Raw genomic sequence first — 144,179 nt, forward strand, 5'->3', positions numbered from 1 at the left:
GTACTGGCCTAAATACTTTACATATGTTTTTGCATTTAAACTTCACGGCAACCTTTGAAATAAAGATGTCGATTCAATTTTACAGATGAGAAATGGAGGTTCAAGAATATTCTCTGGAATCACACAGCTAGTGAGAGTTGTGACTCAAGTGTTTATGTATTTTCTTCTAAACCCTAAGAGTAGGACTAGTATCACAGGGCTTCAAATGCCCAAAGTGGCCATTTTGTTTTATCTCCTAAGAAAAGGAATTACCAAAAAACCCCAATAACTTCCCTGTAGCAAAAATCAAATAGTAGTTCAAAGCCCAATGTAAAAAAAACCAAAGTCAGAAATAATATTTTCCCCTCTCACTTTGCTGCCCCCATCAGCAGCTTGAAAAGACCTTTCCCGTGGGTTTTCCTGGAAATATTTATACTCTCCAACTCTACTTAGAAGGGCTTTTATTCTACAATATTTGGGCAATATAACTATAAGGTAAAAGAGATGACAAAATGCAAGAGAACTGAATTTTATAAAAAGTCTCTTTCTGAATTGTTTTAAAATACAGACAATGGAGCAGCCAGGGTGGCTCAGCGGTTTAGCACCACCTGGAGGGGGTGTGATCCTGGAGATCCGGGATCGAGTCCCATATCGGGCTCCCTGCATGGGGTCTGCTTCTCCCTCTGCCTGTGTCTCTGCCTCTCTCTCTCTCTCTCTCTCTCTCTCTCTCTCTCTCATGAATAAATGAAATCTTGAAAAAAAATACAGAAAATGACTGAGTTTGCTTATGGGAGAACAAGATTTTTCTCATCTGGAGAAATCATTCTCACTCCTTTTCCTATAAAGGAAAGGGCAACAATTCAAATAATTCCTGAGGCTGAGTACAAAACCATAACCAGGAGAAATGCAGAGAGGCTTTTACAAACGTCTGAATTAAACCAATGATCACATTTATTGCACAGTGTTCTGCCTTCTTTTCAGTGACATGCCTGTCCCCTCAGCATATGGTATGGACCAGTCACCATATCCCTTGGAGCTCAGAGTCACTAAGAAAATGAACACTCAAAAAAAAAAAAAAAGAAAAAAAAAGAAAATGAACACTCCATCATGTCCATCAAAATCATAGAACACCAACACTAAAAGAGGCTACAGAGGTCTTGATTTCGGCTTTTTCAAATCTCCTTGCCCTGGCAACTCATCCCTCACCTTGTATTTTATAGATGAAGAAGGGTGATATGACTGTTGTCTTGCCAATAAATGGTAATATTAGGTTTCTGAATCCCCACTCCTTTGTTCATACCATGACATCAGAGGACTTCACTTTGCATCCTGGCTAACTTCTTAAAAGTGGGTGATCAAACTCTCTAGGCCTCATATTTCCCCATCTGCAAAATAGAAAGAATACTGGTACTTGCTTCATAGGTTTATTGTGAGGCTTATAGGAAAAGATGCCTGAGAAGGGCTTAACAGAATGCTTGATACGCGGTGTCAATTTAACATCAATTATTATTATCATTATTAATGCAATGCTTTATAAATCAAGGTCTTATTCTCCAAGATGTGATGTATATGGACTTTAAAAATTGCATTTACTCTTTATAAACGCTCAATTTTTATTGCAAGTGAATTAAGGTCAAGTGTAACATAATAGAAATCTATATATAATTATTCCTCTTCTTTACCCTTCTTATGAATTAATATGTTACATGATCAGAAGAAAGAGTTCCAGATAACCAGAGAAGTATTTGCAGTAGTTCACAACGGGAGTAGAAAATCTCTCTAGAAAATGGTCTAGCCCATCCCCCAATTTACCATCTGTTTCGATTGTGGACCTCATGTCAATCGTCAGCATCTCTATTTGCTCATTTATTTATTTACATCAGAAATATGGTGATCTTCTTTCACTCCTACTTTCTCTCTTTTTTCCCAACACCTCTGGCTAATCAGTGGCTTAGTCTGTAAGTTTTATCACTGTACTCTGCATCTAATCTATTTTTTATCTCCATCCCACCAGTGACATGTTAACAACCATCACCTGTCATTTTAATTATACAAGAATCTCCGTAGCTCTCCCTGCCCATTCCCTACCTCCCATTTTCCACACTACCACTGGAGGAATTTTTCTAAGACAAAAAATAAGATAGTGTTACTAGCTGTTAAGAATCACTCAGGGGCCCCAACTATCTGCAGAATAATGTCTAAACTGCTTGGCAAGATAGTCAAGAAAAAAGCCTTCAGCCTCAACTCCCACCAATCCCTACCCCCGGTTGTATGTCCTGGACATACTGAGATACTTGCAGTTTCCCAAACATGCCAAATGTCCAGCCTTTATTCTTTCTAAGTAAAGAGCTCTTCTCATGGTAATAATCTTAATGCTCGACTACTATTTGTCCTCACAATTCAGCTCAGGTTCTGTCTCTCTGAGGACAGCCTTCTCTAATAGGATCCTGTCCTCACTTGCCTTGTCTCCTAGTCTTGAATTATCACCTTTATTATCGTACTGTAAGGGAAATTTTTACTTGTCTCTTTCCTCCATTAATTGGAACTTTCTTGGCTAGAGGGTTGAAGTTTTCTCCTTATTGGAACCCTCATGTCTACCCAGATACAGGGCAAAGAGTAGGTACTTGGCAGATTTACTTTAATGGATAAGAACCTTCCTCACTTGTGACTGACAATCATTTGTTGCCACATGATACTTCATTTGGTCAACAATTTTCTGAGATGGAACTTTGAAGGAAGCTCATGTGTCCTCGGTTGTGGAGTGGGTTCTCACAACCGTAAAACAGGGTGTGCACAACCACAACTCTAGAGTCCTTTAATCTGGCCTGGCACCACCCTACATCTTTCTTTCCAAAGAATATGTTGGACCTTTAGATATGGTTTCTATGTAAGATGATTAGAGCCCAACATGATGTGACGCTCTCTCAACTTCCATTCCTCCATCCCAGAATCATCAGTGGAATTTTGAAATCTTCATGTAAAATATAGGATGAATAATTATAAATACTTTTCCACATAACAACTCAGAATTGTAGGTGAGGGGTAGGGTAGTAATTGTCTATATATGAAATATAGCTAGCTCCACAGGCAAGCATTCACATGTTCACAGCTTTTTAGAAATTTATTGGTGGATAGGACCACATTTTCTCAAAATCTTCAAAATAACAATATAATAATAAGTAATGTTTATGTGCCCAGCATTATTCTAAGTTCATTACATGTATTGAATCCTTTAATCCTCCTGATGACATCAGTGAAGTGACTATCCTTATTACCTCTATCTTAGTGATGGGAATTGAGGGACAAAGGTGATAAGTTATCTGTTTATGTTCATATGATTAGTCAGAGTAGAACCAAGATTCAAACTCCAGAGCAAACAGCTGCAAGGTCCTGACACACTTTTATATTTTGAACTGTATTTTCTTTTTTCGAAATATTTAAGTTGCCTATAAATATTAAATTTTTAGTGATACATTAAAAATTAGAAACTGCCTATGCTTTAAAAATGCATTTTATTGCAGTAAAAGCATTATGTCCAATAAATACATAGCTGATATTCTTAAAAGACTTGTTCTACAATTAAAATATTTCCATAGTATCCAACCATGTGTCTTCAAGCCCTTTTGCATGGTCATATTCAGTGTCTGCTCTGGGAACAAGGAGGTAGATATGTGGCTCCAAGCCACCAATCATCTGAGTGGGATTTGAGACCCACACAAGGAGAGACTAAAGAAGGATGAAAAAGGATATATTCCTACTCTATCCCTATTTCTGCAAACTACTCATATAGAGAAGAAGAAAATTTAAAATCCCTTCAGACAAAGTAATGGTAGGCTTCCTCTAGAAACTCTGTTGCTGGCTATGAATCTGTATAGGTTTGTATAGAGCTGAAGGGCTCATAAAGATTTTCCATTCATCATCAAAGATGTAGAAAATGCTTAACTAGAGGAATGGGAACAAAATTAGCCTCAAATTCACTCTTATCTTTGGCTTCAATTCACTTAAGTAGAACTATTTGTTTTCTTCAACCAGATTAAAAGTTCCTCGAATAAGGAAACTTTTCTTCTATTTATTTTCTCTTGCCTTCAGAACAAAAAAGCACATGGATTGTACTTAGTGAATGGGATTCAGGTGAGACAGACACCTCCTTTCGAGATCCAAAATTTCTCTGTCTGAAAGAGTTGTAGAGAAGATGGTTTCTAAATGCTCCTTTACAAGTTAAGTATTTTGTTTTTTTATGTTATCATAGAGTCATTATTGCCATTATATCTTTGGAACCTACTCTTTATTATCCTAATACCATAATACTCATTCCCTGGAAGACAAAGAAATAGTGAATGGTGATCAGACTCTGAGGCTAAAGACTCAATTATGCAGATTGCTGGTGGCCTCCCAGATGATCTTTCTGGCTTCAGTTTTGGCTTTAAATCCAATACCCATATGGAAGTCAGAGTGGTCTTCATAAAACAGAAATATGATTGTTTTAGTCTTGTGCTTAATCCCACAAAGTACCCTTGTATCAAGTCTAAAGACTTAATGAGGATTACAAAGGCCCTTAGGAGCTTTGTGCTCTGAGATGCTATATTGTAGTCCTGCCTCCCTTGACTACCTCCAGAGGAATTAGGCCGTCTGTTACATGGTACTGCAACATCCTGTACGTCAGTTGTGAGAGGTCTTACACATTGACTATTGCTTGCTGCTGTAACAGTCATCCCCCAAGTTAGACTACAGGCTTCATGAGGGCAGGAACTATATTTGCCTTTGCTTATCTTCTAATTATTTTCACCTTAGATGGTTCACATTTAGCAGATGCTCAAAAAATAATTGTTGAATGAATAAATGAATGAATGAATGAAAAAATACCATACTACAATTAACTAGCCAGTATGATTTTTATTCCTACCAGCAGGAGAAAATGTTTATCTACCTGGGATGACACAACCACCTATGAGTTAACTTTTAAAATAGCTTTTACTTTTTCAAAAGGGAGATTAGGAAGCATTCTTATTTTAAAATAGAGATAATAACTCCTTAAGTTTCTGTGTCATACACTTGACATTTTACTTTTTTCCTAAAGTCTGTCCTTTATACTACTGTGCAATTTCAATATGATATATGATAACATATTAAACCTTTCCTTAGCCAGGTATCCAGCAATTATTCATTTAATATGCCAGACATTCTCTTCGATGTCAAAGAAACCAAGATGTAGAAGATAAGACTTCTTTTTTCTAGGAATTTGTACTAAATAAAGGAGACAGGCAGATAAACACAATAATACTCACATCTACTAAATACTGACTACACACTTTGTGCGGTGGGTATATGCTTTTCTCACTTAACACTTACATGGACCTTCCAAGGTAAATTAAGAAAATCAAAGGGCAAGTGGTCAAAGGCCACTCCACTAAGAGCTGAGTTAGGATTTAAAACTAGGACTGTCCAATTTCAGAGCTCACCATATCACATTATGATACAAAATTTTAAGTACTCTAAATCCAGACCTAAACACAGGAGGAAAGATAGGAGATAGGAATTTTCCCACAGGCAGAGAAGGGAAGGTCTGTGTGCATTGTGCACTCATATATACAAATTGGGGCTTTAGAAGAAAAGATATTTCAGCTATGGAGAGAAGTTAAATTCACACACACACACACACAAATTGGTTAAGTTCCCAGAGGAATGCCAGAGCCTCATAAGGTAAGTTAAAAGTAATTACCTGTTACTGGTGAACTGGCTACATACAAGAGAGTGGCAAGAAATGGAATGATTGTCTCTCTGATAAAAAAAAAAAAAAAAAAAACAAAAAAAAACTTGTACTTTGCCTTACTGGCAATGGTATTTTAAGTAGGCAAATGATGGCTGGATTTGAATTTGTATAAAAGATCATTAGCTATTTACAAAGGATTATTTGGAAGACAGAAAGACTGGAAGCAGAGACTAGTCCAGACAACAGCAAATAAGGATTTGAACTAGGGAAGTATTGTTGGAGCTGGAGAAGAGGTCACTAATAAGAAGAATGTTTAAACGAAAGAATCAATATGGGTGTCTGGGTGGCTCAGTTGGTTAAGCATCTGCCTTTGTTCCAGGTCATGATCCCTGGATTCTTGGATGAAGCCCCCTTGGCTCCCTGCTCAGCAGGGAACCTGCTTCTCCCTCTCCCTCTGTTGTCCTCCCCTCATGCTTGCTCTCTTTTTCCCTCAAGTAAATAAATAAAATCTTTAAAAAAAAAAGAAAGAAATCAATAGAATTTATGAATTGAAATTGAACATGGGCATGAGTATTTGATCAGTCCAAAATTATAGTTTGGCAATCAGTTGAATTCGGCCCTCTAGCTAGCACATGCTGTCTTGAGTAGCTACTGAATAAAACAATAACTAATTTTCCTGGGCACTTAGTAAGTGCCAGATATAATTTTCAGCAATCACAATAAACTCACATGCTAGGTATTATCATTATTCCTATTCTGTAGCTGTGGAAGTGAGGCACAGAAAAGATGACTTCAGAAGGACATAGAACAATGGTAATGAAGACTGTGAGGCTCTGCCCAGGTTCCCTTTAGGACCAGGGCATATTCCCCTAATGGCAGGCAGTGCAGCTGCCTGAAAGCTCTCAGCTCTCAGCCCCTTTAGGAGAGCCACATTGCCCAAAGTCATAAAGCCCCTTCCAGGGGGGCAGCCTACAACCGATGATTGACAAATACAGGATTACAAAGGCAGACTCTCTTCTTCCCAGCTTCAGATAACTCTGAAAGCTTGTTCCAGCTTTAGATCCCCATGTGATTACCTCTGATAAGAGAATGCACACAGCTCGACTTCTCTTTTTGCCCAATCTCGCTTCCTGCCCACGGTGTTGGTCTCAAGAGCAATCCTTAATAAACACCCTACAAACTAATCATTTCAGAATCTGCTCTCTGAGGACTCCCTTCTGAACAGCCACCAAGTGGCAGAGCTAGCATTTGAACTCCGATAGACGGCTTATAATAGCCATGGTTTTAAACACTTTTCTATATAGCTTCGTGAAATCAGAGACCCTAGGGGCAATACTGAGTACTGCAAAAATTATTCATAAATGGGCACATTTGACATTTTTTGTATTATTTCATGTTACAGAACAGTCATTCAATAAAAATTTACTTGAAATGAAAAGAAGAGAATTGAGAAGAGGTTGAACCAGGCATTGTCAAATCAAATAAGGAGAACATCTAAAGAAGGAACTAGTCAAACGCATCAAATACTGAGGAAAGATTAAATGGGATAAAGGGTTAAAAACTGTCCATTGGCTTTGGCAATGGAAGTTTGAGCAACCTGACTTCTGTTGGTGTAATGCAGGTATCCGCACATTGCGGCACTGCAGAGAGAATGGAGAGGAAATGTAAAGATGATTGATTGTAAACAATTCTATCAAGGAGCACAGCTTTCAAGGGAGCCAGGGTAGAGTCTTGATGTTTTCTAACATTGCCCATCTGTCAAGGTTGAGTAGGGTCCACTTCTACTGCATACACACAGGAAATCCAGAGTAATAAGGTTTGCAATAAGTCTTGAGCAAACATCCAAGACTCTGGGAACACCCATTCACATCACATCTCCTTTCTCAAGAACTGGAGGTTCCCAAAAGTGAATTCTCAAATCCCACACTGTGATGTGGTCAAGCCGCGTGCTTAGTCACTTCATACCCGGTGTCCACACTGTCGATTTTTTGGAAGCCAGAGTTTTCCTTAACGTCTTGCCCTGCCATTACACAATGAAGAGCGCCAGGAGCTGTTTCAGGTAAGAAGTTCCTGACCTAAGGCCACAGGGGTGGGTGGCCCCGGGGGAATTAACCACAGAGAGTGTTTCCCACGAACCCACAGAGCACAGAATCCATGTTTGAAATGCCTGTGTTGCTCTGTGCTTGTTTCTTCTCAGCAGAGTGCAGTACCAAGCATTATGTAATAGAGGCAATAGCAGCTAAACTTTAAAAAATAATCTCTGTGGTAAATTTGAAAGTGAAATGTTGAAGACTGGAACATTTCAGATTTTCCACTCAGTGGATTGAATTGCCAGATACTTCAGTATCACTTTCTCTCCATTTAGCTTTGGAAAGCAGAGATCAAATGCATGACCTTGCAGTCAATTTTCACATTCTGGAAGGAATGAACTCCATGTAGGCTTGAGCTGGAGACCAAGCTGTGAAAAATAGCACTATACAGATGCAATAATGTGTTATTGGAATTGTATAAATATCTTCTAGAAAATGGGATCTTTTTGTTAGTTAGGATAATCCATGTAAATTCCCAATTCACTGTAACCAGGCTGAGAGATTACATGTCAGTGGTTAAAAAAAAGAGTAGTGTGATAACTGTTAATTCATAAATTATAAATCCTCCTTTGGATTCCCTTTTGAACTATTGAAGCAGGGAGGTTCATATTACTCTCTTTCAGGAAACTGGATGGTCTGTTCGAGCCTCTGTGTTTCTGGAAAAAGTGAACAAATGTAATCCAGGCTTTAATATGACACTTTCTCCTCAGTGTCATGCAAGAAGGGTTGAGGCCTCATGCTATCTAGAACATTCAGTGAAGGACCCTCTGTCCACTATTCCTAAGGCAGGTGGCCATACATCACCACAGACATGTGTGTGTGCACATGCATATATTTGTGCATCTGTACATATGTATGTACATGTGTGGGGGGTGTTCTACCCTGAGGACTGGGCCTTGATCCTCAGTGTCCAGCATCTCAAGATGCTCCATGCAGCCATTCCCATTTGAGGTCACACACATAATCTAGGCCCTACGAGGAGTCCCACTATAAGAAAACTAGTAAAATATAATCTGTCCCAATCTCTGGGGAAGCTCTAAAAATAATAAAAATATTTTTCTTAGTTCATTTTACTTTCAACTTTCCCAATCTTTGAAACTTTCCTTTATAAAGATCACACCGAACACTCCCAAAAAATACCCTAGGAATGGGTGAGAGATAACTTCTGGGTACCCATCAACTTTGTCTTTTGTCAATAGCTAATATGGCCAACCTTTCCCAAGCAGAGGCATGGAAACATGAAGTTTAAAACACTTTCTTGGAATGGAGTGCTGAAAAATGGTGAGTATGAAGCAAATTTGGTATCTGAGCTGTACTGTAGAGGCGCCTGGGTGCCTTAGTGGGTTAAGCATATGCCTTCAGCTCAGGTCATGATCCTGGGGAATTGAACCCCACATCTGGCTCCCTGCTCAGCAGGGAGTCTGCTTCTCCCTCTCTTCCCTGTTCATGCTCTCTGTTGCTATCTCTGTCTCTGTCAAATAAATAAATAAAATCTTTTAAAAAATAAAATAAACTGTACTGTATCCTCTCCACCCCCCAGCCCTTATCATATCGGTATGTGAACATGTTTCTGACAGATGAGGCGTCCAGCGGAAGAGGCATCCATGTGAGGTTTTGACCTGCTGTGCCTTGCTCTGGACAAAAGCAGCTGGCTGGAAGGCAGGACTGTCACGCAGTCTTCTGAAACAAAAGCAGCGACAAAATCCTGCTTCTGCCTATTCAAAAGCTATTCTTCTGATTTCAAATGATGGTACATAATTACACCTTTCCCCAAATGTATTGACATCAAATACGTTGACTGAAAGATAAATACGGAATGGAATGTGGCTTTTGCTGTAAGACATAGTAATTGAGGTATAAATTCTAACAGAAACATCATTGTTCTGTTTCACTAAATGTTATCCACTCTTTCAACATAACAAAAATTTAAAACCAGAATGTTTTCCAATTTTCATAGAAAGCACAAAGGGAGACCCAAGCTGAATAATTAATATGTTTAGAAACTGGAGGTTAATGGGGCATCTGGGTGGCTCAGTCGGTTAATCTTCTGACTCTTGACTTTAGCTCAGGTCATGATCTCAGGGTCATGAGATGGAGCCCCACGATGGGCTCAAGCTAAGCCAGCACCAGCATCGAGTCTTCTTGTCCCTCTCTCTCCCTCGACCCCTTCCCTCTTGCTCAGCATGCTCGTTCCTGCCCATGTGTGCTTTCTCTCTCTTTCTAAAATATATTTAAAAAGAAAATCTTTCTTAAAAAAGGAACCTGGAGGGACACCTGGGTGGCTCAGTGGTTGAGCATCTGTCTTCAGCTCAGGGTGTGGTCCCGGGTTCCTGGGATCAAGCCCCGCATCAGGCTTCCTGCAAGGAGCCTGCATCTCCCTCTGCCTGTGTCTCTGCCTCTCTCCGTGTGTCTCTCATGAATAAAGAAATAAAAATTTAAAAAAATTAAATTAAAAAAGGAAACTGGAAGTTTAAAATGAGTCTTTGGAACTTTTATAATCTCATTTTTAGTTCTGTTCATTAAATTCAATTGCATCATTTGTCTTTCTATAACTTGCCCTCTACTTTTGTTGGGTTTTCCCTCTACTGACAAAGTACTCTCCTTCAGGCTCTGAGCTTCTCTTTAAAGTTTCCCTTGAAAAATACCTTCTTCAAAATATATGGTCAGGAATATCATCCATATATTCATTCTGCAAATTGGATACATACATGAAACATGTAGACATATGTTATCCTAGCATTCTTAGAATTTATATTAGGGGGAGAATGGATGGAAGATAGGCGATCAATAATAAACATAATAAATACATAAATTATATGGTATATTACATGATGACAAGTGCCACAGAAAAAATACAGCAGGGTCAGCAATACTGGGAAACTGGGAGTGGGAGGGCAGATTGTAGTTCAGGGTAGGCTTTGAGATGGTGCTATTTAGGCAAAGAATTGAAGCAGGTGCAAGTACAACCAGTTGAGTGTTTGGAAAAGAGTTTGAATTACTGCAGCTGCCTCCTGCAGAGCAAGTGGCCAGTGCAAAGGTCCTCAGGCAGGAGATGCCTGTTGACAAGGAGGAAGATGTAGGCATTTAGAGTGAGTGAAGAAGACTAATAAGGGTTGGTGTCAGAGAGATAGAGTGGGGGTAAGGAAGGCCTTCTAGGCATTTTCAGGATTTTGGCATTCATTTGGAGTCAGTTGTAAGCCCCTGAAGGGTATCTAACAGAAGAATGTCATGACCTTTTTTCTCTCTTTCTTTCTTTCTTTCTTTCTTTCTTTCTTTCTTTCTTTCTTTCTTTCTTTCTTTCTTTCTTTCTTTCTTTCTTTCTTTCTTTCTTTCTTTCTTTCTTTCTTTCTTCTTTCTTTCTTTTTTCATTTTAAGAGGATTACTCTGATGCTGCATTGAGAGAAGTCTGGGGAAACAGATACAGTTGTGGGGGACTAGTCGGTTGGCTACTGCACCGATCCAGGCAAGGCACTTTCTAGATCTATTCTGAAGAAAGGGCCAACAGGATTTCCAGAGAGGTTGAATGTGGGTATGAAAAACTGGCTGGCTTTCCCCAGTGACTTCATGCTCCACGAATGATGAACACTTCCTTTATATCTTCCCCACTTTGAGCAGTTCCTTCTGCTTTAGTATTGCAATCATTTTTATGTAATGCTAACACTCCACCAATATTTTTGTATCTTTGCTGTTTCATCCATCACAGACTTAGCAGGGAAAAAAAAAAAAAGGTTTAAGGAACACAACTGTTTGAAAAAAAAAAAAAAGGTTTAAGGAACACAACTGTTTGACAATTCTAGCAGCAGGCCTCTCTAAGATGGGATGTCCATAGTCTGTTTCTCATTACTCTCCTTTAAAACAAAAACGGGCAGTGTTTAAACTGTCACAGAACAAATAAAACCCATACGTGTTTTACAATTTATGTAGTTGATTTAATTTGCTTCCAACAATTCCATCAGGGGGTGCCTGGTGGCTCAGGCAGTTAAACATCAGACTCTTCATTTCCGCTCATGTCATGAATTAAGTGTCCTGGGATAGAGTCCTGTGTTGTGCTCCCACTCCACAGGGAGTCTGCTTGTCACCCCCTTCCCTTACCCCTCCCCCTGCTCGCGCGCGCGCACACACACACACACACACACACACACACACACGCACTCTAAAATAAATAAATAAATCTTAAAAAATAAAATTCCAGGGACACCTGGGTGGCTCAGCGGTTTAGCATCTGCCTTTGGCTCAGGGTGTGATCCCGGGGTCCTGGGATTGAGTCCTGCATCAAGGCTTCCTGTGAGGAGTCTGCTTTTCCCTCCATCTATGTCTCTGCCTCTCTCTCTCTCTGTGTCTCTCATGAATAAATAAATAAAATTTTAAATAAAATAAAATAAAATTCCATCAGACTTCTGATAGTTACAGCTTTTATTTTTCCTCCAAAACATCAAGACCTTATATTTGGATGTTGCCAGGAGAGAGATCAGAAATCTTGGCATTTGAACAAGATGACTGCCAGGGGGAGGAACACCAACCATGAAATGGTCTTGCCAAGTTCTGTGCCAGAGCCAGCTTTATGGATAATGATGACATTACCTACCAAGTGTATAGTTTGCTTCTCAGTTGACTGAGCTGTTTTACACACATTAACCTATGTAATCCTCAAAACAAACCTGGGAGTTATGTGTTGTTGGCTGCATTATACAGAGGAGCATATTGTCTCAAGGAGGTGCATTGATTTCGCCAGGTCACATCACCAAGAAATGACTGAGCCAGGCTCAAAGCTGGGTTCAGAATTTAATTCTCATCATATTTCTACTATGGGGCCTCGGCCTGTTCCTCCTTGTTACACTTGCTGGCTCTTGTGAAGAGAAGGTGGATCATAAATGAACATTGTTCTGTTTCACAGTCTTGCTGAGGATTGGTCTTTCCAGGATCAAAAGGTGGTGGTGTTCAATAAGCTTCTAGGCTCCCTAAGGCCTTGACCTGAGCTGTGGACTCAGGATGAAACACTACTTATTCCATCCCCCTCCAGAGGAAAGCCTTCGGCCTCCACCAACTCCAGTGGGAATAATTCCTGCCAGCTCCTATGCTTCGATTGTAGAAGACATTCATTCCCTGCCCCTAAACTGTGTGAGAGAGTCCCTATCTTAGATATAATTGCTGCTGTAGTTCTTCCACAGGGAGTAAAGATCTATGATGAATGAGAGGACCTGTTTATGAAGTCTGCAGTACCACAAAGCCCTTTAAGAAATGTTAAATCCTGTTAGTATAAATCTAGAAATAATTTGATACATGTCTCCATTACAGGCTAGAAGAATAAAAAGTCACCATCTGCCTTTCCACAAAATAATATTAATGGGGCTAATACCACAGACTTAAATTGAGGCAGCTTCTAAAATTAGGGAAATAGAAGGCACAAAACTCACTCCATCAGAAGTTTATTGATTTTTCAATTAACATTGAAGCTTTGCTCCCAAAAATTTTGCTTACTGGCTCAGACATGAAGCGTGCGTGTGGATAATAATTGACATGAATTGCTCTATCCCATACATCATCCTCAATGTCAAAATGACTGATAATGAGCAAGTCCTAGTTGTTTAAACACTCTTCAACTAAAGTAGCATCATTAGAAAAGATAAAGATTGCACAGCATGAAATTCGTGTGCATTTTTAATGATTCTAGCTTAAAACAAGCTGTGAGAAATCTATTTCTAGGTGAATTTAATTTAAACATAATAAAGAGGATTATTTACTTAAGAAGAACTAAGCACTTTTTAAAAAATGAAATTTAATTGAGTGTGATTTTAGAAACTGGTTCAAGATTGCCAAGCTCTCAGCCCTCTGACATTTTAGGATGATTATAATGAAAAAGTGAAAAGAAAACTCACTGTTGTGCTGATATTGGTGCCCACTGGTAAGCATAGAAATTATTTGCTAACTTAACTCCTTTTTGTATTTCCATTACTAAATACACATCTTCAAGGTACTACGTTCATCCATTAAGAATACTATTAAGAAGAAATGCCATTGAGCTTGACTCAATCACCACCTCAGGATTCAACACCTAGTATTTTAGCAACTTTTACTACCTATCTCTGTGCATCTCTTAGGAAACAGAGTTACAGAACAAACCTGGAACCCCTCTCTCTAGTTTCTGGAAACGTTAAACACTTCCAAAATACTTATTTGGATAGTGAATATTTTATTGATTCATTCCAAGCACCTGAGACATTACCTGGTAAACAGTAGGACTCTCAATAAATATTTATTGAAGGTTGGTGAAATGAGCAGATGTTTTATTTTTCTCACCAACATTTCAACCATTTCACCTAATGTGAATGCTTAGCCAATGCTCTGCAATGAGCTTGGTTCCTAGGAAAAGTAGACTGAGGCAGAAGAACCAGAGACCCAGTTCACCACCTTAAATAGCTGGTGACCTGATAGGGTGGGATGAAAAGAGATGAAAAGAAACCCAGGCTATGAGTAAGCACTGTGTGGTCACAGAAGAGAAAGCTCCTGCCTTCCTGGGGAGCCCAGACAGGATCTCTGAGAGGACAGGATGCTTGATCTGGATCTCCTGAGGGATGTACTGATGAATGAAACCTCAAGAACCAATGATGAATCTGTTTACCTTTTTCTTCAAAAGTCAATCCTCATCATTCTCTAAGAGGCCAGATGCCCTCCTACTGAAATTTCAACAGGACTGTTTCACTTGATTCATTGTTTATTGGGATAGGCCTTCAAATAAGTGAGGCATATTAATTGCCCAGCACTGTCTGTGCTCCATGTTGGAGTCTGTCCATGTAGAAGATGGCACAACCCCTGCCCTAGAGGATTCCCACTCTGGTGTGTCATCAGAGCACTGAACGCAGGCCCCTTCACCTGGGCTGGGGGTTGGGAAGGCCTCCCCTCCCACAGGAAAGCTGTGGAAGCTGAGATCTGATAAGCAGAACTGAGACAAACAGGGAAAATGGGAGGGGTCCTAGGGAGGGAAGGAGATTCCAGGAAGAGGGAAGGGCATGCGTGAAACACCCACTCCCATAGGATCCAAAGACCAATTTCTTGGGAGCCTTTAAAATGAATGGCTTCAAGAACAAGTGGAAAACAGGTTTTCCTGTCACTCCTCCTCCACTCCACCTTCTCTCCAGCCCCTTCCACGGAGCCTGCACTGACAGGCAGCAGGGAACACGGGCTTTCAGTTTTCCCGTATTCTCCTCCCACTGACCCTGAAGCTGCAAGCCACAGGTTTCTTGGAACTGCAAATATTGTTTGAACTCCAGCTAAAACTGGAGATGTGTTTTGAGTCACATTATGCAAGCATATTTATACCATCTGTTTATGACACTTACAGGTGGACACTATGATTCATTACACATACAGCTCACTAAAGATAGAAGCTTGGAAAATCCTGGGCTCTGGCGAGTTGCTGGGTATGGGCCAGTGTGCAGAGGGAGAGAAGGTAGTAGGAATCTTTTCTTAGAGTTTTAGGGCTTTTCACATAAATTCCGTACCTTGGTGAAAATGGTTTGGAGAGCATTTCGTAAAATGAATGTGGTAAATAAAGGATGGAGAAAGAAAGTGACAAGATACATACTACCATGACCGATTATGGACGACTTCCCTTCACTGTGGGGTGTGTGCATGTGTGCACATGTGTTAAGGAATCAGGAAATATTTGCTAACTATGGAGTCAGAAAGAAGTCATCTCTGTGTCAGAATTTGAAGGATTCGGTTCCAAGACAAATCCTTCTTTCTCCTAAGTAATGCTCCTGTATGATTTGGACTTCACAGTTTGCATTCCTTATCTTCATATACAGATAATTCCTTAATTGTGTGTTTTGGTTATTTTTTTTTTTATCTTTTAGGACCCTTTGGTGACAATATACATGGACCTAACTTCAAGGAACAGGATTTACCCACCCCTTTGTTTTCAGAAACTATTCCCCTACCCATAACCTACAAATGTTGCCACCACAAGCTAAGGCTGATATCACTCCATTCTCTATGCTTTAGTCAAATGTGCAAACTTTTAACAGCACCGTAAATAACAATAGCTTTTAAAGTGACTCCGATAAGCAAGGATCTCAAAGTCAAGCTGTCTGATAGGGACCCTTCCCCCTGGGGTAGTAGAAATATCCAAAAGAGTCAAGGAAGAAAGAGCTCACCTCTGTATTCAATGGTTGAGAAACCATCAAAGTAAATAAGGCAATACCTTTAAGAACACACAAAAACAGAGGCAGTGAAGTAGAACAGATTAAAAGAAAAAGGAGAAGTCTGTTTTAGCTATCAAGTGACCCCACAGGTGAAGTATAATTTCTTCTTCAGGACAATTTTAGTAAAGGTCTCCTAGCAAGATGGCTCAGTGGAAACGATTCCTTTTCATGTCTGTAGGGAACCAATGAAGTTTGCAGGAAACACAGGCAGTGTAATTTCAAACCAAGTGCAGTAGGTCAGCTAGAGAGAGCAACTTTAGAAATCTTTTGTCCCCTCCTGGAATACTAATGGCTTTGAAAAGTCCCAATGGTCGTGAGGAAAGCCATTTGCATCTTAGGAATAAGACAGTGCGTAGAAAGAGCTCATTAGCTCTGCACAAGTCAAGATGGCTTTTATGGAATCCTCAGCCTTCTTAAACTGACAGCTGATAATGCTCATCTCCCAAAATTATTTTTGGCTGTAAAATGTTCAACAACTATTTATTGAGTCCTGCTATGTGCCAGGATTTGTGTCAAGCTGAAGAAGTACCCAGATACTTGAGGTCTCTGACTTTAAGAGTGAGTGTGAGAAAAATGTCATTAGATACTTAAGTAGTTATTATTATTTTTTTTTAAGATTTTATTTATTTATTCATGAGAATACACATAGAGGAGAGAGAGAGAGAGAGAGAGAGAGAGAGAGGCAGAGACACAGGCAGAGAGAGAAGCAGGCTCCATGCAGGGAGCCCGACGTGGGACTCGATCCCAGGTCTCCAAGATCAGGCCCTGGGCTGAAGGCAGCGCTAAACCGCTGAGCCACCGGGCTGCCCCTTAAGTAGTTATTAATATAAAATCATAGAAATATGGACATAGTGCTGTAAGATCCCTAAGTGGATGACTCTATCTGGAAGAATCAATATATAAGACATCAATTTCCAGAACATAAATCTCAGTAAGAGGTTCAGTGAATACACTCTAGGTGCTCTGTTAATCATGGCACATGTACCTGTGAAAGACGTGACTAATCTGTCATTGCACTCATTCCCACAGAGCTGAGTTTGAGCCTCAGGATCCTTCTTAACACAATTGATCACCATCAATAACTAAGAGCCAGTATGGAAACTGCATGCTAATCTGGCTCCCTACAAAGTTCAGAAATTGTTATTAGATAATGTTAAGAACAATTTCCCATCTACATTGTCCAGTGTCAAAGGGTATTTAAAGAGTGCAGGAAAAGGAATCAGATGATTCAAATTCTAGCTAGCTTTGAGATTGTGACTAAACCTTTTCTCTGCCAGCTTCTTTCCTTACCAGAAATGGGAAAATATTACCTCCTTGAGAAGAGTCTGGAAGTGTTAGATATAGAAGCATTAAATATGTGAGTACTTTGGAAACTCAAGTGCTGAACCAACACAAAGCGTGGGTGATTATGACAATGTTTATTATATTCTTGGTATTATGGTTTCAAATAATCTTTCCATTCCATATGCTGGGAATTCTCTCTTGCATATCCCTGAGCCCCCATCTTGCAAAATCCAGGATAAATACGTTCAAGTGAAAATCAAAGTCATCCTTAAAAGGAAAAAGAAGTTTAAAAATGTGAAAGAAGGAAGAGATGGAAAGTTCCAGTGTAGTAGTATAGTCATTAGGAGCAAGGCCTCAGGGGCCAGATTATGTGGGTTTAAATTTTCCATCTGTAACTAGCTGTGTGACCTTGAGCAAATTACTTAATCTCTCTGGCCTCAGTTTCCTTGTCTGTAAAATGAGGTTAATAACAGAATCTGTTTCACAATAGTGTTGTGAAATTTCCCCTAACTCCCACCAGACCCGAGATTTGTTCAGCTCAGGATGAACATCCTAAAATGCTGAACCCAAGAACAATCTGTATTTCTTACCTAGGAAGTTTCCCAACTATGGGGAACTCCCTCCCTTCCTCCCTCCCTCTATCCTTCCAAAGATATTCTTTGAGGGTTCATTATATATTAGATATTATGGGAGAAATCTCAAAACTTTGTGTCATGGTAGATCCCTCAGAAAATCTATGTAGCTTTGATATTGTCCATAAATCCGGTGAGTATTTAGAAGGCAGCTTAAATTGTCCTGTGAAAGAGATAAAATCGGTTCATTGCAATAAAGTATTAAAGGTTGGTTTCCTAAATTCTAGGATCTCTAAAATATGATCTCCAAACTTGTTTAAAGAATAGTCACCTTTATAAAAAAAATTTTTGAGGGCTAATTTCCAATATAGGTGAATATTAGTTTATAAATTACATAGAAGAACTACTGTAACAATAAATACTATATTATTTATTGAAAGGCACTAACAGTGGAACATTTAAACAAATGAAATAGAATGAATAGGTGCTCAAGTATTTCTTCTTATATTTTCATGGATTGCCCTGTGCAGACCCCTGTGGCTCTCATAACTCATGTAGAGGACATCTTCTGTGGGATTTACATAGGTTTAAAAAAAAAAAAAAATGAAAACCCTGTAGAAGAAAAATATATAACTATAAATTGAAGAGAAATATGTTATTTGAAGAAAGCCAGCATCCTGTGACATAATTGGCAATTCTTATTCTCTATCAAGCCAAAGAGGACTTCACTGGAAGTAAAAACCTTCAGTAAGAATTCTTCAAAAGAATGCAACACATTTTCTTGAGAGCATTGCCTTTTAATTAAGAGCTGCTAAATGAACTTAGCAGTAGGACGTCATGGTTAAACTCAAAGTCTCTGGGGCCACCTTTTCCTAGATTCAGATTCTGACTCCACCACTCCCTAGGACTGTGACCTTGGGCATGTCTCTTAGGCTTTGTCTGCACTTTAGTTTCTTCATTTGTAAAAGGTAGAATGATAGTCTGCCTTTATCACAATTGATGTGAGGATTAGGTAACTCCTGGGCACATGCTATGTGTCCTAGGACTTGTCATTAACTTTAATAAAGACAACATTAAAAGCTAAGCTTTCTTAGCTTCATTTTTGAGTAAGTTGCTAACTGCATTACAACCATCAGAAGCCTAAGTAGTCTTCTTGGAGTGAGTTTAATCTTTAATCCGCAGATTAGCAGATCAAAGGTGGTTTACCCAGCTTTCCTAGAGAAATAAAGGAGGAAAGAAAAACTGAACCCCTGTTTGTACTGTGCCCCGTGAATTTGTCACTGCTGTAGGATTTATTCTAACTTCCCACAGAATCCTCCCCGTAAGGGGAGGGATTTGTGCAGGGGGATCTAAGCCAGTGGTCCTGTCCTTCCTCACTCAACTGTCTGTATCTATAGGGTTTTATCAAAAAAGACTCTCAAAGGCTAATTTTATGGGTAAATGTTGGCAAGAGCCTGAAGCAGGGTATGAAGGGCAATGCTTCCCTAAGAGAGGAAACTGGAATAGTGTATACGTTTGTGTTCAAGAATTCTAAGTTGGTACTCATTTTTAAGTAGATTTGCTCTTTGAGGTCATCTCTTTTTATTTTTGCTTAGTTAGAATTCAGGAAGGAAGGAAGGAAGGAAGGAAGGAAGGAAGGAAGGAAGGAAGGTAGGGAGGGAGGGAGGGAGGGAGGGGGAAGGAAGGGAGGGGGAGGGAGAAATTGTTACTAAGTACTTGCTAAATGCCAGGTACTGTGCTAGATAATATATACACATTTACTTAATCAATATAACAATTTGACAGCGATGGGTATCATCATCCCTATTTTGCACATGAGGAAACTGAAACTCTAAAGATTTAAGTAACTTTCTCAAGTTTACAAAGGTTGGAGGCATAGCCAGGATTCATTATCTAATGTGACAGAATGTAGGTCATCACACACACCTGGCTCACTGCCATCCAAAAGACACTCACCAGGGTCCTGAGCAGTTCTAGGAGGCCAGGTTTCTAGAGTGATCATCGCACTGACTATTCTCTAGAAGTATCTCCCTGAATAAATGCAAACCTTTGAGCAATTATGGACCCTAAATGTAAGCACAAACTGAATCCTAATGCCAAACAACAACAACAAGAGCAAGAACAGCACCACCACCAAAAAACAATTTTTGGTAATGATTTTATTAAGTTAATCCTTCCCTAGCCCTATAGTACTACACTTAATAAATTTATTACTCATTTTCATGGGAATCATGATTGAAAAATATTACTCCAAAATCTGGGAACTAAGAATGTAAGGAGGGGCATGGTATTCTGGGACTTTCCAGCCTTCACTGTTGTCTGAGTTCCCAGATTATTTTTTGTTATCCTCTTCTACTCACTTGCGATTAACTGGAGTCATACATTATAAAATGTGTTCCCAGAGTCCCCAGTTTGAAAAAAACATCGTATTCCACGACTCACTTCAAATTCTGTTGTTTGAGTCCTGAACTTCATTTTTTCATAGGATTCATGTTATAGATTTAGTGACCAAAAATTCGTTGGTCTATAACATAGCTGAAATTTACCAATACCATGCTGGTAAAATGTAAATAATAGATTTGAATAAGAAATATTTATTTTTTCATAATTACTAAAATTATAATAAATATAATAATTATAATCTTGTACAATAAAAATCTCATAAAAATCTATCAAGGTATCATATCCCACTTTTATAAATGTGAAAATCGTCCTGAGCCAGATTAAGTAATTCACCTAAAGACACATATTAGTAGATCGTTGGGATTTGAACTCAGATCTGATATATATTTGACATTCTGGTTACTCAGTTTCTCTGAAGTTTGATTTAATAAAATACTGGCATCAAAGAATATTCAATTTCACTTCTAGTTCTATTACTAACATGCTTTGGGCAAGTCCTTTGACTTCCCTAGACTTAATTATTTCATTAAGAAGTTGAGCAGTTTGGACAATTGGTCTTTAAATTACAGGCCAACTAAGCCCTCTGGTGATAAATTTCTCATCGCCTTTACCAGCAGCCCTATACCATTATTCCATGGCTACAGTTTTTAGAAAGTTTCTTTTTCCTAGTCAATCATAATAGGTCTCTCAAAAATTTCTAAACATTTTTCTCCTAGAATCCTGCAGAATAAATCTACATGCTCTTCCCCATCCATTCATCCAATCAGTAAGTATGAAAATATAGTACTAGCGTTGGGGAATCCAAAGAGCTAATATCAAATAGATGGAAATGAAATGAGACAATTAGAATTAAATATTTATTTATTTAATAGAGTTACATTTAGAGTAATCCTCTGTCTGGGATATATTAGTTATGATCTGTTAGGCTATCCTGAAGTAGAAATAAAGTCTGACATCTCAGTGGTTTAATACAAAGAAAGTTTCTTTTTCACCCAAGTAAAGTCTAATGTGAAGGGAGGGATATTTCTACTGCAACTCTCCTTTCAACTGCATAGACAGGAATAGATGGAGAATGAAAAATCATGCAAATTGTTTTATGGCTAGGGTTGTAAATCATTTGTATCACCTCTGCCCACATTTCCCTGGCTAGAACTCAGTCACATTGTCCTACAGACATACAATGCTGACTGGGAAAGGTGTTCTTCCAGTATCTCCAGAAATCAAATTGTTTGGTGAACAAATTGCATCATGTTTCCTATAGGAACTCAGGCAATTTACATTTGCAAACTTGCAAACCAATTAATATTTGAAAAATGGGTAGTTTTATAGGTGATTCATAGAATGGAGGTGCTTTGGACAGAAAGAAATTGCTGTGCAAAGATCCAAACAGAGCCAAAGATCCAGAAAAAGAATGCCATATCCAGAAAGAACATTACATAAATGTTTAATGAGTCCATACCAGGTGTCAGTCCCTTTGCTAGGTGCTGTAATTATTTTGGTAATGTTCTTTAAAGCGGATGCCTTAGTGAAAGTGCCCCCCAAAACAGTTCCTGAACCTAATTTTTGAGTGAAAATAGTACATTTAAAAAGTGATCTCAAAAGTCATAAGTGAGAGATAGGGGAAAGTGACATAGAAAAAGAAGATAAGCCAATGCCAGTTTGCATTGTCTAGCTGGCCCTGATAGAGGCAACTATTGCTTGAGACTGAGAGTCGTTACTGACAGCTTATGAAATGTGTCTTATAACTGCTCTAAGAGGATTTGAAGTGGCGCACGAGAGATACCCAACACCAACCATTTCCAGTGCTATTCACTTCTTACACCTGTGCCTTCCAATAGTCAATCCACCACAAAGTCCCCTTTAAAGTGGTAGCCAGTGATTAAAAGTGGATTAGTGGAATCAGCTCAGTCCCTGCTGCTATAACTCGACCTGAAGCACATGATTGTAATTCATTCTCTTACTCTTACACTATCTGTTATGGACTGAATGTTTGGGTCCCCCCCAAATTCATACATTGAAGCCTTAAGCCCAATATCATATGGTATTTGGAGATGGGGCCTTTAGAAAGCAATTAAGGGAAAGGCAGGTGAACACACTAAGAAGGATGTTATCTACAAGCCAGGAAGAGAGCTCTCACAAGGGGCCAAATGGGCGAACACCTTAATCCTGGACTTCCACTTTCTCGAACTATGAGAAATAAGTTTCTGTTATTTAAGTCACATTGTCTATGGTATTTTGTTATGGCAGCTGAGAAGAGACTAATACACTATTTATTTAGTATTTTTCTCATCTTTAGCCAGCACTATGGGTGGTCTAGTAATATTTCCTGGCGATCTAGGCTGCTTACCTAGTGAGATTGCCTACACCTTCTATCCTGACGGCTTTGGATTAATGCCCTTTTAAAGTCATTCCTGGTATGCTTGCCCAGTTGCCACTTTCAGTGGGTGGAGAACAAGCAAGACATTTCCAAGTGAATTGGCTATACTGCAACTTACAGCAGCAACCCTAGCTCCTCATAGCAATCATTATCAATTCCTCACACTAGTACTGTAGTCATTCCTTGCTTGCTAGTCTACTAATATGAAGAATCCAAAATGACTAAGTGGTTGTTCTAGCTCCAAATAGAATGGAACCCTTCTTTTAGAGGTAAACTCTTTAGGAAAATAGGGCTTCAGGTCCATCAGAGCTTAAGCACAAATTTTACAGATTGGTCACAGAGAATGATAAGAGTGCCTAATTTTCTGTAAACCCCTTGGTTCCTGGATCCATATATTCTTCTTACTGGGGACCTAGCATTATCTTTTGACCATTGACTCAGTACATTTACAATTCTAAGGTCAATATTATTGAGCTAGCACATTACTTGAGATTTTAATAGCCCTTCCTACTATTCTATTAGGTCAGACTGAGTATGTAATAAGTAGATCTCATGGTTCTGATGATATTTCAGGCATTCTATAAGCCTCCAAATTGTGGTGCTGCTTGTAGCACAGAAGGCACAAAAGGCAACCCATGTGCTTCCATATAATAATTCCAGCAAGGAAAAATCAAGAGGTTTGATGCAATCGACAAACCACCAAGCTACTGACTAGCTTCATTGAGCAAAAGTACCATTACAAGAGCTCAGTATTAGTCTCTAATGCTTACAGATTGTGAATTTAGCCACAGAAGTACCTAGGTCAGCCTTGGGGAGAGGCATCTCATGTTACTGTGTCTGTGCATATAGACTGTATCTGTTACCACAGCCACTTAATTCATAAGCCCATTGTGCCAATGCCAAGCAAAAAGTGGAGCTGGCTATTATCCTCTCCAATTATCGTTGAGTGCCTCCTTTTTGATTCATGCTTTCCTCATGATTTGTGTTTACTACTGGAGGTCTATCCATATGAATCCTATGCATACCCCTTTTTTGCCCTTCTGTTTGTCTTAATCATTCTATGTTTATGACCAATAGGCAAATTATTTTCTAATAGCTATGAATTAATCCATATGCATACCTCAAGCCATTTCCCCATCCATACAAAGTGAACAAACTCTGACCCTTCGTAGGATTTTCCCCACCAATCTCACTTATAATTATTATCCATGACTGGGTCTTTGGTGTGGCAGCAGTCCCTTTAAACTATTGTCCATGTAATGTACCAACATCAAAATATTCACTAATGTAGCAGCATTCTAAATCTTTGTGGAGTTCATTTCTTATCCTGTGATTCTGGCTCACATGTGTCCTACAGGAGTAGTTATATTTTTGGCAACTTCATGATCTCGAGGTCCATCTACACAAAGTTATCCAATGTGGTATGATACGAAGAAGAATCTTTATGATTTAGAGAGCTCTATGCCAATCAAATGCTTAAGCTACCATATAATCCAATGTTCCTCCTACCCATACTTCATCACAATCTACTATATGTGATAGTCTTAATCATTATGCTACTGCATGTCAAAGATTATCACCACCCACTTTCCTTAAGTAATCAGAGTTTTACTCCTTTCTGATCTATGAGTAATCCAACTTCAAAGTCTCATCACAGGGATTTGTTTTACATGAACATTCTTAGTAACTATGGTCTTTCATATTTTTTTGAAAATAAAGACTCAGCTGAAGACTTACACAAAGATAATCTATTTGGAAGTAACCTTGCATATCAAGAATTATGGAGAGACTAAAAAAATGAAAAGAGAGAAAAATAAATAAATATTGTTACATTGGCCGTTGGCACAGGTGACACATGCTAAACCTTCATAACCTACAGAAGAAAGAGATTTATAAAATATCTCTCTGAACTTTTGGTCTAGGCTCTTCCCCCCGTACATCAAGGTGATTCAATGTGTATGAATATCCTATAGTTTGGGGCTGCCTGTCCCTGATAGTGGGAGATCCCCTTGTTTTGATGACAGATATGTCCCAGGGAAGGAAAAATTATGTGACTTGAGTACAAGGTGAGGCATTTTCCAAATGCATCTGAGTGAAGCTAGTCAAGTTCTATATAAAACTGGTCATGGTAACATGACCGTGACTGAAATAAGAGGTGAGCATTGAGAAGTTTGACATAGCTCACAAGAAGTGTCTGATGCAGTATAAAGTGAAAAGGATTGAGAAAAATTAGGCTTGACACTTAGAGATCTGATCTCAAGGATATTTCTATGAGATGAAAATTATTTCACATTTCACCCTTTGGCAGATATCATTGAAGGATTTTGAGCATGGAAAAAATACACTGATATCTGCATGTTTAAACAAGTGTGTGAGCAGTTGTGAACAGTGCTGGAACTAGAGTAATAAAGACCAACAAATAAGTCTTTTCAACAAAGAGGTGATATATAATCATACTCAAAATCTAGACAGAATATAGATGAAATACCAGCTTGAAAGCTATTTTGGGAGAAGAATTAGTGGGCTGAGTCTGGGTTGACCAAGAAGAGTATAGGAGAAAGGAATCTAGGATTACTCGGAAGTGAGTTGAGTGACTTAATGGTGTCATACACAAGTTAGAAACATAAACTAGGAAAAAGGCTGGTGTGGATGAAATTGAAAATAGAGCTCCCTTTGAGTATGTAGAGTTTGAAGAATGGGGTGGAAATTTGGATGGATACATTCAAAAGAAAATTGAGAATAAGAGTACGGAATTTAAGAGAGAGACTTGGGCTGCAGTGAAATTAATAGCATACAGGTGGAATGCTGAGGAAGCTAAAAATAACAGCCTCAGAAAGATTACTACTCATCACAGGGTTCCCTCAAGGGTCGTCCTTGGCAGCTGTGAGAGAAAAGGGAAAAAACTGAACTTGAAACAAGCAACAAGTACATGACACTAGAAAAGGTAATTTAGGATTCTTGAGATCATAGTTGTTGGTTGTCCTCCCTTGAACCTATAGTTGGAGTTGCTAGAATCAATGGTAGGCATCATGGCTGAACAAGTACCTCATTTGGAGGCAATTCTTTTCGTAGAGGTCAGAACACTTCTCCCCACTTAGATTTCCTATAAATAACAGCAGCTAACCACTTTCTAAAAACTGAAGTGTAGTTGACCACAATGTTACATTAGTTTCAGGTAAACAACATAAGGATTCTACACGTCTATAGGTTTTGCCATGCTTACCACAAGGGTAGCTACCATCTGGCACCAGACAACACAACTATGATATCATTGACCGTATTCCCTATGCTGTACCTTTTATCCTCATGAGAATATATGTAATACTATTTTGAGTCTAGAGCTCCCCCCAAATCATGCTGCTTACTGTGAATGGGTTATAGTTAGGTTAAATATGTCTTGATTTGCCTGGTAAAATCCCTAATGTACCAATCTTAGTGGTACATTATTAGTTATTATTAGCTATTAGTTATTATTAACATGCACAATTCAACTCTCAGAAGCATCTGTATCCACATGATAAATTAAAGGATTCTCCTAGTTGTTAAGTGATGAAATATTGATCTCCCCAAGAAGGCTAACCAGCTCAGCGTAGTTGAGAACCTCTAGCAAGTTTCCTCTGGCCTCATCCATTTGCTTCAGTGTGCTAGGTGAATATTACAATTTTCCATGTGTGCTAAGATGTGGAAAAGTTAGAGAATCTGGGCAACTTATCTCAACTTTAGAGATAAGGATATAGGGTAAGTGGCACAACTATGATCAAACAAGAAGAGAGAAGGTACAATTGCCAGATATCTCTAAATTATCTGCACTGCTTCCTAAGCATCCTCTATAAAAAGAATATCTAACTAATTCAGCCTATGTTCAGTGATGCCAATCATTCATTCTATTTACAGTATAATCAGTTTGTGATGACAACATCAGAAATTCACCTTTTAAAAATCTATCAAAAATTGTTTTTGGAAACAATTTTGCCATTTGGGGCCAAGGAAACATTTCAGAGGAGCCTTAAAACCAGTGAACTAGAACCTGTTACAAAGTCTAATTTATTCCGTACACCATTTCCGTTTATGTGGTTCCTGACTTTGAATCTTCAAGCAATATTGAAATACAGTTTTCTTGTCAAGCACAATGTTAAAGTCATCTGACTTGGGAGATTTATAAAAAAAATAGATGAAAAATATAATTTGATAAAGACTTAGACTTCTCTCTGTTGTAATTGGTCACACAAAGAGTTTTTCCCTAAATATTTATTATATATATTACAGTTACTGAAACCTGCTATGATATTCAGCCAGAGGATTTCTCTTTGCAAAGTGCAAATTCAATTGGAACTATGACAACAGAGAGAATTAAATAAGTATGATTATGTAAAGAACCTTTCTACCCTAACCCTTGGCCAAGGTCACTCAGTTACTAAGTGGCAGACCAGGGAATCAAAGCCAGGTTCAGGTGATTTCAAAAGCCCAGGGTTTTGAAATGATGTTCATAGCTGTCTTCAATGACTTGTGCCACTCACCTTTATGACACTTAATTCTCTTTGTATTTCTTTTGGTTAGTGAAAACAGGTACGTACTAATGTAGGTCTTTCGTAAAAGCAAAGCGGTGTAACTTAAACTTTCGAAAAGCAATCTGTAATCTGTCTAAGATACACTTCAAATAAATGGAGTGAATAGCTGGAACTTGATTGAGCCTGGGTCTCTTGACCCACATACCAAATGCTTTTCACTATCCACCTTACTCTAGTGTAAAGGTGTTGATTTAGGTCCCACGTCAATTACTTCTGCCCAGGCAACTTCGGGCAAGTCAACTAACTTCTCTAATGCTCAGGTGTCTTTTCTTATTTTTTTTCCAGATATCTTTCCTTAAAATAGGGGCAATGACATCCAGTTTCCTCCCAAGGCTTTGCAAAAGATATAAGATTTAAGAGCAAAAGATATAATGATTGTGAGGACTCTGGGTACCAGATTTTTATTTTCTTATTCCTGAAGTCAGCCATTTGATAGTCAAGTCCGTAGGGGTTGATTGTCTAACAAAATGGAAAGAGCATAGTCACTGGGGAGCCTCAGATCTAGGTCCAAACTCTTATTTTTGCCTTCTCAATTTCACAACCTAACCCAAGACCCTTCTTTTCCAAGGCTTGGTTTCCTCACCTGCAAAATCAGCACACACAAGAAGTGTTGCTCCAGGATCTGTCCCTGATTTACTTTTTTTAAAAAAAATTGAAATGACTCTATACAAGTTTTAATTACTCTCAGGATATTGATTTAAAGAGACATTTCGTATATACTCAGCAAAGGCATATTTGCTTTCTTGAGTGTGACTAAGTTTCATTTTCTAACTGCAAGTTCCATCGTTACAGGGGATCCCTGGGTGGCGCAGCGGTTTAGCGCCTGCCTTTGGCCCAGGGCGCGATCCTGGAGACCCGGGATCGAATCCCACGTCGGGCTGCCGGTGCATGGAGCCCGCTTCTCCCTCTGCCTGTGTCTCTGCCTCTCTCTCTCTCTCTCTCTCTCTCTCTCTCTCTCTCTCTCTGTGACTATCATAAATAAATAAAAATTGAAAAAAATAAAAAATTAAAAAAAATAAAAAAAAAGTTCCATCGTTACATTACAGACAGCCATTGCAAGTTGAATTCAAAAAGAAATAATTTATATCCTTCTCTGTTAAAAACAAAACACAACAAAACCTCTCCTGAAATCCAAGCAGATGATAGAAAGACTTGAGAGAGCAAAGAAGAGATCTGTGTGAAAATGAAACCTGTGTCCATCAGTAAAAGTATGGGGAGAAATCCAGAGGTTCTGATTGCTGGGTGAAGGGCAGGCTGCTGGTTTTGTTTCCTTGCACAAAGTGGGTACACTTGGCCACCTAGGGAGGCGGGAGGGCTTCCACAAGCCGGCAAGCCACAGGAATGACTCAGGTGCTGTGAGAGATCGCAGAGTAACTTGCTGATGTGAATTAGCTTCTTCCCCAGGCCCCATTAAGAGGGCCACCCACAACCAAGGCCAAGTCCAAGCATTAAAATATTTATTTGTTTTCATAGGTTTCATATCATTTGATTCTCGAACATTCCTTCCTGAAAATTCTATAAATACAGCAGCAGCCAGGATTCAGACCTTGCGATCACTCTCCCAAACTACTTTTGAGGGGGACCTGTCCTATCCCACCCATGAGACCTCCTGCTGAGACTCTGACAAAAACCAGATTGCTTCACACATCAGCAGCCCAGAGTTATTTTGAGTCTGCCACTTACCAGCAATGTGGCCTTATGTGGGTCACTTAACCTTTCTGGGCTTCTGTTTCCTTATCTATAAATCTATGAGGCTGGGCTGAATATTGAATATCTCCCAGACCCCTCCTGTCTCAGTGTTCTCTGATACAGTATATGAACTGATAACAAGGATTCCCAAACTAAAACAAATTCAATGCTGCATCCAATTTGGAATGCACTGACGTGATGTTACTAGATTTAGCCTATCTGTGGAGAGGGGGAAAAAAAAAACAGAGTTTACTGGCAGCCTGGGTGAGTCAAAAGGCCAAGCTATTTTTGGTAAAGACCACTAAACTGGTTCGGGCATTTATATGCATTTTCTCAGCAAAAAGACACAAGCATCCTGCTCTAATTCCAGGGAAAGACCTACCTACACTTTGGTGCAATTCAGTAGTAAAATAAATGTACTTAGCTGAATAAGGACAACACACACTGACTGCTTTAGGCATCTTGGTCTGCTAGTTGGTAAGGTCATCAAGTGAACTAGTCATATGGTAGGATGCATAGCTTCAGTAGGGAATAAAGAAGCATTTTTGAATTCTTTTTTTTTTCCCCTTTTGTCCACATTGAGTAGAATTAATAAGCTGTTGCCTTGTGGAGACTCCTGTGGCTAGTGTTTAGGAGATATAATGAGGGATCCCTGGGTGGCACAGCGGTTTAGTGCCTGCTTTTGGCCCAGGGCGCGATCCTGGAGACTCGGGATCGAATCCCACATCGGGCTCCCGGTGCATGGAACCTGCTTCTCCCTCTGCCTGTGTCTCTGCCTCTCTCTCTTTCTCTCTGTGTGACTATCATGAATAAATTTTAAAAAATTTTAAAAAAAGGAGATATAATGACATTGTTTATTGAGTTTGTAAGGCAACTTTGCAAATTGATGTCAGATAAGTGGTCTTTCTAGTGCATGCTGATAATTATAATAAATAACAGTGCTTCCCATTCAACCCCCACACTGCTGTCATATTAAAACCACTGAAATTTGAGGGAGTTCGGTTCTGCCAAGGAGAGGTAACTGTAAAGTAGTGTACAACATGATGACAGCAGTTAGCACTGCATATGGCATACTTGGAAGTTGCTAAGAGAATCAATCCTGAAAGTTCTCATCTGAAGGAAAAAGAAAAAACCTATTATTCTCGTGTCTATATAAGCTAATGGATGATAACTAGACTACTTGTGGTCATCTTTTTACAATGCATATATGTGAAGTCATCATGCTGTACATCTTAAACATAAGGTGCGGTATGTTGACTATATCTCAATAAAACCGAAAGAAAAAATTACAAGGAAAAGATTTTTTAATTAATTTTCTTTTTGTTGTTGTTGTTTTTTGGGTTTGTTTGTTTGTTTTTGAAGAGAGAGAGAGCTAACTCTGATAGATAGTATGTTAACGAGGTAGCAAAAAGTGACACTTCAAAGCAGGAACTTTGAAACCTAAAGTACTAAGACACAAGTCCCAGGTCTGCCTGCTTTATTAGTTCTGCTATCTTGGGCAAGTGCAGCCCCTGGGAGACTTAGTTTCCCCGTCTGTAAAATGTTGATAATGATTTTACCTAACGTGAATATAAAAATACACGTGAAGGATTTAGCATAAAGGCTAACACATACTAAGCACTAAGTTAAATTTAAATAAATACTAGTATTATTAATCTGTTGCTAAAGTAAACTTGCAATTATACTTTGTATAATTGTACATTTTGTATCTTTTATGTTAGGTCACTTCCAAAGCATGGAAACTCACATATTCTTATCCTTTCTCTATTTTGCCATTTAGGGTCCATTTTTTGCCACTTAGCATTCATTTTGTTTCTTTATAGTAAAGAGTTAATCAGATTTACCCTCAACCCCACTATATATGAACCTCTGAAGATACAGGGGCTGGACCAAGCCATCTTCCAAACAGAAGGGTACTGAGAAATGGAGGCAACACTGAGAAAGCAAGTGGAAGCAACATAAAAAGAGAAGCCAGGCTATTATGGCATCATTTATACTATAGAATCATGTTATAGTATCCTTTAGGCTCTTGATCCAGCCTAAAGTTTTACTCTTCAAATGTTCAATTATTTATTTGAATGATGCAGCTTGAGACAGATCTTATGCCATTTGCAAAAGAACAACTCCTATTAGACACTGGTTAAAAATGCAGTTCCTTTGACTTAATGAATCATTCTTTAGTAGTGGAGCTGAGGAATTCACAATCTTTAACCAGGACCGGAAGAGCTTCTCCTGCAAAACCACTGTTAGGGACTGAATTGTGCTCTATACCACCCTCTAACCTCCAAACCCAGGACTTCCATTGAAGTCCTAACATGCTGTACCTCAGAATAGAACTGTATTTGTAGATAAGGGTCTTGAAAGAAATTACCAGGGTAAAATTAGTCATTAGGGTTGGCCCAAATCCAATGTGACCGGTGTTTTTACGAAAAGAGAAGATTAGGACACAGACACACGTGGAAGGAAAACCATACGAAGGCATAGCAGAAGGTGGCCATCTATAAGCCATAGAAGAAATCAGCCCTAACAAGATCTTCACCTGGAACTAGAGAAAATAAACTTTTGTTGTTTTAAGCCACCAGGTCTGTGGACTTTGTTCAATGGCAGCCATAGGAAATCAACTCTGGGAAACATCAATTCTAGGATTCCTCATCCTATGCTAAGATCTGTTTTTGGAAACTTCCAGGCCAGCAATCCTGCAGCCTTTGCTTGAATCTCCTTGCAAAAAGAAGCCATAAAATTCCAGCATGGCCCAGTTCAAATTGGAACAGCTCTCCCTGGGTAAAAAGCTTCTTTCCTTTACACTGAAATTTATGCTATCATAATAAAGGTTCATAAAAATAACACCGAGAACTCTAAGAATCTAAAGTGGTTTCAGAACCGCCAAAGAAAACATTTTACTCACTGAAGTTCTCATATTACACTCTTTACGGTATAATATTTGATGTGAATATTCTAGACTTTAATTTAGGACATTTGACAAATATTATTGGGTTATAAGTAGCACCTTCAATTCACTGATCATTCTGGATAAAAAGTAATTTATCATAATTTCTAAAACAGAATGAGATTAAAATATTATGTGTGAAGTTCTCCTCCCTTAGGGATTTTGAACTTCTGAAGTGCAATCTGCAAATGATGATAAAATCTCAATAGGTTTAGCTTCACAGTCCCTCTTGAGGTCAGATCTTTTCATTTGAGAAGAAACACTCCTTGCATACAAATTTCTATCTCCACATCACATGCTGACTATTCCCATAAACTTATAGGCAACACTCCTGTTAGGAAGTAATATTTCTACTGTTTTATGTAAAACAGTTCTAGTGACTTTCTTACTGAAATAATGATTATTTTGGACAAGTACTGTCCCGTGGAGTTGTAGAAACTGATTACCTACATAATCGACTCCCAAAGCCTTTCCATTTTAGAGAGGCTATTTTTCATTTTAAAGCAGACACTGACAGGCTAAAATTTAATAAAGGTCCTTTCACTTCAGCTGACTCCATTAAAACTCATATTAATAGTGATAACAAAATCACAACAAAAATAGTGACTAACATTTATTGACTGCTTACTGTGGTTCCTGTAGAGGGCTTCAAACGTATTGTCTCGTTTAATATAATTATCCATTGATAAAGGCTGTATTCACTATATGCATTTTATAGATGAAACTCAGAGACGTTTAATAACTGAAAATCGTGCATTTCAGTAAGTAGTAGAACCAAGTCTCTTTCTTTTGTGGCGGGAGGGCTGAGAGGGGCAGAGGGAGCAAAGGGAGGGTGAAAGAGAGAGAATCTTAGCATATATGCTGCTGAAGCAAGCACAAAGAGAGAGAATCTTAAGCAGGTTCCATGCCCAGCATGGAGCCTAACTCAGGGCTCCATCTCACAACCCTGAGATCATGACCTGAGCCAAAATCGAGAGTTGGATGCTTAACTGACTAACCGACCCAGGTGCCCCCCAAGTTTCTTTCTTTTTAATTTTTGTGTTTGAGTATAGATGACACACAATGTTACATTAGTTTCAGGTCTAGGGATCAATTTCCTTTTATTGAATGCAATGCTGTGCCCACCACAAATGTAGCTATCATCTGTCACTACACAATGCTATTATCATATTATTGACTATATGTCCTTTGCTATGCTTTTATTCCCATGACTTATTTATTCCAGGATTGGAAGCCTGTATCTCTCACTCTGTTTCACCCATTTTGCCCAACTCTCTGTCGCCTTTCCCTCTGCCAACAGTCTGCAGACCCAAGTTTCCTACCAAGTTTGATTTGGCTTTGAAATCCTGCTCTCAATTGCTGCATTTGTTCCATAAAGAGAAAACACAGTCTGAGGGAAGGAAAAAAAAAATCCTCTAGGCAACATCTGTAAAACATCTGTAAAACAGGGATGTTAACACCTGCCTCTTGAGATTATTGTAAAGATTAAATAGAAAGGTAATTTATCTTAGTATCTGGCCATAGTTCTCAGCAGACATTTCTTAAGTGCTTTGTAAATGTCAGTTTCCTCTCTTTCAGCAATTTTTGCCATGTATCTCCAGGACGCTAAACTGGGTCACACCAGAAAACCTATAACAAGTAGAAGGCACAGTTGCTCTTGCCTTCCTGTTTCTCGCATCCGAATGTAAATTCAAATTACTGTGATACGAGAAGATATGAAATAGTCTCTTTTAGTGAATACTTAGATTGGGCATTTTGTAGCCAGACTCCACTGGATTTGCATTATCTCCACCATCTCTATCCACCACTTGTGAGTTCTTGGGCCAGTTACTTTCTCCTTCAAGGTCTTTATAGGATGAAGATCTATTTTGTGCGGTTGACATGGGGATTTTAATAGCTATTTCTTGTTGGTGTTAATTTGTACCAAAGGAGGGTTGTGAGAAATTTGATTATTGTATCTCATTCAAACCTCACAATGGCTTGATGAAATGTGTACTAGTTTACCATTCTCAAGTTGAGGGAACCAAACACAGGAAAGTAAATATTTGACAAATGTCACATGTCTGTTAAATGGTGCACCTGGGATACCGTCCCAGGCAGTATGGCTGCACCATCAGTTTCTTCACACACTACACAACACTGACTTACAGATTATAGATGATGTATGTGAGATTCCAGAAATATTTAAATGCAAAAAAGGAATATTTATTATATTGTCAATGTGTAAAAATAAAAATACACTAATTAAAAAGTTTTTCCTTGGGCTGAAAAGAGAGAATAAAAAGTTGTCCAATTTGTGAGGTTGATAAAGCTTTAAGTACACTAAACAACGTTATGCTCTGTTTTTTTATTCTGTAAATGTATATGAAATTGATTCCCAAGTATATGAAATTGATGACATTTCCAAACTCTTTAGATTTTTGCTTCTTCATGTCATTTCAAAAGCTGACTTCCAACTTGATGACTTTTCCCATTAGCCCTGAGCCACTCAGCTTGCTTTTTCTAACAAAGGTCCACAGATAAATCATGTGTGGCTGACATGATTTCCTTGAAGTTCCCAGTGGTCTAATCTGCCTTGATGTGGTTCCTTTCATGGTTTCATATGGCACTTGTGGTACATGAGTGGGCATAAGGCCAACAGGGTCATATTACGTCCATTTGTTTTCTCTTCAAAATGAAGATTGTGTTTAAATGAAAAATTGTGTTCTGGGCACAAATTATTTCTCTTTGAAGCTCTATCTCTTAGCACAACATTTAAAGGTTTTGTGGAGAGAAATAAGTTGTGTTTTTACATATTTGTCAGTTTTAATTTTACCCTTCAATTTACAGTGAAGAAGGAGAAATTCAGACCATCCTCCTTTCTTCACTATTAAGGCAGGACTGATTTAGTGAGGCTTGTAGTTTTTATATTGAAACTCTAAGACATTTTATTTTTTTATTTTTTTTTTAATTTTTATTTATTTATGATAGTCACAGAGAGACAGAGAGAGGGGCAGAGACATAGGCAGAGGGAGAAGCAGGCTCCATGCACCGGGAGCCTGACGTGGGACTCGATCCCGGGTCTCCAGGATCGCACCCTGGGCCAAAGGCAGGCGCCAAACCGCTGCGCCACCCAGGGTTCCCCCTCTAAGACATTTTAAAAAGAAACTGAAGACGACACAAATAAATTGAAAGCTCTTCCGCGTTCATAGATTAGAAGAATTAATATTATTAAAATGCCCATGCTATCAAGGCAATATATAGATTCAATGCAATCCTTATTAAAAGTCCAATGGCATTTCACAGAAATAGAACACACAGTCCTAAAATTCGTATGGAACTACAAAACATCTCAAATAGCTAAAACAATCTTAAAAAGAACAAAGCTGGAGATTTCACACTCCCTGTTTCCAAATTATATTACAAAGCTGTAGTAAATAAAACAGTGTCATATTGACATAAAAGTAAATACACAGATCATTGGAATATAATAAAGAGGACAGAAATAAATCTAAACATATATGGTCAACTAATTTATAACAAAGGAGCCAAGAATATGCAATAGGAAAGGACAGTCTCAATAAATGATATTGGGGTAATTAGCCACTTTTTTCATGCAAAAGGATGAAACTGGACCTCTATCTTATAGCACACACAAAAATTAACTCAAAATGGCTTAAGCACTTTAATGTAAAAACTGAAACCATAAAACACCTACAACAAAATATAAATGGCAAGCTCCTTGCCATAGGTCTTGGTAATGATTTTTTGAATCTCACGCCAAAAGCAAAAGCAACAAAAGCTAAAATAAATAAGTAGGACTACATCAAACTAAGAAGCTTCTGCACAGCAAAGAAAACAATCAGCAAAATGAAAAGGCAATTTACTGAATGGGTAAAGTATTTGCAAATCAAGTATCTGATAAGGAGCAACTTATCCAAAATACATAAAGAACTCATACAGCTCAATAGCAAAAAACAAACAAACAAACAAAAACAAAACTAATTTTAAAATGATCATAACTGAATAGAAATTTTTCTACTAGGTACATGAAAAGATGCTCTACATCATTTATTATCAAGGAAATGCAAATCAAAACCCTAATGAGGTGTCTCTCACACCTGTGAGATGGCTATTCGAATGATGATTGTCAAGAAGACTACAAATAACAGGATTGGTGAAAATGTGGAGGGAAAGATGCACTGTTGGTTGTGTACAAATTGGTGTAGCCACTATGGAAAACAATATGGAGGTTCCTCAAAAGAATACAAAATAGAACTCTGTATGATTCAGTAATTACATTTCTGGATATTTATCTGAGAGAAACCAAAATTCTAATTCAAAAAGGTATATGCATCCCCATGTTCATTGAATAGCCAAGATATGGAAACAGCCTAAGTGTCCATCAGTGGATGAGTGAATAAAGAAATTGTGGGATGTGTATTTGTGTGTGCATGTGTATGAGTATTATTCATCCATAAAAAATAATGCCAACTGAGGCAATTATGCTAAGTGAAATAAGTCAGAAAGAGAAAGACAAATACTATATGACCTCTGTTATATGTGATCTTATATTTAAAAAAAAAAACAATTTCATGGATATGATGAACAGGTCAGTGCTTGCCAGAGACAAAGGGTAGGGGTTGGAGAAAATGAGTGAAGTGTTTTGGGTTTATTTTAGTTATAAACTGATTCTAAAAAATCTTATTCAAGAAAATATTGGCATATTGGCATATGGGCATATTGAAACATGGGCATTTGTCGAAGCTCCATCTCTGGCCAGCAAAATTAAAGCATTAGTCTCAGGAACTAGCGTTGATGAGATCTCTGTACTTTCTCAAGCTCAGAACTGGGAAATTAAATGAAGGGCTGGAAATACAGTCTGACACAGTTTGTTTCTCCTTGATACTTTGCAGTCTTCCTTTTACTGTATAATGAGAACCATGCCATATATTCTATTTTCCTTTTTCCCTTGACTTCCAAGAAATTCAGAAGTACAGTTTTGGCTCAACTTCAGGATTTTGCATTAAGCTCACATCTTCTACTGTCAACTTTGAACCTTCCCTCTAGCCGTTTATACTTATCCTTATTACTTGACTTTTCCTATATAATGTTCTGTTTATAGTTTTCATTTTTTTTCTTATTTCCAGGCATCATGATGTGTATTGTTTTAGGTTTTGCAAATTATTTTGACCTCAAGAAGAGACTACATAATCAAGAAGAGACTACATAATCACACACTCTGGATATTTATCTGGAGGAAACTAAAATACTAATTCAAAAAGGTGTGTGCATCCCCATGTTCATTGAATTGCCAAGATATGGAAACAATCGAAGTGTTCATTGGTGGATGAGTGGTGCCTGTCCTCCCACTTATATTGCAGATTCAGGGGAGTTCAATGAAATTCCTAGCATCCTACATTTAGTGAGTTGTAGAGTTGGATCCAAACCCTATTAAAAAAAATGTACGTCTTCTAAGTTTTTAAAAATTTTTGTTGAACTATAACTTTAATAAACCTTCCAGTTAGAGTTTGGGGTCATAAGCAACCTAGCATGTCTACATCTGTCTTTATTTTGCCATTCACAGGGGCACCTGGGTGGCTCAGTGGTTGAGCATCTGCCTTTGGCATAGGTCATGATCCCAGCTTCCTGAGATCGAGTCCCACATCAGGCTCCTTGTCCTGCATCAGAGAGCCTGCTTCCCCCTCTGCCTATGTCTCTATCCTCTCTCTATGTCTCTTATGAATAAATAAATAAAATCTTTTTTAAAATGTTATTTTGCCATTCACATGAATGATAGTTGGTGGGACATAAAATCCAAGGCTCATAATCTTATCTCAGCATTTTGAAGATGTTGCTTACGTGGTTTCTTTCTTTTTTTTTTTTTTAAGATTTTATTTATTTATTCATGAGAGACACAGAAAGAGGCAGAGACACAGAGGAGAAGCAGGCTCCATGCAGGGAGCCCTACGTGGGACTCAATCCTGGGACTCCAGGATCTACCCTGGGCCAAAAGACAGGAGCTTAACCGTCAAGCCACCCAGGTATCCCAACTTAACATGGTTTCTTGAGCCAGTTTTTAAAATGAATCTCTTACCAATCTTCCTTGTTCCTTTGTAAGTTATCTGCTTTTCTCTCTGGAAGTTTTTTTAGAATTTCTCCTTATTCATGGAGTTCTAAAGTTCCACTTTGAATATGTTGATGTATGGGTCTTTTCTCTCACTCTCCAGGAACAGTTCCACAGGCAGCCCTATGTTTCTTTCAGAGACAGGATGAGGTACCCTCCCCCGCTTCCCCTATGTATTTTCTATTTTTAAATTAAAGTGAAATTTACATAAAAGTCACCACCTCCCAATGTACAATTCAGTGTTGTTTAGTGTATTCACTGTATCGTGCATCCACACCGTCTAGCTAGTTCCACACATTTTATCCCTGCCAAAGAAAACCCAATACTGATTAAGCAGTCAGCCTCTATTCTTGAGTTTTATGTACATGTTTCTCTAATGAAGTAATATACTTATGAGACTTAGAAGGAAAAGAAATACCTACTAGGATTGTGATCATCTGTGACAGCCATATTTTGAAAGGATCAATAACCAAATGGTATCTTTAAACAGGATACCAATTTGTGAGAGGAGGGCATAACAGTACTTAAAAGTATCTTCATCAGGATGCTGTAACAAAAATACTGTAAACTGAATGGCTTATAAACAACAAACATTTATTTTTTATAGTTCTGGAGCTGAGGAAGTCCAAGATGATGGCACTGGCAGAGGCAGTGTAGGTGGGGACCCACTTCCTCATAGATGGCATCTTTGCACTATGTCTTTACATGGTGGAAGGAGCTAAAGAGCTTTCTTGGGCCTCTTTATTTAAGATCACTAATCCCTCATAAAAGGTTCTGCCCTCTTGGCCTAACTATTCCCAAAGGTACAAGCTATTAATATTATCATCTTGGGGGTATGATTTCAACATATGAATTGAGAGCAGACATAAGCATTCAATTCAACGTTCTTCAAAACCATCACTTAAATGAAAAGACAAGCATGAAAGAAAATGTTGACAATACTTATAGCTGACAAAGGATTGGCATCTAGAATATATAAAGAACACTTCCACCTCAATTGTAAGCTGCAAATCCCATTTTTTTTAAATAAGGAAAAGATTTGGTCAGACACATCATTAAAAAAAGATATTTGAATGGTGACCAGGTATATGAAAAGAGGCCTAAACATCATTAGTCATCAGATAAATGCAAATAAAACCCCTACTTAAGTGAGATGTCCCTACTAACCACTAGAAGAGCTAAAAAAAAAAAAAAAATACTGATGATACCAAGGGGTGGCAAGAAATTGAAGCAACAGGAACTCTACACATTTTTGGTGAAAATGTAAAACCATACAGCTGCTTTGAAAGAGTCTAGCCATGTCTTATAAAGTTAAATATGTATTTATATGGCCCAGCGATTGCATTTCTAGGTATTTATCTAAGAGAGATGAAAACATATGACCACACAATGACTTTTATATAAATTTTCACAGCAGGATTTTTTATAATAGTAAAAAAACTAGAAACAACTCATGTCTCATAGCTAGTGAGAAGATAAATATTGTGGTATATACATATTATGGCATACTCTACAGGAATAAACAAGAGCAAGTTACTGATACATATACAAAATAACAAAGATGAATCTCAAAACAATTATGCTGAATGAAAGAAGTCAGACATGAGATACCACATTACACCAGTCAGAATGGCTAATATTAACAAGCCATCAAATGGTAGATGTTAGCAAGGATGCAAAGAAAGGAGAACCCTCTTACACTCTAGTAGGAATGCAAGCTGGTGCAGCCACTCTGGAAAACAGTAGCGACATTCCTTAAAAAGTTGAGAATAGAGCTACCCTATGACCCAGCAATTTGCAGTACTGGGTTTTTACCCCAAAGATACAAATGTAGTGATCCAAATGTGCACCTGCATCCCAATATTTATAGCAGCAATGTCCACGATAACCAAACTATTGAAAGAGCACATGTCTATTGACATATGAATGGATAAAAAAGTGGTTATATTTATCTATATATATACTATATATACTATATATAGATATCTATATACACAATGGAATACCACTCAGCCAACAAAAAAATGAAATCTTGCCACTTGCAATGATATGGATGGAACTAGATGACATAATGCTAAGTGAAGTAAGTCAATCAGAGAAAGACAGTTACCATATGATTTCACTCATATGTGGAATTTAAGAAATAAACAGGATCATAGCAGAAGAGGCAAAAAAAATAAAACAAGATGAAATCAGAGAAGAAGACATAAGAGACTCTTAATCCTAGAAAATAAACTAAAGGTTGCTGGAGAAAGAGGGATGGGGTAACTGGGTGATGGACATTAAGGGGGGCACATGATGTCATGAACCCTGGGTACTATATAAGACTAATGAGTCCTGACCTCTACCTCTGAAACCAATAATACATAATACGTTAATTAATTGAATAAAATAAGATTTACATTTTTAAAAAAAGAAAGAAAGAAGCCAGACATGAAAGGGTATCTGCTTTGTAATTTCTTATATTGAAGCAAAACTGATCCTTCCTTCCTGACGGAAAACAGATAAATGGTTGCCTGAGGCCAGGTTAGAGATTGACTGAGATGAGGCACAATGAAACCTTCTTGGGAGGCGTATTTGTTCTATATCTTGACTTTGATGAGATTACATACATGGAGATATTTATCAAAACTCACTCAACTGTCCAGTAAAATGTGTGCATCTTGTTGTGTGTAAACTATACCTCCATAGAGCCAACTCAAATAAAAACAACAGCCTGGGAACAAATAAAAATGCAAATGGTTATCTTGGAAGAGATAGAAGGTTTTAGGAAAAAAATTGCTTTGCTAGAGTAACGTGTTGGATAAGTATTCAACTTGTTCTGTGGCTCCTCCGATGTTAAATAAGAATAAGAACTGTGTTGAGAGAATTCAAGAAAAATGCCCTGAAAACTGGAAATTTGTGAGTTTGCTATTTGAGAACTTTTCAAATTTTCTGAGTTGATAAAATGCAGAAGTCCTCTAACATTTGAAAAGTCTTGACATCATATTGACTTAGTATAATTACTCTTAGTACAACTTCCTTTGATAAAATTGATGTTTTGTGACTTCCCTTGAAATATCTGAATTATGAAGCCAGAAATTAAAATTACATTAAAATATGCACTAGAATGGGAAAAGTAATGGACCATGTTCCATCCTTGGCACTATATATACTATCTAGATATATGAACTTGAAATGAGTGGTCTTCATGCAATCCCTTCTCTAATTTATAAAATCAAAGTATGTATTAAATTTCTAGATTCCTCCAGTTCTTAAATCCCTCTATTAATTGCCCTAACAAGAGACCGACATTTTATGTTTGGCCCTAGAAGGATTTGTGGAACCATAAGAGGGCAGCATTCCATTTACACAATTTCTTACATAATTTTCTGTAAGTGCTCAGTATACTAAAATACAGGATTTTGACAACAGAAGGTAGTCGATGAAAGACTGACTCTCTTACAATGAGAGGAATTCCAATTATTTTTAACCAGGTCCAGTTATTAGCTATGTTATTTGTATTATAAGTCCAATGTCTGACAAGGACAGAAGGCCATGGAAGCTTGTGCAGCTCAAGGTTACAATAACAAATTCAGGGTTTACAGAACTAAACACTCTTTTCTCTTTCTTCTGTTCTCAACACTGGTTCATTATCTCCTGGTCACTCATCTCAACCTGGGGATTGGAACGTCTCCTTTTCTCTCTCCTTGGCATTCAGTTTATCCTCCCATTTAATGCTGAAGTACCTTCTCATTCTCTTAGGAAATTGCCTCCATTTTCCATAGTTAGAGGAAATGAATGTTTAATAGTTGGGGAAAAAAGGTCCAAGTACTGGGAAATCGAGGAAACTTTACCAGTTACCAGCTGTGTCTGTGCCCAAAGGACAATCTGTCACCCTGTTGGCTTCCCTCAGATGCCTGAAAGAATGTATTTGACTTGCTTCAGATCACTATCTTCATTATACTCATTAGAGTACATAGTGTCTCACAGTAATGAAATGAATACAAACAAACAGACAACACAATGAGTCACACAGCTTTTATTTGAAGTAGAAAAACTTGCTTGGGCAAAATAATTCTTGAGGTGACACAGCAGAATTTACAAATTGGGAGAATCTAGAAACACTATACATACTTTTTGCACCTTGCTACAAGACCAAAGCAAAGTCATGCTGAAAAATGAAAAAAAAAAAAAAAAGGTCATTTGATTAGAAATGTTTTTCTGATTATACTCTGATTCCATTTTAATATGTAAAATCTATTTTGATGTAGTGTTAGGATGTTAATAAAATGTAAATTGCTTTTATCCTGACCTTCTGTTTTATTGTTTCTCCTCAGCTTTTATTACAGAATTGTTATTGCTATGGAAATGTTAACTTCCTGTTTGTATTTCTGGAACCCTGAAGGGCATGGAAGTTGGCCAGTTTAGGCTTTATTAGGTAGCTACTGAGAGAAAAATGTCTGCAGCATTTTTGTTTTGTTTTGCTGCAGTTCACTAGATGAAAATCAGTCCATTAAAAGAAAACTCTGTGGTCAATGCCACAGAAATGTCTCCCTTTTCTCCCAGTAATAAACTATAAAACTTCAGCTCATTTAGGTTAATTCTGAAGATCTGCAATTGCTGCATCTAAACAAATATGGACTTGAATCTAACCATTCTCAAATTGTACGTGTCTCTCTGGAATAACAGAAAACAGCAGTAGGTAAGATTGGATGACTTTTCCAGATGTATTTGATCATGGCTGCCTCCCATTGGAGGAAGATTACAGTGAAGAGTTGAATCCTTGGCTTTTGCGCTCGTAAACTTAATTCTGTGAGTTTACCTAAATTTTAGCTCAGATACTACCTTATAAACAGGAATGTCGCTTTACTAATTACTAAGAGAGATACTGAGAACAATAAGAATGAACTACTAGCCCTCTATTCAGAGTCCTTCCTGGGAACAAGGCAATACAAAACAGAATTAGTGATAGCGGTTTGATGAAACAGCAGTAAAGGGAACTGAACGTCCTTGAAGGAATTCTCATTTTAATTAAAGGAAGATACACCTCTCTCTAGTGATCGGAACATAGTATGCTGGTCTACTCTTTTGGATGATTACAGGATAATCATTAGAAGAAATCTGTACTTTCTTTTTTCTCCCTCTGTAAGTGCTTGCATTTGCCCTAACAAACTTCCCCCTTTATGTCACTAAATAGGCCATCTTATGTATATTACAGGAACAAAATAGTCTTTGCTCCATGGTTCTTTAATTTTAATGGTGAAGACAGACATTTAAATGTGGTACATAACATTTTATGTGGTTAAAAAACAATACTGAGAATAAAATTAAAGAAGGAAAAGAAGACAGCGAGCAATGAAGGACTACTGTTTTAAATAGGATGGTTTAGAAAGTTCTCTCTAAAAACGTGACATTGAAGCAAAGGATTGATTTCAGTGAAGGGTAGACCATATGTGTATCTGGGACAAGAGGACTCCAGGCAGAGTAATTTATTGTGCAAAGGCCCCTAGAGTGGGACAGTATTGTGTGGGTTCAAGGAACCGGAAGGAAGTCAGTACATCAGGACAAGACAGAACTCAGGTGGGGGTGGTTTAGGACGAGATGTGGATGAGGCAAGGTCATGATGTAGAGTTTGGAGTCTGTTAGGAGTTAAGTAGGAAACACTTGGAAGATTTGGAAGAGAGATATGACATAACTTGATTCATGCTTTAAAGGATCTCTGACCCCTGCATGAAAAATAAACTAAAAGAATGTAGTAGGTGACTTTCTCAGATGGCATCCAATGATTCTTGCCTCCTTCTTGCTCTTGTTATAAGCCCCTCCCCTTGAGTGTGAGCAGGATTTTTTAGTGTGAGCAGGATCTTTGACTTGTATTAGCCAATAGAATATGGTAAATATGGTGGGAAGTTGCTTCTAGATTATGTATTAGATTATATAAAATTGTAACTTCCAGCTGGCTAGCAGACTCTCTATTACCTTCTTGACTTACACACTGTGATGAAGCAAGAAACCATGTTGGAGAAGTCCATGTGGCAAAGGAGGGTGGATGAGTGTGGCCTCTGGCTAGCAACAACCAAGGACTGAGACCCGCAGTCCAACAGCTCCTAAGGAAATAAAACTTGCCTATAATCATGTGACCTATTCCTAGTCCTATCTTCAGATGAGACCTTTGCCCTGGATCACACCTTGACTATAGCTTTATTGGTTTCCCTGAAGCAGAGGACCCAGATAAACTGTGCCCAGACGCCTGATCCACAGAAACTATTAGATAACAAATTTAGGTGGTTTCAAGCCAGGAATACTGTGCTGATTTCTTATCCATAACAGATAACTAATACAGGAGATAAAGATAGAAGCTGGGAGAACAGTTAGGTGAGAGGCATCAGTGACCTGGAGTAGGGCTACCATAGTGGCTATGCTGGGAAGGAGAAAACAAGGCAGAAGACAAAAAACAAAAACTTTTGTTCAGAAGGCAAAACTATGAGTTTTGTGATATTTCAAATGTGAACTATCAGAGAAAAAGAGGAGTCAAGGTCAATGCCAAGCTTTTTAGCCAGATCAATTCAAGTTACTGTTTACCACCTAAGGAAAACTAGAAGGAAAGTTTTGCTTTTTTTTTTTTTAAGTTTGTCTTCTATTTGACCTTTTTTTTGGAAGGTGAAGAGGCAGATGTTGAAAATAAAAGTTTTAGCTTAGATGTGCCAAGTTTAGGATGTCTCTTAGACACTTCTGAGTAGATGTTGCGTTCTAGAGTCAAGGGGAAGGCCCAGCTTAGGTATGCAAATTTGAAAGTCATGCAACTCATCCTCACATTACCCTTGGGAAGATAGTAAAGAAACCAAGCCCTAGAGAGGAAAGAAGAAAGTAGAGCATGAAAATAGCTCTTTATTTAATTCCTTGAGGGTCAAGAATTGAGTAAAACTGGGAGAAGTTACAGAGAAGCCTCAGATTCCATTATAGAGAGTCTCTGGTTTCTATTAGTTTGTAGGTGAGCTGGGGGAGAAATAAAGATAAACAAATAAATGAATGGAAAAGTAAAAAATTTGGTTACAAGCCCAACATAATTTTTTCTACTCAAGAAAATATGGTCACCAAGTGATAAATAAAAAGTTTCAAACCACCAATCAGGTGCCACTTTGTGAGAGACACATAAATGGTATTAACAAATGCAAGTGGTTTTTGAGTTACTATGGGTCAACTTGCAATCTTTCAACCTTCCTATGGTGCAAAAATGATATGCATTCAGTAGAAACCATACTTTAAATTCTGAAACGGAATCTTTTCCTGGGCTACCAATATGGTGTATGAGCCTCGTTCGTGATGCTGGGCAGCAACAGTGGAGTGCAGCTCTCAGTCAGCCACTTGATCATGAGGGTAAGCAACTCATATATGGACGACCTATCTGCACCCATACAACCATTCAGCCTTTTCACTTTCAGTGCAGTATTTAATAAATTATATGAGATATTCAACATTTTATTACAAAAATAGGCTTCCTGCTAGATGATTTTGCTCAACTGTAGGATAATGTAAGTATTATGAGCATGTGTAAGGTTGGCAAGCCTAAGCTATGAAGTTCCGTAAGTTAGGTATATTAAATGCATGTTCAAGGGGTGCCTGGCTGGCTGAGTCAGTAGAACATGAGACTCTTGTTCTCAGGGCCATAAGCTCAAATCCCACATTGGGTGTCGAGCTTACTTAAAAAAAAAAAAATTCAACTTAAGGATATTTTCAACTTACTATGGGGATATTTTACTCACTTATGGGGACATAACCCCATCATAGGTCAAGGAAGATTCATACATTTAATTGACTGGTTCTTGAGTTAATAAGAGGATGAGCAGTGAGTGGGGGTGGGAGGCAGTAAAGTAGGAATTCATTCTAATGTAAGAGAGGCTGTTTTCAGGTAGCAGTGTAAGGTGGAAGTATCTGAGAGCTCTTGATGCAATCCCTTCTGGGAGTTTTTATCATAACATGTGGGTGACACTCTAACATTAAAGGCACGGAGAGCTTCCCTGGGGAGTGTTACATTTCTCTGGTAGAAGTCACTAGGAGATAAGATGAAGATGCATACATTTGAAATAATTTCAGGACAATTATGGAATGTGTTCTCTGTTTTGTGAAGCAATATACACGATTATTAGCATATTATCAAAGCGTTTACAGTTTCTATGTAATTTTAAAGGAATGTTACAGGGTCCTTTCAATCAGAGCATTACAATGTTTTTGTTTACTTTCATGTGCATTCCTGAGGCACCTCATAATCATCTTCAGTAATATCTAGTGGGCATATATTAGTTCATTTAATTCTTATAATAAACTACACTAAGCAAGATCTATTTTTTATTTTTTAATAGATGAAACTACACTAAGCAAGATCTATTTTTTAATAGATGAAATTGAGGTACAAAGAGTTAAGTAAACTGGAATCAAACAGTTAGTAAGTTCTACTACTGCAATGTTTAACCCAGGAGATCTCACTCCATTGCTCTCACTACATTATTTTAATAGACTGAATATTTGTGTCTTCCCCACCCCCAAATTCTTATGTTGAAGCCTTAACCCCAAATGTCATAGTGTTAGGAAATAAAGCCTTTGAGAGGCAATTGGGCTTGTCATGAAGTCATGAAGATGGACCTTCTATGATGAGATTAATGCCCTTATAAGAAGAGGAAGAGACCCCAGAGCTTATTCTTTCTGCCACGAGAGCCACAGGAAGAAAGTGACCATCTGTAATCCAGGAAAGGAGCCCTCACCAGAATTCAAACTTGATGGCACCATTTTGGATTTCCAGTGTCCAGAACTGTGTGAAATAAATTCTTGTTGTTTAAGCCACCCAGTCTATGGTATTTTGTTAAGGCAGCCTAAGTAGACTAAAATAATTATATTCTACTACTTCTGAAGTTCAGCTGGGCAGTCTTGTAAGATTAAGCTCTATTAAAAATTACTGTGTCCACATCACCAGATTCCAATACTTTTTTATATACAGGGAAGACCAAATTAAAAATACTACTTAGAATACCCTTAAAAGAGAAAAACCATACCATAGAACATTGTACAATTGAGGACTTTGGTTTGGTGATAGGTAAAGAAACTGATATTGACAGTCATTATCTACCTAGGCTGCATTTTCCTAATACTATTTGGAGCTCTCTATTGTGTTATTCAAGTTCCTATCAGGAAATTAGTCTAATTGAGGAAGGTTTAGTACGGCATTATTTACTCTAATGTTCAGCACCCCGAGATTTTTATCACTAAACTCCTAGGTCCCCTAAAATGAGGAGATGGCAAGATTAGTGGAACTCAGAAAAAGAGAGTCATACCTTCAGACAAGCTATGACCTTCAGTAGAGAAATCCAGCCATCCAGAGGGGGATCTGTAAAGAGGGGTGCATGCCCTGCAGATCAGCATCCCTAAAATTGGGGTGGAGTTTGAGGATGAGAGATGGAAAGATAGTAGGCACATCTTTTTTTTCCCTTTAGAGTACCTATCTGTGGCCCTACCAAGATTAAAATGTGTGTCCTGGTCTACAGAATAAAGGGGCCACACTCAACCTATCACTTATACAACTTCCCCTTCCAAGTGAAGGCTCAACATGTCTAAAGTTGACCTTAGATCAAGGTTATTTCTAATGGCAGTGGAAATAGGAAGAGCAGTAGGCAGAGACAGTGCTGACCTGGCTTGATCTTTGGTCACTACAAAGTCAGGCTCCATGCAAATGTTAAAGAAGTAGTAAGGACTATAAAGAAAAGGGGCACTGGGTCCAATGATTCCAGTGTGAGTCATACTTGTGACAAACATTATCTTTTTGATCATTGATCAAATTGCTTAATCTCTTTGAGCTTCAATTTCTTTATGTATAAAATTAGCATAATTATAGTCCTTACTTATAAAATTATTGGGAGAATGAAAAAAATCTATGTGAAAAAACATTATAATATGCTGAGAGCCATAGTGATTTCTGATAAGCTCTGAGAGACATAAGATCAAAAGCACTTAGTTATACCTGTTTTAGAGGGAAAAAGGAAAAGGCACAAACATACATTGATAGTCCACTATGCCTCAGACATTATTCAATGCTTAATCTTTGAACACCAGCTATAAAATTAATGTTAATATTACTATTTAAAATTTTTTTTTAAATTAAAAAAAACAAAAAATATTACTATTTTATAGGTAAGAAAACTGAGGCTCAGAGACAGCAAATAATTCATGCTAGATCCATTTTTATAAGCATCAAGGCCAGAATTCATACTGAAGCAATGTGAATTTCAATCAAATGTATCGCGTTTGGTTTTTTTTCCTCCATATCATTAACCCTACCTAAAGCTACACCAGAATATAGAAAACTTGTATACCTTGTTTCAGAGTTCACCTGGGAATGAAGAAGCTGATCAACATCAGCCTCTCCTTCTCTATTAGGTGCCAAGAAGAAACCCTAGAAGTCCCAGGGCACTGCGCTAGGTACCAGTGGGGGCTGTGGCATCTCTGCCTGGCCCAAATTTCTCACTGCTGGACTCAAAATGATAGGGTGTTCTGCTTTGAGTTTCAAAGTCCAATACCACCAACACTCCTTCCTATGTGAGAGCAGGCAACAGTACAGCAAGGATCTCTGCCTTACTGTCTCAATGCAAGGAAGCTCCACACCACAGAGTTTAGGCCCCCTGCCAGGAGCCCATTAGGATTATCACCAGACTTCACCAAATGCCATTTGTTTCCAGAAAGGGAGTAGAGTAAATAGCCCTTTGATTTGCTGCTTCTCAACTTCTTCAGAAAACTATCCTAAGACTCTAGCAATGGAGAGTCTAGCATACCCAGAGTGGAGGGATGGTAGATCAGGATGGCAAACATTTGGTTTTATTTTCATCTGGTGGGGTAGCAGGGACTAAGGCAGAATGTGAATTTATGGATGAACTAGGCAGGAGTTCTCTAAAGGAGGGCCATCTTGCTAAGTGCAGTAGTGGCATGTTGGGTCAGGGAACTCAGAGCAGAAGCATCAATAATGATGCCATGGCTAGGCAGAATGGCACCTTTAGTCATGCCCAGAATCAATACTGACCAGTTTACCTCCATTGTACACATCAGATCTTAGTCAGGGATGACTATTATTTGCTCCTATGTCTTTGTATGAAGAGTTTTGGCTAGCCCAATTTCGTGACTTTTCCTCTCCCACAGGGATGTGAAGTTTTCTGATTGCTTTCCTCAGTTTTAGAATGGTAGTAGGGTCAGTGCAACTGAGAAGTTCATGGATCTATCTGTCCTTCCCATGGAATTCACCAGGTATGGCATCTAGAATGCAATCAGTAAACTTCTGTTAAATGAATAAACTAATCACCCCTATGGTTTCACCTCTCATCCAAACTGACAGGTTACTATGTGTTAAGTGCTTTACATTCAGTTCCAGACCAGCTTATGTGGTAGATATAAATAGCCCCCAAACATATCAGTGGTTTAAAACAACAAAGGTTTATTTCAGATGAGCTGGAGGGGGCTCAGCACCATACCACCCTCTCTTTTGGACACTGGTCGGTGGAGAGACTACCATCTGGAATACTGATGTTACTGAAAAAAGCAGTGAAATGGTAAATATAACAATAGCTCTTTAAAAACTTCCTCCCAGAATCAACATGTGTTCATATTTCATTGGCCGAAGTCAGTCATTTCACTCCAAAAGGGGCGAGGAATTTTAAACCTACCAAAAGGAGAAGAGAACGACAATATTTTGAATGTCTCTATGATCCTTCTCCACGTGTTTGTTCATTTAAGCTTTATTCAGCTAGTCTGTAGACGCTATCATTGGTCCCACTTTAGGGATCCCACCAAGGATCTTGAGGCTTAGTGTTATCAATTGAGTTGATCAAGGGAATCAGACAGTGAAGCCTGAACTTAGCTTGAGTCACTTCACCAGTCTGTTGAATGCTGCTATTATTAGAGTCTGGAAAATTCTGTAAGGGGAGATACAATGAAGTCACAAGGGTGTCTAGGACCAGATTCTGTGCTTGAAATCATTATGCAAACCTCATAGACCTAAGCCCATGCAGGCAGTGCTTCTGCTCTTCAATTTATCCTTTCTCTTTACTGGAAGAACTTGCTATTCCTTGAGCAGGGTGATAGCTCCTTATATAAGGCATCATACATCTGTCATCATTCCATCCATAGCCAATTTTAAAAGCTAACCAACAGGGATGCCTGGGTGGCTCAGCGGTTGGGCCTTTGCCTTTGGCTCAGGGTGTGGTCCTAGAGTCCTGGGATCGAGTCCCTCATCGGGCTCCCTGCGTGGAGCCTGCTTCTCCCTCTGCCTGTGTCTCTGCCTCTCTCTGTGTCTCTCATGAATAAGTAAATAAAATCTTTAAAAAATAAATAAATAAAAATAAAAGCTAACCAACAAAGGCAGATTTCCTTTTTTGCAGATGGTAGGTAATACTCATGGAAATTATTATGAAATTCATATTTATAACAAAACTATTCTTTCCATAACAAATTTTAGTAGTTCAGACATCAGAAGATTGCAAATTCAGTCTGTGGCTCACATTTTTCTTTCCATGTAGACAGGGAAAAATATTTTCCAAATGCTGAGATTAGGATGTAGACTTAGCTTGTTGGGGACAAAACATCACTTGGCTAATGACCTGCAGACTATTTCTGTGGAGTAAAATGAGCTTGCTAAAAATAAATTGTTGGCCTAAAATACCTTCACAAAACTTGGATGTGATCAGAAGATGCTATCGATTGACAATTATTTAGATAATTTACTGGAGTGGGCCAAATAGCCACAGGAACACTTTCCCCAACTTATATAAATAAAGGAATTTATCATAAGGACCTGGGTGGTTCAAAAAATCAAAACAAAAGCAAACTACCAAACCTCTGGAAGGAATGGAAATAGCACAGCTCTGGGGATCAGGTGAACCACCATCAGAATTCATCAGCTTCACACATCTTTCTTCTGGGGGTTGGTCTCTGCATTGCCCATTCTAATTCCCAGGGTCCTGGAAAAAGTTTCTGAAAGGCATAGCATGGATTATATGCTTCCTGTTAATAGTATCTGGCAGATGTTAGCAGCTCAACAAATTGTTGTTGAATCAGTGAAAAAATGAATGACCAAGCTCTCTGGGCCTGCAGGAAATAACACCATCCTTAATTATCCATGCCAGTAATTTCTGGCTGTCATTTTATGGTACCTTAGGGTTTTATTCATGCCATTAAAACAGACTCTGGCATTCTCAATGCTAATATAATTACTTAATTAAAATACGGGTCCAACATTGATAACACCTTAGACCTAAAACAAAATCTCACTTTGAATCTCAGTTTTTATGTTCTGTTAAAAAAAAAAACACTTTTATTTATAATCATTCATATTTTCATTTTTTTAGATCAGACATACTATTTAACTTTCAGTCTGAGCCTCTAAGCAGCCTGAAATAGTATCAATTGACATTGTTTGAACAAATACTTTATGCCAGTCTATCAGCAAATACTTAATCAGTTTTCATCGTATATGTAATACATAATTTAAACTCAAAATTACAGCCAGTAACATTATTATACTCATTGTAAGATGAGTAAACTAAGGCATAGAGTGACTACTTGATTTGATGCGAGTCATACAGCAGAGCAGAGATTTGAATCCAGGGAATTAGTCTCTTAGCCATGTCCTATGCCAATTCCCAGGACTGCCATCGTGGTTGGGTGTCATAGAAATCAGATGCAAGAGCTGGCTATGTAAGCTTCATCTTTCTTTCTATTTCTTCCCAATTTTTTTTCTTTTCATTTCTTTTCCTTTCGTTTTTGGAGGGTAAATTTATTATCTGAACGCACTAATGGTTTGAAACAGACCTTTACATCTGAATAACTCAAAGAAGTGTTTCTAGAGATATTCTCCAGGCCCAACAGTAGAGATTCTGATTCAGTGTGCTGGGGCAAGTAGACACCTGTGTGTAAGGTAAAAGTTCCCTCTGTAACTCTACATGGACTCCTGAGGCTGAACCACTGCATCAGGCTTTTCAGATGCTGAAGGAAGTACAGAGATTGCATCTTACCTTCAAGGACTTGGAGGAAACTGGGAAATCCAAGTGATGTCAGAAAACTGATCCACCAAAAGCATACCACAACTCCACAAAGATTGTGAATTCGGTCTAGGTGGGAAGAAAAGTTTACAGCAGAAATGCAGTACCTGACTTGATATATAACAAACACTAAGAAATTAGAAACATTTATAGACGAGTCAGCTAACTGCCTGTGGTCCTGTGTGGCCCCTTTCCCTGTGTTGGGGCATGCCTTTGCATTTGTGAGAGGCTAGAGTGGAATGAAGCAAAAGAATAGAACTCCAGACGACAAAAACACTGAAAATATATTGCGGTTAGAGTTAACTAGCTTCAATCACTTAAAAATGGAGCAATCTCTTACAAGAAAGAGCAATGGGAAATAACCCCATACCTTTTATTCATTTCTAATGCTTTCCAGTCTCCAGGCAAGCTCTGTTCTGCAAAAGGGTTTAACGAACTTAAAAAGAAATGCAAGAAGTCATTTCAAAGGATCAGTGTGCTGCGACGTGCTCATACTAATTTGGAAGTCTCTCTGTATTTCGTCATATGAATTATTTAAAATAATTCACACTTCTTTAACATAATGACTCATGTCTTCTTCCGGCCTCTACATAGTATCCTTCTTGTTGTCGTCGTTACTATAGTCCAAAGACAACTTTTTGACTTTCTGCTTTGTTTGTATTTGTGAGAAAGGCAAAGTTTTTAAAACACGTTAATGTCTGCTTGTTTAGATAGTCAATTTTTTTAAATGAACTAAGTTTGTGCCCTCTTTTTCCTTGTTGTGAGTTTCCATGGGTAATCAACAGACACTAAGTACTTTATTAGGTTAGTACTGAATTTTTTTCCATAGCCCTGAGGCCATCTTACAGTCTGTTTTTTTCATTAGGACTTCACACATGGTGTTTTCAGTAAACTTTTATTTCCTAGGACCTGGTCTTTTTCCATTTAACTCTGGTTTTTCCCTGATTTGCTTTTAGATTATGTAACTGTTGCCAAATTAGACATGGTTTTATAAAACCACCACTACCTCTCTAGCTGTTGAATTAATATTTTAGTTTATCCACCCAGAAGAAATATCAACAGTCATGTGATATTTAAGTGACAAAATTTAAGTGACATCATTTAAGTGACAAAATTAAAAATTTGTCATCTAGCCACAGACTGGAAAGAATAACTGATTTTACTCCTCACTTGCCTGACCTCATCTTGATTTTCCATTCCCATGACAATGATCCCACAATCAACAACAAATATCAATTGAATGCCTACAGTTCAAGAAGCAAAGGACTGTGCGAGGGCCTGAGCATGAGATCCATTAACTACTCTCCATTCCTTCTTTTCCTGTTTTGAAGATGGTGTGAGAGGCTGGCCCAATACCATTGATCACTTCCCCACTTCATGCATGCACCTCCTAACAGACAGAATCTGGCATCCAATATAGAGACTACAAATGCCAGGTACACACTTCTCAGCTTCCCTTACATTTGGAGCATGGCCATGTGGCCCACCATGGCCACTGGAACCTAAAAGGAACTCTACTGAGACTGGGGTGAGAAACTGGGCAAGAAGAACACAGTTCTTCTCTTTAATAAAAAGGATTTAGAGTACAGTTGTCCCTCTCAGCCTTTTTTATACAGTTGTTCCAAATAATTTGCCAAGTTATTTGGCAGCTACCTTGCAATCATGAGGGCGGAAAAGCTTTGGAACAAAAACCAACATTCTGAGGAAGACAGAGTGGAAGTTAGGAGAGCTTGAGTCTTCAATGGCATTTTGAGCCATTGAATGAAACCTGGAATTTCCCTGCCCCTGTATTTTATAAATGTGGAATAATGATTGCACTTCTTATCAAATTCATCTTTAAGTGGGCAGTCTATTTTGCAACTGAAGGCTAATATATAAGGTAATTAGCCAGCTAATATACTTCCTTAATTATTATTCTTTCTCCAAAAAGCTGAGATATTAATGCCCTCCAAAACTTCCCTCAATAGCATCTTTTGACAACCCCCCCAACCAACACTCTCACTCTCATCCTCTGCCAGGTAGAACAAAGCAACCTTTATTTTCAATTCCCATGTTACCCTGGCATACAGCCACTTATTTCCCTACAAACAACTTAGGTTCCCAAAGCTCCCTCTCATCTAATAGCTCTCAAATCCAATGCAACAATGTAATTGGTGTGACCACCTGCCCATGGGTTGGTGGCAGACAAGTTAAGTATCTTTACCAAGAGGGGGACTATGTTCACACCTGAAAAGGCAATGATAGTAATTTAAAGTTCAGAAACAGAGGAAAGTCTATGCTGCATTATACTGAAGTCATCAATATACCAGTCTCTTCCTCAAGCTCATAAACATCTAAAATGAACAGATTGTACCTTTTCCCTTTCTTCCATTTCAATCCCCCCAGTGCCCTGCAGAGAGGTTAGCAAACTAGAATAGTAGCTCCTCAATAACTGTTTGTGAAAATGGGATGAAAATTACAGAATTTAAATGTTAAAGCTCAATAACACTTAGAGACCCTCTAATGTAAACTCTTACAAGTAAAAATTCTGAAGAGTTTACATAAATTCTCAGATATGCAAAGTAGTAGGAGCAAAGCTAGAACTACTACCTAGGATAACTGTCTCTTAATCCAGTGCACTTTCTTTCTACCAAGGGATGAATACATTTGTAATCTAGGTGAACAGAAAGGATAACCTGCAAATTTAAAACTACCAGTGCACGCAGCTACAGTAAGTGGCATCCATTGTTGCAAGAGGGGAGAGAATATTTTGGCCTGGAATGGTCAAGATTTGCTATGATCTATGTCATGTAGTACAATAGTCTGGATTCTTGACTTTATTGCCTTCACTCTTCTGACATCAGCTTGGAGAGGGCCTCTCTGACTTCTCAATCTAAACTTGGAAAGCACCCTATTTTTTCTCTCTAAGCGCTTTCAACATTTTCACTTCTCTTGACTTCCCACTTCACACTGCACATTTATCTATGCCTTTGTTTGTTTGTTTCATTTGCATCTCTTCCAGGAGAGTAAGGGCCATGTCTACTTTATTCCCCAGTCTATATCCAGCACTTCACACAGCTACAGATACATAATAAACATTCAATATCTAATCGGTCATGAACTTATTCAACAGCATTCCAGGAGATGGAAGTACAAAGATGAAAAAGGCAGACAAAAGTTTCCACCCTCTCACAGATTATATTCTACTGGAGGAAGACAGAAAATAAGCAGTATAACATAAGCACAATACTGTACATTTAAGAAATTTCAGATGTCACCAATGTGAAGATGCACAGTTTTATGTCTAAACAAAGAAAAGGACATCACAAACTTTGCTCTTGATGTGTCGATGCGTAATAACTTCAGAGATCTAAAAATATGAATGAAGGACAGCCTTAGAAATGATAAAATATAATATATTGTATGTTAGATGATGAGAAGGGTTGCAGCAAAAAATAAAGGCATGCGGGATGTGTCAAGAGAGTGCCTCAAAGTGATGCATGAATTAGTTGGAATTAGATACGAGGACAGTGGGAGATCAGGGGAACAGGTAGTCATAAAGAATTGATACATTAATTAAGAATCAACCTTGTATTTACATGGTAGGTAGTAATTTCAGTCTTAAACCCAGCCCTGCAATCATTTGTTGTGTGGGCTTGAGCAAGTTTTTGAGTCCTGGTTTCCCTATTTGGAAAATGGGTTTTATAAAATGTGATATTTGAGATAGTGTGTGTAAAAGAACTTGAACTCCATAAATACTAACAGATGATAGTTTTTAATACTTTTGTCAGTAACTCCTGAACTCAATTTCAGTTGATTTCCTATCTCTTTATTGTTTGTTTGTTTGTTTGTTTGTTTGAACTCTTGGACCCTTGCTTTGACTTGCAGTGCTGGACTTTCCTTCCTCAATTAACACTTTGTCTTTATAACTTCTGTTTCAACTTGTCCCTTATCTGTCTTCTCTACTAGATTATAAATTCCTTGAACATGTGAACCCTGACTTGTTCGTACCTGTGGTATCTAGAATATAGTGCTTGGCTCCTAGAAGGGTCTTATAGTATTTCTTGACTGAATATAAAAACAAATGTGTTGGGTAATGGGCCTTCCCACTCCCCAAACAGCAAAGGGAAAGTTTTCAATAAAGCCCTGGTGACGAATGCAGTGGGTATCCATCCATCACTCAACAAAACAACTTTTGAGTGCTAACTAGCAATAGTTTCGAAGGAGAATGCTACTCCTTGGACTACATGGGAATATCCCATAGAATATATAGGTCAGTACTCATCTAGGGCTTTCCCCATCACACCAGTTAATCTCTTCCAAAGGCAGTTGCTCCTTTCAGTTTGATTTGGATGAGCCATTCCAATAGTTCCTTCCCATGGTAAACTGTTAACTTTATAAGGTTCTAAAGAGACTACAAATGTTTCTCAACATTTTTGTATGGGTGCCAGAATTGATATCCACCACTGCTCTGTGGGAGGCTTGCCTTCTAGGTGATGCAAAACATCAGGGGGATGATCGGTTTCCCTATGTCATTTAGACAAGTATGACCTAGATAGCAAGAGCTGAGCTGTAGGCCCATAAGCCGGCATGCCAACCCGCAAGTGTACTTCTTTGAAAATGATTTAGTTTTTTTCACTTCTTAAGAACTGAGTAGGGCATTAGAAAATGTTTAAAACCAAAATCCCCATTGAAATTTTGAGGTCTTTAAGCAAAAATAACCTTCTTCTGGCTTTGCAGGTCAAGAAACCATTAGAAAGAAATCATCTCAGCTGCCTGGATGGATGGTCTCGAGTCCAGCCACCCAGGCGCCAAAGCCAACACCACTTTGACGCAGATGGGGATTTAGCCAGAAAAGGTAGAGTTCCAGTGTCAGACTCTCTGCTTCTCCAGCCTGGGAGTGAAGGGAGTGGAAGATGGGAGGAGAGGAATGTGGGCCAAAGAATCAACAAAGTGCAACATGTCTCATGGTCAAGTTAGCAGGCAGAGTCCTAAATGATATTAACCAGTTTTTGCACCATGCAGAGAGCCAGCCCCTGCATCAGATGAGCCAGTTGTAGTCTTCCATTTTGGCACCTGCCCACAGGCCTCAAAAAATAGGAAAAAGAGAATTCTAATAACATTTGAAAATCCCCTCTAGTCTATAAAAGCTTACTGTAAAATGATGGAATTGAGTTAAACAAAGAAACATCTAGCAAAAGAATGTAATGTAGAGGTGCTTGGGTGGCTCAGCCAGTTAAGCATCCTGCCTTAAGTTCAGGTCATGGTCTCAGGGTCCTGGGATGAAGCCCCGCATCAGGCTCCCTATTCAGTAGGGAGTCTGATTTCTCCCTCTCCCTCTGCCCACTGCTCCCCATCTTGTTTGTGCTCTCTCTCAAATAAATAAATAAAATATTTTTTAAAAAAGAACATAAAAACAAAAAAAAAAGAATGTAATGTACATAAATATCAAATTATTATGTTGTATACTTGAAACAAATACAGTACGGTATGTCAATTATTCTTCAATAAAAAAAGTAATAAAATATGATGGAGTAAGACAGTTCTGAAATAATCTAGAGTTCAAACTCTTTTTTAAACAAGATTTTTATTTATTTGAGAGAAAAAAAGCGTGAGTGAGAGAGCACAAGCAGGGGATGGAGCAGAGGGAGAGGGAGAGGGAGAAGCAGGCTCCCCACTGAGGAGGGAGCCCAACCTGACCTGGGGTTCCAATGCCAGGATCTTGAGATTATGACTTGAGTAGAAGGCAGCCGCTTAACCAACTGAGCCACCCAGGCACCCCTACAGTTCAAGCTCTTGATTTAAATTTTAGCCCATTTCTTGCTAACTGTGCCACCTTGGACTGGTCACAGGGGTCTCAGTGCTACTTTCCTTATCATAGAAATACCAATCATATTTTAACCAACCTACCTGTCACTTATTGAGAAGATTAAATGATCTGCTGACATTTTGTTGACTTAAAAACAGTGTACACATGTTGGATGTGGTCTTATGCCTTAAGTGATAAAATGATAGGGTATATTGAAAGGTACTGTGACAATATAGATACACTTTATGAATACTTTATGACTAAGAACATCATTTCTATTTAAACTTTCGACACAGTTTGAAACAAAAGCAGACTGTTTTGAAACAAGCAACTTTGCAGAGTGGTCCATGCGTGGTCCGCATCATCCTGGCGCCTTTCTCCTGATCTTTATCTGAGCATGAATAGGACAATCTCTTGATTTGCTTTATTTGCAATGTGTGTGGCTTGGCTAGGCAGATACGAGGCATATAATGGCTCCCTTATATAATGCACTGTCTTGCTTTAAGTACTAAATGAAATAAAGCATGTAAAGTTCTTTGAAAAGAATAAAGTGCTTTACAAATGGTGTCTTCAGTGGTATCTCATAAATCTGAACCTCTACTTCTCATATAGCAAGAGTAGTACCTGGTGATTCAAAATCATCCACATTTTTCCCTCAGCACCAATGACTAGGTCCTCTCCCATCTGTGCTTGCTCGCCTTCCCTCTGCTGGGACCACACACCCTGCAGCACTGGTTCATCCACCACCACTACAAGGTCTTCAATAGCCTTGGGTTTCTTGCCTGGAATCTACTTCCTTCCCATATCTGTCTCTCAAAGGCCTGCTAATCTTTCAAAGGCCCTGTCTTTCAGGAAGCCTTTCCAGACACCCCCCTATGCACACTCAATCCCATTTCAAATGCACACCCCCTAAATGCCTAAATAATTCACATCATGTTTTTATCACTACGGCTTCTGACTTCCTGCACCACTTCCTTCCTATAACTTTTAAAAATGCACAGACCAACCTCTGATTGAGAGACCAGGTAATAAACTCCCAGAAGACAAGGAAGACACGTGGACATCTGCCCACAGTGCTTGGTGCTGGGCTGAACACAGTGTAGGCACTCCTGGACACATGTTCCAGCTGATTCCACCACCATGGTTGCCACAAGATTTTCTTTTCTTTTTTTTTTTAATTTTTATTTATTTATGATAGTCACAGAGAGAGATAGAGAGAGGCAGAGACACAGGCAGAGGGATAAGCAGGCTCCATGCACCGGGAGCCCGACGTGGGATTCGATCCCGGGTCTCCAGGATCGCGCCCTGGGCCAAAGGCAGGCGCCAAACCGCTGCGCCACCCAGGGATCCCCGCCACAAGATTTTCTATTTTGAATATCTATACTTTTAAACAGGTAGCATGAATAGTCTTTGAAATTATAAAGTCTCTCCTTTCGATGTCCTTCACAGCCATGATACCCAGCCTAAGTACAACCATTCTAAAGCAACCCATCAATGAATTTGTGTAGAGCTTACTGCTTGCCAGGCATTGTTCTAAGTGCCTTGCGTATCTTTGCCCATTTAATATTCAGAACAATTCTAAGAAGTAAATAATATTATTAGCTTCCCATCATATAGATAGAGAAGCCGAGATACAGAGAAATGAAAGCACATAGTGCAAGGCAGCAAGTTTTCAAATATAAGCGGTCCAGCTTCAGGGTCAGGGCGACCACTCGGGCTATATTGCTTTTCATCTAAAAGGGCCCCAAATGACTTGACTACTAACCTGCCAGATCTTCGTCCTATGATATCTGAACCTTATCTTACATGTTTTTCTTTAAGGTAACCAAAACCCCCTCTTCCACACTTCTCACTGTCCCTGCCCCTTGGGACTTCTGCTTTCGTGTTCCTTTCTTCTCCCCTACATCTAACAACCATGAAAGGAACAGCAGAGTTTCCTTCAAATGTAAACTGTGGTAAGTACCAGGTTGTTGGGAAACCAAGAGGCTACTGAATCAGTCACTGTTTGCTGCTCCCTCTAACAAATATCTCTTTGAGATTCTAGGATGACTCAACCACACATCCCACACCTGCCAAGCAGGATCAGCTGCCCTGAGATCCGAGCCGTTCTGAGTGTACACAATTTGAAAGGTCGAGCCCATTTAGAGTCTAGGTCAGTTAAATGATCCACTCGGGAGAAGAAAACAGCCCTCATTTATTTAACGTTGAAAATTCAGGCTAGGTATCTTACACAAGAACCCAGGAAATATAAATATTGAAATATGACAAATGATAATATGACTATATTATGATTAACCAAGGTACAAACATTTCTTTAAAACCGAACAGAAAAGAGTTTCATCATATTCCAAATCAATCTCCCTCCTGGAGTCAGAGGCCAGGAAGCTTTTACAATTCAGTGCAAAATTTATGTGAGCCTATGTACACTTTTTTGGCTGGAAGTCCTGAAAACAGCTTTCATGAATTTGAAATCCCCAGCCCTGAGGCTTGTTCTTGGCGAGACAGCATCCCTGCTGCCCCCTGACCGGAGCTGATGCCATAAGTCATCATTTCTACATTTGGCCCTTGGTCCCACTGTGCAAAGTCGTCCCAGTTGGACTGGTTTTGAAGTGCAAGGGTGCCTTTGCCTCTACTGGAACTCCTCCCAGCAGAAGCAATATGCCCCTTGAGAGAAGAAATCCTAGCACAGATAATGATGTCCTTCCTACTGGGACCCAGAGGGTGACCTTAACTGTTCGCGGGCTCCACTGTTCCCACCTGCCTAATTCTCACTGACTGCCATGTGGCGCCTACAGAAATAGGAGCCTTCAAAGGCCATTTCATGTTCCTGAGGACGAATGGTTGTGACAGGATTTGGGCTGGTTCTCATTCACAAATTGTTTATATTCCTCCAGAGCCAAATTCTATCCTTTCTCTCCTGTATTCTGAGCTACTCCCTGCACACAGACTCTCCCCTCTGTCTACTCCCTTGCTGTGGGTTCTTGTTATGATGTCTGTAATTTATTTTACAATATATCAGCCCAGTATGATGTTATATACACATTAGTTAGGTGAATCTACTCTCTACAAGTAAACAGTTGACTTAACCAGGATTCCCACTTTCCAGGAGATAAATTAGCATTTCATGAGAAGGCCCGCATTCCAAGGAATCATCCCTACCCATCTCCTGGCGCCACCAGACTCTATTACTTAACTTGATGGTGGTATAATGGGCTCTTATTTGGTGAAATTATGAATATTCAAGGTACTGGGTTGGTAAAGCATGCATTCCTTGTGGGAGGAACATATTCTACAAGTGGGCAAAATTTGTTATGGGGTGTAAAGTGAAAAAAGTCTGAGATACTACAAGTGTTTTATGTTTCTCAAAAGCACAATCCTACTTGAAAAAAATCATATGCTTCAGTATCTAATTTCTCCCTTTAAATTAAATTATTCTCCTTTGAGGGGCAACAATGAAAAGATAAGTGGGGTAATGCTGGGCTAAAGTATTTTAACACCCTCTATATCCTTGTAGGAATACAGAATATAGCAGTTTTTTGCACTTTCTTTTTAGAGTTGGTGAGTATGATGATAGCTATGGGCTTGTCCATATATGGCCTGTCTTGTGTTGAGATCTTTTCCTTCTATACCTAATTTGTTGAGAGTTTTTTATCATGAAAAGATGCTGAATGTTGTCAAATGCTTTGTCTGCATCTATTGAATAATCAAATGGTTTTTATTCTCCTCTCTGTTAATGTGGTCTTTGATTTGCCTAAGTTGAGACATTCTGGCTTGCCAGGGATAAATCCTACTTGATCAGCCGTAGGATCCTTTTAATATGCTGTTGAATTCAGTTTCCTAATATTTTGTTGAGGATTTTTGCATCAACTTTTATTAGGGATATTGGCCTTTACTTTTCTTGTAGCTCCTTGTTTGGCTTTGGTATCAGGATAATGCTGGCCTCATATCACGAGTTTTGAAGTGTTCCTTCCTCTTCAACTTTATTGTAAGACTTTAAGAAGGATTGGTATTAATTCTTCTTTTAATGTTTGGTGTAATTCACCTGTGAAGCCATCTGGTCCTGGGCTTATGTATTGGGAGATTTTTTTATTACTGATTCGATCTCCTTATTAGCAATTAATCAATCTGTTGAGACTTTCCATTTCTTCCTGATTCAGTCTTAGCAAGTTGTATGTTTCTAGGAATGTTTCCATTTCTTCTAGGTTGTCCAGTTTGTTGGTATGTAGACTCTGATGATTCTTTATATTCCTTTGGCACCAGTTGTCATACTCAATGGTTCGACTTTTCTTTAGGATCAGGAACAAGACAAGACAAAGTCTCCCTACTTCTATTAGACACAGTACTGGAAGTTCTATTGTTTTTAATAATAAATTTATTTTTATTGGTGTTCAATTTGCCAACATACAGAAAAACACCCAGTGCTCATCCCGTCAAGTGCCCCCCTCAGTGCCCGTCACCCATTCACCGCCACCCCCAGACCTCCTCCCCTTCCACCACCCCAGTACTGGAAGTTCTAGCTACAACAATTAAGAAAAAGAAAAAAGTTGGGTCTAAATTGGAAAGGAAGAAATAAAATGATCTCTGTTTACAGACGATATGATTGTATATACAGAAAACCTTAAAGAGTTCACTAAAAATCTGTTAGAACTAACAAACTCGCTAAAGTTGCAAGGTACAAAATAAACATACAAAAATCAATTGTATTTCTATCACCAACAATGAACTATCTGTAAGTGAAATTTTGAAAGCAACCTCCTTTTCCATAGCATCCAAAACAATAAAATATTTAGGAATAAAATATTTTTGGGATCTGTGCCCTAGGTTTGATCCCTGAACTGTGCTGTATTCTTGTGGCTGCATCCTCCCACTGAATATTGTCACAATTGCTTCAGGTCAACCTGTAACACAAATTGTGTATAGAAGACCACAAATTTGAGACTTTATCAAAGTATAAATTCATAGTGTGTGGCCACTGGGGGTCTTCTTGCTAATAAGTATCATACATATAGCAGATTTTGATCTAAGAAGAGAAGCTAAAAACCTCATCTACTTTTAACTGTTGACTGTTACCAACATATACTAAATACCTAATTATTTTGCAGAACAGAATTTACTTCTAGCTTTAGAAAATCCTCAAATTTATTATAAGCCCCAGAGTTAGTAGTTATGGCTCTGGAATGAGACTCTCTGGGCCCAAATCCATTCATTAGCTGTTGATCTTGTGTAAGTTACTTAACTTTTCAGAGCTTCAGTCCTCTTTTTAGTAAAATGGGAAGAATAGTTTCTATATCATGGAAGTTAATAAATATGATAAAGAAATTGTAGAAATTGTTAGAAATTGTAGGTATTCAAAAATGTCATTATTATGATGATTAATCAATTATATTACCATTACTTTGAGGAACAATTAAACCTCAAGTATCTAGAAAAATATGTAGAAACAAACAAAAAAAAGTAAAAGTTTATGTACTCTTTGCATAAATGCTTTTTTTTTTTGCATATTTACTTATTTTGCCATTTAGCTCTCTTGTATCCTTCTGATAGGTTAGTCACCTACTCCAAAACTAGGATCCAAAAAAAGATTCTTTATTAGTAGTATTGGAAATTTACATAGCACTTTAGGACTAATGAGCTCTTTTACATACATCATCTGATTCTCCCGATATCCTTAGGAAGTATGTACAGCTTTATCAGGTAACTGGAATATTAACTTTACAGACAATAAAATCAAAGACTCAAAGAAATCCAAAGACACTTGGATACAAATGATGGACTCTGTTATGGTCTGTTGAGATTCCTTTTTCCCCAGCTTCCTCATTCAGAAATATCAGGAATTTGGCACAACCTTCCACAGACATTTCAAAGAGGAAATTGTGATGTGTGCTGCATGTACAGAAAGGCTTGACATATGTTTTCCTTTGCTCAAGTGGGCAGGGTATACCATTTCATGTAATTGAGCTCTTTCATTAAAAGCCTTTATCAAAGAATGTACATCTTAGGGCGTAAGGGTTTGATGATGATTATGCTGGTGACAACTACCCTCCTACTTTCTGTGGTCTTCCTATCTCTGCTCTAGCTGCATTACCCACCAAAACATGATCCTTTTGCATGTAAGTCGAATCACTTTACTCACATCTTAAGATAGGCCAGCGGCTTCCCTGCCTTTCAACTAAAGTGCTCAATCTTTATTCTAATCCTCTTGTCACGATATGGTTTGGCCTTGCCTACCTCTCTGGGCACAAATAGTTCAAATCTCTCATTCCCTTAGCTCTAGCCAACCGACACCTCTCATTTGGGGTAGCCCACTTATTCTTGGCTTTATCTGGAAGACCTTGACCCCACCTCCTAGAATAGGCCTCATCATTCTACTGTCGGATCAGAAGTTGCTTTTTCAGAGTTCTTCCCTAAGAAGCTCAGCTGAAGTATCCCTTCTTAACTACACACCATTATATCATTATGGACTTCAACTCTCTTACCACTCTCTGCAATTGGCTTATCCACCTTCTGAAGAGTTTATTTCTAGGTTTACTTCATTACTCTCTTGCTCTAACCTGACTGGAAGCTTCAAATGTGTGGGAACTATTTCTGCCTATATCTGGGGCACAATGGCTGGCAGCTACTAGGTACTAAGTAAATATTTGTTGAATAAATGATTGATGTTACTTTATTTGTACTGAAACAGATTTTCTTGGTTTTGTTAATGGTGTCTCTTCCGCTGAATGTTAAATAACTGTATTTCCCTCTTTAGCTTATCTTCACTTATCTTCACCTAAGGAGGGTCCTTTGGGCTTTTATTTTTTTAAAGATTTTTATTTTATTTATTCATAAGAGAGAGACAGACAGACAGAGAGACACAGGCAGAGGGAGAAGCAGGCTCCATGCAGGGAGTCTGATGTGGGACTCGATCCCAAGTCTCCAGGACCAGGGCCTGCCCTGGGCTGGAGGCAGCGCTAAACTGCTGAGCCACCCGGGCTGCCCTGGGCTGTCTTTTATCGGCAAACTCCTGTTTCAGGAAGCGATTCTCTCTTGTGGGCTAGTTTCTCTGAAGACCATCTCATCAAAAGCTTTGTTTCTAAAGGTTTGTTTTAGTTAAAAGAGGGGAGTTTCCCAGTTAGAAGTAACAACTTGACATCAAGAGAATAGTCGTAAGGGTTCTTATTTATCACATTTGTATGAGCCAGGTACAGACAAATTACAGGAGGTTTGGGGAAGGGGAAAATCTTCTCATCGACTCTAGAGGTGACCAAATTTCCTGAAGGATTTTTGAAGAACTCTGAGTGTATATGCAATATTCTCTAACACTTCTCGGATGTAAACATTTATGTGTTCAGAAACCTCCAGGTGAGTAGTGATTTGGGATGTGCATCTTTGTTTAATTAAGGAACCAATTTCTCAGGAATGAGTGGGCACTATATGGATATCTGAGTTTCAGGAAACCTTCGTTGATGTGACTAGAGCAATTGGCAGACAAAGTCAAAATGCTTATAAGCAGGGGACTATGTCCCCTCCTCAGGCTGCTAAGAAAAACAGATAGTCAAAAAAAATAAAAAATAAATAAAAAAAAAAAGAAAAAAAAAAAGAAAAACAGATAGTCTGTTATGGTCTGTGTAGATTGTTGTGCCTTTTCCCCAACTTCCCCACCCAGAGGTATCAGGAATTTGTCACCAACTTTGACACAAATTTCAAAAAGGAAACTGGTGTGTGTTGTATGTGTAGAAAGGCTTGCCATACAGATTTCTTCTACTGAAAGCCTTTATCAGAGAATGCACAAAATTTCCTCCCAGCCAGTAGCCTCCCAACCTCAGTCAGAGAAACCAGAATCCATAAGTGGGTGATGCATTCTAGAAAGTGAATGTAGGCATAAATCATAACTGCCAGAACCATACAGGCTAGTTCATTAGATGGAAGAGAGGGGAAGAAAGTTCAGAAGAGGAAGAAAAAGGAAATTTGAGGGAGAAAAAGATACAGTTTATATATATTTAATCTTCCCTGGAAACTTAAGCATGAGATTATGAGTCCAAAAAGAGGAGAGTACAACTATGCTGCTAAGGGAAAAAGGGGAACCCTCATACAGTGCTGGTGGGAATGCAAGCTGGTGCAGCCCCTCTGGAAAACCATGTGGACTTTCCTCAAAAAATTAAAAATAGAGCTACAACCCAGCAACTGCACTACTGGGTATTTACCCCAAAGATACAAATGAGGTGATCCCAAGGGGCCCCTGCATCCCACTGTTCATAGCAGCAATGTCCACAATAGCCAGACTATGGAAAGAGCTCAGATGTCCATTGACAGGTGAATGGATGGATAAAGAAGAATATTATATATATATATATATAACAATATTATATATATATGTCATATATATAATATTACTCAACTATCAAAAACAATGAAATCTTGCTATTTGCAATGACATGGATGGAACTAGAGGGTATTATGCTAAATGAAATAAATTAGTTAGAGAAAGACAAGTATTATATGACCTCACTCATGTGGAATTTAAGAAAAAAAACGGAGGGTAAAAGAGGAGAAGAAAGGAAAAAATAAACAAGGTGGAATCAGAGAGGGAGACAAACCATAAGAGACTCTTAATCACAGGAAAACAAATGATGGTCATTGGAGGGGAGTGGGTGAAGGGATAGGGTACCTGGGTGAAGGGCATGAAGGAGGGCCCGTGATGTAATGAGCCCTAGGTACTATATACACTGATAAATCACTGACCTCTACCTCTGAAACCAATAATACATTATATGTTAATTAACTGAATTTAAATTAAAAAAAAGAACTATGCCGCTAAGGATTGAATTTCATCCCCCTCCCCCTGGCTCCCTGACATAATTCATAGGTTGAAACCCTAACCATCAAAGTGCCTGAATTTGGAGAAAGGGCTTTTCTAGCAGTTAATTAAGAATAAGTGAGGTTATAAAGGTGCAGCCCTAGTCCAATATGATGAGTGGCCTTTTAAGAAGAGGAAGACAGGGGATCCCTGGGTGGCGCAGCGGTTTAGCGCCTGCCTTCGGCCCAGGGCGCGATCCTGGAGATCTGGGATAGAATCCCACATCGGGCTTCCGGTGCATGGAGCCTGCTTCTCCCTCTCCCTGTGTCTCTGCCTCTCTCTCTCGCTGTGTGACTATCATAAATAAATAAAAATTAAAAAAAAAAAAGAAGAGGAAGACAGGTATTTCTCTCCCAACAGGCAGAAAGAAGAGGTGATACGAGCATACAGCAAATGGTGACCACACACAGGCTAGGAAGCGAGGACTCACCAGAAGCTGGCACCCTGATCTTGGACTTTCAGCCTCCAGAAAAGAAAATAAATGTCTATCGTTTAAGCCACCCAGTCTATGGTGTTCCGATATAGCTGCAGGGCGGGCCAAGACATATTTCTACCCTCCACTTGATGCACTGATAGGGGTTGCTGAGCACTGGATTGTAAATGAGGCAGCTCTTCTTATAGATCACATTTCAAAAGACTAGGCTTCCCACTAAAATGTGCAGGGCTCCTTCCAGTGCCTTGGACGGGGGTTACGGGGAATAACATGAGATGGTTTTACTGATTCCTCACCTACCACAATGGTATGATTAATATTAAGAATAATAACATATTTGGTAGTAGTAATTGTTAATATAACAATTTAGCAGCTCCTCTCAAAAGCAGTTTTTGTAAAGGGGTGGGGAGTTCTGAAGTGCCATGGAGATTTGCCCTCCATTCTCTGTGTGTCCATACTATCTGAATTTTACCATATGCAAGGATTTAAAGAGTCGAAAACCTAGTTAAACGCATACAAATACTTTTACATTTGCGCTGTGATTTTTAGTTTCAGAGGGCTTTTCCTTGCATGTCTGTGTTTGGACCTGGAACCCCAGGAAGTTGGCAGGGTGAAGTTCAAAGAATTCCACCTAGGGCAACTAGAGTGATTGAGTCACTTTCCTGCTTAAAACCCTCCAGTGCTTCCTAAAGTCCTTTGGAAAAAGAGAAGAATCGATGGCACTTTGCAGCCTGACCTCTGTCCACGCCCCTCTCCAACCTCTTCCAGTCCGTGCAGTGCCTTGCTCTCCATGCACCAGCCATCCTCAGCCGCTTCAGGTTCTTTCCAATCACACCAGCTTCCTCCCTGTCCTCCCTGCTCACATGTTCTCCCTCCAACACTACTTTCTCACCACTAGTTAATACTCCTTTTACTGTCTAACATCGTAGGGACAGATGCTCCTACCTTAACATTTCTTTCCAGGCAGCTCACCGTCCTATTTATATTGATGTATTTGTGTGGTTGCTGGATTACCAGCTTTCCATGAAACAGTTAATAGGGGTCCCTAAGTGGCTCAGCGGTTTGGCACCTGCCTTCAGTCCAGAGGATCGAGTCCCACGTCAGGTTCCCTGCAAGGAGCCTGCTTCTCCCTCTGCCTGTGTCTCTGTGCCTCTCTCTGTGTGTCTCTCATGAATAAATAAATAAAATCTTTAAAAATAAAAAGAAAGAAACAGTTATAATGGAATGAGTGACAATGCTGGTGTCTCACCACCACTGAGTGGGGGATAAGTAGTGCCTATTGATATCTGGTCTGATACTTGCAAGAAATCCTTAAGTCACTGATGACTTAATCAGAAAGTGCTTCAGCTTTCATTATTGTCGTAAAGCAGGTACACATCTACCTCTGCATAGTCTGTAACACCTTAAGAGTCAGATAGCTTTTGTCTAAAATCATTGATATTAGAATCATGTTCATTAGAGAAGAAATTGGCAAACATTAATAAAAGAAAATCAATAGCCTAGTATGTCTCCTCCGTCTGTTCTTTCTCCTATGAAACCAGAAAAGCCTTCATTTTAACAACGAAATAACAAGGAGTATGTTTTTGTTCTTCAAGTTAACAATCTTTCATTTACATAATCTCAGAACCAGTATTTCCAATTTTCAGGTGAGGGGACTTAGGTGCAAGATGATCTAGATACTTGATCAGTCACTTCAGAACCCCTGGCATGCCCTGTCTCCCAAATGACCTAAATCAATTCCTGTTCTGAGTTTCAGGCATTTCCATTACGATGATGATTAAAGTGTCTCAGGTGCTCTGCTACTGTGCTAAAGAGATGAAGTGCTTTCCTCATGGGAGCTCCCACTATTCGGGCAGTTTCTCTAAGCCTTAGGAGTGGCAGGAATGGAGGCAGGGATGATCAGAAATACAGGCAGTGAAAATGTGTTCAACATGGGGCCGAAGTTGAAAGGGTCAGGCAAGAGAAGATGAGAGCTATCTGATGAGGTGATGCCTAGAAAGTCAGCATCACACATATCTGGTGACCAGGAACAGAAGGTTAAATTTATGGGGCAGTCCATTTAATGTCACCAGTGGTCTCTGCCAATGAGGGATCTGTCACAGGAAGATGAATGTGGTCTGCTGACTTGGTGTCAAATAGCCCCCTTTGGGTTTGGTCCCAAATCCCTGGGTCTATTCCAATGCCAGCTTCAGAGGAACTCTGCCTACAGAGAGTGCTGGGCCTGCTGCCCATAGTGGGCGGGGGGGGGGGGGGGTGTCACATGAAAGGACCCAGGGGCATCAGCCAGATTGCCTCAGGAATATAACAAATGAAATGACCAATAACTCATAGTGTCTGTTTCCTGTCAGTCAGTGATTTAAAAATGACCCATAGCCAGGCCCTGAAACACACGGTCAATACACAGTCGATTTTGTAATTCTAGATAAATGGTGCCCCGGCTTTTCTCAAGATTACAGGTAATTACACACACCTCCTTAAGCACACAACCAACCACCACTAACCACTGTTGCTATTATCTGTAGTAGCTCCCAACAGTTACAGGGAGCCAGACACTAAGCTAAAAGCTTCAAGGAATACCACAGGAAGATATAGGATTTCTGCCCTTGGGAGTTTCTAATCTCAGCTCACCTTGTGCTCATATAAATGTCCCTCTGAGAACCTCAGATAAGAATAATATAGTAGCTAGCAGGTAATGAGCGCTTTCTATGTGCTAGATACCATTTTGAGTGCCCTACATGTTTTATCCAATTTAATCCTCATTAATAACCTTTATGAATCCACTGAGGTCAGCGTGACTTTTCTCCTCATTAAGATAGGTAAAGAAACAACACAGAAAGGCAAACAGGTTGGGGAAAACTTACCTGAGGTCACCGAGCTGGGATGTAGTAGACCTGGGGTTCAAAACTAGGTGTCTGGCTCCAAGGACCAGTATCTTAGGCATCTCTAGAACAATCATAGACACAATTTAGTAAATATTTCCTATAAGCCAGGCATTTTGCTAAGTGATCTTACGTGTACTCCTCTAAGCAATGCTCACCACTAGTGATTAGCTTTATTTATGGAATATTTTTAAAATGCTCTCATTCGTTCCCTCTCAAATTTCCATAATATCAGTATTCTTTTTTCACTTACAGATGAATGAACCGAGGCTTAGGGAGATATGAAGCTTCCCCAGGGTGAACACTGTGGGACTTCCTGCTTGTTTTCTCCAAGGCTTTGGCTCCTGCATGTTGGCATTAGATTATATTTCAAGAAAAATGCCTTCAAATAATATCCTAGACCAACAACACCCTGATTAAACACACACACACACACACACACACACACACACACAATAATATTGGCACTTATCTAGTGCCTTACTTCTAACATCTGAATTTACTTGAGTCCGGCAGTAAGTCTATGTTAGTAGCTCAGGCTGTAGATGTTAAAACTGAGGTTCGAAAGTTGAGGGGCAGGTCTGGAGTCCTACAACTTTGGCCTCACTCACTGGTCTTCATTCATTCATTCATTCATTCATTCATTCATTCATTCATAGTTCGCTGTTAGCTCCAGCCTGGGAGGAGGCAAAACTGCAGGAGGCCCTCTGTGGGAGCACCTGGGTGGCTCAGCCGTTGAGCAGCTGCCTTTGGCTCAGGTCATGATCCTAGGGTCCTGGGATCGAGTCCCACGGCGGGCTCCCCGCATGGGGCCTGCTTCTCCCTCTGCCTGTATCTCTGTCTCTGTGTGTGTGTGTGTCTCTCTCATGAATAAATAAATAAAATCTTGAAAAAAGAAAAGGGGGGAACCCTTCTATCTTTTGTAATTCACAGAAGAGCGGACATTCTTATCCTCTAAATACATTCTAGTCTGTGGACCCAGGTTGAACTCCTGGTTAGAAGCATGTCCATTTGAAGGGGCAGATGGTGGGGCCTGGGCGGCTCAGTCAGTTGAGCGTCTGCCTTGAGCTCAAGTCATGATCCTGGGGTCCTAGGATCAAGCCCTCACATAGGGCTCCCTGGTCAGCGGGAATTCTGCTTCTCCCTCTGCCCCTCCTTTCCCTCTCACTCTGTCTCTCTGTCTCCCTCAAATAAAAAATAAATAAAATCTTGAAGGAAGAAAAAAAAAAAAAGAAGAAGAGGGGCAGATGCCTTGATCCCTGTGAGCAATACCTGCCTTCAGGGGGGCCCTCTTCTGGATCATCACCTTCCATACCTTCCATTCTTAAACTCTGATGAAGAGTGGAACTTGCCCTTCTGGAGAGGCCTGTAAGTGAGCCCTTGGCCCTGACGGGGAAGCCGGCTCCGCAGTGATGTTTTCGGCCTCGGGTGAAAACCCGGGAGAACTCACGGGGGAAGTCTCGGACCTCTCAGGACGGGGGACCAAGGGTTCCAGAGGTCACCGGGCCTCCCTTCCAGAGGAGGAGCTTGCAGGGGCGGGTGAGGAGGACGAGACCTCTTGATGCAAGCCCCAGACTTAGGTCCACAGCTTGGCGGCCGTGGAAGGGCCGTAGGTAGGGCCCCAGGGGCCCGGGGCCCCTTTGCTGATGGGGGTGTCGATGGGGAAACCGAGGCCCAGAGAGCCCGCAGCCCGCAAGCTGTCCCTGCCCTGCCCTGGGCAGCAAGCTGCTGCACGGCTCAATCTCGGGCTCTGACGGCCCCGACAAGGAGAAGCGAATGTGGGGGTGGGGGGGGGGGACCCCGGCTCTCGGACCCGACAGGAGGGAGGGGAGCTCCTGCTGCGCCACCTCGGGGCCCCGGGCTTCGGGACCTCCCGGGCTGCTGGAGCTCTCGGGACGCGCGGGGGGCTGCAGGGGTGTGGGGGGACCCCCCGCCCCGGTCCTGGCCGCAGCCGCCCGCAGCCCCGCGGCGCGCGCCCGGCCCTCCCAGCGCCGCCAGGAGCCGCCCGCGGGCCCGGAAACCTCAGCGCGGCGCGGAGACAGCGGCCTCCTGGTGGCGCAGCCCCGCGGCCCCGGCCCCGGCCCCGGCCCCCGCCCCCCGCCCCGCCCCGGCCCGCCCCGCCCCCCGCGGAGCCGGCCAGCCCCGCCCCGCGCCCAGCCCCCACCGCGCCGGCCCCGAAAGCGTTAACCCCGCGCCTCTGCGCCCCGCCCGAGTTCCTAAAAAAGAAAGGTGCAAAGTTTGGTGCAGATAGAGGATGAGCGATCAAAGCCCCGCCGGTACTTCCTGCCGCCCGGACGCTGTATATAAGGTGATGAGCGCGCGGGCTGCGGAGACGCCCCGGAGCGCTCGCCCCGCCGCCGCCGCCGCCCCGCGCCCCGCGCCCCGCGCCCCGCGCCCCACGCCGTGCCCCGGGCCGCGATGAGGCCGCTGCTCTGCTGCGCGCTCCTGGTAAGTCCCCGCCCGCCGCCTCCGGCCCCCGCCGCGGGGACCCGCTCCCCGGAGCGCGCGGGGCGCGGCGCGGCGCGGGCAGGATGCAACCGGGGCCCCCTCGCGGAGCTCCTCGCGCGCCGCTCGGGGGCCCTTTGCCCGGGGACTTCTGCTGGGCTGTGCAGTCCGGGGAGGAGCTCTAGCTAGACCACGGGGACTCCGCTGGAATACGATGTGCATCCACGTTCCTTACTTGACTTTCTTTGCAGGTGATCCGCCGCCCTCAAGGAGTTTTTGCTTAGTTAGTTGCATGTTATTACTAGCACTACCACCGCGAGGATTAATTTATCGTTTTAAATATGGACGTAGATAAAGGGGTCGCGTAGAAGCAGATGCCAGGCCTTTGAACACTATGACGGCCAGGATAAAGTTTGGACACGGTGAACATGATGTGATGCACCCTTAGGCTCATCACCCGCCCCCCCCCCACACACAACCCCACTTAAGCAAACGTTAGGGGAAATTTTGCATAAGTGGCACCAGAGAAAAAGATCATGCACACTAATGCCTGCCTACACATGCATATATAGATCTCATGGCTGTGCAATTTAACATTCTAACACAATTTTATTATTGAAATGGTTTATTCCAGTTCTCAACTTCAATATAACGTGGAAGATACTGGTGGGCTGATGCCGATTATGTTCCAAAATAGATTTAAATAATTGAAGTTCAGCACTAAATAGGGCTACAGGATGTTTTTAAAGTGCTGTTTGGAAATAAAGAGAGGAGTCTTTGTGACTTAGCTTACTTTTTTTTTTTTTTTTTTGAATTTAGAGTTTTGGCCAATCAAGCTAGTAAGATTTGTTTGTGGATTATTCTCTATGTCACTAGAGTGTTGAATACTGTAAGATGTGAATGAGACATTCACAACAGGATAGGAAAACCCATATTTAAGCCACATATGTGTTTTGAACATGTTGGAGTAAATGCTTGAGTTTCAACATCCAGCCCACAAATAGTGAGTAGTAGGCAAGGAAGTCTTCCAATTAGTTCCCAGGATACACAAGCATAAATAAGGAAATAAATAGCAAAGTCACTAAAGAAAATGTAGGTTAGACAGGAGTGCACAAATGAGAATCTTAGCTACCGCTAAGATCTTACATATAGTATATAAAATAACTCCACCAGTACAGATACTAAGTAGAACTTTTTAAAAAGTAAACCTTTATTAAAGCATAACATACACAAGAATTGCACAACTCCATAAGTGCCTAATAAAATTTCTCAAAGTGAACGCTTGTGAGCTAGCACCCAGATCAAGAAATACAACACTACCAGCACCCCAGAATCAACCTGGGCTTTATCTGGGTCACTACTATGTATGTAATCGGAGTAATCAATATTCTGACTTCTAACATCATAGATAAGCTTTTTGTATTTGGACTTTACATAATGGCTTCGTCACTTTTCTGTGTCTGGCTACTTTCACTTAAGTTCCATTTATGCGATCATTTTTTGCCATTGGTTGTACAATAGTTCATTCATTTTCATTGTATGGTATTCCATTGTATGGATGTACCACAATTAATGTAACCATTCTAGTGTTTTGCTAGTTTACATAACTCTGCTATTAATATGGGGACATTAGTCTTACTTGTCCTTTGTATTGTCAGATTTAATTAATAATAAACGTATGACCAAGGGACTTCTAAATCTCAGAATTTCCCTTCAATAATGTATGTACCTAATCATAAGTGTTCCTAAGCAAGAAGTAAATGAACGTTTTGATATGTAGTCTATCTAGGGAGACAGATACGTATGTAGATAAAACTAATTGTGGAATAAACAACATTATCAAAGGAGAAGACTTTCTATGTGCTTTGAACCTAGTGAATTCTTTCAATGAAGAAGACTTCCCTTTCCCTTTCTGCAGTTTCTGAGATTGACTTTATTTGATAAATGATTGGAGACGGACACTTTGTACTTATGCACAAGGAGTCCAGATGCCCTTTCATAAGCACCTTGGTGCACCTGGAAGAAGTAGAAGTATTAGAGGAATTTGTCCTTTGAGGCAGGCAGGCCCAGAGACTAGGGACAGAGTGGAAAACAGGATGGACACCATGCCTACTTCCATGAGCCTCACAGTCAAATGGAAGAGGTAGACATTGGAATATCAACTTTCTGTCTAATGAGAATAACAAAAGGGCAAGAGCTGGGTGTCCTGGGTGTATAAAAGATTCGCCCTCCAGGTCCTTATAAAGGAAGCTGCAGTGCAGTTGGGCCAAAATTCAAGTCCAGCAGTACCATCTACGTGACAAGTGACCGTGGGCAAGTTACATCTTTCTTGTGTTTTTGTTTTCTGTAAAATAGAGAGAATGTTATGCACACATGCAAGATAACTACATAAATCTCCTGCTGCCTATTACCAGTAGCTTCTAGCAGTCTGCTCACAGATCACTGTAGGTAAATCTAGACCCAAGTGAATTTTGTAAATGAAAAGCTGATGATGCTCAGAGGAGGGAGAGGAGGCCAGTACCTATTACCTTGAAGGAGGACTAGAATGTTTCTATTGTTGCAGATAAAATCCAGGTGTCCTGAACCTAAGAAGTGGGAGAAAGTAAAATCATGTGGCAAAGTAGAATTCTAGATTGTTTCTAGGAGATCAGAGGATATGGCCTTAGGCAAGCAGTGCAGGGGCATGGCCACCAAGACTCCTGCCACAGTCACAGTCACGGGGCTCTCTGGAATGCTCACTAATGTGTCAAGCAGAGGCCATTCCATTCATGGGTGCTCAGGTACTCTGGGAGCATCCTGGCCTAGGCCTCGATTTTAACTGGTGAGTGAAATTTCCCACTGTGTAGTGCCCGAACCATCCAATGGCCTTCTCAGAGTTAAGCTCCCAATTCATGTCAGGGTGATAAGACTTGGGGTGGAGCGTGGGGCTGAAGGGGTTGTGGGGAGGTAGATGATGTTTTTCTCAGGACTATTGCCTGATCTGTCCATCCATCAGAATAATGCCTTTCCTGGTTTGTTTTGTTGTTTATTTTGGTTTCCTTCCCCCTCACCCAATGATTGAGAGTATTTGTCTCCTTTTTATTTATTGGCTTCTTTACTTATTTTAAGAGAAAAATCACTCTGAAGGTTGTAGGAGAATCTGATGTATCTTCAGTCCCAAACAGTCCTGATCCCTGCTCCTAGCACCCATCAGCACAGTCTCCCAGTTCCAATCTGATCTTTAATTTTATTTCTTAGTCTTAAACCACAGTTGTCAAATTCCATCGACTGGGGAAGAAAGCATTCTGTGCCAGATTTTTGTTTTAAGATTTTATTTATTCATTCATGAGAGACAGAGAGAGAGAGGCAGAGACATAGGCAGAAGGAGAAGCAAGCTCCCTGCAGGGAGCCCGATGCGAGACTCTATCCCAGGACCCTGGGATCACCTGAACCAAAGGTAGATGCTCAACCACTGAGCCACCCAGGTGTCCCTCTGTGCCAGATGTTTTATCCACTTGGTTCTAGAAGGAGAGCTATGGCAGTGTCTATCAAAGGGGCACTAAACACACACTCAACTAGTCTAGCTCTCCTATCCACTAACCTGCCTGCTGGGTTTTGCCCTGAGCAACCCTCAGCCCCCCTGCCTGCATATTCCCTATTCTGAAAGTTTTTTTCTGAAAAGTATTATTTCCTTCAGCATCTCATTAACCACTAGCATTTTTTTAAGCCCGAGTTTCTCCTTTGTAGTCAAAAAGAGGGAACTGGGAAATAGATTGCAGAGAAAGAGTAATTTTATAAAAATTTATGTTTGCATTATTCAAAGCCTTGACTACTGATGCCTGGCTGCCCCTTATGTTGCTACCATGGAGCAAAAATGCCAAAATTATCAGTATATCTGTATGTTTTGCCCTGAAGGGCAGTAATTCTCAATCATATCACTTTTTTCATGCACGTTGAAAATAAATCCTTTGTAACAACTCTCTTGCTCTCCTGAAACAAAATTTAGAGTGCATATATTTTACCTACATACATAATTTTTAAAGTCAATATACTAGCATAACTATACTATAAAGGAGAAATAAAAGGAAAGTAGCTAATAATAAAATAAGCTTCACTGTAAGACATCATGAGGCAGTGACATGTTAGCATCTTTATGTGAAATTTCCATGAACAGATCGCTAGGAACAAAGGCCAAAACCCATTTGATGTGCTGGGGTTCAGAACCATGATCAGTGTTGGCTTCCGTGCTGTGCTTTTCTGAAATGGCAAACAAACCTTGCTAAAGTTCCCCTTACTGCCAGAGATTTAACATTCTAATGTTGGCTTTCATCTCTTTCAAAATATTAAGTATGACAGACACCCTATCCACCTGACCAATATTTTAGGCCAGGTGCCAATATTTGTACATTTCTACTGTGAAGGTTCATATCAATATCTTCATGAAGACCCATTCTTAAGTGAGCAACAGAGATGAACTAGATTCATATAGTGACTCGTGGAGGTCCTACCTAAGCTCAGCTGAACCCACTTTCTCATTACCCATTTGGTTGGTTTGGGCATCAGGTATTCATTTTTGGTTTGATCAAGTTTACATGTTTGTAAAACACGCCAATGGAGAAGTCAAATAGACATTTGGATTCAAGGTTTCAGAGTATAGGAGAAGCCCGGGCTGAAGATAAAAATCTGGTCATCATTATACAGTAGGTTTTTAAAGCAGTAGGGAAAGGTGATTGCACATGGTGAGAGAGGAGAGAGGCAAGCAGCCCCAGAGCACATTTGTGATACTGATAGTCCAGTAAACAAAATGCAAATATGAGCAGTAATAGCAGCCATGTTTAGAAAAGAAAACAAAAATCAAAATAAAACTGAGCAACCCATAATAGCAGGAACTAGTGAATCGGAAATCCTAGCAACATCTGTAAACTATCTGTGCAAGAAGAAAGACTGAGGTATGGCCAACTTGAAATAGATACAAGGACAGTATTTTTATGTGACATGTAATTAGTTTTTGGAACTCACTACCACAGAATATTTTGGGGTGACTAGCATAGAAAGTCTAAAAAAAGAATTCTTTTAGACAGTTGTAAGGGATAAGAATAGTATTACAACACATTAGGTACGAAGCTCTGTGGTCCCCACTCGGTCTCACATTTACCTGGACTCTCTAAATTAACGCCCCGAAGGCCAGAACAGTATGCAGACACACCAAAATGGTTTCTCCCAACTAAAGGTGGCATAACTTCCCAGGTATGGCCTGGGCACATTGTTTTCACCCCAATTTCTGAGAAATACCTATATCAGCCAGCCGTACGTTATGGGTAGGCGATGCAGGAGGAAATGAAATGTCCTTCCTAAAGCCCTTCTAAAAAAAAAAAAAAAAAAGGTAATGTGCTCCTAATGGTCTTCATTTATTACTTTCTTATTTTGATTTTTTAAAAATTTGCCTCTCTAAAATGATGTTTTAATACTGTGAAGACCTTGTTTAATTTCGTTGAAGCATCGTCTATAAAAATAAAAAGAAGAGCCTTAGGATTTTCACTTCAATTTAGTCCATATCTTGGAAGCATTTTCCATCAGGACTTCTTAAATAATCAACTATAAAACAGGAAAATGGGTGTCAAGATGGATTTAGATTTAAAACGAGACCATAATTCATCTAAACTTTCTGACTGCCTTGGTAAATTCAATTTTCTCCCCTGGTCTTTGATTCAAAAAACCTCAATTTCCTTCCCATGTAATGGTACTTTCTTGTTCAAAAAGTGATTTCTTTTATTCTTAGAAAATACGGTTATCAGGAACCTATTCTTTAAAAAGTTCCTCCCACCATCAATTTGCAATAACACCACCACCAAAAAAAAAAAAAGAAAAAAAGAAACAAAGTAATTTAGGAATTCAACTGGACATAGTGACAGTAAGATCACTCCAGTGGCAGGAAGCAAAGTTCTGTCTTAGTCTGCAGTCCGGCTGGTGATGCCAGCAATGTGAGATTTTAACTTTACCATCTCTAAAAACTGTTGGATCATTATACTGTACACCTCAAATGAATATAACACTGGATATTAATTATACTAGAATTAAAAACCATAATCATAAAAACAAATAAATAATAGGGGTATGGATCAGGTGATATGCAGGAGGTCTGCCTTAGTTTTAAGCTTTTGTCATTAAAATAACAAATTGAAGATACACTAATACACCGAACATGCAAAAACCAAAAGGACTTATTTATGAAAAAAATAATCGTAAAGGAATGTTTTTTAAAAAAATCTATTTTGTTGGGGCGCCTGGTGGTTCAGTGGTTGAGTGTCCACCTTTGGCTCAGGTCATGATCCCTGAGTCCCAGGATCCAGTTCCGCATCAGGCTCCCTATGGGGAGCCTGCTTCTCCCACTGCCTATGTCTCTTCTCCCACTGCCTATGTCTCTCATGAATAAATAAATAAAATCTATTTTGTTGCAGTTGCCATTTTCTTCTGCCCAACTGGTTTCTCATATAAGAAATTCTGTTTGAGTCAGTGAGATCCCAGAGGAAGCAGCTTTTGAAATGTCACCTCCTTTTAAGTAGTGAGACTTATTTGTTTTAAGATCACAGATTATTCTTTTAAACCATAAAACATTTTCTCATTTGGAAACAAGTCTTTCTTGTCGTTAGCTAGTATGCAGAGAAGTTGTTAATGTGGGTATTTTTCATATTCCATTTAGCCAGAAGCCAGATCCAAGACATTCCCTCAGGACTTACTAAAGAGGTATAATTTTGGTTGCTAGCAATCTCCTTAGACTCATTGCAGAATTTTCTTTGCATTTGTCTTCACAAGGAAGTACTTGACAACTACACATGGCTCTTTGGAATAAATGTCAAACCTTTGGGCAGAGTAAGCATGGTAATAGGTTAAATATTTCCCTTGAGGACTACATCAGGCTGATAGACATAAATCTCTGCTCCCATTCATTCTGTATTCTGTCCTTTTTTTTTTTTATTTTAAGATTTTATTTTTAAGTAATCTCTATACCCAACATGGGGCTCGAACCCACAACCCTGAGATCAAGAGTCACAGGCTCTATGGACCGAGCCATTCAGGTGACCCCAGTCCCTTCTTTTATTATTGAGTAAAAAGAAGAGAAAATCAACTGGATTGTGCTAAAATAAAGGTCCTCGAGAAAGTATGACTGATGTTTTTTGATCAAGGATGTAGTTGTTTAGGGCTGCTTGTAAATTGTTCTCAGTCCTCCTTTCTCGAAGCATGATAAGACTGTGCTTTCCAGTCTTCTGGTGAGGGTGGAGGGTGGGGAGAGGATGCAAACAGTGCCAGCCACCGACTGGAGCGTTAAAATGATATGTCGCTCCACAAAAGAATACTTAACTGAGGACCTATGACCCCCTTCTCCAACTTTTTTTTTCTTTCCCTCCTCCACAGTGAACCAGCCATATTCTAGATATTGGTGGCTTTCTCACCTTAGATCCTGGACAAAGGACAATGCTAATAGGTTTTAGTGGATGCACTAGGAATATAGCATGAGTGAGAAACAAACCTTTGTTATATTTAAGCCACTGAGATTTTGAAGTTGTTTCTTAGCACAGCATAAAACCCAGCCTGTCCTGATGGACACAGTAGCCAGACCCCAAGTATATCAGCTCATTGAGCGGCAGGAACTTCAAGGAGCATTTAAAATCACCAGTGTTTAAACCTGTGATTTTATAGGGTTTTTAAAAAAGATTTTATTTATTTATTCATGAGAGACACATAGAGAGAGAGAGAGAGAGGAAGAGACCGAGGCAGAGGGAGAAGCAGGCTCCCTGTGGGGAGCCCGAAGTAGAACTCGATCTCAGGATCCCGGGATCTTGCCCTGAGCCAAAGGCAGATGCTCAACCACTAAACCACCCACCCAGGTGCCCCTAAACCTACTATTTTAGATTATCAGTTGAAACTCCTTCTGTATCGAAGATATTGTTAAGGGTGTTCATGAGAAGGACTTCTTCTTTCTTCTAATGCTAAAAATTCAAAATTTAGGGAACTAAAATTATGTAAAAGCTTAGCTGGGCTACAAATGGAAGGATCAACAGATACCTAACAGTAGACTTTAAATCAGACGCCCTATTATGTGAGAATAAGAAAACAAGGATCATGTTTTTTCTCTTCATTGCTTCCAACTGACCCTTCCTTCATACAGGTTCACTGCCATCTTTCATCAGGATGACCCATTGAAGTCCAGCCGAGGAAGGAAATCCTACAATAGAAAGACACTAATGATACTTAGAATATGTTTTGTATATGAAAGTCACACACAGGATTTCACTTAATTTGCATAGAAAGGCTCTGATGTGGAGATTAGTATCTATTTCATAGACAAAGAAACTGAGGTCCAGAGAAGTGAAGTAATTTTTCCTAAGGTGACCTAGCTGAGTTTGTTTGTCCTATAAGAACTTACATCTAGTAGCTGAGTCCAGTGGGACACAAAATATCTATAAGTTAGAGCCAAGCTTCTATGGGTGCCTTCACACCCAGTGATCTCTGCTGAGGTTAAAAGAACCCCAGCTGAGGCCCCTGAGCCTCAAATCCTTGGGACAACTGATTCAATGTATTTTCCATCCTTTTTCAGCTCGGAGGGGTGGGGAGGGTCACCATGTTTTTTTCTTTTAAAATTAAATGCCTTGACCTCCTTACTGACATGAGTTAAAAGCCCAGATGCCTTAGGAAACACAGCATGAGGCAAACATACATTTTAGTACTTTACTAGAAACTACAATCCTAGGGAATGAGGAGCGAGTGAAAGAAGAGTAAGGTGGAAAAGGAGGGAGAGCACTTCAAGAGGGCACATTACCAAGAAGCTACTGCTTAGTATAAAGTACCTCTCAGGTGCTGGGGTGGCTCAGTCAGTTAAGTGCCTGCCTCTGGCTCAGGTCATGATCCCAGAGTCTTGGGATCGAGTCCTGTATCAAGCTTCCTGCTCCCTGTGCTTGTGTGTGAGCTCTCTTTCTCTCTCTCTGTGGCAAGTAAATAAAAAATTAAAGTACGTCTCAGTTTCATAGCACCATTGTCCAGAGAGGTTGTGGAAACTATCGTATTTTAGGACAAGAGAAGGAGAAGAATTTATTCAGCAGGATAGATGGCTGGCTGGATAGAAAGACAGACAAGATGGATACATAGATAAGATGCATAGGTACAAGGTAGATCTTATTGAACTTTATGTTGTGTTGTAGTTGATTGATTACTTCTATGCCTGTCTCCTTTGTAAGACTGCAAGTTCCCAGAGGCAAGAGCCACTTGTTAAAGGGCTTAGATTTAAACAGGATTGGATTGAATCCCAGCTCACATGTGTACTGGCCCTGTGACCTTTGACACATCACTAAAGTTCTGTGAGAGGCTATTTCTTTGTCCATAAAATAGGGATCATCATATCTCCTCAGAGATTGGCAAAGGGGATGGATGTTAATAGCATGTGAAGAAAGGGCTTAGTATAGAGCCTGCTATATCATAATATAATGCACTAAGCTAATATTATTCCTGTATCACCTGGGGCTCCTAGAATTTCACGTGTTGGAGGCGCACAGTAAATCCCTCCATGTTTAACTCATACCCTATTTTGTTCCATTTCTACTTGTAGTTTCTGTTCCATTTTATAATCACTACAGCTTCTCGAGCCTAACTTTTTCTCACCAGCTGCCCTTAACTACATGTTGATTGGACCTCAATCCAGATCATTAACAACCAGAAGAGATTAATAAAATGTGAGTAATGTATTATCTTCAAAGAAAAGCACTACAGAAATAAAAAGGAATTTTAAAAATTGGTGTTCAAAATGATCAACATGCTAAAATGTACTGCCAGTTGTCAGCCCCAAATGCCAAGGACAGCAGGTGAAATACTCTTAAGTAATGCTTATTAAATGGACCTGAATGGACATAATTATAGAGAAAATTGCAACCAGCTCTGCGGTTGAGTTGAACTTTTCAGAATTAATATTCAATCTCAAATCTGGTGATTAACAGAAGCCAAACATGTGAGATTTCTACATATCTTCCTGGGAAAGTCTTAAGTGTACCTGTATTGCTAGTTCTTTTGTTTCAGATTTTTTCTTTTCACTTGTGAATCTATCAAACTCAGCTGTCTGTAAAACTCCTCCAAAGTGCCAGAAGCATCACAAGCAAATCTGTCCTGATAATTCTGGTTGATTCCAAACATAAACAATTTACTGCTAATTAACTTAAAAGGTTTCAAACAGCTAAAGGAAACTTCTGAAGGGAACAAAAAATTGCATTGAAAGTTGAAGTTTACCTGAGACAGTTCTTCAGCCCCAAAGGACGCAAAAGAGTGTAGAATCTGGCTCAGCGATTCATCTAACAAATCATAATTCTTCGTGTTTCCTTTCCCGTTTGCCTAGTATTAGCTGTTGGCAGCAAATCAGTTCTGTATAGATGAACAGATTTAATTCATTTGCTCTTACTTCTTACTTAGAGACATAATCCTCAGCCATACAGCTGGCTATTGTGAAAATTATTAAGCAGTGGGAGACCCTTAGGTGGGGAACTGGCAGCAGCAGATAAACCTCTCAAATGAACTACCCGCTTTTTTTCTACATTCGCATTTAAAATGGAAGCTAAATGCAAATAGACAGTACCTGCAAAATGCCATGGGAGATGAAAGGTACTTTAAAAAAATGTTTCCTAGAGGCACATTGTGTTATCAGTATCATTTTACAGATGAGAAAATTGCAGATTTTTTGCTTGTTCTTGCAAATTTACATGTTGGGTATTTGTGTGCACACATCATCACCAGTAATCCTAATTACACACAGTAAGCATTCAATGTGCCTATTGAACTGAATAAAATTAAATGAGATATATTGAATACTTGATATGTGTAAGATACCATGGTTAAGCATATAAGGAGTATGGAAACAAATTCTTTTCTATCTGGTCCCCCTAAGCAAATCCATGAAATTGCCTTGAAAATATTTGAAATAGACCAAGAAAATGATACCAGTTGGGAAGATACTGAAACTAATTTTTTTAAAAATCACTTTTTCTAGAGATAATTAAGAATAGGGTAGATAGTCAACTTCCGACACATCATAGGTGTGTTAACTTCCTACTGCACAGGAAATTTCAAAATGTCTTCTGAAACGTCTGGTTCAAAATATCTCCCATTTCCCACCTTCTGTATAATTAGTATATGTAATAATGCCTCCTACTTGTCTGGGAGCTTATTCTTTACCAAGTTTATTTGTGTACCTTCTTTTATTCATTTGAAATACAACAGTTGTACAGGGATAGTTAAAATAAGGTTTATTCTCATTTTAGAGGTGAGATAGTGGCTCAAGGTTACTAAACCTGGTGGTCACACTGAGTTGGAAGCTTGGTATTCATAGTCTAAATGTAAGTTCCCAGCTAAAAGTGCTCTTCTTGGGCAGCCCAGGTGGCTCAGTGGTTTAGCGCCGCCTTCAGCCTGGGGTGTGATTCTGGAGACCCGGAATCGAGTCCCATGTTGGGCTCCCTGCATGGAGCCTGCTTCTCCTTCTGCCTGTGTCTCTGTCTCTCATGAATAAATAAATAAAATCTTTAAAAATAAAAGTGCTCTTCTTAATTAACATTGATCTAATGGCCAAGATACATACTTTTTAGAATTTGTTAAGTTATCCATTTAGCATTCTTTTCAAAACACTGTGAAATTCCTTTTTTACCTTCTCTTTTTTCATCCCATCTTGCATATAAATTCCAGGGTTAACTTTTTGTCCTTTTATGCTTATATGCAATATCCGTAGGCCATCTGACCTTTCTGCTCATAGAGCCATTTATGTGCTCTTAACCCTGAAACCTGTGTCTTTAGCTGCCTTTGTCTCCTAAATTCCCAATACATATATCCAGTTATCTAGTAGATATCACTTTGAGTCTCATAGGTGGAAGATGTCCCAAGGTATATTCATTTTCTTTCTCCATAACTGTCTTTTTCTCCTGGCATCAGTAATTAATGACAATACTACATACCTAATAGTTCAAATTCATGCGTATGTTCTTCAGTCGCTTTTTCTAGGGCATCTTCTCCATGCAATCAGTCAACATATCATATCTATTCCTTCTCCTCCCTTATCAGTGCCTAACTTCAGTCCCTTATAATTTCTGACCTGTTTCTCTGCTGAGTCTTTTCTTGATCTTCTTTCTTCTCTCTTCTGCTTCCAATTGATTTGCAGTGATTTATGAGTATTTTATATCAGGCTGAGCTTTTAGATGAATGTTCCTATGAAACAGGAACATTAATTTATTCAACTCCATCATTTAGAGGTATTTCTACAGCATAGTAATTGTTTCAGGAAGCGTTTGTTGATTGAATAAATGAATTATTTAAGCAATGGAGGAAAAAGAGAATGGGCTACTACACTGTAAAACTATAGAAAATCAAATACACTAAACTTCATAGGAAAATAGTTTTTTAAAAAAATAAGCTTTATAGTTTATACTGCAAGAGATCTATAGGAAATTCACCATGATATGCGTCCTGAATGTCTCCCTTCTTGGCTACAATGAACTGTAAAACGGCATGGTTTCTAAACTGACCAGAACTTTAGCTAACTCTGGATAGTCCCCAAATAGTTCTCTGTGGCAAAGATCATGACGAGAGATCACAAAAGGAACTCCCAAACCAAGTAGTTATTTCAGGCTGTGCGTGGGCTCCTTTTAATGAATTTTCCATAAACAGAAACCCACTGGGTCACTCATGGTTCTGTATACCAGAGAGCAAGCCCAGTAGTATGGAATTTGCTGCATTGCATAATGTAAAAATAAACTTGTTAGAGAAAGTGTATTCTTCACTTGGCCTTTAGGATGAAACATAGACCAGTAGAGTGTTCTAGTCAAATCACCATTTGAGAAATTTCTATCTCGGTGGCTTGGACCAGTAAGTGCTAGTCTCAGTACAAAGAAGAGTCAATGTCAGTTCATCTGGACTTCAGGAAGGCTTTGGTTGATCTTCCATGATCTCCTAACTCTGTGCTCTTGGGCCTAAATGAAAAATAAGCACATCAGGTCTTACTTTTAAACTATGCATGAAGGCTATAGCATAAGTGAGAGCATCTGGTAAATGTTAAAGGATTTGACCAAAAAACAGTATTATATGGCACATGCTCTGGGCTTGAATTCTGCTTCCACTAATAATGACTGTGACCTAGGACAGTTAGTTACTCATTCGAAGACTCATTTTTGTAGCTGGTAGAACAACAACAACAATAATAATATCCTAATTAGGTACAAATCAAAATATTATAAAGGTTATTTTTAATTCTACTGCCTATCACAGAGTAGAGATTTGATGCATGTATGTTAGAATGGGATAGGCAAAATAGAATTCCATCTTCATATTGTCCATTTTTTGTTACCTGCAAATATCATTACCATACCACTCTACTTCCTAAATATTAAGAATTCTAATTAGAAATTTTGTATGATTGGGACTAAGAGTTGGATGATTAACAAGGAAATCAATTAAAACATTAATAATAAAAAGTATACACATATACTATAAATGAAAACATTTAAATAAACATTCATTCACCTGTAATTTGAGATTTGGCCAAGGCTTTTCCTGGAATCTGGGTTTGCTAACTGAAGTCCTATGCTATCTTTCTTTAAAAAAAAAAAACAAAAAAAACAAACCCTGTTTTATAATATATATGGCCCATGCATTTCAATTTTGGCCTTAAAGACCTTTATGAAACAAACTGAGTATTCTAGACGTTTACCCCATTTTGTTTTTACAGTTGTCTCAGCTACTCCAAATTCTTTTGCTTTTTAAAGATTTTATTTATTTATTCATGAGAGACACACAGATAGAGGCAGAGACATAGGCAGAGGGAGAGGGAGAAGCAGGCTTCATGCAGGGAGCCTGATGTGGGACTGGATCTGGGATACCAGGAATACGCCCTGAGCTAAAGGCAGGCACTAAACTGCTGAGCCACCCAGGTGTCCCAGCTACTCCAGATTCTATAATAGATTGTTTTTGCTTCTTTGTGGCTCATCTTTATCAAGTCATTCCCAAAGCATTTTTCCTAGAAAAGTAATTTTTTTCACACCCCTGTTTATTGATTTGCATAATATTTGACTGAATTACCTAAGGATAGTTACAACCATAGCATATACAGATACAGAGATAAAACTAGCATAACAGATTCAGCAACAAACATGCAACTGGCTTTTGTGAAGTACCAACTTCATGGTAAGAGCAGATGAAAGATGGCATGTCAGAAGACAAGGGATGGCTGAGAAGTCAGGGTACTGGGGCATCAGTTGTTGGTTCTACAAAAAGGAGTAGTAGACATGGGTGAATGTGAAAAGTGGAGATTGGAAAGGGGGGTTCTGAGATCCAAAGTGGTTTCACAAATAAAACAGTGGAGCAAGAAGTAGGGAGTTAAAGCAAGAGATTTGTTTCCAAGGCCATTAGCTAATTAAATGCTGTCAAACCACAGAATATTATAATGGTAGCTAGAAAGGACTTTAAAGAACAAATGATTCACTCACCACTCACCACCACCCTTACTAATATTTGATAGATGAGAAAAGATGGTTGGGCTGACATAGAACATTCTTTAACCTCTGTCCACCATGAAAAATGGAAGGGCAAGGAGAAGAACTAAGCTATTAGACATGGCACTTTAAGTGACCTTTCAAGGAAAGAGGCATCAGGGCTTCAGGAAAACTAGATGGAAGCACTAAATTGGAGGAGTCCCAGATTCCCTCAAGCAAAAATGGTCTACCCCAAAGGGTGTATGCATAAGAAATGGGAGGAGGAAGAAAGAAAAAATAAAGAGAAAAAGGAGATGGAGCCAATGTTAAGATGATGTGTCCTTCTATGGCATCTTTTTCATTGCTTTTCCAGGAAATGCTGAAGAAAGTAAGGGACAGGACTGACATGAAGAGCTCCATTGATCTTGCCCATCCTCTGTCCAGTAACTGGTTCCAGAAATTCTGTGCGGGAATTAGGGCTAACCAGAGATTAAGACCTCACCGTCCAGTTTTGGCCACACAGTTCTGTCTTTTTACCATAGTGGAAAATTTTCAAATAAAACACAGAGGCCCAACAGAAGTTGCTAAAAACAAGTTATTTTGCAGTTCCTCAAGGCCTTCTGATTTGCAAAAATATATATGATAATCCCAATGCTGTGGCCTTGGAGAAATTACCTTCACTAGTATAATTGCCCTCTAATCCTTAAATCAACCTTATTTATTTATGTCTCTGTGGATTCCTTTCACCTCAACTTCCCTGCATTTTGAAGAAATGGCAACTAATTTCTTATGCATGGTTCCTGGAAACCAACAGTGTCATGTCCAGTTGCCTAGAAAAATATAAATTGCATCAGCTTTCTTGGTCAGATCTTCAATTTATGTGGCTCCTTCTAGTAAGAAACACAAGCACTGGGGGTGGAGGTTCCCATCCCATCCTATCATTTCTTGATAAGGGAGAAAAGAGTCAGCTGATGAGTAAATGGGCACAACTAAGTCATGTTGAAATGAGAAAGGGGGATTGATGGGGAATCAGGCTGGAGAAAGTCTTAGGAATTCTAGTTCTACCAAGATGGGGCTCACTCAGTTGTAGCACACAAGACAAAGGTGTTCCTTTGCACCTCAGAGACAAAGCTCTTAAAAGTGACATAACCTGTAAAAACAGTCTTTCAGAAAATCAAAGGTGAACAGCGAGAGAAAAAAAGCATTTCTCCTTGCTTCCATGTGTCTGCAAGTTGCACTGGGAAAACTTCATTCCCTAACATTGAAGATTTTAGGAATATTTAAGCCAAATTAACACAAGGGGCCTTGAAAGAGGTAGCATCATCTACTCAAATGACCAAGTAGCTACAAGGCTTTTCCATCTTGCTCTGTTTCCCTCAAAACATATAATTATTTATTTCTTCACTTCTTCGCGGTCTTCCCCCTCACTAGACTGTGAACTCCTTGAAGGCAACAGCCATCTTGCCTTTTGTGCACCACTGTATGCTGAGTTCATTCTACAATGCCTGGTACACAGTGGATGCTCACCAGATGTGTGTTGAATGAATAAATAGATTCCATATTTCTGAAAGCTTCAGAGCAAGACAGAGTTTCCACCCACTATTGGTCCATTTCTTCTTTCTCCTTGTGTTGATGAGCTTTGTCTGAGCCAATAGAAAGTCCCTGGGGAAATTCAAGGACTTATTTTCCCTAGAAACCCTCAGGTCATGAAAGTGTCTTGAGAAGGCCCCCAGAGCAGCCCTGATTTTGCATTGTATTCCACTTTTTGTTAGGTAGGAGTCCTTTATCTCACAAGACTCTGAAGATTGTTCATGGCCCAGTGTGAGATATTCTGGGTTTTTTTTTTTTTTCTTTTGGCTTATCAGCTCATATTAGGTCTAGTCAGCTTTGATGCTTGTCATGTTCCAGTAAGAAGTGAATGTGTTGTTAATTAGATGAAAATGCCCAAATGCTTATGAAAAGGGCCATTCTTTACCTTTGTCACTCCAAATTCACAAGGGAGTGTTGTTTCCCTAGCTGGGCATGCTTTTCCCAGGTCAAGGGGCTCCTGTGAAATTTCCTGGGTTCTATAAAGAAGAAAAGTTTGGAAAAAATTACTGTGTTTGGTCTGCCACTTCCCCAAAGCCTGAAAATAGTCTATGTTGATCCCCGTACCATAAACAAACAATAAAAACCAAATGAACCACCCCCTACACACAAACAACACTGTGTCTTCTGAGAGTGTGCTTTCGGTAATTAGTGTGAAGAACTACTTCCATGTTCCCTTGAAGATCTAGAATATGAGATAGAGCACCCAGGTGGAGCTGCCCTCCCAAGCAGCACCCTCACCCATGAGATTTTCTCACCTGCTGTCTTGGACCTATTCCTGATTATTCCTGATTTTATGTATAGAAACTTTTGAAACCCTGCCTGTTCCCTGAGGTTTTTCCCAACCAACGTGAAAAGAGGTGGTCCTTTAATTTTCTTGTCACCATTTACCTGTAAGAGTCAAGATAGGGCCGTAGGATGTTCTGGAGGAAATATCAGTCTTAAAATTCTAGGAATCTTTCCATGAACTTCAGGCTCCATGAGGACAGGGGTTATGTCTCATCTGTTAGCATGTTCCTGGTGCATTCCTGGTAGGTGTTCAGTGCCTGGCTGGTGCATGACTGAATGAATGAATGGATGGTCTGGACGACTGTTGATGTAATCATGCAGTCTTCACACATCACCAGCTCTTTATTTCACTATACATCAAGTCTTAGAATGGGAAAACTGAGAGATACGTAGTCCTAAATATAGCTACAGTGATTCCCCCCCCCCATTTAAATGTTAGTTTCTCCACCTCCCCCTCCATACTTCCAATCTCTTTGACTTGCTGATTTTTTTTTTTTTGTACAACACTTCTAACATGTAATTTATCTGTATTTATTCTCTTACCCACTACTCCAGTGGACTGTACACTTTGCCAGGGCAGGGAGGGTTTCTTGACTGTTTTACTCAACAGCTGCATTCTAATTGTCCAACACAGAACTTGGCACATATTAAGAGCTCAGTAGCTATTTGTGAAGTGAATAAATGAAAGAATAGTTATTGAGTATGGACTCCACGCACTGGAGTCACGGCAGGAGTTTTTTTTAATCTCTAATCCCAGCTCCACACCCGCGGAATCAGAATGGGTAGAGTTGTGAATCCCAGGAGTCCGCATTTTTATCAGGGAGTCTAGGAGATTTCTGGTATAGCTATTCTGAGGCCTACTAATTCATCCAACTCATTCATCTAGACATCCTGAAACCCAGGGAGATTAAACATCCTATTATCTGTGAGCCTGGGTTTACTTAAATCAATGTGTGTTGCCACCCCCATCTTGGTCTTTGAGATTAAGCTACGAGAGGCAAAAATGACGGCTTCTGAACTCACTTTCTGTGGTGCAGCCCTGTAGGCAGGAGGGTAGTCAGGGACTTTCTGAGTCTAATGATGCTTTTGCACAGAAGAGCCACCCTATCTAACAATGCTAACATGCCATTGTTTCCCTCTCTCCTAGTTCCTGGACATCTCCATTAAATGGACCACCCAGGAAACCTTTCCTCCAAAGTACCTTCATTATGACCCAGAAACCTCTCGCCAGCTGATGTGTGACAAGTGTCCTCCTGGCACTTCTCTGAAACAGCACTGCACAGCAAGGCGGAAGACTGTGTGTGTCCCTTGTCCCAACCACTACTACACGGACCTGTGGCATACCAGTGACGAGTGTCTATACTGCAGGCCGGTGTGCAAGGAGCTCCAGTATGTCAAGCAGGAGTGCAACCGCACCCACAACCGTGTGTGCGAGTGTGAGGAAGGGCGCTACCTGGAGCTTGAGTTCTGCCTGAAGCACAGGAGCTGTCCCCCTGGCTTTGGAGTGCTCCACGCTGGTACGCATCGGCTTTCAGCATGCGACAAAATTAATGAGATCATACAAAGTCAGGTAGTTTAAGGGAAAGTTTAAGGGAACACTTTGTGTCCTGGTGATATTATAGGATAGCAAATTGCAAAGGTAATAGAACCTGCTAGGTATGTCCTGTGTGTCTGGCTGGCTGCCAAGGACAATTCCTCAGAGGAATACTTTGCCACTACTGGGCAATTTAGTGACAGATCTCAAATGCAGCAAATGGCTCTCTAATGAGATGCGTGATGGAGTGCTCCTTTTTAAAGGGATATGCTCTGAGTCGCACTGTTTATAGTTGATACATACCTCTGTGTTTCCCTTCAGCATGGACAGCTTCAAACTACAGTGCTTTTTGACAAACATCAGAAATTATAATTGATACCAAGAGAGTAATTAGGCTGATATTAATGAGGCTCTGGAGTACTAACAATAAGCAGTTATAATTAATTATGTAAAAAATGAGAATGGTTCGGGGAAATGCATTTCATTATTAAAAATGAAGTTAGTTCTTCCCTTGGCATGGGAGTCGAGTGTTTATGAGGATAAAGACCAGCAGTATCTCTAAAATGAGCTTATTCTTTATCATAGACAAAACAGATTGTCAAGCCAAGAGTAAGTCCTTGTCTACAAACAAAAGTACTTTCTCTTTTTGCATTTTGAACAGCACAGGTTAGGGCCAGTGTGCATTGAATCTTATAAAGCTGCAACCCACATTCTTTCCTACCACATTCATGAAGCTTCAATGCAGTCTGTATCCTCTCATGACTTGGGAAAATTAAGAATATTCACTTCCTCTCCTTTCCTTTTTTCTCCCACTTTTCTGGAGGAAGTAGTAATCAGTATAGATTCTGATTACTCAGTATGAAGCAGTGTATCTCACCCCCAGTGCTACTGACATTTGGGGCTGAATAATTCTTTTTATGCACAGCTGTCCTGTGCATTGTAGAATGTTTAGCAGCATCCCTGGTCTCTAGCCACTAGATGCCAATAGTATTCCTTCCCTAGTTGTGATGACCAAAAATATCTCCAGACATTGCCAGTTGTCCCCTGGATGCCAAAATCACCCCTGGTTCAGATCTACTGGTTTAGAGGATGCTAATTATTTGTAATTATTTTAACTTTCAGAAGTGGTTTTCTACCACTTCTACATAGCCTAAATTATTCAATGACAAATACTTTAGGTTTAAAGGCATACAAAGGAAACATTCAAAAGTTGAAATCTATTTCGTTGCCTAAGTTGTGAATCGTATAAAAATAATTACAGGAGGTGCAAATTGCATGAGTGTCCCTTAAAATGTCTCCATCATGAGTATGAAGAAATTGGTGAGACTTCCTAGCTTTTATTGCATGATGCTTTGGGATTCAAAAGCTAAACCAAATTGTAGGGGGTAAAGCTCACCCAACAAAACCAAATCCATTTAATTCAATTCAGTTAAGTTGTATATGCAGAAAAATTAATTAAGCAGGGGCTCTATAGCTTGGAAACTAGAAAAATTTGGAAAATAATGGAAATGGCATTTTCTCACATCAGCATGAAAATTTGTTTGTGGAATGAAGCAAGCAGGCAGCCAGAAGACTTAGACAAAAAGACACATTTTATTTGTGGCACCGCAGTGGGGCTTATTTACCTCTCCCTCCCTAAAAACCCACAGAGCAGTTCCTCATGGAAAATAAGAGGTTTCCAGTCCAAAGGGAAGGAGGACTATGTAGTGTTATTCCAAAAAGTATTAACCATTCCTTGCCGCTGTTGTTTTGAAGTCAGATTATCTCTTTTCCATGTTTTACCTATGCCATTCTGTGTGTGCGTCCTGTAATTCTTAGGTCCTTTCTTACGGCTGGCATGATGACATCCTCAATTGGAAAGCAGACCTCCCCTCCCCATTATGGTGTCTCACATTTTGCCTGTCAGATTATACCTTTTACCTTTATTTCCACTGACATTAATAAGGCAAAATCATTTACTTAGATGGATAAACCTTTTTTTTTTTTTTTACAGAAAGTTCTAACAATGATAAAAGAGGGAAGTCCTCTTCAGAAAGGTCATTATATAAAGCCTCCCAAATATTTTAAGAAACTTTTCCTTCCATTATTCTTGGATTCTGTTTGTTAAAGAACTTTACAAATTACATTCTGAAAGAATGTCTTGTATCTTTGATATTGTCATTGGGATATGTGGCAAGACCCAAACCATGGGTCTGAAGAATGATAAGACTCTTCTGAAGAATGGTATCTAAAGAATGATACGATTCTTCTGAAGAATGATAAAATTCTTCTGAAAAATGATAAGATTCTTCTTTACGCAATTGGCTTTCCAGAACACGTGGCAGCTGGCCGAGGGAGACTTAGATCCAGATGGCCAAGTCCACTGATTCCCCAATATGTTAGCAATGAAAGAATACAATGGAGTCCTTGCCAAATACCTCTGCTTATGATATTGTAGGAACTGGTGTGGAGTTGGATCCCACTTAAGGTGAGAGGTATAGTAAGAAAGTATTAAACAAAACAAAACTTACACCTCTATGGAAGGTTTTCCCTAATACGATGTCACTGCAATGCTGGAAATGGCACATGAAAATTTCAGGCCTGTGGTTTGCCCCTTCCTCTTTTTTTTTTTTTTTTTCCCCTGCCAGCCCTTTGTCATTTTTACTGGTCAACGCATCATCAATTCCTTTAGAAGAAGTAGGAGCTGAAACTAGAACCAAATCGTTTTGCTCTTTCTTTCCTTCTTTCTTACCTCTGGTTTTGATACAATGAGGTGGGAGGTTTGAATTTTTAATAAATGAAGTTTATTAACTTGCTGTTTCTTTCATTTGTCCCTTTTGTATTTGTTATCTTGCCTGAACCAGAATTGGCCTGGAAAAAAGTACATTTGAATATTGAAGTCTGAATCTGTTCAACTAGCTTACACTAGATGGAGGTATTTTCATATGCAAATACCCTGTAATGTATAATCTAGCCACGCATAATAGAGTCAAGGGTTTGAAGGTATTTATCTTTAGTTGTTGACTGGTTCAAGTTTTTCTAACTAGCGAGTTCTCCAAACTTATCATGTATCTTTCCACCATGAAATAAAATGCCCTTGCAATCACCCTTCCCTGAAATTTTACTGATGGTGCTCTTTTAAAACTCAATAGTTTAAGCAAACAGTATATCATCTCCCATTTACTGTGTAGCTTAACTGCAGGCTTACGCTTTTAAGTCAGTGATCAACTTTATTGCCACCTTCAAAAGTTTATTATAATGTTGTAAATTTTTACTTCTCAAGGTTAGCATACTTATGAGTTGCTTCAAAATTAGGATTCAGGAAAGACAGAACTTCAGGAGGCACCGACTGGAATTTAACAACCTAGCATTCAGTGGGTACTAATTTCAAAGAATGATATTACAGCAGATATACACAGCAGTTATCTTCATGATTTTCCAGAAAGAAATGTGAGAAGAATATGGTTGGCAGCAAGGCCTCATGGATGCTTCAGCACAGGCAGCACAAATGAACACCCTTACTCTTTCCTTCCCTCTCATTTCGTGTTTTGTAGGTCACAGCAAAACATATTTGTGTTTGTATTTCAGGGAAGGGAGACCACCTAAGGGGTTACTAACTGTAAAGGTTTTGTTCTCTAACGAAGTGAAAAATGCTTAAAGTTTTGTGCAACATAATAGTAGAAGTAAAAACCAAGTTAGAAGTCTTTCCACAATGTCTTAAGAGGATGTCTGCTGTGCAAGTGTTTGAGAAGAAGGTGCTAAATTGCTTGGTATTTTCTGTAGGAACCCCAGAGCGAAATACAGTTTGCAAAAGATGCCCAGATGGGTTCTTCTCGAATGAGACGTCATCTAAAGCACCCTGTAGAAAACACACAAACTGCAGTGCACTTGGTCTCCTTCTAACACAGAAAGGAAATGCGACTCATGACAATGTATGCTCTGGAAACAGTGAATCGACTCAAAAATGTGGAATAGGTAATTATATTTCTACCTCTTCTTAAATAATTATACCTTCTTAAATTTCTACCTTCTACTACCTCTGAATTAAATACAAGACCCCCTGACTACCTTCTTAGCAAAACTCATGTTTTTTCATTCTTGAACATTAATAGGCTAAGACTGTTCTGTGCATTGCTGCTAATGCCACAAGTCAAAATCTCTCCAGAGGTCTTACCTTGTCATGATCATGCTCCCAAACTTGACTTTGTCCCTTTCACACTTGACTCAAATCTTACCCATGGGGAATAGGGTGATGCAAAGATTATGTCTAAACTCAAATTAGCAGTCAACATTTTAGAGGTTTTTTTAATAAATTATGCATTTTAATCAGTTTTAAGAATAAAAACCGGCAACTAAGAAGCACCATGACATAGACTGGTAACAAATCAGAAAATGCAAATCTGGCTTGTTACCTATGGTATTACACCTCTATGGCACTGAAGTGATCAGTTCCTCTGGTTGTCCTAAACTCTATTCAGGAAGGGTCACTGCTCCAAGCTCATTATGTGAATGTATCCCGTGTTGGTGTCATTCCTACAACTTGACTAATCTCAGACATTCTATCAAGGATGCATCACACTGAAGATGACCTGCCTTTTATCATTTAACCAGCTTGACCCCCCTCCCAAGCATTTTTTTGTATGACATAGAAGAATATGAAACATAGGACTGTGGGCGGAGATATTTAAGATTCAAACCCAGTTCCAACATTTTTTCACCATGTCATCAGAATCTTAGACCAGCCATTTAGCCTTTCTGCTTTCCTAGTCAAACAATGGAATGAGGGAAGGAGTGATAAGAGGAGCGACTTTGACCTTTATCATTCTCTTTAATTCATTTTTAATTTTATTTTTATCATTGATTGAGCACTTACTGTGTGCCAGGTACTTTTGCTATATGAGCTTTAATCTTTACAAATACACTGTGAAGTTTGCTCAAGTTCAGTATAGGTGATGAAGAATCAGAGAAGATTCATCAGGTCTGATGAATCTGAAGACAAACTCTTAACCTCTGGGATAAACAGATTCCACCCAGACACTCAGGCCATTGTATCTCTTTTTCTAAGTGGCATATTTTTTTGTGTTTATTTTCCCACTTAATGTATGTTTTTACATCTATATCTATCCTTGTTCTTAAAGGTAAACTAAGTGTTTATGTGTGTGCAGAAAATGGTATACTACTCTAGATTACTTTTCACACTCCTCTAAAGACAGTAATTATATTTGTTTTGACACAGATCTTGACGTAACTTGTGGATGCTAGCTAACCCTCTAACAGGATATTTAATATTTACATGAAAATAAGTTAATGCGTACTTCAAGTCATAGAATTTTTGCTGCAATTAATTTACAGCAATATTTTCATTAGACACTTGTTAAAATCTCCCCCCACCCAAATGCCCTAAAAGAACATTAGAAAGGACATAAACCCAGTTGAGTTGACAACCTGCCACTAAGACCCAACCAACAGACGGTTGATTTTATTCGAACTTCACATTTTAACACGTTAGATTTTGAAAAACCCTATTGTGATGGCTTATTTATGTCTTGCCTACTGGACTTCCAAGAATCCAGTTGCTAAGTAAATCTTGGTTTTCCTACCTTTAGATGTCACCTTGTGTGAGGAGGCATTCTTCAGGTTTGCTGTTCCTACAAAGTTCACTCCTAATTGGCTCAGCGTCCTGGTAGACAATTTGCCTGGCACCAGAGTAAATGCAGAGAGTGTAGAGAGGATAAAACGGCAACACAGCTCACAAGAACAGACTTTCCAGCTACTGAAGTTATGGAAACATCAAAACAAAGATCAAGATATAGTCAAGAAGATCTTCCAAGGTATGGTAACCTGAAATAAACAAATCAAACAGAAATCAAAGATACCCATTTATCATTAAGAAGACTAGGTGCCCGTTTAGTTGTGTGGATGATGTTTCCCTTTGGGAATTATTATTGGACGAAAATATTTTCACCAAATGATCGTGTAGAAGCTATCCCTAGAGTGGTCATCCACGGTTGTAGTGTCACCTCCTCCATACCCCCAAATGCTTTTTAAAGTGTATTGAACACTCTAAACCAAGAGACGGTCCATTTCACATACAGGACCTCAGGAATTCCACCTCTAGATCCCTTAGCAGTTTTATTAGCATTCCCTCTGGCCTACCTAGATGTTCTTTACACACTTTGGGTCTTATCTTGCATTTCCACCAAGAAGCTATGTTGTATTTATTTGTATTCATTTGGTAGTTCTCTCCAGAGAGCCTCCAAGTGTCTTACAGATGTCCTCTCATTAATCCTCACAACATAACCTATTTTAAAATTACCATTTTAATAGCATATGTTGTGAGGATTAATGAGATGAGGTCCGTAAAGTGTTTGAGCTTCTTAGAGAAAAGGGTTAGTTAAAACCAAGTACGCTCATGTTATAGGGTTTTATAAAGAATCTCCTTTAGAAACAATGTGTGTGTATGCGTGTGTGTGTGTGTGTGTGTGTGTGTGTGTGTGTGTTATGATGGGAAAGAATCCAAAGGGGAAAAGGAAGTTTCATCCAGTGTGGACTGTAAGCTTTAGAATATACAGTGGAAATAATCTGGACTTCGGTTAGCATTGGAGCACCTGCCAGAGAGAAGGAGGAAGGTTTTCATAGTGCAGACAGTGTCAGTGAGAAACCCATCTGCAATTTACCTGCAGTTAGATGACGGAGGAGTTTTATACTTCCCCAAAAGCCTCAAGCATCTGAAACTGAGGCCTGTTATTTTAGGAGACTAAGATATTTGACAGCTGAATGCTTTCACTTGTGCAGAGTAAAGTTTTCTTCTATTTTGGCAAACAAGATGTATTCTTTGAAAGTATAATTAGCCCTGAAGCAAGTAAAAGGGGGGGGGGGGATAGAGAATCAGAGACTGTTAGAATTTTAAGGGGCCAAATTCTCTATTTTAAAAATGAGGACATTTCAACCCAAAAAGATGAACTGACTTGCCTTAGGGCTCACAGACAGTAAATGACTCATGTCATTAATGGAAATGTTAGAGACTCTCCCTTACATTTATGTAGCAGCTCATTACTGAAATATACTCTAGGCCATATAGATCCTACCATTCTTTGCCCTCATTTTATTGGGTTTTTCAGATCTCCTCCTCCATAGTTATTATCCTCTCGTGCTATAAATTATCTTGGTTTTAACTAGCCCTTTTCTCTTCAAATGGGGTATATACGAGATATCCACTAGTTCAAGTTTATATTATAAAATGGCTACCTCAAATACTTTATTTCTATTTTTCTGAAATGTTATGGTTTTAATTTTCCCAATTTTTCTTAGAAAACTGAGAGTGACGTGTCTATAGTTTTCTATTGTTCATTTCCAAAATTAGGGCTTTTTACAAAGCTTTGTTGGATGCCTAGAATACATAAAGCATATTACCCTTTACCACAAAATAATATTCAACTCAGTTCTCACAAATAACTAGCATCACTTAGGCCTCCCTTCCCTCTCAAAAAAAAAAAAAAAAGGAAAGAGAAGGTTATCCTTAAAATAAATTTATGAAATTCTAGGAGAACCTCCTTCAGCCTCATGATAGTTTTGTGCTGGTGGCTATAGAATATACGTTATGTGAACATCTCTTTGGGCTTTTGCTTTATGCAGATATTGACCTGTGTGAGAACAGCGTACAGCGGCACATTGGATACACAAACCTTACCTTCGAGCAGCTCCGCAGCTTGATGGAAAGCTTACCGGGGAAGAAAGTCACCACAGAAGACATTGAGAAGACGATGAAGACATGCAAATCAAGTGAGCAGATTCTGAAGCTGCTCAGCCTGTGGAGAATAAAAAATGGTGACCAAGACACCTTGAAGGGCTTAATGCATGCTCTGAAGCACTTGAAGCCATACCACTTCCCCAAAACTGTCACTCAGAGCCTGAAGAAGACCATCAGGTTCCTTCACAGCTTCACCATGTACAGATTATATCAGAAGCTATTTTTAGAAATGATAGGGAACCAGGTCCAATCAGTAAAAATAAGCTGCTTATAACTGGAAATGGTCACTGGGCTATGTCCTCATAATAGACCAGATCCAATGAATGAGTAAACTATTTCTCAGGCACTTGTTGGGGGCGGGGGGTACAGTGATTTCTTTCTCATCGCCAAGGACTAGATCTGGCCACAGGGCACAAAAGGAAACAATGGTGTGGAGAAAGAACTAACGTCTCCCCAAAAAAGTTTATCCAACTGATAGATCTGGTCCAGTATCTACTGACTATATTTTCTCTTATTACTGCTCGCAGTAATTCAACTGGAAATAAGAAACTAGATTCCATTGTGCCTTACTAAATATGGGAATGTCTAACTTAAATAGCTTTGAGATTTCAGCTGTGCTAGAGGCTTTTATTAGAAAGCCCTATTTTTTTTCTGTAAAAGTTACTAATATATCTGTAACACTATTACAGTATTTCTATTTATATTCATTCAGATATAAGGTTTGTACATATTATCATCCTAAAGGGAAATTGTATAAGACAATTTTAGAAAGAAAAATATATGTTCTGTTTATTATTATGACAAATGAGAGATAAAATATATTTTTTAATGGAAAGTTTATAGCATCTCTTAATAGGTACAGCCATCCTTCCTGTGTGGAGTGTTTTTGTAATATACTTTTACCTGTATAAGCTGTAATATCATTTTATAGAAAATGCATTATATAGTCAATTGTTTAATGTTGGAAAGTGTATGAAGTATAAATTATCTGAATATTAGATGCTCTGAGAAATTGAATGTACTTTATTTAAAAGATTTTATGTTTTTACTATCTAAACATCATTAAAGTTTTCAAATTATTTTTCATTGCTTTTCCTCTTGCTTTTATTTGAATGGGACACTAATGGGTCTGAGCTTTCACAATTTTCCTTGTTTTTTATCATCAGGACCACCTGAAAATTGTTAAAAATGCAGATTCCTGGACTGATTTATTGAGAAGCTGGGGAAGAGGGCAGAAACTTGTATTTTCAAGAAGTTCCAAAGAAACTTACCACATTGAAATTAGAGAATTTCTGAAGTCAAGCTTAGCATATAGGTGGTACAAACCACTTACAACTGCCACGGCTAGCACTGAGACACCAAACTAGGTTTTCTTAATTGCAAGTAAGGGAAACTGGCACTACTTAGTTTAACAGAATAATTGGAAGGGTGGGATATTGGGTTGAATGATGGTGCTCTCCAAAAATATCTTCACATCATAACCTCCAGAGCCTTTGAATGTTACTTTATTTAGAAAAAGGGTCTGGGGATTCCCGGGTGGCTCAGCAGTTTAGCACCTGCCTTCAGCCCAGGGCGTGATCCTGGAGTCCTGGAATCGAGTCCCATGTTGGGCTCCCTGTGTGGAGCCTGCTTCTCCCTCTGCCTCTCTCTCTCTATCTCTCATGAATAAATAAATCAAATTTAAAAAAGAAAAAAAAAAGGGTCTTTATAAGATGTAATTAAGGATCTTGAGATGAGGAAATCATCCTGGTAGGCCCAAAATCAAACTCCTGGGATAGAGACTCTGGTTGTCCTAGAATGGAACTGGTGTAAAGAAATAGCCAGTGCAGGTCTGTCTTTTTCAGTTGCAATTCCCAAAAAGGGGATGTCACTGTGAGCATGGTTGATTCCATCTCATCATTTTGTGGGTTACAAACGTCAAGACCACGGCTTAGAGTATAATGTTGCTGATCAGCCCTACCTTTGTAAAATCACATCAGTTATGACCATTTTGACAGAAGGGCAGATCCAGGTAAATACCAGAGAAACGCATAAATCTGGGGAAATAAAAAGCAGAAATGAAGAGGCTCAAACTCAGAGAATCAGAATCCCAACATCACTTGAAGTGAAAACAATTGTAGGAATTAAGTGTTGAAGGTAAAAGCAGCTGAACAAGAGTTAACAAGAAGCCTGTGTTTCTCCTTCAGAAGCTCTAGTGCTTCCATCAGAGTTCCTATTTACAGAAAATGAAATGACCTACTCACACCGGGTAGACTTGAGAAACATTTGAAAGTTAATGGCATCAAGTATAAATCACTGAAATGCCAATTTCTTTGGCTTTTCTAGTTGTTGCTTTGGGTTCACTCTACCTCAACCTTCTCCTCCAAGGGAAATATGGCAGGTGACTTCACATCCATTTCTCTTTTTCTAAAACTTAATTTTAAAACAAATCAGATTTATAGAATCACTGAAAAGACAGTGTAAAGTATCCCTAGTGAGCTATTTTGTAAAATATGACTCAATTTCAGTCTTTCTGATGTTTTCTCATGAATGGACTGATGTTAGGGATCTGGAGAATATCATGTGGGTGATGGCCCTTCTCATATATCATATCATATCAGGGGCCAGTGATATCAGCAAGACTAATTACTGTTGATATTAACCTTTGTAACTGAATTATTTTTTAATTTAAATTCAATTAGCCAACATATAGTACATCATTAGTTTCAGATGTAGAGTTCAGTAATTCATCTGTTGCATATAACACCCAAAGCTCATCATATCACGTGCCCTTCTTAATTTCCATCACCCAGTTACCCCATCCCCTCATCCACCTTCCCTCCAGCAACCCTGTTTGTTTTCTAGAGTCAAGAGTGTTTCATCGTTTGTCTCCCTCTCTTATTTCCTCCCATTCAGTTTTTCCTCCCTTCCCCTATTGTCCTCTGCTCTATTTCTTATATTCCTTATATGAGTGAAAGCATATAATTGTCTTTCTCTTATTGACTTATTTTGCTCAGTGTTATTACTCCCCAGTTCCATCCATGTTGATGTAAATGGTAAGATTTCATCCTCTTTGATGGCTGAATAATATTCCATGATGTACATATATATCTTCTTTATCCATTCATCTGTTGATGGACATCTGGGTTCTTTCCAAAATTTGGCTATTGTGGACATTGCTGCTATAAACATTAGAGTGCAGGTGCCCCTTCATATCACTACATTTGTATCTTTGTGGTAAATACCTACTAGTGCAATTGCTGGGTCATAGGGTAGGTTTATTTTTAACTTCTTGAGGAAACTCCACTCTGTTTTCTAGAGTGGATGCACCAGCATGCATTCCCACCGACAGTGTAAGAAGGTTCCACTTTCTCCACATCCTCGCCAACATTTGTTGTTTTCTGACTTATTAATTTTAGCCATTCTCACTGGTGTAAAGTGTTATCTCATAGTAGTTTTGACTTGTATTTCCCTGATGACAAGTGATGTTGAGCATTTTTCAGGTTTCTGTTGACCATTTTTATGTTTTCCTTGGAGAAATGTGTGTTCATGTCTCTGCCTATTTCTTGACTGGATTATTTATTTTCTGGGTGTTAGGTTTGATAAGTACTTTATAGATCTTAGATACTAGCCCTTTAGCTGAGTTAATTTCTATATAAGATGTGAGATATGCATTGAAGCCCCCCCCATCTGCCACCTTCTTTACATATGATCCTCCTTCTCTTCCAACATGATTTATTGAAAAGACTAGCATTTTTCCACTTAAATGCCTTTGAATCTATGTTAAAAATCAGATGATTATATTGTGTGAGTCACTTCCAGATTCTCTATTCTATTCCATTTATTTGTAAATCTATCCTTTCACCTAATATACTGTCTTAATTACTTGTACTTTATAGTAAAGCTGAAAATTATTTCTGATGATTACTCTATTACATGGGAGTATACTAGCTTTCCTTGCCTTTTTCTACGTCTTATCATTTTTTGGTTAAAAGTCAAATATGTTGAGTAAGTCAGTAGAAACTGGGGGAAATAGTTTATATACCTGGATATGGGCATGCTTTTCCTTCTGCTAGAATTATAAAGGAAGGTTTTGCATTAATCCAGTTAGTAATTCACTTATCTTGTCAATTTCTTTTCTTCTTCTTTTCCTTTCTTTTTGCAATGGTTATACTCAGTACATCAGAGGTTTCAAATTCCTATAGATAGCTTGTCTCTAGGGTGGTGGATGTGTATCAGAGCAATGCCTGTTTGAGTTTAGATCTTCCCCATGAGCTGTTCCTCAAAAGCTTCTATCTGCATATTCTTGTTCCTTTCCCATTCCTTTCCCAGTAGCATCTTGCTGTTATTGTCATTTGAAGTCTGCCAGCACTTCAAATGCGTTCAGCACTTAATCCTGACCTTGTCCCAAGACTAGACTTTTTCTCACCTTCTGTTCCTTTTCTTCAGTTGTAATGAGTGTTCACCAATGTTCTAGAGCTAGTGGGTTTTCCCTTTCCCCTGCTATATTAATATTTTTATTCTTATGGGTGAGGGGTCTTACCCATCTCCCTACAGGGCTACTGCTCCTCCCTCCAAGATCCTGTGGTTCTTTCTTACCTATTCTGTGAATACTCAATGGGATTCATGGAGAAAGAGCCTGCAAAAGTGTTGGAGGAAGTCATCAAGTGGACCTGCTCTGGTTGACCTGTTAGTTGGACAAAGGCAATCAGAGGCTCCTCACTTAATCCCTGTCCTTGAAATGTAAATTCTTCCCACCATTCCCACAGTGTGGGCCATTTCTAGGATGTGGCCCCAAGAGAGCAATGTGTCAATGGGACTATAGGGACTGAATACATAACAGAACCCCAGTCAGGTCTCCTAAACTTTAAGAATCTGATGCGCAGGTGTAGAGATCTACTCATCTTGTAGCTGCCCAAGACTAGCCTTGTATATAATTCCCTTGCTTATTAAGCCTGCTACCTACCACCTAGAGTGGTCTTTCTTTAGTCTTTCCTTGCCCTCTGTATATGGGGACCAATTTCAGATTTCACCTGAGAAGGTGCCAAGGTTGCAAAGCAACAAAAAGTGTGCCGACTCCTCCAGTTTCTGCAGCACCCAGTTCTACACTATTCCACCAGCCCACACATAGCCTTCATCAACTTTTCAGCTATCCTAGTGAGCTCTTCTTATTTGTGTCCCATTGCATCTGCTCCAAGTAAGCACATATTCATATGTCCTCTCTCCCTGGAATCACTTTCTCTTTTCAGATTTTGGGCCAGTTATTTGTTCTGTGACCTCAGGGGTCTAATGAGTGTTTGCTTGTTTGTTTGTTTTAAACTAAGACTATTTTTTAAGAGAAGTTTTAAGTTCACAGAAGAATTATAAGGAAGGTACAGAGATTTCTCACATACTTCTTGCCCTTGCACATGCATAGCTTCCTTTACTCTCAACATCATTTACCACAGCAGTGCATTTGTTATAACTGATGAACCTACCTGGACACATCATTAGCACTCAAAGTCCACAGTTTACATTAGGGTTCACTCTTGGTGTTGTACGTCCAATCGATTTTTTTAAGTCACAAAGTTGAATTTAGTTTGGTTATTTGTAAGATTGAGAACATCACCAATTCCAGCTCTCTGCATTCTTCCCAGGAAGAAGTTAGAACCTGGTCAATTCTGCTGTTTAAAAACTTGATGTGAAAGATCGGATGGGAGTTCAAACTATCCTCATTTAATCCAGATCAACTGTGTCCTCTTGTTGATCCAGAACCTTACACAGTTGTGAAGTATTTTTTATGGGTTGGTATTATGGACTAAAGAATACAGACCAAGAAATGGTTTTGAAATCCTGATTCTAGACCAGTCATGTAAAATATTCCAGGAAGTTTTTACTTACTAACCATGGTTTTCTATTCTACCTATTTTGTTAAGCCTCTTATTCAATAGACCATCTTTAGTATTTTATTCATATACTGAAAATCTAATTTGTTAATCCACTGAAAATAATATTTTTGTGTGCCAAATTGTAGTACTCAGTACAGTGCACTTTATACCAGTTCTAAGCAAGAGATATAGTGGCAAACTATCATTACTCCCAGGAGCATAGTCTTGGGTTGTTCTAATTTACTATTTGTGAAACTATCTCTGTCAAATACAGTGGTGTTTATGCTCAGTGCTCAGGTGCAGAAATAGGTGTGAGGGAAAGGGAGAGCCCTAGAACAGAGAACTCTATGCATTTTGCCAATGCAGAGACCAATAGCCCTAGGAGTAGCTCCTTTTCAAATGTTTAGTATCTTTGGAGATGTTTCCTAAACAGATGTCCAAACTCAATCTGAGGGATAAACTTTTACTATTCTCTTCTCTTGATCAAAGTTCAAAGCAACAGCTGCTATCAGTTCAATAAATATAATTATAATTGTTGATATTGACTACAACCATATGCTCTAATTCTTTGACTTTCTTGCTGTTATTTTCCAAATTTATCTCTCCTCAAATCTAGGAAACTATAAAACAGGGATTTAACAGTGATATTAAGCAGCATCAATGATCTCTGCCACTGAGTTTAAATACATCTGTCCTGAAGATGGCTAGAATCGAGTTGGAGGGACAGGATCTATATATGAGAGAGTAATTGCTAATACCAGACAGGATATACTTAGTACCAATTGAATTGCATAAACATGGCACATTCATCAAATGTCATCTCTGAAGCCCAGGGCAGACCAAGAAGCAATAACTTCAACTTAGTCCTGTAGGCACATCTAGGCATAGAGAATGAGGTGGGATGTAGACATAAGGAATTGTATTAGAAAAGCCATACAGGCTAAAATGTACATAACATGTTGAGGAAACATTGTCTACACTCATGTAGTTTACCTAAAAATTCAAAGTGTACTATAAAATAAGCTCAAATTAGTTTATTGGTAGCATCCAGTGGGCTGTAAAATTAACTGCTTCATCTACACAGAACTCTTCAGTTTAGTCTGGTAAACACCTCCTTTCTTTAGGGAACTGCTGTCTCCCATCCCACCCCCAACTCAACCACATAGTTCCAATGGAGCCTGACAAAAACTGCCTCTCTTTCTGTACCCCCAACTCTTCCTATCGCTACCCCCAAGGCATTCAGTAAGAGACCTTCCTTATGATGTGTGCATTTGGAATTACTTAAAGAAAATTTTTTTTCTGTCCAGTGGAAATCTATAGAAGTGTGAGGCTAAAGTTGCCAGAGGCCACAAAGAATGGGAGCTATCAGAGAGAACAAGGAAGAGAGACAAGCAAGGAATCCTGATGATGTTCAAGTCCCTGGTTCTAGCCACATATTTTCTTCCTACTATTTAGTTTTGTGAATCATTGGCTTTCCCTTCTCCCCCAAGCTAGTTTCTATAATTCATAAACAGGAGCCCTGACTAATATTTAGAGTAAGTAAGAGGTCCTTGAACGTCAGACAAAGGTGCGTGGATTAGAGGAGCTGTGATGCTTGCCAGGTTCTATCCATCTGAGAACACTTAATTAGATAATATTCACCTATAAACACAATAGGAACCATTAAAGTTTTAAGAAATATTTTGATGTTTGCAAAAGTAGAATTTTAAGAAGATTATTCTGACGGGAGTGAATAAAATGGGTTGGAGCGGGTATAGGTTAGAGATTATTAAACCAGATGAGTTTGACTATTAGAATAGTTCAGCCATGAGGTAAGTAGGCAACCCAGACTGCAGGTGGGAGCCCAGAGTGGAAAGGAAAGATCACAGTAAAAACCATTAATCTTTCCAGGAGAGTCATCAGAGGAAGAGCACCATCACTGGGCATTTGGTTATGACTAATGGATTGAGATTCTGTCCTTTTCCAAATATTTAATACAAAATAAGTCTCCCATTTCCTTGGGTTTTCTTGAGTCTTTTCCCAGGGAAATCCACCTCATCTTTTGAGACACAAAAGCTTAAGTCATATTTCCACAAAAATCCTTCTAACTAAAACAAAGACATCTTCCAAATTGACATTTCAATAGCAATTTTGGTTTTTCATGACTCACTGACTTCAGACAAGAGGACGTAAACAGGACAGATCATGCATAAAACCTGTGTCGTTCTCATGCAATCATAGGTTTCTGAAAGACATGAGGTCATCTGTTCATCTCTCCTGCCTTGGTCCAGCCATTCCTAAACCATCCTGGAGAGTGATAACCTTGTATTTAAGCATTTTTAAAGCATCTTATTGCTACAGTGATTCCCTTAACACACATACACACACATACATACACACACAAGCACAGCACACATGTGCACAGATATGAACACACAGCATACATGTATGTGCACACATGCATGCATACACATGAACATAGCACACACAGACACCAGAACCCAATTTCTGCCCTTAATAGCTCTCACTCTGACATTGAGATTGGGCAAAATGGTTTGTTTAATGGAAACTTTTACTTTTACTTTCTTGGAATTTTAGAGCAGGTGGCCTTTAATTCAACCTACTGTTTACCAAACTTAACCTAATCATGAGCACCACTTGGGATGTTTATTCAAAATGTACATTCTCTAGCATCCTCCCAGAATGATTCTGAGTCATGGGTCAGGACTCGGGTGCCAGAATTCTTATTGGGCAATTTTGGAAAACATTATATCTAATCCTGAAGAATCCAAATGAGGCTGCAAGAAATTAAGTTGCACAGCTACTATCAGAACTCGGATTTTCTCAGTCCTATCAAGACTCTTGTTTTACTTTATGCTTTTCTTAACAAAGATGGGGAACCACCAGCTTTCTCTCTGGAGTGTGTTTAATCCCATCATGTATGTGCCTATCCTTGCATTTAGCACGTGACAATTTAACTGTCTCCCTTGATGCTGATGTTATGGTAATGATATCAACAGCAATAATAATAATAATCACTATAACTTATTAAATGCTTTTCTGTTAGATATGGGTCCATTTAGGTTGTTAGAAAACAATGTTTTATAAAGGCAAAAGCTAGGAAGTGACTGATTCATCTGATTTGCCATTGTTTCTACATTGACCTTGGTACTAACAGTAAATGTCATTTATTGAGAACTTGTGAGGAACAAAGTCCCACACTTAAGACTATTACAGACATCATCTCATTATATCCCAGTAGCCCAGTTATCAAATCACCATCATCATTTTACTAGAAGCCAACAGCCTTCAGCTGACTTCCCCTAACATCCACCATTCTTTCATTTGGGATTTCTATTATTATATTGTGCTTGGACTGGGTATATTTGCCTGATCTAATCACAGCTATCTCAAGTCTTATACATCCTTCCAATGACCAACCCCAATTGCACCTTTAGATTTAAGCTTGAGGTATCGAACATCACTCCTGAGATAGAGAGCAAGAGTCAAGAAGAAGAAGAAGAAGAAAAAAACCCACAATTTGAAAAACAGAAATCCACTAGCCAGGAATCCAAGAGTAATGGTTTTGCATGGAAAACTCCATCTGTTTTTTGTGGGATCTGGATCATATTTTTCCCTCCAGCCACGAGAATATGCCACTCAAAAGGATCTGCCTTGGATGGTGACAAGATGTACTCTGCCATTAAGCACTCGTGGCAAGGAAAGCATCCAGGATTTGCTTACTAAGAGAGGATGGCAAAAGAAGTAAGCTTTGCTAAAGCCTCCAGAATAAATTTTTGTTTAAACCCAACCATGGAGTTAAGACTGGGTATAAAAAAGACTTAAAGCCAACAGACTGGCACTTGGTTGTAGCTGGCACTATATCTTTCCCTAATTATTTGAAAATATGCTGTTGACTAAGCCACATTTAAAGAATAGGGAATATCATAATGAAGTTTCTAGAAAAAATAAAATGGGGTCTGGGAATAAAAGAAAAATAAGAGAAGATTCTACCTAGAAATAAGTAGCTGTCTTTCTCAGAAGTGGGTCCATGTGAGTTAATAAACCTTCAGTAAAAGAAAAAAGGGATTAGGAGACATGCCTAATTTTAAATCCTGTCTCTTCTCCTAAATGGTGTGATTGGTTTGGGGCTCAGCCTTCCTGTCTGCACCATTGATAGAATAAAACCTCAAAAGCTTATCCAGTCATTCCACGTAAGTTTCTATCACAGTACTTGGCATAATAAACAAGTGTTTTTAAAAACTTATTCCTTCATAAGACATAAATTCACACGAGGGATGACACCCAACCATTTTGTGTGATCGTTTGAGGGAAATGATAAATGGGCGTTCCTCCAGGAAACTATGCTGGTCATTTGGTTCAGAGCCGTAACCACTTCACCACAAAATGGAAGAGAGGGCAAGTCAGGAGGAGGCAGTTGAGGGGACAAGAAGGCATTTACAGGCCTGGGTTTTATTCTGGGCCCCAGACATGCTGGGCCTCCCTAGGCAAGTCACTGAATACCACTTATGGTATTCCAATGGGAATGGTGCTGTTCAGAGTATAGACACAGTGCACCTGCAGCAAGATGGGTTTTGACAAATGTGGCACCAAGCTATTGCAGAAATCATAGAGAGAGTAGATGCAGGCATTGTAGGGATGTTTTCCCTTCACATGCACAGCAGACATTGTGAATTTTTCAATTAAAGTAAGACCCTCTTTAAGATGAAACTCTCTAACAGCCACTGACATTTGAGAGGTTGAGTCAGCATATCCCCCCAATGTCAGATAGTTCACTGAATGTTCAGTGAAGCCACATCAATCACTTTGACTTCCTTTTGATGAACTGTATAAAAGAAAATCTCGCTCAGAAGGAACCATTCCAATTGGAAATAATCTTAAAGGACAGCTGAAAATAACATTCACTGAATACCTGTCGTGCCAAGATCTTACCTTTTTATGTTCACTCTCTTAACAGCTTTACAAATTAGGCCTTAATATTCCCATTTTAAAGATAAAGGGCTATGGCCCAAAGACAATAAGTTAGATGCCCACCATTTCATTGCAAGTGAATAACAGAAACTCCATTTTTGTCTTTTAGAATCCGATATTTCATTCTATCACACTGGCTCAAAGACATTAGGGAAGTCAGAATGGTCAATTAAGAAGCAAGGTGTGAGTATTTTAATGTTGTATTTAATGTCCTCAGCATTTTCTTTTGGCCTTGGTGTTGAGGAGAAATTAGTTTCACACAATTCTTGAGTTTTGCCCACAGACATTTATGCCATGCAGTATCCACCTATTCTGTTTCCACCCCAAGTAGGTGAACAGAAATTCAATTCTGACAGTAACAAGCCAGAGGTAGCACAGACCTCATAGGTTAAGGGCAAAGTCTTCCACAAGACTGCCTCCATTTCAGAAGTTAGCCACCAGATAGCCACAAGCCTCAGGGTTCTTCAGGCCATGAAAACTTCTGACAGACTAGATACAAAAAAAGGGGGTTCCCATGCCCCCAGATTCAATGATTTGCTGGAATGACTCTCAGAACTCAGGAAACACTATACTTATGATTATACTTTTTATAAAGGATACTCCTAGGGCTAAGATCTGGAAGGGTCCCAGATATGGAGCTTCTGTGCTCTTTCCCTGGAGAATCAGATGTGAATCACCCTCCCAGCACAGCAATAATGTGTTTACAAACCAGAAAGCTCCACTGTCTGGAGTTTTTACTGGGGTTTCATTATATGAGCATGATTGATTGAACTCAATTTCCAGCCCTTCTCCATGTCACAGATGTAGATAGCTCAAAGTCCCAACTCTCTAAAAATTATCTAGGGGCCTACCTTAAGCCATTTCATTAGCATAAAAACAGTATTATTTATTACTTGGGATAGTCCAAGGATTAGAGTGTCCCTTCCATGAACAAAGGCCAATCAAATTCTTTATTATATGCCATTGTTCTATCCCATCCCACTTAGACCAAATTTGTTCTGTTTTCAGCACCTTCAATTCTGTCAGGGGCACTACCAACCACCCTTTAAGTCTGCCACAGCTGAGAATTTGGAGCTGTCTTTGACTGTCTTTCCTTTGCCCTTCTCAAGTAGCATGATTTCCCTTGGGTTGATTTTCTTCTCCAAGTTTCCTGGATTCATCCTCTCCTCAAGTTCTCCTACCATCGTTACCACAGCCATTCAGAATTCAAACCCTCAGGTTGTTGTGGAGCTTCTTAACTGATCTGTCTATCCCACCTTCATTTACTTGAATACTTCTTGCACACAACTATCAGATCAATCTTCCTTAAGCATCCAAGTAATTAGAGGTGATTTGTTCCTTTAAGCGTCTTGAATGAGGATCTGTTTTCTCTGTGCTCTAAGGTACCCTGTGACATTATGCTTCCTTGCCTTTTGCTCAAAGCAGAGATCAGAAAAACCATCACTGTGCCAAATAGTCTTGAGGAAAAGTACACAAGTAACTGGAATGAGCACTGATTCTAGAGTCCAAAAGGTTTGGGTTTGAATCATGATGCAACTGCAGGCTACAGATGCCTACCATTGTAGATGCACTGTATAGGGCAGAGATGTGAGGTGTGCAGTATATAGATACTTAAATACAGAAAATCAAATCTGCAGTTAAATGGGTATTTTTCACACTCACCACACATTTCTCTAAACTCTTCCTTTTTAAGACACTATGTTAATTTCCTATTGATGCTGAAACAAATTACCATGAACAAGGGTTTAAACAATATGAATTCATTTTCTTATAGTTTTGGAGGTCAGAAGTCCAGAATGAGTTTCATTAGACTAAACTCAAGATGTTGTCAAGGCTGTGTTCATCCTGGATGCTCTGGGGTAGCATCTATTTCCTTATCTTTTCCATTTCAAGGCCACCTGTACTCCTTAAGTCTGTTCTCCATCTTCAAAGCCCTCTAAATCAGGCCAAATCCTTCTCCATGTTACCACCTCTCTGGTTCTCCTTCCTCTGCCTGTTTTTTTCCACAGTTAAGGACCCATGTGAGTACATGAGGTCCACCTGAATAATCCAAACTAACTCCCCATTTTAACATCAGCTAATTAACAACCTTAATGTATCCACACCCCTACTTCCCTTTTGTCATATAAGGTAACATATTCAGAAGTCCCTGAGATTAGGAAACAGACATCTTTGGCAAGGGGAGGGCATTATTCTGTCTCATACTAAGTTCAGGTTAAGTATTACCTAGGAAGCTTATCCTAATGACTCTCATTTGTTTTGCTCTCTTTCCTATAGTTCAGTAGTTTTCAATTTTGTCACCTGTGACACTTTAAAAAATATTGATGTCTTGGTTCCATTTTTGAGACTAGTGGGGGGTTAAATTGGTTCATGGTGTGACCTGAGCAAAGGACATTTTTGCAAAGCTCTTCCACTGACTCTAAAGTGCACCCAAGGTTGAGAACCACTGCTCCAGTAAACGTCTGTGTTTTCATCTTCTCTCTCAATGTAGAGAGGAGGTATATCACATGATAATTCAAAGGAAGACTGCAGAATGCCTATATTCATACCTCTTGGCTCCACTTCTAACTAATGGTCAAAACTTGAGCTGTTTAAGCAACCCCTTGGTGCCTCTGATTTTTCATTTGTAAACTGGGAGGAATAAAAAGGCCTCCTAGCTTTGCTGAGAAGGTTGAATGACATAATGTATGTAAAAGGGTTTAGTGAGGCACATGCCATATCTTTGAAACTCATCTAGAAGCTCTGACTGGACATAACCAACCGGTCTTTCTGTGGTTCTCAAAAAATACTTGTTATTTGATGGACAGAAAACAAGCAAGTGTGGCCAAACCACATGATTGCAGCTCTTTGAGCCATAAATCTTATTTTAGTTTATTTTTAGAATCATTTTGTCATATCTTCATTCTCCAAATATCTTCAACCAGTGTAGGCTGAATTCACGTTAGAATCTTTCTGGAAGCTTTTTAAAAGCTTCAGCCTCAGAGTCCAGCTCCCCCCCTTCTCCCTGAGATATTAACTGACACCCAGACATCAGTATCTTTTAGTCCTTCAGGTAATTATAATACAGAGCAAGGGATTAGAATCTCAGACCTGGACTAGATCTCTACAACTGTTGCACTCTGAGTACATCTAACAAAAGTAATGACTTATGCCTGGGAATGCCATGGTGGGTCTACTGACTGGGAAAGAGTGTAGTAAAAAGGAAGTAGGAAACAGAAGGGATTTAAAAAGTTGTAGTGTAGTAGGAAGGGAGGGAGGGAAGAAGGGAGGGAGAGGGGGAGAGGGCGAGAGAGAGAGAGAGAGAGAGAGAGAGAGAGAGAGAAAGCAGACACAGAGAAAGTAAGGAAAGAAAGATGGTCAAGTATACCTAAAATTTATCTCTGGATGACGTGTTAGTATTCATGCTATGTATTAACTATGCTCTTCTACCCCAACTGGGCCTTAAGGAGAGATTGGTATCCACAGAAAGAATTTCATTAGAGTGGAGACTCTATGTCCTTCCAAGAGTGTGTACTCATATTTCAACAAACCCAAATCCAACAGCTGCACAGATTTGTTCTGTGGCCACTGAGGTAGGTAGTACTAGAAGTTGTGTAAAAAAAGACTAAGCTGAAAGTTTGGGGCTATTCCTTAATAGCCCCTGGGTAGTACACAGGTCACTATGGGGACCGCAAGGAACGTGAGTCAGAGGAGAAAATTACTCAAGCAAGTTGCCCAATCTCCTAACATCCGGTGGTGGAGAAAGTCTCTAAGTAACCTCAAGGTAACTCCCAGGCAGGTGGCCAGAGCACAAAGAAATTTCCTATCTGCTGTAAAAGGATCTATAGCAAAAATTACGTCACAACTCGAATTTACATATCTACTTATAATGTAGAAAATTCTTCCCCACTTATGAGCTTATCTGATTTTTTTTCCAGTGGAAAAAAAAACACCTTTGTAAGATACATGGGTTAAATATTATCTCCATACTGGAGATGATAACTTAAGTCTTAGGCAGTGAGTGACTGATAGAGATAATCCTATCTCCTTTCTGGATGCACTTTTCCTTAAGAAAAGAATAATTAATCATGGCATAAATGATTACAAATATACTGTAAGTATTTAAAAACCATTTGTCAAGGTGCTGAAAATCAGGACCAGTACGGTACAGTGAGGCTCCATCTAAGAAGGAAAATGAGCCTGGGGAGGTGTTTTGATATGGAATAACAGCAAGTTCCACTGGGAAATGGAAATTTAAAATCAACAGTATATTTCCCTGCAAAAAAAGATTATACATAACATATCACTACATGTATATTTCTGCAGTGAACATGAAATTTCATTTACCAAATGTTATCATGTTAAAAGTCAGACATTTTATTAATACTAGTTACTGATTATTAAATATCTGAATAGCAGAATAAGACAAGGTTCTTGACATGCATTAACAATCGAGTCCTAACAACTGCCCAACAATATAGGTCATTATTACAAGATTATTCTCCATTCATGTTCAAGGAGACTGAGGCCCACCCAGCCAAGGCCCCACAGCTCGCGGATGGCAGAGCCATGATTCAGACCCAGGTCGCTCTGACTCCCAGCTCATGCTTTTTCCGCTGCTCTATGCCATCTCTTCTAAGCCCATAATTAAGCAAAATAATATACTCTTCACAAATGAAAAGATCTCATGCACGAAAGTGACGAGACAACTTTTGGTTGATGGGCTTCCAAATATGCAGTGGATCCTTTTTCTGGAAACCGCATTTGGCATAAGGGGGCCTAAAGTCCAGACAGTTTTCATGACGTAACTCAAGGTCTCCGTGAATGTTAGCCTTGAGTCTGAAATAGCTCTGAGCCCTCCCATCCTGGCATCTTCCCTGCACCGCCCCCTAGTACCCCCAGCCGAGCTCAGACTGCCCACAGGATTTGCAGGTGGGTGAGTTGACAATGCTGGTGGGGTTTGAAACAAGGTACATCATGATCCCCTTCTTCATCCCAGTAACTATTTCCAATGCTCTCACTCTCCCTTGGAGCTTATTCTCGGCTCTGTAGGACTTCATGTTTGTTTGTTTTGCCTTCAGGTTTAAAAAGGAGTCTTAGCAGCAGTTCAAGACCTTTATAAAATTAATCTGTCATTACTTAGAGCCATCCAGAGGGCTGCTGAAAAGGAATGACGCTCTGCGAGGTGGTGCCTGAGACCAGATTTTGAGTGTGATCTGGTTTTGCATAAAACTCATTTTCATGGTGTTTCTCTTATATCCAATCCCACTTACCTTGTCTTAATCAAAGAGCATCTTCCCTCAAGTCCTAAAGTCAGCCAAGAGTACACCCCATGGTTCTTATCACACCCAACAGCCTTACCTGTGAGGCCCAGTGATCCTGCAGCTCTGGTTGCTCAGCAGATCACTGCCTCCCTCAGTCTTCCTTGGTCCCATGCCTTGTCTTCCTTGAGACCCTTTCCTACCAGGGCTCAGTTTCTGTCAAAATGGAAGCAATAAAAAGGAGTGAATAGGGACACTGGAATTCTAGACCAAAGAACCCACTCTGAGTTTACTTCCCGCTTCTCTCAATCAGCTGACGTGGGTGACCAGGGACTAGTCACTTACCTGTTGGAGACTCCTTTTCTCACATATAAAGCAGAGGTCACAGTAGTATGTCCTACTTATCTCACAGACCTATAGGAAGGATCAGAAGAGACAGCAGACAAAAAACAATTCAGTAAAATGTGAGGTAAGCATTAGTTCCTTCACTGCTGCTCCTGTGACTGGAGACTGCCTCCTGGAGCTCCCCTTGACAGTGGGGAGGCAAAACTGGAAGTGAATTATCATATGTTGCCATGTGATGGGATAAGGTGTAGAGTGTCAAGGGGGCCTGGAGGAGGGATCCTGGGTGATGTCTGGGATAGGGGACACAGCCAGATTCCAGGAAGAATTCACAGAGGAAGTCAGATTTGAGCCAGGCCATGATGGCTGAATGGACGTTCTCTGAGAAAACAAAGAAACAAAGAGCGTCTCAGGACAAAAGACCAGCACATATAAAGAACTGCTTATGGTAACATAAATTTCCGTCACCTTAGTCCCAGGAAGGCCACAATAGCTTTAAGCAGAAAGTGGAATAATAAAAAGCATGTTTAAGAAAGATTATTTTAGAGGCAGTGGGGCAAGGAAAACAAGAGAAAAGTTAGTTTTTGTTGCTACTATTATTATTATAAGAGATGATCTCTCCTGTGGGCCTAAATAGAGATTAAGTATGATTTAAGAGTTCAATTGTCCTCTGCATGAAAGAAACATCATGAACCCTGGGGCAAGACTGGGAGGGGCAAAGAGGCTTTCAAGGTCAGGTGACATGCCAGAGTAGGATAAAGACTCTCTTTCTAGAGAGTGGAGATTCCTACTGTCAGGAACCTCAAGAAAGAGTTGATGCTGGAAAAAGAAATGGAGCCCAGGATGACAAAATTCATCTCTGAGCCTGGACTCCATGAAGTCTAGATAAGTTCAAAGACAAGATAGTCCTGGAGATGCCAGGAGACCCCTGGGAGGGACCCCAGGAGAACGCACTTGGGTCTATCATGCCTGAGTGTCTCCACATCAAACAGCAGTGTCTTTCCCCCTGATTTAATCCCCATCTCTTATCCCAGAGCCATCAGCCATGTCATGAAAATTTGTTAACTAACTAGTCTCAGCTGTATCCAAAGAAAAATGAAGCTCATCCAGACTGGGACCATGGATGATAGTGAAAAGCAGTGAGGATAATGGTCAATGTTTATCAAGCCAAGAATGAAGAGTTAGGAGCTGAGGTGGATTACCTTATTACCTCAACAATCCTGAGATTACAGAACTACAGTTAACCTCATTTTACAGGTAAGAAATCTAAGGTTTAGTGTGGTTAGAGAATGTGAGCAAATCACACAGCTTATATGCAACATTCTGTCTCCAAAGCTAGTTCTGCTTGCTGCTACCCTGGACTATCTCCAAAGTTTGTTCCAAGTGAGCAATGGCCGTACCCATGCATGGAGGGGAAACAACGGAGACTGGTAGTGTCGTGAGGAGCAATCTGAGATGGAGCAACTGTGGTGGGTCCATGGCCAAAAGATGCAAGTGCAGGTAACAACGCACATTAATACTGGGACAGTAGGAGATGTGGCCTACGGCTCCTCTGAGGGCCAAAAGAAAGGTCAGGAAACATCGAAATGAAGACTAAGCCCCTCTTCACACTGATAAGCGGCACCAAGCTGCCAGACTTAGCCTATCCAATGTGGCCATCTTGATGCCTACCAGTTGATGAGGCCTGAGGGACTTCCAATTTACCATTATATGGCCACGAGTATTGTTTTCACAGAGGAAAAGAAGAGGAAAATATCAAGAACTTATAAAGTGGCCCATAATCAAATTTCAAACTTGAAAATTCCTGAGAAAAAAACTATTCTACGTGGACCTAAACAAATTACACGCTGATAGCATGCTGTTTGTAGAGTCCTCTGACTTAATCTGCTGTTCTATTATCAACTCCACTGTTACTAATGGATTTTCTTTGGAACTCAATTCTAGCAGAGCAAGGAAGAAACTGGCAGCAGCACCAGAAGCTGCTTTAAAGGCAAATAACATCAATATCTACCCCTGGGGCCTCAAAGACATGTGGTTGCCTTCAAAACTAGTCCTAAGGGAGCTCTCTGCAGTCTTATCCTCTCCAGGTGAGGCTTCTGCACTTCCATAATCTCAATAGAACATTCTACAGTTCACAGATGACCTTACCACTGTAACTCTTCCAAGTAATGTAGGCTCATCTCGAGTTCCTTGCCCCTCAAAAGGTAGAAATCTAAATCAGCAGCAGCACGACAGCATCTGGAAGGTTGTTAGAAATTCAAGATCTCAGGCCCCACCAAAGACATAATAAATCAGAATCCTCATTGAACAAGATCCCCAGGTGATTTGCGTGCATGTTACATGAAGAAGCATAGTTGAAGATTGCCTGAGATCTCGGAGTATCAGGCACCACATAGGATATAATATCTGTATTACAACATTGACTTGAGTATGGGTTTGTGTGGCTCAAATAATTAGTGAATCCATTAACTATGGACATCTCAACATGTGTCCCTTGCTCTTGCTTTGCTAAGCACCAGAGGTGATAGCAAAAAAAAAGAAAAACAGAAAATAGCCAAGATATGATCCCTGTTGACAGCAAGCTTACAATTCTGTTGGAGAAAGAAAATATACATACGTTCAGAATTACCTTTCAGAAAGGAAAAACGACCCTGTCACTGCTCAGCATAAAACAACCAGGATTCACCAATGTCAACAGGATTAAGTCTATACTGCAGCAGAGCATCAGAAGCCTTTCAAGAGCCTGGAGCAAACCTTTCTCCCCGACCTCATCCATGGCCACTGCCTTTCCTCTGGTGCTTTGCCTCAGCCACACTGACCCTGAAGATCCTAGAATATGCAGATCTTGCTCCCATGCCCATGCTTTGCCCTTGCCGAAAGACGCCACCCCTTTCTGCCCTTCCCCCTTCTTATGATCACTCCATAGAATTCTATAGACTTATCCCTTCTGTGATAAGCTTTCCTTTGGCTTCAAATTTTAAGGAATTTTCTTTCTTGCATATTCCCATTGCAAGTTCTGTTTTTGACTGTCTTGTAGGTATAAGGTCTAGTTGAAAGAAATAAAAATGGTCTATGAAACAGCTATAAATCAGTGATGCGATCCATCAAATCACTGTCTCCACCTCAAACACACCTAAGAGCCCATTCCCAGGATCAAAGTGCCCTAATTCTTCTCCCTCAGACTTCCCTGCAGATCATCTCACCTACTGGCTAAGCCCTGTGGGAACTAGAGAATCTCAGTCCTAGGCCTGGGATATCCTTCCACACCTCTTTCATTTGGGAAACTCCTGCTCATCCTTTATTTATTTTTTTAAGATTTTACTTATTTATTTGAGAGAGAGAGAGAGTGAGCGAGAGCACAAGAGCTGCGTGAGGGGTATAGGGAGAAGCAGACTATCTGCGGAGCGGCGAGCCCAATACCGGGCTTGATCCTGGAACCCTGGGATCCTGACCTGACCGAAGGCAAATGCTTACCTGAGCCACCCAGGCACCCCTGCTCATCCTTTATATCTTGTCTCAAATGCAACATTACTTAGAAAGCTTCCCCACTTCCCAGAAGTATGTTGGTCCTTCTCATCTGTGATCCAACAACACTTTGTATTTGTCTCTATCTAAAAACTGATCTGGTTGATTGTGTATCTTTGCTTGCCTGTCTCTTCCACCTGACGCAGTGTTTCTAGGACAGAGACTTATCTCCTATGGCATGAGTAAGACTGCTTGTGTATTCTCAGTGTTCTGCAAATGTCTGGCACAAAATAGACCAGTGCTTCCTAACCCCTGCTAATTAATCATCAGAATCAACCACATGTCACTTAAAAATTCACATGCCTGCACTTCATCCCAAAAGATCCTGCTTTCTATAAGTTTAGGATAGGGTTCAGGCATCTTTATTTTTCAAATGCTCCCCTGATAATTCTGACATGCAACCAAGATTTAGAAATACTGCAGGAGGCCCTTATCAAAGTCTGTTAGTGATGGAATTATCCATCCTCTACCCCTGGGTATGCTCACTACTTTTCTAGATAAACCTGAGGTACCTTGATTGGATTGCCTTGGTCCTTTCTGGCTACATATACACCTTATACCTATCCACATCCTGATATCACTGCACTGATAGTAAGTAGTATATGTATGTAAGGGCTCAGTTGTTGTGTGTGGCCATCTCTATGTGTAATAGGAGGCAGAGAAGAATAGGATGAGTATGTAATTACAGGAGAATAATGTCAGAGATCTTTCAGGTACACCTTGTCTCCTCTGTCCAATGTTCCCAAGATATCATGTCCCTACCTCTACAACACCATCCCTTAACTTTCCTGGTATGAGCATATCTGTGCTTAAACTAGACTGCCCCTGCCAGACTCCCTGCAGCTCTTCTCTTTGGCGCTGTAATCTCAACTCCTATCTCAGTGCCTGCCACATAATAAGTGCTCAATAAAGGTTTGATGACTCCCTGACTCTACACAGACCAAATAACTGAATGAATAAATGAGTGAAAAAGAGGATTTGGATAGATAGATGGAAAAGAACAGGAGTGGGGATTCAGAATCAAGGCGTTCATGGGTCTAGAGAAGAGAATGAGAATGGTACGTGATTAAGACAACGAGGTAAGAGTTTTTGAATATAGCTCCTCTTCTTTGGAGAAAGTTAGAGGCCTTTGTGGTTCCTTCCATGGGATTCTAACAATGGACTGCTGTACTGTGCAGGAGGGAGCTGTTCTGGGAGTCAGATAGAGCTATTCCTAAGTCTGCCATAGAATTTCTATGTTGCTATCAATAAAGGAAAGAAGGAAAATGAAAGGGAATATTTATTTGGCATCTATTTTGTGCCTGACGCTTTGCATATTCTGTCTCCCTGGGCAGCAGTGACAGCTTCTTGTGCTATTACTGCCCTCTTTCTGCTGATGGAAATTAAAGTAAAAGAGTTTAAATGACTCTGACAACTTGTTCTTTTCCCTGCGTACTTTACTGCTTCCATTCACCTAAGCTATCTGGGCCTCTGCTTCTGTGACCTGAAAATGAATGGATTGTGTTAGATTACATCTTAGGTCTTTTTAGTTCTAAAATCAGTGGGTTTACCTTTGCTGTGGGGTTTCTCAACCTTGAGGCAACTTTCTTAAGCCTGTCTATTTCTTAGTACCATACTAGGCGTCATTCAATAATTGCTTACTAAATGCAAGAATTGAGTTTAATCACCTGGGCAGCTCTGGGAGATAGACAGCATAACATTTTGCTCTAGCTGAGAAACGTTTGCTCACCGTCCCTGAACAAACCTTGCATATTCTTATTTTTTCACTTTTGCCCATAATTTGCTCTCCACTTATCAAAATTCTGCTCTGTCTTAAAAGTCTAACTTGATTTACCTCTTCCACGAAGGCCTCCCTGGTTGCCAATGAACCAGCTAACATGGAAGGAAGGATGGGGTTATTGCAGTTGATTTACCAACAAAGTCAGTCACATCTCAAGCTTGGGCTGCTCCATAATTAGGGAATGGGTGATGGGAGGCAAACTCAGAGTCCAGTATGTTTTCTCAAGGGGATTTAAAGAAAGAACAGTCCAGGGGTGCCTCAGTGGCTTAGTTGGTTAGACATCTGCCTTTGGCTCAGGATCATGATCCCATGTTCCCATGGTCCTGGGATCAAGCCCTAGGTTGGGCTCCTGGCTTAGCCTGCTTCTCCTTCTCCCCCTTCTCCTCACTGTTTGTGCGCTCTCTCTTTCAAATGAACAAAATCATATATATATATATATATGATTTATATATATATATATATATATATATATATATATATATTCTAGATTCTAGATTCTCTGGGCTTTAAAGGACCCCCATTATCACCTTAGAAATAAAATGACTATATCTAGTTTTAAAACTTCTATTACTTCTAGCTTTTACAATTCTTTACAAACTGTTCACAACCTCTGCCATCACATACCATTAAATCTGCATACACCCAGCTCCCTCACATGGAAGATGTCTCTCTGCCTGGGGTAGTAGTGGAAAATCACTGAAGAGGACTGACTTTATGCATTACATCTCTGCCTGAGGACATCCTCAAGAGGTCAGGTCACTATCCATGCAAGCAGAATCACCTGCTTTATGGAAATATTTCTTCTTTTTAATATAGCTTTGTTCATTCTTAGTAAAACAAGATGTAATTAGCATTACTTAGCCACAACCAACAAAACTGAAATGCTTACTCTCAAGTATACACACATACTATGATCTCTGACATCCAACACAGATGACTAAAGAATATGTTAAATATTCTGGCTCACTGTGCTATATGAATCATAGTGAGCTTTAAAAATCAGACAACAGTTTTTGTCCTTTGTAGGTTATCACTTAACATTTGCTCACTTTTGTATCCCTGATATATGGCACAGTGACAAAATGAGGCATTCAGTAAATACTGGTTGACTAAAACCAACAATCAATGGGTTCATCTCTACTTCTTTTATTTTTCTCTTTTCTAATATGACAGAAAATGTGTCATCAATATAATAAACACATTAATTTCACACTGGAAAATCTGAGTCACATAATGGAAGAAACCTGTGTCCCCAGGGCTTTGCTAATGTTTCTGTAGTTATACTTGCAATTCATCTGTTTTTACATTCCCCTCTCCTTTAGTGGACATGTGTTTTTTAAGGGAGGTGACTGTCTTACTCATCTCTGTATCATCAACATTTATTACAGTCCCCAGCTCATAATAAGTTTAGTAGTTGTTTATTAAATGAGTGAGCAAATATATTTCTAAAATGATTGCTGTGCCTACATTGACTTCCTGGCCCCTCCTAGTCCCTATCCTAGTTTTTTTTTAGAATTCTCAGCTACTTCTCTGTTGTATTTAGACAAGCATCTTGCGGGAAAATTAGAAGTAAATCCCTTTTGCAAAAAGTATAAACTCTTGATAGAAATAATTTTTAAATGTTTTTTTTAAATCACAAAATTGTAATGCTTGAAGGAACATCACAAATCTTTCAAACATGAATAATATATTGAAAAACCTATCTAGCAATAAGGTGAAATTGGTATATCTTATGATATATTATAAATGAATACTTAGAAAAAACACATGAACAATCAATACATAGGAGAAATTAAAATGCAAGGGATAAGCACATAGAAAATCTTTCATATAGATATTAGTAGGGAGTTTGGGAGGTTATAAGAATTCTCATGCTCTGCTCATAGGAATACAGACTGGTGCTGCCACTCAGAAGAGCCAACTGGCATTACTGGCTTTATATGCATATAACCTAAAATCCCCCCATACCTCCTCATGGCTGACAGCCTCTCCATGGCGTCCTGCCCACTGCTCCCTTGAGTGTATTCAATAAACTTCTATTTCCTTGGTTCTGCCCTACGTGAATTCTTTCACCACCCATGCCACAGCTTCTACCCAATAGTCACCCCACATCTGGGGGCTCTCATCCAATTGAGAGACACCCCATTTATAAAGGCACTACAGAAAACTGTAGGATTCTTCCGAGAGACAAACAGATTTGACCAAATGAGAAGGCATACCATGATCTTGGATTGAAAGAACTGATGTCAATTCCTTCTAAATCACTCTATAAGTGTAGTGTCATTTTACCAAATACACCAACAGGTTTATTTGGGAAACAAAGAGCAAATTCCAAAGCCAATACAAAAGAATAAATAAGAATATCCAGAGCAATTCTAAAAAAGAAGAATATTGAGAAGGGACAACCATTAGTAGATGTTAAAATATCGTATAAAGCAAAATAATCTGCAAGATACATCATGGATAGATGAAGAGACAGACCCAATAAATATAAAACAACTCATAAAATGGCCTCAGATGTACACAGGGATTAAGCATATCATAAAGGTGGCATTTCAAATCAATGAGGAATAGAAGGATTATTCAATAAAGGGTACAAAATAACTAGATGGCCACTGAAAGAAAAGTCTAGTGAGATCAATAATTTAAAAACGAACCTATAAAAGTTCAAGAAAACACTGTAGTGATTTTTGATATACAATCTCTAAGTGGAAGAGGTCTTTCTAAACATGACATAGAAACCAGAAGTAATGAAACCAAAAAAAAAGTGAGAATTTGACAATAAAAAATCTGGACATAGCAAAACCTACAGTAACCAAAGTCAGAAATTGTCAACAGCAAAACTAGAAAAATATTTGCATTTTATATCTTAGAAAAAAAAGAGCCAATTTCCCTAATACTTAAAAAAAGCTCCCATAAACATTAAGACCAACAATCCAATGAAAAATTAAAGGAGTATTTAGAGAAAAATAATAGCCCTTAAACATACGTAATTATGTTCAAATTTTTTAGAAGATAAATGCAAATACAAATTATGGTGAGATACCATTCCCACCCATTATATTAGGAAATACTTTAAAAATGTGTTAGGGGCACCTGGGTGGCTCAGTGGTTGAGTGTCTGCCTTTGGCTCAGGTCATGATCCCGGGGTCCCGGGATCGAGTTCCGCAGGGAGCCTGCTTCTTCCTCTGCCTATGTCTCTGTGCCCCCCCCTCTCTCTCTCTGTGTGTCTTTCATGAATATATAAATAAAATCTTTTAAAAAAATTTTTAAATAAAAATAAACAAAAATTTGTTAATACATGTGTTGTCAAGAATGTAGGGAAACAGCCACTCTCCTACACTGCTGGTAAGAATGTAAATTAGTAGCACCTCTAGGGAGGACAATTCATCAGTAGCTATCAAAATTACAATTGCAAATATTTTTGACACAGAAATACCACATCTACATATTTCTTCTACAAATATACTTGCATAAGTATATTCACTGCTGCCCTATTTGTAAGACCAAAGATTGCAAACTATTGTTTCCAATCCTCCACTGAAAATATTTTCTCTTCCTTTATTGCCTTGGGCACAGTAACAATGCTGAGTTTTAAGTCAGTCTCTGAATTCTTGGGAGCCCTGTAGATCTGTTTATTTCCTATCAGTTCTATTAATTTTTCTTCAGGTTGTCACCACTCCTCATGTGCCTGTTGTTTGGTTGGTTGGTTTTAGTGGCTGGAACTTTCTATTTGTAAAATTATTTCTAAAAATAATGTGAAGCCAATTGTGGTTACATTTCACAGTGAAGATGTACCTTTGCTTCCACCAAGAGCTATTAGCAATCTTGAATCATCTCAATCCAATTTCGGGAATTATGAGGTCATGATCAGATCCTGTAAGGGCTTGCCCCTTGGGATTGGAATTCATTCATTCTTTGTGTTTACCCCTTTGGAGTCCCAGCCCAAAGTTGAAGGGTCACCTTGGAGTGTCCTTAACATTTTTGTCCCATGAAGTTGTTCACAAAGTCCTCAGCATTCTCACTCAGGTCTAAAGCACCCTCAGAGGCTGGCCTCACAGTCCTGGGTTTCCATTCCCCTCAGCTCCTAACCAAGTAACCAAGTAATTCCTTCTCTCTGTTTAACTCTCTAATACCTTCAGGTAGATAATATCTAGGGAAGAGATATCAGGTAGATATATAGATATAGATATAGATATAGATATAGATATAGATATAGATAAAAAATATATATATTTTTTGAGCTAAATTATCTCTTTATTAGGAAAGCACCAACACCACATTCTTGGAAATTACTGGAATTTTATTTGCCTCAGGCTTATGACTTGCAACCAAAGACATTGTGCAAAGAAAGCAAAGATTAAGTACACTTTAGGGAGAAGGAGACGATACACATTGGTAACATAGGAGATCAAGTTGACAAAAGAAGCCATCCAATACACTATATAGATTGCAATATTCAATAGCGTTTTCAACAAAACTTTTTTTTTGTTTAAATCAAGAGCAAAAAAAATTAAGTAATGTTTACATTAGTCATAAATCTTATACAGTTCAAAAAACATTTTTTTCAGATCATAGAGCATAAAATGGAAAAATGTCTAGGCAGGTGAAGTCTAACTACTGTACATTTATCACCTATTAAAGTTGCTTATATGTACCACAGTGTAAAAAAAAAAAATAGCGAACAAATTAAAACCTTGAAAATTGCCTGATGAAAAATAAAATAACCAGTGGCTTTTAATGGCTTCTCCTGGTTATCAGTGCTACAAAAAGACAAAAAAATCTTCTCATCTGAACAGGTGGTAAAACCAGGCACAGTCAAACCGTTAGCAAATTAGACCCACCCATAGAAATATACTATCCACCCACATATTTTCCGTCAAAAGCTTTGTATGTTTTTAATCTTTGAATCTTTGAGGCCCATTTGGTCACAATATGTTACAAATATTTGTGTGTGTGTCTGTGTGTGTTGTGTGTTTTTATACCATGATATCATATGTATATGATATATATATATATATATATACACATATATATATATATATTAACATTTAGCTAGCTTTTCTGGTTATCCTTGTGGGACACTTCCATATTATCTTGCATGATGACCAGGAACAGAATTCCCAAAACCCCAACATGTTCATCAATCAATAAATTATGGTACATTCATACAGCAGAATAAATTAGTATGCATTTATGATTGAATAACAAAAATGTTAAATAAATGATGGCATATTTATATAATAGAATGCTATTCAGCTACAGAGAGGCTATTATTTAGGTGCTGATATAGACCAATCTCCAAAATACATTGTTTGGGTGAAAAAGCAAGGTACCTAACAATGTACTACCATTTAGTGTAGTATCATTTTTTAAAAGATTTTATTTATTTATTCATGAGAGACAGAGAGAGAGAGAGAGGCAGAGACATAGATAGAGGGAGGAGAAGCAAGCCCCATGCAGGGAGCCCAATACAGGACTCCATCCCAGGAATCTGGGATCACGCCCTGAGCCAAAGGCAGATGCTCAACTGCCGAGCCACCCAGGCATCCCAGTGTAGTATCATTTATATGCTATCATTTAGACAAAAAAAATTTCTAGAAAGGATTAAAATAATTTAATACTTGGATTGTTTGGGTCTTAGAAAAGTATATAGCCAAGGCATGGAAGTGAGAAGAAAATTCTTCAGTTTTTAACATTTTTTACATTGATTTTTGAAACCAGTAATATATTATATGTTCGATATAAAAGCAGATAAATATTAGATGATAAAAAAAATGGGTAAAGCTATGTCCATGAACCTGTTTGTTGCTGCAGTGTTTATAACAGCAAAAAATTAAGAGACCCAAATGTTCAACTATATGTTCAATATAGTTGACCTAAATGTTCAATTATAACAGTGTCACTCATGGGATATTCTGTGATGATATGAAAAATAAATGTGGACATTATACAGAAACATGGATACACTACTTTTCTATTGGTGTGTAATAACAAACTTAGCAGCACAAAACATCATTTGTTCTCTCATAGTTGTGTAGCTCAGAAGTCTCATGTGGTGAAGCTGGGTTCTCCACTCAAGGATTCACAAGGCTGAAATCAAATGGTCAGGTGACCTGAATTCTTTTCTTAGAATTCTGCCTCCCTCAATGGAAAATGCATATTATTAAAGAAAGAAAATAGCAGTGACTCTTAAACACATGCAAAGATATTCAGTCTTACAAGCAAGAGAAATTACACTGAAGTACCCTTTTCACTTGTCAGAGAGAAAAAGTTTTAAAAATTTGGTAACACACTGGATTGGCAAAGGTATATCGACAGATGCTTTCCTACATCATTCTAACTTGTATTAAAATGCTGCATACAACTGCTGGGGATTTACCCCAAAGATACAGATGCAGTGAAACGCCAGGCCACCTGCACCCTGATGTTTCTAGCAGCAATGTCCACAATAGCCAAACTGTGGAAGGAGCCTCGGTGTCCATCGAAAGATGAATGGATAAAGAAGCTGTGGTCTATGTATACAATGGAATATTCCTCAGCCATTAGAAACGACAAATACCCACCATTTGCTTCAACGTGGATGGAACTGGAGGGTATTATGCTGAGTGAAGTAAGTCAATTGGAGAAGGACAAACATTATATGGTCTCATTCATTTGGGGAATATAAATAATAGTGAAAAGGAATAAACGGGAAAGGAGAAAAAATGAGTGGAAAATATCAGAGAGGGAGGCAGAACATGAGAGACTCCTAATTCTGGGAAACGAACAAGGGGTGGTAGAAAGGGAGGTGGGTGGGGGGTGGGGGTGACTGGGTAATGGACACTGAGGGGGGCACTTGATGGGATGAGCACTGGGTGTTATGCTATATGTTGGAAAATTGAACTCCAATAATAATAAAATAAAATAAAATAAAATGCTGCATACAGCAATATACATAAACTATGATAACAACCAGGTAAAATAGGGCGTGTGTGTGTGTGTGTGTGTGTGTGTGTGTGTGTGTGTGAAAGAGAATGAAAGAGAGGACACAAAAATGTCACATAAAAGAATAAAAAAAAAGTCACATAAAAGAATTTAGATGCCTTAATTTTTCATTAATTTTGAGATTTCTAAGTACAGTTACTATTTTCTTCTATCATTAAAATTATATTTACAGGGGGATCCCTGGGTGGCTCAGTGGTTCAGTGCCTGCCTGTGGCCCAGGGCGTGATCTTGGAGTCCCAGGATCAAGTCCCACGTCGGGCTCCCTGCATGGGGCCCGCTTCTCTCTCTGCCTGTGTCTCTGCCTCTCTCTCTGTCTATCATGAATGAATAAATAAATAAAATCTTTAAAAAAATTATATTTACAGAGTAAGAACAGTAACTTTTTCCGTCTCTCTCTGTTTACCGCTGCACACACAAAAAAAGAGTGGATTTATTGCAGTGCTCCAGATCATTGTTATTTGTTGGTATTGCTGAGATTAGGACACAGGTCCCCAATCCCAGGTCCTTTATATGCCATGCTGTCCAGTGTCTTGCTGGAAGAGCATGGAGCACTTGTATGAAAGTATGACAATTATGGAATGCTTGTTGACTACTGTGTGCTCACTACTTGCTAGGTACATTTATGTATAGTTAACCCTCACAACAATCCTATATGAAATATTTTATCTCATAGTCTCACTGGTTTTTTAATCCTAGCTCTGATCCAGAAAAACTGCAGGATTTGGCAAGGATTCCACTCCTCCTCACTCAGTTTCCTCTTTTGTAAGGTGGAATTAAGAGTCCTAAGAGTTGTGCATGAGTCAGATACCTGTGATACCCTGCCTATATCCTCCAGCACTTAATCACATCCATGCCTGCTTAGTCAACTTCCAACTACCAGCACCATTGACTCATTGCCTGAGGTCTTCCTCCAACCAGGAAACCCTTTCTATTTCTTTATGGGAAAGTCTGGAAGTTCTGGAGGAATTAATGCCTCCTACTTACCTCCAAAAGTCCTTAATCAATGAATAACTGGGGAGTACATGGATAGTCACTGAGTTATCCCAACCCCTGGGCTTGTTCTATTCAATTTCCCATTTCCCCAGCAGTATTAAGTTCCAATCATGCTCAGAGTAATTCCCTTGACAATATGCTCTTTCTTCTTTTTGCAGTAAGAACATTTAACATGAGATCTACCCTTTTAACAAATTTTTGAGGGTACAGTATATTATCGTTAACAATAGACATGATGTTGTACAGTAGATCTCTAGAAATTATTCATCATGCATAATGGAAACTTTATATACATTGAACAACTCCCCATTTTCCCCCTCCCTAAGCCCTTAGCAATTATTCTACTCTCTGCCTCCTTGGACTTGGCTATTTTAAATATCTCATATAAAGTATTTGTCCTTCTAGGACAGGCTCATGTCACCTAGCATAAAATCCTCTAGGTCAATCTGTGTTGTTCCATATTGCAATATTTTCTTCTTTTTTAAGGTTGAATAATATTCCATTGTACATATACTACATATTCTTTATCCATTCATCTGTCAATGGACATTTGGGTTGTTTTCACATCTTGACTATTGTGACCAGTGCTGCAGGGAACATGACTTTAATCAAGGTGTTGGTCAGGGCTGTAGTCTCATCTGAAGACTTGACTAGGAAAGGATCCACTTCCATACTCACAGGCTTGTTGGAAAAATTCAGTTTTTCAGCAGTTATTGTACTGAGGGCCTGTTTCCAGCTGGCTATTGGCTAGAATTTCTTACTTCCTTGCCACATGCACCTTCCTAATATGGCAGTATGCAAATTGAGAAGGCAATAGAGAGATTCTGCTAGCAAAATAGAAGTCATAATTTTATGTAACCCAATTACAGAAGTGACATCCCATCATCTTTCCTTATTCTAATGTTTAGAAGTAAATCAAAGGGTGAGCCCACACCACATTGGATGGGAAGGGATCAAATGAGGGTGTGACTACCATGAGGCAGGGACAATTGGAAGACATACTGCAATATACCTGTCACACTAGTCAATTTCAGATCATTCTGATAGGAAAGAAAGAGCCTAGCTCTTTCAGAAAACATTTCTTTTTGATTTCTTTGAGGTACTCTTGGAATCGTCTCATGAAATTAGCTTTTACTTAAGCAAATATATTCTAAGAACATAAGAGGCTCTAAAACTTTATGAGTAACAAGAAGAAGACAAGAAGGAAATCAAAGTTATTCATGACTAGTTGAACAGCAGAAAACTGGGAGAGTATATTCAATATTGGTGGACCAATCTAGATAATGGACATCGACAAACTTAAATCAACATATATGCATTGAACATACTCTTTTGTATATAGTAAGGACTTAATAATTATTTGGAAAGAAATCAAATAGAATTAGATTTAAATGTATAGATTTCAATTATCTTGCTAATATTATTCATGCTTTAACTTTTACCGAGAGCCATTCTGCTTCTCCTTACAAATGTGATGAAGAACTTGTTCCTTAAAGTAGAAATAAAATTGACTATAAAAATCAGAGTCCATGCTATTATTACTCACTCTTGACAGAGCTGTGCTTATAAAGTACAAAGGGCTTCCTTCTCTCTAATCTGAGGGGATGTTTCAGTCCACCAAATGAAAAATAAAGCTACCTTCAACAGCAGCCAAGGAGTTAAGAAGCTGGGTATGAAATTGTGTCTCCCTCATTACCTGCAATGCATGGCTGAGATCATTCGAAGTAATGCTTGGAAATCCTCTACTAAAACAATCACAAGGTGGGTTGGGAGTTTATGCCTTTTGACCAGGTCCATAACCCACATCTGCCACAGAGAATTTTAATTGATATTATTCTAGAGGAAAGTTCCTATGCTAGTACTAAACCAGAAAAAAAAAAAAGGCAATTCAACACAGCATTATTCATCAGCATAAGTGAAAATAGAATGGATTTAGAGTAGAAAACTACTTTTCAGCAAGGAGAGGGCTTCTGGTGAAACCAGACTATCATCACGAGGTTTGGGCCCAATATTACAAAAATATATGTGACAAATGAGTAAAAAGTTATTTCTAAATCACCTTTTCCATAGTACAAATAAGGTAACTGTTTTTTCTTTGTACTGTCTATGATTCCAAAGCATGCTTTTATTTTTCTAAGAATAATTATCAAGCCATACACACACACAGAGAAATCTTACTGAAAATTTTAATTAGTTCCCTTATACATTGAATGTCTTTGTGATCTGCTTTCTACTTTGTCTTTATGTTTTTATTATGTCTTTCCAGGCAAAGTGGAGAACTGTAATTGACCTTGAGTTAATAATGTAATTATTCAGATATGTAGGATTTTTTTTCCTGTTAGAATTTATCAGAGAAGGTACTTTTGCCAATTAAGATAAGAAGCCATTTACATTTTCAAGAGTATAAGAGAAACAGCAAGGGCTATTTGACATTTACTGAACATCTATTATGTGACAACTATTTTTTAATGCACATACTTTAATTGATTGATCAGTCCTACAAATAAGTTCTGTTATCCCAATATGATAAATGAGAAAACAGAAACTGAAAAATCATGAAAGGGAAGAAAACTAAAATTTGTTAAGCAAGTGGATACTAACATGAGGTGCACTTTGTATTTACATATTCATTTACATTTTATGTATGCATCCTCATCTTACAGTTTAAGTTGTTACATAATTTACACAATATCATACACTTAGTATGCAGTTAGGTTGAACTAGAATGTGGGTGGATCTGATTCATTGTATTTTTTCCAATTATATCAAAATACTTCAGCATAAAATTCTTTAAATGTAGCTGCTAGCAGAGGCACTGAAGAATTTACATGGCTTCCTCCCAGCCCATGAGGGAAAGTTTGCTATTTATAAAACTGTTGTGTTCCCCAGCAGGGAAAGGCATCTGGGATCATTTCCAGAATTAAATTCACTCATAATTAAATAAATAAAATTAATAAGAGTAAATATTAGAGGCATCTTTCTTGGCTTAATTGTATGTTCCAGTATAGGTCACCAAATCTACTCTATTATAATTTCTTTTCCTTCTTTTCCTTTCTACTAAAACTGTTGAATATTTAATGCTTCATTATAATTTGTTTTTTAACTCATCATCTCCTATTCTAGATTAGGAGTTCCTTGGGGACAGATACTTTGATACATCCTAGGCATCTAATACCTGGCACTTAGCAGATGCTCAGTAAAAATCAAAGAAATGAATGACTGAATAAAAAATAAATTGATTAATAAACATGAAACAATAGGATACCAAGCCAAATATTTTAGCTCTAGTCAACTTTGAAATAGTCTAAAATATGGCACTCACACTGAAAGGGATGTGATGCTTCCAGGCTACCTTGAGTTATAGATTTAGTTTGTCAAATACTTGTCATTTATTTATTAGCATGTGACCTTAAAATAACAGTATGTCTAACTTTCGGTTTCTCATGTGTAGATGGAGATAATATAAGTACCTACCTCAGAGAATTATTGTAGAAATTATATGAGATGATGAACCAAATGCAGTGAGCATGGCTCCCGACACATTATTATTTTAATAATAGAATGAGAGTAAGAAGTGCCCTTTTTTTTGGTTGTCTGATTTTTAAGTCCTTATGAATTAAAACCAAGAGAAAAGAGAAATCCCCTTTATCCTTCTGAAAAAGCATTGAGCAGTTCAGTTGCAAGGACAGGAATATCTGTGGTTTGGCCCAAATTTAGATCTTGTGCCCATCCTGGCAATGACATTGAGTTCTTTGGTTGGTATTGGGGCCTCCTCAGGGGTCTGGGATGGTGAGGACATGGAAAAGGGAGTGCTGTGCTACCTAAACCACATGGACTGAGTGAAAGAGGAGGCAATCACTAAAAAATCAGAGCAGAAACACCTGCTTTGATCCCCATAGGGCTAAACTGAACAGGGATAACCAATGTAGGATGACTTTATTACCCAAGAGAAATACCAGCTTGCTCCTACTGAAAGGCATGACTCCCCAAATTCAAGCTAATCACTTAGCGCTATGGGAAATATGCAAATAAAAGGACAGAATTCTGTAAATAAAAGGTTCAATTTTCCTCTGTCTGCCTTTGCATATGTATATATATATATGACGAGGATATATATATTATAATGTAATATTATATATATCAAGGTTATATATAACCACCACATGTATTCCCTTGTCTCAGGAAAGAATAAGCTACAGTAACAAAATTCAGACAATTGCCAATACTTCCTAATGTAGTTTTGTTTCAGAAGGTTTTTCAAAAGTAAAAGTCTTATTAATGCCAAGCTCCAAATAGTACTTAAATCAGGTCATTTTGTCCTAAAGTCATTTACGCATGGGTGATGGTGATAGTGGTGGTGGTGGGATGTGCGTGTGTGTGTGTGTGTGCGTGTGTGTTCAGTGTACCCGTATATGTGTTTTCCACACATTTCTTCTCACAAGAAATTTCTCCTCTCAACGGTTATCTACCACTCAAGCCATCAAACATGGAGGAGAGAGAAATACTTAGACAATGTAAACTACTTTCTTGAATAGAACAGCAAATATACAAGCAGTTTTTAAAATATGTTCACATGAAAAGAAAAAAAAGAAAATGCACAAGGTAATTATGGAGGTCACTGAAAGTTTCTTTTCTCCTTTTGTTTTTAAACGAAATGTACAGTCTTCAAATTAAAAGAAAATTCTGGGAAAACATTGGGATGACCATTTAAAAAGTATGAAATATGAAAATTTCAAGTAATAAATAATGAACACAAATAAATGGCCTGCCAGTTTGTCAACCTGTAAGCCAAGCATTATATTCCAGGATTTGAAGTGAGTAAGGAAACCACAGAAACTGATACTGAGCCACGCATACAAAGAAATCTCACTTAATTCTATTGTGTTCTTAAAACATGGATATTTGCATGGGTAGTGCATCAGATAACTACACTGAAACATCACTTTTATTTAATACCACCGATTCTGGAGAAGTACATCACAAGAAATGAAAACCTGGAACCAATTAGAGATGTTCCCAGTTCTGGGTTGGGCCTGTTTTCCCTGGAGGTTCTACAAGCCTACAGCCAATATTACTTCCAAGATGTAGCAAATAAAACAATGGTGTTGCTAAATGAAAATATCAGTGGATATTGTAGGCCACCTTTGGAAAAGCGTCTTATGGAAACATACCTCAATCATTTAACTTGACAGGCCAACTCTATTATTAAAAGTATGTCTGTATCTTTCAACAAACCTTGACTCATATTGGTAGCTTCCTTCCTAGTTTCAATTTTTTTTTTAATTTTTTTATGATAGTCACAGAGAGAGAGAGAGAGAGAGAGGCAGAGACATAGGCAGAGGGAGAAGCAGGCTCCATGCACCGGGAGCCTGATGTGGGATTCAATCCCGGGTCTCCAGGATCGCGCCCTGGGCCAAAGGCAAGCGCCAAACCACTGCGCCACCCAGGGATTCCCCCCTTCCTAGTTTCAAAAGATACTACTATCACCATGTGCTTACTATAATAGAAAGGCTCTTATCATTTTATTACAAGTGGCCTTCTTCCTTAAAATCCAATCTTATTCCTTTCTTAAAGTCTCAATATAATATAATGCAATAAAAATATAGTCTATTACGTATAATATATATTAATACAATGTAATATGTTTATAATACATTATTTGGATTATACTTACTATTGTCTTATTATTTACATATATTTATACTTTATAATACTATATTTATAATGAAATGTGTAATGTAATATAACAATGTAATCTATAATTATTACCTAATATATGGTTATATTAAAATATGTAATACATAATATATCATTATCTATATATATATGCTTAATTATGCCATTATAGGATAGAATGGCAATAGGGTTGAAAAAGAGTTCCCACTGAGATTTAATTTAGGGTCATGGATTAGACATTGCAGTTTTCATAATTCCCCATTCACCAGTATCTCAGTTATAAAATCTATTCCTTGTAAATCTACCTCAATTAGCATCTTCTCTGGAGACTTCCATGCCCATACTCTTGACTACCAGAAAGATAGAGCTATTTTTCAAAATGCCACCAGTATTTTGCTCAATGAGGTTAACTGCCAGTGAATGTATTATGAGATAATCACTGTCTCGTGCCTGCCTCTAGTACAAACTCCCATGGTTACTGCGCTGTACCTGTTTGTTTAATGCCAGTCTACACAGTGGGACTCTGACTTACCTGGGCGAAAAGCCACAATATACTTGAATTTTTTTTTTTAAAGATTCGTTCATTCATTAGAGACATAGAGAGAAGCAGGCTCCCCACGGGAGCCAGATGTGGGGCTCAATCCCAGAACTCCAGGATCACGCCCTGAGCTGAAGGAAGACGCCCAACCACTGAGCCACTCAGGCACCCCTATACTTGTTTCTTTTTTTCTAGGTTTTTTTTTTTAAAATAAATTAATTTTTATTGGTGTTCAATTTACCAACATACAGAAAAACACCCAGTGCTCATCCCGTCAAATGTCCCCCTCAGTGCCCGTCACCCATTCCCCCCCACCCCCCGCCCTCCTCCCCTTCCACCACCCCTAGTTTGTTTCCCAGAGTTAGGAGTCTTTATGTTCTGTCTCCCTTCCTGATATTTCCTATACTTGTTTTTGAATCCAGTGGCAGATACTGCCTGAACTGGGCTGCCTTTACCAAGCCAGTGCACTTATCTCTCAGCTGCTAGGAGTCTTGGCTGCTGGTGGCCCATAGCAATCTTCAATCTTTCTCCAGAGAATTCTTTTTGGACTAGGAGCCCAAAAATGCCCATGAGGAGAGCCCTCATCAAATGACTGGATGATTAAAGGGTACACAGGCCCAACCTTTCAATTCAAGGTGGGACCAGTCTGTGGGGTACTTCATGCCCTGCAACTCCCCTGGAGATCAGCTAAGGTTAGACTCAGCTGTATCCACATCTCCGCTTAGCTTCTTAATCCTGCCCAGATCTGTTTCCTTCATTTCCTTACAGGCTTCTCCTGGAAACACTCCATCAGCTGTGGAGTGAGAATCTGACCTGAGACACCTCTAAGTGCACTGATTTCTGTGACAAATGGTCTCTTTCTCCTATTAAAACTCCGAGATCCATAGGAACAGAAAAGATGACTTATTCATCTCTTCATATCCAGTACCTAATTCAGTGCCTGACTAAACATTCAAAAAAAAGTTTGTAAATTTGAATTAATATGTGAGTATATTTACCTCATTCCTTATTCTCTTCTTGGACTGAATAGATAAATCCTAGGAAAAGCAAGATCTGGGTTTAAGGATTATCATTGCCATTACCATTTAATACCAACCGTTCTCTAAGACCAAATATGAATTTTCAGGAGAAATAGTAAGCTCTGAAGTAAGGGGGGCGGTGGTAAAGACACTACTCCCCACAATTCTATCCTACCGTAATGCACATAACAAAAGAGTGGTACCTCATCAATTGAATAGATTCATTAACAGTTGCTAATGGCCATATATCAAACCGAATTTTCTTTTGTTCTCCTTTTCAGCTTCCCTGAGACTACTTTCCATTCCTCACTTTCATCTTACTCCCATATTAAATCAGCATTAGGTTGGTAAATATCAAGCCAACTCTAGGAAATAAATATTTTCTCAGTTATGTTTTCTTGGCTGCAACACAGTCTATCACCAGAGATTTAAACAAATATGGGGCTCTGGTCTTTACTGTATCCCTTGGAAATGATCCTATTTCTCCTCACCATGGAAGACTGATTAGACTCCACGAAATGAATTAACAAGGTTATCCAGAGGACAAGAACTCCCACATTAATCAAAAGCATGTACCTATATCTAAATTAATCTGAAATCACAAGTTTCTCTATCAGTGTTTCTGCTTGGGCCTATGTCTTACTAATAAAGTAGCAGGATTTCTGTGGGCAGAAAATTGAACGATACTCTCAATGTTCTAATTATAATTCCTGTTACTAATGGATCACCTCAAAGTTTGGCCAAGAAAGCATAAAAATAATTGGCTCTTCACAAATACATTTTGTTTTGGGGTAGACATGGCTTTCAGATGAGAAAAGGCTCATTAGGTTTCTATTACTCAACTTGCTTCAAATAGTACAAGATCTGATTCTTAACACAAAGACAAAAATTTACTCAAATACTATCTCTAAGCGGATTCACAGTTTGGGAACACTGGTATTTGGTCAGGTCTTCTGGAAACCTCCAGCCATCTACTGTATTGCGATTACAGAGTATGAACAAAACAAATGAGATGAGGGGGTGCAGGGGAGGCTTGGAAGGGGCCTAGGAATTCTAAAGAAAACTGGCCTTTAATATTGAATCAGCTGCCATTTCACCCAAGTGTGAGGCTGGATATGTTATGTTATCTCATCTATTCTTCACTATAACCATGATGAGGCTAGATTTTTATCTTAATTTTACAAGTGATAAAAGTTGGCTTTATAGATAGCAGATATCTTTTAAAAGTCACATGGCTACTAAGTTGCACAGCTAGAATTCAAACCAGGGAATATCTGTTCCAAAGTCCATCATCTTTTAACTTCATCACTCTTTATCAGGTTAGCTAGTATTCACTAAGGGTTTATTTTTCACTGAGCTCTTAAATATCGGCATCTCTGTGACTCAGGCGGGGGGGGGGGGAACACTTTAGTGGACACTCTTTATGACACCAGCACTGACAATCCTATCACCCTTTTGATATATTATTTACTAGCTAACAACTAATACATGATTTGTTCTAAGAAGCAATTCTATACCCAAAGAGTGAGTGCAGTCTTCCTTAAAGTTATCAAAATGAGTTAGTAAAATGTAGTGGATGCTTTGAGGGCATGCTAAAACTTTGGAATATGTCAGTAAATGAAGACAAATGAAGGCAAAAGCGGGTAACCTCGATCTTGTGGACAAATGCCCACACCAGACACAAACATGTTCATGACTCCATGGCTACCAAAGCCCTGGGGAAGTTCATAAATGATGCTGGTAGAAGCAGGAGCTAACTAAGCAGTGGTCTCCTGAGTCAGAAAGAGAGTCTGAGTTCCACTCTAGAAAAAGGTGGGGAGAATACTAGGCTGCCATCCTCTGTTCTCCTGTGAAGTGGTATACAAAGTACCTGCTACTAGTGAAGGATGTGAGACAAAGTTGGGGAAACAGCAAGTGGTAGAGGTTAAATGGGTTTAGATTCACCGTCTTGTGGAATGGGGTAAAGAACTGACAGGGGACAAGGTGACAAGGATGCAAGCTCCCTGAGGTCAAAGAATTTTTCTCCCTTGTATCTCTTTGGTGTTTGTACAGAGAAGGTGTCAATAAATATTTGTGGAAAGACCAACCTTGGAAGAAACTCTTGAATTGGTTTTATAAATGGCAGTATCCATGATATCATTTTGGAAATAAATGAAATTCTATTAACAGTATTTCAATGAAATTGGCAACATCTCATGCCATATCATCTCTCTCTCTCTCATGTTCCTCTTAATGCCAACTTCATGCAATTAAAGTCTGGACAAAATGAGTATCAAGGGTGAAGTAGAGGTGTAAAGATTAGCCTGATGATGACCTGTATAAGATAGTTACAGATTACCTTCCCAGGCTTTGCCTTGGTGATGGTGAAGGGGTTTGTGAGTGGTGGGAAATGATTGTATGTAGATAAGTCCAAAGTCCTTTGGGAACATAGCTAGCGGCCCTGCAGGTGCTGGCCTGATTCTTACTTTCCTTCTTCAAGGGCCAGAGATTCTTAGATGCTGCATCTGAACCGTTCCCTTTCCCCTTGTTCCAGAGCTTCTTGCTGCTTTCTCTATGTTTTCTCTTTTTCTTTGAGGAGTTTCTAGCAAGGCTCTAGTGGGTTGCCCCATCCTTCCTCCAGGAGCTGCCCCTCAGTTTTAGGGAACTGTTTTGCTAGAGATTCTTAACTTCTGTAGGAAGCTACAATACTCATCTGGCCTAGAGATGTTGCACTGTAATAATTTTAGGGCTTGAGGGGATCCCTGGGTGGCGCAGCGGTTTAGCTCCTGCCTTTGGCCCAGGGCGCGATCCTGGAGACCCGGGATCGAATCCCACGTCCGCTTCCGGTGCATGGAGCCTGCTTCTCCTTCTGCCTGTGTCTCTGCCTCTCTCTCTCTCTCTCTCTGTGTGACTATCATAAATAAATAAAAAATTTTAAAAAAATAAAAATTTTAGGGCTTGAGATCTACCTTTTCCTTGGCCCCACATCTCATCCCTACATCTCCACTCCCTTAAGGCACCCATTCCTGCATGGTTAGCTCCTGCTTCTACCAGTGAAAGTAGGAAGAAGGGGATTCAGCAATGTGGTGTATTAGTCAAGTTTAAGCTTTCAAATTATATTTGGAAACCTGACAAAGCACTTCATAATCTTCATATAAAAGCCTAGCTTAAAGCAAAGGGCTTATTCAATCTGTATAAAATATATAAATGAGTAAATTATTGCTAATGGCATGACTTTCTGTACTCCTCTTCAAAGCTGAACTAGAAAATTATTTTCATTTTGAACAATAAATTCCTTTTTTGCAATATCCAGGATACTTCACTAATCCATTTCAGGTTTTCTGTATAACACAGATCTGTGTACATTTGTAAACAAAAGATTTAGCTGCAAGAGAAATGAAGAGGAAAGCTAGGCCTGCATTTCAGAGTAACATGCAAAAACCATTAAACCAGAATTCATTTTAAACAAGTTTCTGCTAGATGGTATGGGTTGAGTGTGATTACTAGTTCTAGAAACCCATTATGAAACAAAAGTTAAACATTGCCCTGGAAAATTGATACAAGTGAGTTGAATTTATTTATCTACTGAACAACAATAAATAGAGCTTAATTTTGGCAAGAAGAGTAGGATATCTGGGGAAAGGATGTTATCCCAAGGATGTAGGCTAGAACAAGTTATGTTAAGGAAAGTAAAAAGCATAGAGATGGAATTTTACACAATTATTCAGAGTGTAGTAGATTTATATTACGTCAATTTGGCTCAACTGGAACTGAATGTCAAAAATTCCCTTGCCTATATAGCTCCTGGTTAGCATGAAGTATCAGCCACACTCTTTTTGCATGCAGAGGTGAGGGCAGACAATGAGGCTCCTGGTTGTTTATATACATAGTTGCTTGTTGCTGGCTTCTCACCTTGGGGTAGCATCCCCTCCACCATTTCCTGTATGTACCTCCTGCCAAATCCTTATTTGGCTTCTCTGACTCCTGGGCTAGGTGTAGATTTAGTTCCATGATGAAAGTCACTGGCTTCCCCTTGGAGGATGCCCCCAACCCAGGTGGCAGGTGTAAAGGCAGGGAGAGATTGTCATGGTTTTAAAAGCCTGTCCTTATTGGGCTCTGGTCATGATTGCAGGTTTCTGTTTGTGCACGTTTCCCCTCACATCCAACCTTTTTCTCAACTGCCTGCCCTGTGGATGTCTGCCTCCACCACCAGATCCAGAAGGAAACCTCTCCCATAATAGTTTAACCACGTCCCACAACTGTGTAAGGCCAAGCCATTATTATAGATCCCTTATTTAGATATTAATGTGTATTTCAGAGATCTTGTGTTTCTCTGGTCACACTCTGACTAAAACATGGGGAGACATTATTAGAGTGAAGAAAAATTGGGTAGATAATTGGATAAATCATCTGTAATTTTTCAGAAGAAAGGCAGTGACTTTGATTAAGCTATTGTCATAAAGTTCCCCACAATGCTCAACAAAGGTAAATCAATGCTATTTAATAAGGCCTTCAGTAACTTCATATAACTTTATCCATGTTACTAAAGTTGTTAGTCACACACTTTTAAATCATACACAATAGTTTAGATTTATGTATATTTATGGCTAACGTTTCAAATATATTCAGTGTTTGACATTACCTAGGTGATACCGCCGTTCTTACTAGCTGATGTTCAGTATTTAAGATTTTGCTTTGTATACCATTTTTGGCGAGAATTTTTATCTGTAACCTGACTTTTCTGTCAAAAGAATTCTGAGAGGTCAGAAAAGAGTAAGGACAAACATTGCTGAAGCCCATGCTGTCACATTTGCACCTTATAATTTCAAAATTTCACAAAACCTTTATTGTTAGTTTCTTATTCCTATTTTTAAGTTGGGGACTGAGAATCAGAGAATAAAGTGTTCTGTTCAATATCTCACACCTAACAAAAAACTATTTTTCTTTAAAAGTGAGCAAAACCATAATCATACCAGTGAAAAAACTGCAATAACCTTTAGAACCAGAAAATGTTGAGGTACTATGCACTCAGAAAACTAAGAAGATAAGAAGCAACCAGAACCATATAACAAGGATTCAGTGTCTGAACAGCTGGGCACAGCAACAAAAAACAGTGATAAAAATTTTCATCTCTTGATAATAAAGGCTTTGCGGGTAGTAAACTATTTACAGTATATTTAATCCATCGGAAAGCTGTTACATTTTTAATATGCAAAAATGAATAAAATGGGGAAAAAAATGCCCAAGCAAGAATCACACACTAGACCACAAAACTTCCAAGTATCATCTAATGACTAGGGAGGAAGTATGTATTCTAATGAAAAAAATCCCCAACGTATAATACCTAAAATTTTCATTTCAGCAATTGTCCCTTCAATATTGAGACCCTTTGTCTATTCCAAAGGGGTAATAACAGAATTCTATCTGAAATCCCCTCAAGTTCCCAGTTCTCATGGCCACTTCCTTCTCAAATTTCTTTGTTACTAATCTATGGCATATCGTTACAATCTCAGTGAAAGTTTGAACACAAGGAGCCATTTCCCAATGGTTGTAAAAATAAATGGAACATGAAGGGAAGTTACCCTTTATACTGTAGTAGAGTCACAGAATTTTAGTGGCATTTAATAATGATTTCCAGTCTTTTACAAATGAGTTAACCGAAAATCAGAGAAGCGAAGTTTTACTAATTAAATTCAAAACCGAGTTCACAAAAAAAAAAAAAAAAAAAAAAAAAAGGCGAGTTCAGCTTTATGGGCGTATTACATTACATAATTCTGGGAGTAAGTTTTTAAAAAATAAAATAAAATCACAAATACAAAATTATATACAGGACTTTGGGTGTGGCTCACAAAAGTGTGGGTTTAACATTCCAAAATCCAACTTGCAAAGGGAAAAGCCAACTAAGTATTGAAAAACACAATCCTTGGAAATGCAGGGAAGCAGAGGGGCATCAGCAACAACTAGAACCAGAGACATGAACTTCATTGGATTGTTTCTGTCTCTGTTTGTCTCTGCAGGTTGGCTTTATTCCCTCTCTCTCTGTAAACCAGCATTCTTCAGAGCAGGAAATACGGCTGCTCATAGTTCTTAAGTTATATATCATAGAGTTTTAACCCCTGAGATGCTGAGATGCTCTCTGGGCCAAACCAAATCTAGGGAAGGACCTTAATTGATCTAGTTGGGTCCAAGTTAACTGCTGCCAGTGGCACTGAGTCATAAAAGCATGGGGACAGCCAATAGCATACTGTCAGCATAGAAAAAGGATCTGTGCCAAGAAGGATCTGGAAAGACAAAACAACCCTCCACAAATCATTTGCTCAATGCCAAACAGCTAATACGTGGTGTATTCATAATCATCAACTACGGGTTCATTTCCAGCATAATGTTTTTCTCTAAATGTTACAGCAGATACTAAAGAAATTAATTTTCCTGGCTCAGAATTTTTGTTTTCTTGGCATAGAAAATTGTCAGAATAAAACAAAAACAAGACCCAAAACAAAATAATTTTAGTTTTTCCATTCAATTTAGAGTTCTCTTGAATGACTATTATACACAACAGTTCTCATTAGAGATTTATAAAGAAAATAGGACATCTGGGTTAAGTATGTATTATTTATTAACTCATACTAGAAATTTCATTTTTACTACTATTCTGATGTAATTTGTTTACTTAACTCTTTATCATATAGAGTGCATGAAAAAGTGCTAATTGGTTGTGCCCTGTGATAAATGAAAGATTATTATACAGTGTTTTGATTTGTAAATAGCATAATTACAAGCTTATTAAAGCCACTTTTTTTTTTAGAACAAATAGCATGTCGCGAAACATTTCAGGCCAAAAAGTTCCTGCATAAGGAAGTGGCTATTGATTTATATTTCCTAGTTAAGTAATTCTCCATCGATTTATATTTCTTTGCCCTAAACAAAGTGCTTCAATCATTAGAAGAATTAAAAAAGGGGGAATTAAAAATGGAAAATTTTGACAAAATATATTACAATAGAAAGAAAGCCCCTGGCCTTTCCTTTTCTTTCTTTAATGCAGCTTTAGCAGCATCTTTTTATTTTAATTTTTAGATTCATAAATTCCCATTCTTCTTGATTAGCTCAGAGAATTTCTCCCCACTTGGATTTATGACATATGTTGAAGGCAATCCTGGAAACAATTTATAATAATGTCTAAACAACGCTACTTTGCTTGAGATAAGAAAAGACAGGGTTTGAAAATAAAGTAATGGATTTCGGTGTTCAGCTCTCTCTACCAGTGAGACTTTCTCTGGGCTAGGCTCAGCTTAGCAGCCCAGTGGGAGACAGGCTATGTCTGTTGCACTATGTGCTACTAGGCAAGAGCACAAAAGCCTCAATTCAGAGGCTGGAGAAAAGAGTAGGAAACTAAAACCAAGGGTAGCAGATGCCACACTAAACTGAAGGCATATGAATTATCTTCTAGATGAGTAAGAGAACAACATCTGTTCTTGCTCATAAATCAAATCCTGCCCAGCAGGCTCGGGGCATGGGGTTCCTTACACAGAAGCACAGGACAGGACACATGAGGAGAATGGATGACAGTGTGATTCCTCACACTGACGTGCAGTAGAGCAACATTAAACAGAGTGTCCAGGAAATATCGGGAGTGGCCCACAGAACTGTGAGCCCTTCAGAAACCAGAACTGAGCTCATACTACCTGGTAAACTCTACTGGCACAAAATAGAGGGCCAATTTAAAGCAAAGCCACAAATGTGTAAGTCTGCTGGACTTTTTAAAATGCAGTTGTAGCCACTGATCAAAGGACAGGTTTAACACATAAACAACTTGGAGAAGACTCCTGATCACATTTGAACATTTTACATCCCGCCTACCTACTTGATAGCATTACCTTCAGGATGTCCTCTATTAATGAAAAGCCTTTGTCCCCTCTCGCACTCAGGAGAATATGCTATTTGTCATTTATGTATGTTGTATCTTTTTTCTTTTTTTAAAAAAAAGATTTTATTTATTTATTCATGAGAGACAGAGACACAGGCAGAGGGAGAAGCAGGCTTCCCAAAGGGAGCCCAATGCAGGACTCCATCCCAGGACTCCAGAATCACACCGTGAGCCGATGGCAGATACTCAACACTTGGGCCACCCAGGTGTCTCTTATCTTTTTTTCTTGAATTGCTCCATTTTCTTTTCTGATATACTAAGTGATCATGATTTAGAATATGTCAAGGGTGCTTTGCATGATAGAATGTCTCCCTTTTTCCCTCCAACTTGGCTTTCCACTTATCTCAGCCTTAACTTGTGCCCAGGGAGAATCACCTCCACCAACTGTGTCACCTGAGCTCCCTTGCCCTCTGGCTTCTAATTGGGTTTGACCCATAAGAAATATAGACATGAGATCAAATACTAGAAGAGAAAGGTGGGGATATTTTATCCTTACTCTCTTCCAACTAGACAGTTGTTAAGAAGGGATTGTGTTCCCCTTGAGTGAGTGTCTCAGACGGACCCTGTCAGGTGGTTACAGCTCTCTCTAGATTCCAGAGGTAGTCTCTTTGACTGTGTTTGTGTTGGCCTGATGGTGGGAAGAAGCTTCCTGTCACTGCTAGTCTTAGAGGGCTTTGTCATCCTTTTTGAATCCCTTAACCCTGCCACACCTTGATACAAGTCTCTTTATTGCATTTTGTTAAATTATTCTTTTAAGTACAACATCTCCTTTTCTTCTAGAACTCTGATTAATAAAGTTAGTAAAGAAATATCATTTACTACAACATCAAATCTGAAGAAACACTAATCTCATAAGCAAAGTCAATGCAAAGGGGAGGGGAAGGGAAGGGAAGG

At 39.1% G+C, this 144,179-nt stretch overlaps 1 protein-coding gene and 2 long non-coding RNA genes across 4 annotated transcripts; 1 reads left to right on the forward strand and 2 right to left on the reverse strand.

Annotated features, from left to right (window-relative positions):
• Positions 1 to 49,374: 49,374 nt before the first annotated feature.
• On the reverse strand, positions 49,375 to 70,303 carry LOC121498483. Of its 2 annotated transcripts, XR_005989797.1 has the most exons (5): positions 70,167 to 70,303; positions 69,896 to 69,977; positions 51,951 to 52,046; positions 50,774 to 50,910; positions 49,375 to 49,600 (listed from the first exon to the last, which is right to left on the reverse strand). It is a non-coding gene; the product is annotated as an uncharacterized LOC121498483 (long non-coding RNA). The 2 variants fall into 2 exon arrangements; XR_005989796.1 differs by having other exon boundaries at positions 69,896 to 70,295.
• A 1,776-nt stretch (positions 70,304 to 72,079) lies between these two features.
• Positions 72,080 to 99,551, forward strand: TNFRSF11B (TNF receptor superfamily member 11b). Its single transcript, XM_041768404.1, has 5 exons — positions 72,080 to 72,361; positions 90,350 to 90,719; positions 94,499 to 94,690; positions 96,322 to 96,546; positions 98,351 to 99,551. The coding sequence occupies exons 1-5, from the start codon at positions 72,332 to 72,334 to the stop codon at positions 98,737 to 98,739; spliced, it is 1,206 nt and encodes a 401-aa protein (XP_041624338.1). The 5' UTR covers positions 72,080 to 72,331; the 3' UTR covers positions 98,740 to 99,551.
• Positions 80,185 to 98,522, reverse strand: LOC121498458. The gene is made up of 5 exons (XR_005989788.1): positions 98,406 to 98,522; positions 96,316 to 96,488; positions 88,802 to 88,892; positions 82,610 to 82,741; positions 80,185 to 80,561 (listed from the first exon to the last, which is right to left on the reverse strand). It is a non-coding gene; the product is annotated as an uncharacterized LOC121498458 (long non-coding RNA).
• Positions 99,552 to 144,179: the final 44,628 nt, after the last annotated feature.

Source organism: Vulpes lagopus, chromosome 9 (assembly GCF_018345385.1).
Source record: "Vulpes lagopus strain Blue_001 chromosome 9, ASM1834538v1, whole genome shotgun sequence".
NCBI lineage: Eukaryota > Metazoa > Chordata > Mammalia > Carnivora > Canidae > Vulpes > Vulpes lagopus.

Excerpts from the sequence above, each read along its gene's own strand:
- TNFRSF11B (XM_041768404.1), top strand. The coding sequence starts at position 72,332 with ATGAGGCCGCTGCTCTGCTGCGCGCTCCTG. Across the intron at positions 72,362-90,349 it reads TGCTCTGCTGCGCGCTCCTG|TTCCTGGACATCTCCATTAA; the intron begins GTAAGTCCCCGC and ends CCTCTCTCCTAG. Across the intron at positions 90,720-94,498 it reads CTTTGGAGTGCTCCACGCTG|GAACCCCAGAGCGAAATACA; the intron begins GTACGCATCGGC and ends TATTTTCTGTAG.